Raw genomic sequence first — 129,461 nt, 5'->3', positions numbered from 1 at the left:
GTGGGGGGATGTGTGTCCCGCAGAAGTGCTGGCTATGGCACGGTGGGGAAGCACCACATGCTCCTTTATGGAGTTTGAGGTAAGTGGTAAGTGCTCACTCACTTTGCTGAGCACGTGTATGAAGATGCTTGCAAACATACCTGAGTTCAGCGATTGGAGGTCAAGGGTGGCCACCCCGATGGACAGGTCCTGGGGTGCTGGCAACTGCTCTGAGCGGTGGGACCCAGTGGCAAGGGAAAAATCTTTACCACCCTCAGAGGCCACCACTGACCATCAAGGCCAAGCTTCTTATGTCTGAATGTCATCGTGTCATCATGGACAGGGCTCTGAGCAACCTGATCTAGTTGAAGATGTCCCTGCTCACTGCAGGGAGGTTGGACTAGATGGCCTTTCCAACCCAAACCATTCTATGATTCTGTGATTTACGTGGGTTGAGCCCTTGCATGTGGCAACTGACCAGCCTTTCCTCCACTACTGGTGTGGGGACACATGTGTTGTTGTAGCTACTTGATCTGGGGTCCAGCTACGCTGGCAAAGACAGAGGCAAAGAAGATATTGAGAACTTCTGCCTTGTGATCGTTATTAGTGACTCGTTTCCCTGCCATGTTTAGTAATGGGCATATGTCTTCCCTGTGCTTCTACTTACTGCTCATGTATCTGAAGAATCTGTTCTTGTTCTACTTGACATCTTTGGCCAATTTCAGTTCTAGCTGAACCTCAGCCTTCCTAGCTGCATGACCTAGCAAGGTTCTTGCAGTCCTCAGTTCATTCACTACTTTCCATTGGCACCAGATATTTAGCCATTTTGAGGAAAGGAGGGCTTCATCACACGTAACAGTTACTTGGGGAGACAAACAATGTAACTCCAAACATCCCATGCTTCCTCCTTCTTCCCTCTGCTTCTGTGGCTCAGCACAACATCATATGGTCTGGAATATCCCTTTGGTCAGTTGGGGTCAGCTGTCCCAGCTGTGTACCCTCCCAACTTCCTTGTGCAGCCCCAGCCTGCTCACTGGTGGGGCAGTGTGAGAAACAGAAAAGGCCTTGATGCTGTGCAAGCACTGCTCAGCAAAAGCTAAAACATACTGTGTTATTTAACTCTGTTTTCATCACAAATCCAAAACACAGCACCATGAAAGCCACTATGAAGAAAAGTAACTCTAACCTAGATAAAACCAGTATATAGTGGTAGGATGGGACCTTTTCCTCTGGACTTTCTGTTTCTTTTGCCATTCTGTGTTGTCAGACACCCTCCACTTTCTTTTAAAGGGCTGAGGTGGGCCTTCCCTTTCAGGGGTGTGACATGGTTCACTTTCCTTTAAGGCTGTTTCTTTAAATATAAGCAAGGCCCAAGCTCTTCTGATTTGCTGGCATTTACAACTTGTCCATGACAACCTTGGAGACATGTCCAAACATCTTTCTTGCAGTATTGTGATGTGTACCTTAACAAAATAGACTACTGTATACACCTCCAATACCCACAGCATACTTCACAGGAATGCCTTGAAACCTAGGGAGACCATTACTGTCCTGGGCTCTGTAATAGTTCATGTAAAACGACAGGTCCCCATAATTTTTTTACCACTACTGTTTTAGTGTGGTTTCTTAAAATATCAGAAGCTTCTGGGACCAAAGATGCCACTTCACAATCACCTTCGCAAAGCAAAATGAGAGGCACTTGTTCTAGTCAGTCTGTTTTGATGGTGATCATGTCGATGTGCTGGTGGTTTAGCGGCATGTGGTGTGGTGTACCAGACATGACCGTCACAATCGTCTATTTATTCCTGCCGGTCCAGACACAGTGCAATAAAGGAACCACAAAGTCCCTGACAAGCTGGTACTCTACAAAGTCTGTGCAGAGGTAGAGCAAGTTAAACCCTCCAGCGATCTCTGCCACAAAGGGAAATTTCTCAGCAGTAACCCCCAGAGAGGCCCCCCAGATATGTGCCAGATCCCCAGTTGTAGAAAAAGTGTAAGGCTTTCCATCTGGTTTTATCTTTGTTTTCCTAATGACAGGGTCATAGACGAGGCTCACTGGTGGACAGTTGACAGCTGAAGCTTGCTTTGTGGAGGCTAATAAGGCGGCTCATACATCCATCAATGAGGAGAGGGACAAATAACAGCCCTTCCACAAAGCAGGCTGCTGTGTCTTACCCTGTGGCGTTATCTCAAAGTCAACATCATCGCTGATGTTATTCCAGCCATACGGGTGCTTGCTTCCAGAATATTTACCCCCCAGGCACCTGTAGAGGTTTCCTCCCCTGCATTCGTCGCCTGGGAGCCCAGCTAGGCTGCTCTCTGCCGGCCTGTTCCACAGCTCCTGGCTTGCTGCTGCAAAGATCGGCAGAGGGCAGGGCAATCCCACCCAAGGGTGACAGAGGCCGCTTCCCAGAAGACAGGGCATCCCACCGCAGTGCCATGGATGGTGGCTGCCCATGAAGAGGAGGCCAGGGTGCCCAGCCGACCCCCTCCCCGACGAGGGGGCAGCCAGCCGGGCAGGGTCCCCTGCCAGAAAACAGGCAGGGTGCCAACAAAATTGCTCTCGGAGATGCCACAGATCCTACTCTTGGCTTAAAACCTGCATCCTTTGGGGGACAGGGAACAAGCCCACCCTGGGTAAGAGGCAGGCAGCACAGCCCTGCTTTGGCAGCTGGCCGGGCCCGTGCGGAGGCTCCCCAGAGCGAGTGCAGTAGAGCCAGTGCCTCTCGTGCTCCAGCCCTGACCTGCTTTGCAAGAGGCTTTGCTAGGTGCAGCTGGCAGGGGCTGTCGGCAAGAGGAGGGACCAGAGCCAAGGTCCAGACAGCAGCAGTGTGAGAGGGGCTGGAGGCAACACTGGGAGCAAGGCTGCAGCATGGACCTAAGGGTTCCATCCCAGAGACGGGGCCAGGCACAAAGACCAGCTGCCTGCCGTGTATGTACAGGGGCCATCCAGCAGATGGGCTGAACATGAGCTCTCCACCACACAACCATGAGGTCTGCACAGGAAACGGCACCTGAGATAAGCTACCTGTTACACAGGTCCAAGGTCCATCTGGAGATGGAGGCCTTAATAAACACACCCTCACAGAGCTCAGGCCAGGACTAGGTGCTCAGGTCCCATGGCTGGAGGATGTGTGGGTGGGCATCCCAGGTGAGGCTGTTTAGGGTCATCAAGGAGCAACCTAAGGTTTGAGCCCGAGGCATGGGCCACCCAGTGCCTCAGGGGTTCAGCTCTGGTTGGGGCTGCTTCTCAAGATGAGCGTTGAGGGGAGCCGCACGGTGATGGTGCCCATCCCCACACGTGGCTGTGGAGGAGTACCCATGACTTGTTTCCCTGTACCTCGCTTCCAAAAGTAGAGTTTGTGGACATTTTCTGGGGGTGATCTGATGGTTCAGGGAAGGAAGAAGAGCCAGGTACCATGTTTGTAGAGGTGCTCCATCAGAGCCCAGAGTAGCTACAACACTTGGTTTCTTTGCATCTGTGAAATCCCCGGTGCATCTGGGTGTATCGGAAAATGTCATTGGGTGGCCAAGGCTGACTTGCTCATTTGCTCTCCTAGGTGCTCGGCTTTCAGGGATCCTTGGCACTCTCCTAGTGAGTGTACGGAGAGGTCACATCCCCTGGGATGCTTTCTCACCTTCCCAGCAGATGTGCAGGAGAATAAAGCCAACTTTCCTACACATGAATTGTAGCCAGAGAAATGAAGCAGATGAGTGTCCGGCTGTGCCACCGGGGTGATGTGCCAAAAAGCCAACTTCAGGGGCTGAGGGCCAGGCAGGAGGGGGACTGCACCTTCTCCAGGGGCCTTGGGGAGGCTGGGGTGGGGGTGGAAGGCAGAGAAGTTGTGAACCCACAGCACAACACAGTCAAGCAGCCTTCTTTCTGCAGACGGCAGGCGTGCTCATAAATAGCAGGAAGTTTCAGGTACTGGGCTAAGCAATTTCAACTGCAGTTGGTTTTGCCACATGCAGGGGGTAGTTTGGTATCCGTACCTGGAGGGTGTGCTGCTTCTCCAGCTTGCCAAGCATGCCTGTCCTCTGACGGGCCAGGGCCCTCGCCGTGCTCCGCAGGGCACTGTGCCTTGCTGGCAAAAACTCTGCAGGACTCGCCGAGCAGCAGCAGGTGGAAAGCATGCCTGTGGGGACACATCTGCAAGGGTCTCTCCATGCCGGGAGGGCTGGAGATGGGCTTGTATGGGAAAGCCTAGTGTCTCGCCTGAGCATGTGAACCCAACAGCTGGAGTTTGAGAAGCAATTTGAGATGAAAAAAAAATAAATCACAGGAGGCAAAGACACCAGCAAGTGCCCAAGGATCCCCCGCCCCATGCAGCCTGCACATCAGGAGCCTCCTTTCCCTGCTGCAGTCAACCCAGGCATGTGAGGGGAGTGGAGAGGGTCTCTTCTTCCCCAGCTCCAGCAGACACAAGGGCAGAAGTGCAAGTGCACAGCAAGCCTTCAGGGTCCAAGTTTGCACCTTGCTTCTCTGCCGGGGGCTGGGGCAGGTGGGAATTTGGCAGCTCGCCCTCTTTGGAAAGGGTCCAGCTGCCTTAGGAGAAATTCCTCACATAGCTTTGCTGTGAAGAAAGTGCTGACCTGTTTGGGGGCGTTTGCTGAGCAAGTGAAGACGAGCCAAAGGCAGCTCCTAAGTGCTGGGAGAAAATGGCCCATTTTCTCATCACCGGAACAGGCAGCAGGTCAGGCTCTTTGGGGAAAGCAGTGCCTGGTGGCAGCTGCTTTGTATGCTGTAAGCAACTCCACTGGGATGCCCTGATGCTCACTGCCTTCACACACTGCCTGGAGATGCTCCTACTACAGCAGAGAAGCTGATGGTGCTTCACAGTAGGTGAGTGTTGGAGGGTGAGCTGGCAGCTATGTCCAGGCTGGTTGGCCAGACACGGGTGCCCAGGACCTGCCTCTCTGAAACCCTGCCAGTCCCAGGGGTGAGACCCAGGAAACACGCAGAGAGCTGGAGTCTCTGGGTAGGGATGAGATGGTGGGTGAGGGAGGGGGCATTTAGCTGTGGCAGGGCTTGGGGGACCTCTTGGGGTGCTAGGGACACGCACAGGACAGAGACGCTGTTCCTCCATCGTCACAGAAGCAGGCTGCTGGCACTGATAACTGCAGTGCCAGCGATTATTTAAATCAGAAGCAGGTGGCTGCGGGAGAGCACCTGGTCTGGCCTGGTGGGACTGATGTGGGGAACGTAGCTAATGATCCGTACGCTTCTGAAAATGCCTGCAGGAAAATAAACAGCGTCACTGCGATAAATAAGGAAGGCAAATCAGATCCCCTGCAGTGCCAGGACAGCAGCCAGCGCATGTACGGGCAGCAGAGCAAGAGCAAACCTACAAGTGCTCCTGCACCAACGCCAGAAACCTAAAGCCAGATACTCAGGGATTTTAGGGGAGGCTGTAATAACGAGACACTCCAACTACCCACTTGTGGACTGGATCAAAGTGTCAGGGGACAAGATGTAAGGATAAAACCTTTGAATGCCATACATGGTGCCATCATCCCGCAGAAGCGGTCTGAGAACCACCAGGAGAAGATGCTTTTCAGGATCTTCTCTTGCACAGCACATGGAGCTTAGCTTGGGAGGGTCTAGGCCAGCTGTGATACCACTTGGTTTTAATTTTATGGTAAGGAAGAGCAGGCTGAATAAATCTAGCCCATGGTTATTAATTTTCAAGACAAGAGACCCTGTAAAAATAAGGAAATGTGTCAAAAAAGAAAAAAAACAGGTCAATCCCAAACCTCTCAGAGGTGTGGTGCAGAAAGCCAGAAGCCTCCAAGCTGCCTGGAGGCTGCAGAAAAATGCTGTATTAAGAGCCTCAGTAAAACAAGGAGCAAAGGGCAAATAAGGCAATCCTGTAAAGCCCCACAGCTGATGGGAAAGGACGGGGAGTGCAAGAAAAAGCTTGATGCTGAAGAGCAGCAGGTCTGCCAAAAGAACAGGAAAGCTGAAAAAACACAGCAAGTCAGATACCAACAGGGAAGCAAGAGGGCTAGGAGCAGGCTTGAGGACTGTCCTGCCAAATGTGCTCAAACCAGTGGTGAACAGCTCAGCTAATCTACTGCAGGGACCAGGAGGTGAGCTGGGTGTACAGGGCTGGGATGGCCACAGCAGATGGGTCTTTGCCCCAGGGGCATTCCCACCCCTGCCCATCCCAGCTCATTTTTTTTTCCCAGACAGGTGGGAAGGGCTCATCAATGGGAATAGAAATCCTGGCGGGGTTATCCTGGAAAGGTAAGCTAAATGTTGGTCAGTCCTGGACAGCTTGGGGGTGGCCAGAACCAGCTGGGCCAAAAAGGGATGGGGCACATCGACTGTCAGAAGGTACATGGTCAGGTCACACAGAATCACAGACTGGTTGGGGTTGGAAGGGACCTTCGGAGATCATTCAGTCCACCCCACTGTCAAAGCAGGGTCACCCAGAGCACGTTGCACAGGGTCGTGTCCAGGCGGGTTTTGAATATCTCCAGAGGAGACTCCACACCCTCCCTGGGCAGCCTGTTCCAGTACTCTGGCACCCTCAAAGTGAAGAAGTTTTTCCTCATATTTAGATGGGATTTCCCATGTCTCAGTTTGTGCCCGTTGCCCCTTGTCCTATCACTGGTCACCACTGAGAAGAGTCTGGCCCCATCCTCTTGACACCCACCCCTAAGGTATTTGTAAGCATTGATAAGATCCCCCCTCAGTCTTCCCTTTTCCAGACTGAACAGACCCAGCTCCCTCAGCCTCTCCTTGTAGGAGAGATGCTCCAGTCCTCTGATCATCTTTGTAGCCCTCCGCTGGACTCTCCCCAGTAGTTCCTTATCTTTCTTGAAGTGGGGGGCCCAGAACTGCACACAATTACTCCAGGTGTGGCCTCACTAGGGCAGTGTAGAAGGGGAGGAGAACCTCCCTCTACCTGCTGGCCACGCTCTTCCTAATGCACCCCAGGACACCATTGGCCTTCTTGGCCACAAGGGCACACTGTTGGCTCATGGGGAACTTGTTGTCCACCAGAACTCCCAGGTCCTTCTCTGCAGAGCTGCTTTCCATCAGGTCTGCCCCCAGCCTGTACTGGTGCATGGGGTTGTTCCTCCCTAGGTGCAGGACCCTACGCTTGCCCTTGTTAAACTTCATTAGATTCCTCTCCACCCAGCTCTCCAGCCTGTCCAGGTCTCGCTGAATGGCAGCACAGCCTTCTGGTGTAAGTCCAGAAGGTCCTAGCGCTACCCTGTGCAAGGTGGTATGAGGATCCTCGAGCATGGGGATCCTCACAGAAGCAGTCCTTCACGCTGGCGAGACCCCCTCCCAGACTGCAGGAAGCCTGCTAGCTCAGTGCATCCTGGCATGGGGAACTGGGACAGAACCTCAGGGCATCCAGACGCTGAGCAGCCTGGGGCTGCCTGGTCCTGCAGAGCCAGCCAGCACAAGCTCCTCCATGGGGAGCTGGGAATTTCCTCTTCCCAGGGAGGAAACAGCTCCTATTTTGAGTCTTGCTGGAGCAAAGGACTTTGGTTTCTGGTTTTAACTTTTTTTTTCCCCAGCTGAGTCACAGTTGGCCAATCCTCTCCAGGGGAGTTGCTGAGTGCAGTCTGGGAGAGAGGAGGTGACAACCTCAAGGATGCTGGGAGAACCCCCAAGGAATCATCACTGCCACATGCCGGGACCTTCAGTTTTGGCTCTGTTTGGTCTCAGTGTTACCTCCACACAAGGAAAATGTAGGCATGCTTCACCACCAACACTGCATCCCCAGGGTCCCGCTGGTCCCTCCTACAGCCACCACCTTGCATTGCAACCCATGTCCTCCCACCCATGTCCTGCTCGCCGTGCCTGAGCCAGAGACAGACGTGACTTACAGCCCATCAATGTTGTGCCTGGCAAGCTGGTGGTGATTCTTACAGGGCTCTCCCCTAAACGGCATCCTGGGCTCAGCCTCACTACTGTGCCAGACCCGGCTCTCTCCTGGAGACATCGTCTTGCCTAGCCCAATTTCAAGGCTCGCCCTTGAGCAAGCACCTGTCTGTCAATGCAGGAAGGGGGAGGAACATGCTCTTTTTCTCATGTTAAAAATAAACTGCTTTTCAAGAGCTCTCTCTGAAAGGGCTGGGGAAGGGAAGCAGGCATCTGGATGAGTTTGCTTGCTCTGTGGCTGCTGGCCACAGCTCACACCAAGCCAGGCAGGTGGACATTGATTTGAATTGAACTGCACTTTCTGGGGAAAAAAGGGGAGGTGGGTGTGTGAACAGAGCTGGCTGGGGCACAGCACCCATGGGCAGGCCATGCGAAGGGAGGGAGAGCTTGGGGGACCCATCCCAGCTGGGAGCTGGAGGCTGCAGGTGGTCCCCACCAGCGTAGAAGGGACATGGAGGGGCTGGAGCTGGCTGTCCCAGTGTGGGAGGACTCCTCCCTTGCATGAGCAATTCAGGCATCACAGCCGACCGGGTCATTTGGGGGAAGGCTTCGGGAGCTCTCCCAGCCTTGCTGGGTTTGGCAGAGCCAGGGATGGCTGATGCTCCCCATGAGCCCCAGTCCTGCAGAGGGATGGGGGCTTCGGGCAGGGTGTGCAGTGGGAAGGGGCAGAGGTGGACCCGGTGTCCTGCCCCAGGTGGGTGATGTGGTCCCAGGCTGACACACATTTCCATGGGCAGTGACAAGAGATGCTGCTGGGGGATGCTGTGAGCCTGGCTGCTCTCCATGGGTTGGTTCCCTCGTACTCCCATAGTGTCTGTAGTCATCGCATCAAGGATATAGGTAGGGATGTGCCTGTCCAGGCTCTTTAGGACCTGTTCACGACCACAAATTTCTCTCCTCCCTATCTAGCTGGTCCTATCCACCTCCCCATCCTACCCTGGCAGCAAGCGCTGTGGCTGGAGACAGAAACTCCTGGTGGCATCTGCTCTCGGCTTCTCTCTGCTGAGCCTCAGCCAGTGCCCCCAATGCTGGTGTTGCAGGTTGTGGTGAGTAACAGCTCCTCATCCACCTTGCCCACCAGCTCTGTCAGCATGTAGCCCTCCATCGTCCCCCCCGTCCACCCCTTCTTCCCTTTCCAGAGGTCCTGATGGGTGGTCTCACCCCTCAGGCAGCTGCTCCATCCCCTCCACTGTTGCAGATGCTCCTCAGCCCAGCTCCAATGCGTCCCTCTGAACCTATGAGGAACCACACCTGCATCTCGTAACTGGGATACAGATGCACCCCGGTTTTGCACGGCTCCAGAAGTCTTTCCCTTCTCATCTTCCACTGTTGGTGTACGAGCACAACTGCGCAGCGGGAAGGGAAACAAGTGCCATTTCCCACAGCCAGCCAAGAGGCAGAGACCCGAGGGCGAGCTGCCGAGATGAGGCATGCGAGAAGCATCCGCCTCGTCCCCTTTCCCATGAAATGCTTCTCAGTCCTGCGTCTGATGTGTGCTGAAGTATTGATTTTTCCCCTGGAGTGGATGAGTCACGGAGAAGCTGGGAAGGAGCAGGGGCTGCCGGGACACCCCAGGTGCCCGTGTCCAGAGGGGAGGCTGCACGGGAGGGAGCAGGTACTGCCCAGGGGTGCGGGCAGGGAGCAGGATGGATGCACGTCGTCTGAGGGTGTGGGGCTGGCTCTCTCCCTGCTGACACTGCATGGGGCTCCCCAGCCCTGGGGTAGGAAGGGGGATCCCTGCTCTGGTCCCCCTCCTCCTTCCCCGGGGAGGAGGTTACTGTGTGTAGGGGGGTGAGCTCTCAGCTATGCTGAATTAGTGGCTATGTATCTGCTGGCTCCAGAGCAAATGCTCTCGCCTGCCCTTTTCTCTCATACATCGCTTGGCTCTTTTATTGCCGATATCCACCTTGGGAACTGGCCAGGCAGTCTCCACCACGTTGTGACTCCACCAGAGGAGAGGTCTCCACAGCATGTGGTGCAGGGAGAGAGGCAGCGGCTGCGGGACATGGCCAGGGCTGGGGTCCCCTGCCCACCCAGATCTATGTGCGGGGCTCCGGGCTCAGTGGTGGCGGGGGAGCTGTGCCACGTGGTGTGGAGGGGGCTGCAGACAGGAGTCTGTCCTGTCCCTGCTAAGGTAGCAGGGGATGGCGCGGTGGTCCCCTGACCCCGGCTCACCTCCCTGCCAAGCCGAAGCAACCCGTGCTGTCACGTCCTCCTCACATCCGCAGGAGGGATGCGGGTGGGCTCCAGATCCTGGAGCGTTTCTGCTGCCGGCGAGGCCTCCAGCCGCCCCCGTAACACCTCCTTCTGCCCTCTGCAGCCCCTTGCTAACGCGTCTGCCAGATCTGGCTGCTGGGGCCAGCGCGGTGCTGCTACGTTCCCAGCCTCCCGGCACCCCAACCTGGCTTAGCTCATCCTCCACCTACATGGGCGGGTAACATGCTCCCCACTTGGCCAAGCTGTTGTGCTTGCCAGCTTTCCTCGTTGGGGGAATATCTGGATTTCCAATTATTCCCACTCCCTGCCTGAGCTCCTTGGGCCCTTCCCAAACGCCTGCCTTCATGGCTCTGCGTGCTTCACCTCCGGAAAGGAGGGATATCTTTCGCAGCCCACGATACTGTCACATTATTCCTTGCCAGATCCTTGCTGGAGGTGTCACCTGAAGGGAGGGCATGGTGCTGCCCTTTGCAGTGGACATCCCTCATGGACCAGCTCCTCCACCGTTGTCCTGGTGGGTCTGGGCCGTCAGCAGACACAGGCTTCTGAGCCAGAGCAACAGATGTGGCAGAGAGACACGAAACTGACTGGTGCCAGAGGTCCTGAGTGCTCACACCCAGGGGCTGCAGCTGGGAGAAGGTGGCTTTAACACAGACAAATGGCACATCAAAGTGGCAGGACCGGCCACGGCCACCACTTGGGAACTGGTGCAGACGGGACAGCCCTGCCCATCGGTGGTTTTCTGCTCCCTCCGCTTGCTGCAGCCTTTGTTTTTCTGCACAGATGCTTGCCAAGTATTGTCCTTTTGCCTTCTTGTCCCTTATTGCCCCCTTGGCCCCAGTCCCATGGCTTCCGCTGCTCCCCAGCCTCTTCACTCAGCCCCCCGTGGAAAAGCACGGTGGCAGCGGGACTAAGCTCTCTGCCCGCATCCCAGCTGGAAGTCACGGGAGCATCTCAAGGCAACCGTACACAAGCAACTGTCTTTCAGCGGTGGTGACAGTTCATGGGGTCCGCTGGCACCCTCGCCGCTCCCACGGCACACGGGTCATGGCTCCCCGGGCCACCCGGCAGCCTGGGGACATGCTGCCCTTCACAGCGCAGGGGCAGCCGTCGTGCCGAAGCCACTTCGGGAGGGGAACGTGGACGCGAGCCATGCGTGCCAGCCCCGGAGCCACTGCCAGGGACGCGCCTGGGACGCAGTGGCCAGCGTTTCCAACCCCTCCCCTCTGCCCAAAGGAGGCAAAAACAGGCCAGTCGTCCCGCAGGGTTGCCAGGGTGACATTTTTTTGGCCGCCGTGCTGTCGCAGCCGCTGAGCTGGCAGGGGCTGTGTTCTGGGAGCTGGGGCAGCCCCTCTGTCCCTGTACTGGGGTGACCCTGCCTGGGGCCACCCAGCAGCATGGGACCACCAGCTGTGGGATGCAGCCGGGAGGGAGCGGGTGGGAGCCAGGCGCAGGGGTTGGGGGGACAGAGGGACCCTGGAGGAGCCGTGTGGAGACGAAAAATACCAAAGCTTTGCTGGAGCTTGAAGCCTGCGGGGCAGGAGGGCTTTTTTTTGGCTGGGGCTTGGGAAGTTGTGGCTGCGAGCGGCCGAGCCACCATTGGAGCACCGCTGGTTTCCATTTAGTCGGCTTTCGAAAGAGCTGCCTCCCTGGCAGCATGTTCCGCCCCCCCCTGCGGCAGGCAGTGTTTGTTTGCTTGGGAAAAGATGAGCCTCATTATCTGTTCTTCGCGGCTCTCGATCTTTAAAGCGCAGCGGGAGGAAATTTTACGATGGGAAACTGCCCTGGTGTCAGCCAGGCACGGAGGTCTGCTGGGGGGAGCTGGCCCCGTGGCGGTGGAGCCAGCACTGGGGCAGAGACCCGCTGGCGAGCACAGGGAAGGCAGGAGAGTGGAGGCAAAAGGTGATGCCCTCGAACCTGCCCCGTGTCTCTCCCCAGCGAACAAGCCCAGCGGGAGCTGGGGGAGCATGGCCGGGCCAGGCAGAACCCGGAGGTGCAGCGAGGAGGAAGTTGGGGCTGTGAAGCAGCTCCACATTCACCTGCACCTCGGCGCTCGCAGCACCCAGAGATAACATCTCTGCTCTCGGTGAAGCGCCGGCTGCGTCACTGAGTAGGAAGGTCCGGGCAGGCGGTCAGGGTAGCCCCAACCAGGTTTGCACCTCCTGGCCCACGCGGCGCTGATAACGACAGGAAGGGCCAGCACCGCGTTTCCCAGCTGAGCTAGAGCAACGCCTGGAGCGGCCACCCCGGAGCTGCCCATGGCCTCTCCCACTCCCCAGGAGCGTTTACCCACCTGCTCCCATCAAGCCCATTAAAAGCCGGCTTACTTTGAAGAGACTGCTGCTATTGCGGAGGATCATTTTCTGTTTTCAAGGAGATTTTTCCAAGCACCATCCTTGCCCCAGGACTCTCCTCCCACTTGCTCCATGCTCTCCAGGCCCAGAGCCATCATGACTCCTCCTGCAGCCCATCCACCCCTCCAAAAACCCTGCACGAAATGGCAGCCCGGTGACTCAGGGCTGCCACGTGTTGCCTTTTGTGCAGCTCAGGTACTCGGGTAACGCACATCAACATCTACCTGGAGGAAAGGAATCCAGCTGCGGGAGAAGAAAGGGGCAGTAAATCACTCAGCATCCAGCCGTGAAAGTGTAAATTTAACAGTCCCGACCACGTGAAATCATTCTGCACCCAAACAAAAGGCAGCTTCGGTGTCTATTCATCGCCCCCAGACTGGGGTCGTGCCGAGGGGCTGCCTGCCTTTAGCTCCGTGGTGCAAGGCACAGTTAAAAAGATTTATAGCTAGAAGACGAATAGCGATAGCTTGCACCTCTGCGACCACAGAGCCGAGCAGCTGGATGTCATGGTTTATTCTGCTAGATCCAAACCGTGGCTCAGACTAAACACCGCCTCTGCCATCAGTGAATCACTTCTAGATCCCCTGGAAGTTTCCAGGGCTTGGATTTCAGAAGCTTGCTGCTGCGGGGTACTAAAATGCTGTGGAAGACAAAGCAAGGTGTGGCAGGTTTCGTGGGGATTATCCTGCCCTCCACGGGGCTGGGGCTGGAGGGAGATGAAAGGTGGGGTAAGGGGAGGTGGTGAGAGTGGGTGGCAGCACCAGCTTTAACTCCTTTCCCTGCACGGGAAGGATGAAGTGGAGTGCGCTGCCGCTCGGCCTCTGGCACTCCAGCCCCCAGCAAGGGCTGTCCTGGGTGGGTGCCCGGGGACCCCCAGGCCGCCCATCCTGCTGGGCTGGGCCAGGTTCATCTATGAACAGCCAGAGCGGCACGGGAGGCTAGTGGGGTTCCCCAGCCCCCCACACGCAGTGGGGCTGCTGGGGTAGGGAAGGGCCAGGAGAGGAGGGCATGGGGTGCCCGGGTGGGAGCACCCTTCCCTGCTTGGTGCCCCCAGGACTCGGACAGGGGAGAGGAGAGGGAATGAGCTCAGCTCGCTGATTCACCCCCTCCTCCCAGAGCAGGCCTGGCCTGCAAGCCGAAATCCACGGCCTTGGTGGGGCAGGAGGTGCCAGGGCAGGTCCGGGCTGCCGGTGCCCTTTTGGGGGGGTGAGCGTGCTCCCCGGTGCCCCGCGGAGAGGGTGCTCCTCGGGGAGGGATGCTGCTGGGGGCGCCGGGCCGTGCCCCCCGCACACCGGCTGCGCGGGGGCCGGCGCAGAGCCCGGACGCCCCGGGGGGTGTCCCCGACCCCCTCCCGGCTGCAGGAGCCCCGCCGCGGTGCAAGCCCCGGGACCGAGGGCTGCGGGCGGGCTGAGGCCCGGCCCCGCCGTGCCCGCTCCACCGCCAGCCCCTCCCAGTCCCGTCCCTCCCCGTCCCTCCCCTCGCCGCCCCCCGGGCCGCGCCGAGCCGCGCCGAGCCGCGCTGCCGGCACCGAGCGGGCACCATGCGCCCAAGGTGAGCGACGGGGCCGGGGGTCTGCGGGTGCCGGGAGCCCGGAGCCGCCGGGGCTGGGGGGCACCAGTGGCGCGGGGACTCCGGAGCCGCCGGAGCTTGGGGGTACCGGTAGCGCGGGGACCCCGGAGCCGCCGGGGCTTCGGGGGTACCGGTAGCGCGGGGACCCCGGAGCCGCCGGGGCTGTGGGGCTCATCGGGACCCCGGTGCACCGGGACTCCGGAGCCGCCTGGCCTTGGGAGTACTGGTACGGTGGGAACACTGAAGCCGCCGGGGCTGGGGGGCACCGGTGTACTGTGGGGGGACCCCGGGAGTACTGGTACTGCAGGGACCCCAGAGCCACCGGGGCTGGGGGGCACCGGTGTGCTGTGGGGGGACCCCGGGAGTACCGGTACTGCAGGGACCCCGGAGCCACCGGGGCTGGGGTTTACCGAGACTCTGGTGCAACGGTGCCACCGAGGCTGTGGGGCACCGGTATGTCATGGGGACCCCCGAGCTGCTGGGGCACCCTGGGGCTGCAGGAGTGGGGGGCCTGGGGCGGTCCGTCCAGGGGCTGCCGGGCGAGGGGCAGCCCGGAGCCGGCGGGAGCGGGGGTAACCTCTTGTTCTCTCCTTCCCTTCCTGCAGGTGCCCCCCACGGCGGCTGCTGCTCGGGCTCTTTGTCCTTCTGGTCCCCGCTGCTTCCCAGGAGACGGGTAACATGCGCGGGATGATGGGGAGAGGGTGTCCCTGCCTCCATGCCCGGGGTTCTGGACCCCCTTCCTGTCCTGAAGCCCCCTGTCCCCTGGGATGCGGTGTGAATACAGCCCTGCTCCCCAGCAGGCGTGGGGTTGCGTCTCCTCTTGGGGCGAATGCTGTGCCCAGTCCGTGGTCCCCAAAATGAAGGGTAATACGGGGAGTTTTGCCCCACGCACCTCTTCAATGGCCACATTCCTCATGGCTGCTGGGGCTGGCAGGGTTGGGGTCCCGTGCACCCTATCTCATCAATAGGGCAGTGGGGAAGGATGCTGGGGAAACGCTGTGCTGGGCAACCCTTGAGAGAGATGCCTGGCTGCAGCATGCTTGGAGGCTTTACAGGAGTGAGAGTGGCTTGTCTGGAGCACTCCGGGTGTGGGACAGACGGGATGGTGTTGCCCCAAAAGTGGCTGTGCTCCATGTGTCAGCGGTTTCTGCCGCGCCTGCAGAAGTCCTTCCTGTGACTGCGTGTCCTTGGAAGTGTTGCGAGCGATAGGAAACCTCGCGTGCGTGCCCCAGGGGTGCAACACCTCCCACGCCGCTCACCGGCTTTCCCCTGCCTTCGGGGCTCTGCCAAACAACCCGCTCACCTCGCTCCCAAGCTGCTCTTGCCCTGGGAGAGGGGAATTTGGTGCTGACTCAGCTTTCCAGCCCTTCTTTCCCCACGGGACACGCGAGCCGGTTCTCCCGCTGCCTGAGTGCACGAGCTGCCTATTTTCTTGGTGAACTTCACCTCTCTGCCGGCTGCCAGGCCGGTTGAAAGCCCTCCTCCTGGTCTCTGGATGCGTGCCCAGCAGCGAGGCGGCACACACAGGGAGCTCCCGACCCCACTTGTGGCCCAGGAACCTTGTTTTCAAAAGCAGCTGAGCTGCAAGCGATGATCCAAAACTGCGCGAGGGTGGCTTTTCTCCGGGGTGATGTTCTGCTTGTCTTCTGCTTTTGCTGAGCGTTGTCAGCTTGCTGGCACGTTACGAGGCATGGCTGGTGCCCCTCTCTGTCATCGCAGGCTGAGCGAGACGTGTCGGTAAGTGGCTGCCCCAGGTACAGGTGAGCTGGAAGTCAGACAGGCGCTGGGCCGTGAAATCGGTGGATTATTTACTGGAGCAAGGCTTCGTGTCATCTAGGAACAGCTCCGGCACGGCTGCGCGGAGGCTGGCTCCGCTGGCAGCTGGGTCGCGTTGTGGAGGGGACGAGAGCGGCCTGGGCGGTGGGGATGCCCAGCCCTCCCAGAGCGTGTCTGGGAACACTTGGAGAAGCCCTCAAAGTGCCCCGGGGGTGGGTTTGTGACGCTGCTTTCCGTGGCGTGGGTGCCTCCCTGGGGACTGCGGGAACAAAGCTCCCCTTGGAGGTCTTCAGAGCTGGGAACATCATTCCCATTTGAAACCCTGAATTGACTATTTTAGGTCCCTGGAGACCATCCAGCATGGCCGAACTGAGCTGGAGGGCCGGGAGCCGCTTTAACAGCAGTTACTCAGAGCTATTCGTGCCCTTTCCACCCCGCTCTCTGCCGGCATCCTGGTTCCCGGCACGGTGTTGGGCACTCAGGGCTGGCCGGGACCCTTTGCCAAGCTGAAGCTGCAACCCCCCAACTGTGAGCAACCATGCCGGGGGACCCCAAGGAGGTTTCACGTGGCGCACAGAGGGGTTGAACGTTGGGGGAGCACCGCCGGCACCGGTCACGGCTGGCAGGGAGGTGCCCGTTTCACCCAGCTGACTTGGCCATCTCCCAAAGGCAGGCTGGGAATCGGGTTTGAAAAGAATTTGCAAGCGGGGGGGTGGGGCTTTTTTTTTTTATTTCTTTCTTTCTTTTTTTTTTTTTTTTTTTTTCCTTCTCTTGGTTCAATGTCCAAGGACTGCAGGGCCTGTTCTGCCAGCCCTCCTTTGTGATGGCTCCTGGGGAATGTTTGCTCTGAAGGCCGTCCTGGCATGGAGATAACCTTTCTGTTTATCTGCCTGCCTTGCAAATTTAGGGGCTTTGCTGCCCAGAGCTGGGCTTACCTCTTATCGACAGATCTCTGGGATTCCTCAGCAAGGGCACGTAGCTGTACCGGGGATGGGGATGCTGCAGGGATGCTGCTGTGGGATGGGTCCTGAGAGCACGGGGGAATCAGGGCATGCGTAGGGCTGTGGGTGTCCCCTGCGCACAGGGCAGCGGCCCAGGCTGTGTTGGATGCTGAGGAAGGCCCCATTCCCAGGAGAGGTGACAGCCCTGGGACAGGTCCCTGGAGATGGGGGATCCCCACCATTCGGGGTTTACCAAGCTGGCCAGGGTTGCCCCAGTCTGGTGGTGGAGGCGGCCTGACTTCATTCATTTTCTCTTGCACTGAGTTTCTCTGCATCAATTTGGGGCTGGGATGGGTTGGTCCATCAAGGTCTTGGCTGGTGATGATGAGGAGATGCAGGCAGCACCTGGGAAGCTGAGCTGCCTCCTCTCGCTGTTAAATACAGCAGGTGCCGGAGCTGCTTGCTGCTGGCATAGAGGCTCGTGGCTGATTTTATTATCCATCTTCAATGGCTTGTCGGTCTCAACGGCTGGGGTTCCTTGCAAGCATGTGCCCTCAGAGATGAAACAGGTGCTGTGCAAAGCGATTTACAGCCCGTGACATAACGGCTTTGGCATCGGTGCCTGGGGCTTTTTGACAGATGGATTGGAGCTTTCGCAAACATTATTTTAAGAATTTCTTCTAAAGATTAGGAGAAGGGCTGTGGGGAATTGGCCACGGGCAGCACCCACCAGCATGGATTCAGCTTGGGGACAGTTGGCGCCTCTCGGCTCCAACAGCATCCTTTGGCTGCTGAGGCCCTTGGGATGGGCTGGAGCAACTGGGGAGGATGCTGTGCTCGGGAGGCTCTGTGGGCTCTTCATCTCCTTATCAGCTGGCGGGACTTATGTTTGCAAAACCTTATCTAAACCGCCGCTGTCTGCCGTGGGAGCTGGTGGGGAGGGAGAGCCGCTCTGAGCTTCTGGCAGCTGGAAGGAGCCAAGCCTGTGGTCGTCTCCCTGCAGCGTCGCTGGATGCTCCTGGGGCTCCTCGTCCATCCCCGGGCAGATGGATCCCATCCCTCCTGCCTGTCCCAAGGAGGAGGCAGCAGAGATGAAGCAGCCCCGCTCGGATGGCACTTTGGGGCTGGAAACTCAGTTTAAAAAGAGACCGAGTAGCCCTGCAGAGTGGCTGCGCTCCCAAGCTGGAATTTCCTTCACTTCCCTTGATGCAAGCAACCTTTTCAAGCCCCTCTCCTAATTTTCTCCGTGCTTTTGCAGCTCCGGACCTGGACTCAGTCCATCCCCAGCATCCTTCGCCCAGAGCTCCGATGCAATTTTGGGTTTCCATGTGGGGAAAGGGAGCTCAGCCCGGGTCTCTCCTGGCCCTGCGTGGCTCCCCGCAGGCATGCATCCCCAGGAGGACAGAGAGCCGAGCTCCTTTTCCCCGGGGCCACTGGAAGATCCTGCACACACACTACCAGTTCCCGGAGAACTGAGGTTTCTGCTCTGAATAGCAGCCTCTTTGTGACATTGCTTCTTATTTATTTTGGCCTGCAGCTGGAATAACGTCTTCTTACAGTGTTTAGGTCAATACAATTTGAGTGCTGTTAAATAGCAAACCTTGGAGAAGACAGAGGAACACATTTTGCAATCCTGTTTCAAGAGTTATCACATGGCTTAAAAAAAAATCCCCAAGCAGATAACTGTGCTGCTGGGAAAGAGTCTTTTCTGTAGTAGGGGGATGTCACCACTGCTTTTTAAGGAGGCAGGAGCGTGTGGAGCAGAGAGCGAGCACAGGGGGTGAGGACTGATCTGAAGCTGCAACCTCCCATGAATGTGGAGCCTGCAGAGGATGCTGAGGACCCGGGCACACAGGCAGCACAGCTGCCACTGTTTGCAAATCTGAGGGGTGTCTGGTGGAGCAGAGGTCTGTCCTTGGTCCTTCGGGATTGTGAGGGAGGGCTGTCCTCACCCCAGCTTGTCCCGTGGGATGCCGCTGTTGCGTCCTCTGGCATGTCTAGGGCTTGTCGCAGCGGCTCTAGGAGGAAGCTTCCAGGCACATGGGGCAACCTACTTTTCTACGCAAGCCCAAGGTGTCTCGCCCTCATGCGTCTGCAGTCTTACTAATTTACCTGTTCTTGCTTTATCGTAGAGTAACTGAATGCTTTGGGTTGGAAGGGACCTTTGAAGATCACCTAGTCCAACTCCCCTGCCATGGGCAGGGACATCGTGCAGTAGACAGGTTGCTCAAAGCCCTGTCTAACCTGACCTTGAATGCTTTCAGTGATGGGGCATCCACAGCTTCTCCGGGCAACCTGTTCCTGTGTCTCACCACCCTCATCGTAAAAAAATTTCTTCCTTACGTCCAACTTAAACCTACCATCTTTGTTTAAAACCGTTGCCCCATGTCATGTCACTACAGGCCTTATAAGCTTCTTTTAAGTACTGAAAGGCTGCAATAAGGTCTCCCTGGAGCCTTCTCTTCTCCAGGCTGAACAACCCCAACTCTCTCAGCCTGTCTTCATAGGAGAGGTGCTCCAGCCCTCTGATCATTTTCGTGGCCTCCTCTGGACCTGCTCCAACAGGTCCGTGGCTTTCTTGTGCTGGGGACGATGGACCCGCACACAGTGCTCCAGGTAGGGTCTCAGGAGAGCGGAGTAGAGGAGGAGAATCACCTCCCTTGACCTGCTGGCCATGCTTTCTACCTGCTCCCACTCTGGTTTGTGGTCTTGGTTTAGGCTACCTCACCATGAACACACCCTCTTCCTTCCGAGCACTGCCTAGAGGATGGGGATCTGGGGTTCTCATTGCCCAGCTGCGTGGGAAGCCCCACGGTCCATGCTGGTGTGCGGCTCAACAGTGCGTTCTTCCTGCGCTGGCGTCCTCATGTTTCTCACCTAGGCTCCCTCCCGCTGCCTCGAGAGACAGTCTGAGCTTGAGGCTGCTTTGCAGAGGGCAACATCTCTGGGAGGATGCATGGAGATAGGGAGCTGGAGGAGAAGGAGGAGGGACAGAGCCGTGTGAACTGCTCGCGGGGGGCTCCAGGGGCTGCCTCACAGCTTTGCAGGTGAGGGCTTGCCTACACCTTGCTGCTCCTGCTGTTGTCAGGCGTGCGCGGTGCTGGCTTCTCTCCCGCACCGATCTGGTCTGCAGCGACTGCTACGGATGATGGTCTAAGCCCTGAAATAACAATCCCAGCAAGTGCACTGTGTCTCTTCCAAGCTCTGATAGTTTACCAAGAAAAGAATTAATTCTGGCATTTCAGTAGAGAGTTCAAAGCGCTGAAGGAGACATCTGGGATTAAGTATCGGATGTATATCAGCAGCCCAGAGGTATGGGATTAATAAAGCATTTTAACGATCTTCTAGCGTATCTGATGACATTTGAGGAAGCATTGACGATGAATCCTTTCCAAGAGCGTCCTGCACATCTCTCTGGCTATGTATGCAGCCTGGAGGCAGCATCTTCTGCAACGGATGGGGGAACCAGTGCTGGGCTCCGCCTCACCCCATCGCTCCATCTCTTCTCTGCTGTCTGTGGGGTGCTCTCACTGTCTCTCCTGTCCTCCAGCCACGTTCCCATCCCTTGGATACCAATGTGCATGGAGCAGCGGTGCTGCTGCCCTCTGGGAAGATGTACCCTGTCCTGCTGTGAGCACATGCACAAAAGAGACACTGATGGGTGGGAGTTGGTGGAGAAGAAACTTGCAACGGTGTTGGCTGGCACTAAATCCCCTTGAATATCAGGAGTGGGAGAAAGTCCCTGACTTTATGGATGGAGGAAAGTATGTGGTAGCAGCACGTGTGTAGTTTTTGGCTTTTAATGTGGGACTTGATTAGCTTAGAGAGTTTGTTGCCAAAGTTATAATTGAAGCAAGAGCTAAACGGGGTTAGAAAGTGGTTTGGACATTTGTACAGCTAATGGGGGCTTCCGGCATTGCCTTAATGTGGATTTGGAACCACTGGGAGAACCGTGAGAGCGGAGGCTGTGGGTGTAGGGAGAGCTGGAGCGGGCTCGAGGGCAAAAACGGGTGGTGTCGGGTGGGAGTAAGTGAAGAGCGGAGAGGGAAATATGTGGCAGGGGGGAACCAGCAGAGCCTGGGAAACTTGTGGCTAATACCCTCTGGGTGACGTTCGTCCAGATTTGGGTTAATGCAGAGTTGCTCAGACACTTGCGAGGCTGTCTCCTGTGGAAGCTTGGCTCCGCTATTAACGAGCGAGAAGCCTTTGTTAAAGAGAAAGCCACTGGGTATCTTCTTGTGATGCTGCAGCCTGATGTCCCGCATCCCTCCCGGTCACCGGGAGCAGGGTTGCCTGTGGGGTGGGTGGCAGCTCGGCAGCACAGCCGGTGGGTTGCTTCGGCGGTGCCGGGTGTGTTCGCCGGCTCTGCCCGCGTAATTGCACGTCTCAGCATCGTTCAGCGTGTTCTCTGTTTCTCAGCTCAATTTCCTTCGCCGCCGGCGTGTGCGAGAGCGGACGGCGGGCCAAACAACCTCAGTGGCCTCGAGGCGTGAGCGCAATTAATAAACCCTTTGGAGGTGAAGGGATGATTCCTGCAAGCCAAAGGTGGGGTGGCTTTTGCCTGCCATCAAGTGCTGGGGGCTGAGAGGGAGCAGGAACCCACCCCTCCCCAGGGCCATGGGATGGGGCTGCTCCGGGGAGAAGGCTCCGGAGACTCGCTGTGCTCCCGGCTCTGACCGGCAGCGCCGTTTGGCAGGAGCATCCCCAGTCAGGGGCTTTCGCAGCGAGCAACATCTGGTCCGGAACATCCCGTGTCTGCTGGTTTTCAGTTGAAAAGGTTGCTTTTGTGGAATTTTTATTGCTTTTTTTTGGCATCGCTTCCCAACCCTTTTCTAAGATGGAAATTGGTCATTAGTGCATTTTATTGTATTTTTATTTTATTCCCAAGCTCGGTCTGCTGGTTTCTTCCTCCCTGGGGACTGGAAGATCTGACTGTTCCTCTGACCCTGTCCCCAGGTTGTGGGAGGCTGTTTGAACAGCCTGGGGTGGGAATAGCAGCCAGGGCACCTGGATTCTACCCACTATCACCATCCCCATGCTCTTCCCACCATCGCTGCTAGCATAAATCTCCATCAGCCCGACAGCCCTTGAAGCTATCTCTGATTTTATAATCATAAGTAAGCCACCTGCCTCCCCTCCCATAAATGCTGTAGTCAAACAAATTATTTTTTTTCCACCCTCTTCATTAGTCTGTAACTTAATTGAGTTGGGGATTGTTGACTTTTGGATAAACGGCACCTTTTTGATAACCCCAGATAAGCTGGCAATGTTCACTGCCTGCGCCCGTGCTGCGGATGGTGGCCCGGGTCCCATCCGCTTTCCTTCCAGCCCGGCGGCGTTCCCAGCCGAGGCAGTGCTGCGCCGGACTGCGTCTCCCGGGGAGGCAGGCCAAGGAGGTCCGCATTTGATGGGTGCACGAGGCTTCGGCCATCGCTCCTGCTGGTGGGTCCCAGTCTGTGGCTGCTGGCTCAGGGGCTCCGTGTTCGTTCTGGTTTACAAGAGGCTGTAATTTATTAAACAGGCGGCAATGCGAGATCAGGGAAGGCAAGGGGGTTGCTGAAAGCTAAGGTTGCGTGCAAGTCAGGGTAGCAAGGCACCCACCAGTGTGTGAGGGTGAAGGTGAAATGGCATCTTGTCTTGCTCTAAACCATCTCCCTGGTGTGGGAAGGCATCTTTTTGGCTCGCTTCTTCCCCTCTGGCCCTGAACTGCTCTCCAGAGGGGCCCGAACCCTCATCTCGGGGAAACCTTGGCAGGGGGCTGGGTATGGATCGAGATCCTGGGCTCAGTCTCAGTGGTGAGTGCTTGCACAGCCAGCCTGGTCTGGGGATGGCAGCCACTCCTGAGGTTCCTCGCCAAACCCCAGCACAGGGTCATCTCCCCACTCCCTCCTGGGGAGCTCCCCTAGGACACCTGCCCGTTCTCCGCATCATCCCCAGGGTTGAGGTACCTGTAGCCCCTGTCCCTTCCTCCCTTCAGGCAGGGGGCTGTGCTGTGGCAAGGGGGATGGGCTTACCCACACTTGGGACCCATGGGTGACAGAGAGCCTCAGGACACCTCGTGTTACCCTCTTCCTGATGCCAGCATCTCCTCAGCTGGGTCCTGAAACAGGTGAAGGGCTTGTAGTGGCTACTCTCCCACGTGCCAGGACCGTAAGCCTTCAATCCAGCATTCATTAGCGCGTGCTTGTGATTAATAACCGCCTGCCTTGCTCACGAGATGAATTCACGCTCTGCTACTGAGCGCCAAGTCGTTCGCCCCTGGGAGAGGACAGGCGCTCTCGGAGCCAGGAAGCCCCATGTTTTGTAAGGAGATTACCTCCTGCTGCGTCGCGAGTGGGGTTTCCCTCCCCAGAGCCCTGGCGTGGAGCACACAGCATGGCCATCGCCCACCCGGGAGATGCCAGCACCGGCGAGTCTGCCGGAGAGGCCTGGGGTTTTTGGCTTTTAACGTAGGACTTGATTAACCGTTTGTTGTTTCTGGAGCTGCTTCAGGGACCTCTGCACCCAGGGCTTGCTGCTAAATCTCTGTGCGGGGACATGCCCAGCACTCCAGCCCCCAAGGGCATCCTTGGGGTGCGGGGAAGCGGGGTCTGGCCCCTCAGGAGTGAGTGCCACAGCCCTGTGGTGAGCCTGGAAAGCGGCAGTCACAGGGCCACTCCTGGCAGAAGGGCGAGCTGTCCCTGTGCGTCCCCATCCTATGACCGTGCTCAGGCTGGCCTCTTGCCTGCCAAAGCCCCTGGAAGGCTGGAGGCCCGGCCGGGGATTTGCTCTCTGGGTGGCTTTGTGCAGGGATAGTTTGCATTGGGTAATGCCCCTGGGGCAGAGGACAGTGGCACCGTCAGGGCGAGCCGCTGTCCTCTGGGTGACCTGTCCTGTATTTCCTCGGGGTGGGTGGCGAAAGGGGAAGCTGTGGGTTTTAGATTTTGGCATCATGAAGAGAAAAGATTCCTGGAGCAAGTCCAGAGGAGGCCATGAAGATGATCAGAGGGCTGGAGCACCTCTCCTACGAAGACAGGCTGAGAGAGTTGGGGCTGTTCAGCCTGGAGAAGAGAAGGCTCCGGGAAGACCTTCTAGCAGCCTTCCAGAACCTGAATGGGCTACAGGAAAGCTGGAGAGGGACTTTTGACAAGGGCTTGGAGTGATAGGACGAGGGGGAATGGTTTTAAACTGAAAGAGGGGAGATTTAGATGAGACATTAGGAAGAGATTCTTTCCTGTGAGGGTGGTGAGACACTGGCCCAGGTTGCCCAGAGAAGCTGTGGCTGCCCCCTCCCTGGCAGTGTTCAAGGCCAGATTGGATGGGGCTTTGAGCAACCTGGTCTAGTGGAAGGTGTTCCTGCCCGTGGCAGGGGGGTTGGAACTAGATGATCTTTAAGGTCCCTTCCAACCCAAATCAGTCTGTGATTCTATGGTTCTAACCTCTTCCCACCAGGTACCCAGGGCACCATCTGATAAAAGCATGTAGGTTTTTATTTTAACAAGCTATTGCATCTTTCTGGTAGGGAGACAGAGCTGTTGGGCTGTGAAGGCAGAGGGAGTGAGGGTGACCCAGCATCCCCTCTGTGCGTGGTACCTGGTGGGCTGGGGTGGGCTTTCTCCATCGCTTTGCTCAGAAGGGCAGGAGGCAGAAGAGGTTTGGCACGTGGCATCCCCTGCGGCTACTGGATGGCTTGAGTGAGGATGCTGCTCGCCGAGATCAGCGTTTGATCTCGCAGGGACTACCCAGGGCTGGGTGGGAGGTCGTGGTGGCTGTAGTGTTGTCCCCTCCCAGCCAGGATGCAGGAGGGTGGTGGTCCTGGTTCCCACTGGGTCTGATCTAGCGTTGGAGCTCAGGGGCAGAGACATCGCTTGGTGCCAGCCTGCCCCAACTGCACCCAAGGGGATGGGTCTCCTGGCATCGTGCGAGGCTGGGATGCCACACTGGGTCCAGGTGGCCGCCGGCTGCTGCTGACCTTGGTGGCTCCTTCCCCAGCTTCTCCTCCTTGGGCTCAGCCGGAAGAGTTAACGAAACCATTGGAGAGGGGCCCCAGAGGCAACTGCTGGAGGTAATAATCATCTTTCGGCTCTTTTTTCTTTTCCCCTGCTAATTGCGGAGTTGACATGGTCCCCTCTCATGAAAGGCTCTTTTGTCGGCTGGGTTGCTGGGCAAAGCCCGGGCTTGGCAGCAGGTTGCAAGGCCCGGGTCCGTCTCCTGCACATCCCTCTCCGGCGGCAGGTAGTGAAATGGCTCTTTCAGCGCCAGCGATGTCCCTCCCTCCCTGGCTCCTATCTGAAAAAAACCCGACACAACTACAAAACCCCTCCTTTTAGCCAGCGGCGCCCGATTTTCACCCCGGTTCCACCTCGCGAGCGGAGGGAAAGGTCAGCCAGTCTAGACGCTAATCCGTCAAGTGTTGTATTTCTTCACCCGCGGGTGTCCTAGCAACAGGATTAATGCAGCGGTGTCAGGCAGACATTGGCTGGGTCCCGCTCCATCCCGGGCCGGTGGTCCGGATGCGTGCCGCTCCACATGGCCGGGCAGGGCAGGGGGAGAGGTGGGCTGGGCTCCGGGGACAACCCCAGCCCTGCTCCCTGCGCCTGCCCCAGGCTCTGCCAGCAGCTCCTGCTGGTGAGCTTCGGTCCAGTGGCGGGGAAATTCGGGGGACGGGTGATAAGAGGGTCATGGACGTTTTGGCTGGCCAGTGGCCATCCAGAGATGGGTGGGTCGGTGCTGAAGCATCTCTGCTGCCAGCACTGACATCAAGCCTGGTTTTGGGGAGCACTCTGGGAGATGCTCCGTAGCCAGGTACAGTCTGCCTGGTCACACCAGCTTTTCTGGGACCTTGGGACAGCCCGTGTCGCTGTAAATCCGACTCACGGTGGAAACTGGTCTCTCAGTACATCCCCTGCATCCCAATGCTCGCGTTTCCCAGTACCTCCCCAATGCTCTGGCTGTGCAAACAGTCGCTGGTACAGGGCTTGCTGTTAAGCTCTGGCATCTCTCTGGCCTTGGCGTGTTGCTGATGTAGTTTGGACTGCTGAACTGCAGTTGCACGAACACCAGTAAAAAAACAGTTTGCTTGGATAAGGAGTAAAAAGGTTTCCCATTTCTTTTGTTTTGCTGTTTAATCTTTTTATCTCACTGTTGCTGTTCAATCTCTCGATGACCCCCGTTTGCTTCTGAGTGTTGCTGGCGATGCTTCACTGCCCGTGTCTGGGTTCAGGGGTGCAGCTGGTGCCAGCGATGAACATGTGATGGGTGGTAGCCCAGTGGGTACCGCAGTGTTGGTGGTGCCAGCAGTTGGAGCCCCCCCGCATACGCAGACGTGGAGGCACGGGGCAGCTGCCCGCTGATAACATTGGCCCATTTTAATCTTTTAAGCCCTTCCTCTGCTTTCTCTGCGGCCCCTTCCGGGCTTTCTCCTGCCCTCCCTTCCTTGCAGAGGGGCCGGCAAGTGTTTCCGCTGCAAGCCGTGCAAGCCTTCGTCCCTTCCTTGCTACTCCCCCCATCCATTTGTGCTCAGATATCCCTGAAAAGGTGGGTGCAAAGCAACCTCCTCCAACCAAAAGCAGTTTAAAGAGCAAAATCTGGGTTTGATCTTTGCCATGTCGCTGCTCTGGCCAAGCAAGTGATGGAGAGGGTCCGGGGCCAGCTGGGTACCGACACAACCCTGGAGCTCCTCCATTTTTCAACATCCTTAAAAGCAAGGTGCTGGCCCGATGGCGGGGCTCAGCCCCGGAGATGCTGGAGCCTCCGTGCTCCGGCTGCCGGCTTTCCGCCCTGCAAGCGGCCACACGCTTTAATTAGGCGAGGGGCTGGCGGGGCTCCAGGGTGGGAGAAGGAGGGGGTTCGCTCCCCGCAAAGCCCAGCCAGGCCCTGCAGGGACAGGCTGGAGCTTGCCCGGAGTCCCGTAGCGTAGCTCCTTCTGCCTACGTGGGGTTTTTTTTTTAATCTGCAGCTGGGGTGGGTTAAGTGGGGTTTTAGGAGCGGTTTTGTTTCTCTTGGGTGCTTAAAACAACAACAAATAAAAATCCACCCTGGCAAAACAGGCCGGTGACGCTGCAAGGAAGGAAAGATGTTGCTCTGCTGATTTATGGGGGCTTTTTTTTTTTTATCTTTACAGGTCACTGCTAGCATTTGTGGAATTGGCCTTGCTGCAGGAAAAACTGGTTTCGAGGTTTCCCGTTAGGAAGAAACTTCTGCGATCGTGTAATTAAAACGCGGAAGAAAAAAACCCCAATAAATCCCAGAGCAGCTGGTTGTGGTTCTCGTAGCCGGGTCCCTGGGCAGCTGCCTGTGTCCCCTGCCTTGCCCTGTCCTTGTCTGTGCTGCCTGCAGCCCGTGGCAGAAAAAAAAAGCTTTTTTTTTTCCCTTTTTCTGGTCTCTCTGGCTCAAGTACCAGCCTGCAAAAGCAAAAAAAAGAAAATAATCTGCACTGTGACCACGGGAGTGTTTTAATCCATCTTGAGGCAGTTTCCAGTATTTTTTATCACCTTATCTGAGCTGGTGCTGACACCAGGCTGGACTTCTGATGGGCTGGGGAGGTTGGGACCGTGACTCCCCCATCCCATAAATGAGAAGTGATGGGTCCAACTCATCCCCATTACAGCCCCCTTCTAGCCAGGGAGTGCAGTGGGCAGCAGGGCAGTGGCTGCGTGCAGGGGCTCATCCTGGGGGTGCAGGGTCCCCAGGGATGGTGAGCTTTTTAGGAGGGAAGGAAAACTGTGCCTTCATGGGATTATTAATTTTTTTGCAGTTTGCTCTTTGCTGCCAGGCTGAGAAAGGACGCGGCACGTAGAAGTGGATATTTGGGATGCAGATAATTTTTCATACGGGGTGGTGATGGGTACTGCTCACTCAGGATGGGGAGAAAGACCCCCTGCTATTTGAGGCACCTTGAACCCCAACCGTGGTCATCTGGAGCAAAACCACCCCAAATAGCTTTGGTTTTTAGGGATGACTAAATGGAGGTCTCTGAATGACGTACCCCGTGCGGCTTGCCCAGCCTTTCCAGCCCGCCCCCCCTTTGAACCCTGTGGTATGTGAATTTTTGCTGGTGTCAGAGGGTCGGCGGCAGCAAAATCCCTCCCGGTTAAAGGGTGGGAATACCAGTGTGTGCAGCTTGGGATAATTACCAGTTGTCAGCAAAACAATAGTGGCATTGTAGGGCAGGAGCAAAGCGAAAGGGCCCCCTTCTTGAGCGTAATGTTACTTTTCTATTTATGTTGCCATAGTCTTTGCTGAGAAATGGCCCTATTCTCTCTAATCCTCCTCTTCAGGCATGCTTGCTGGGTTTTTTGTGTGGTTTGTTTTTTTTTTTTTTAACCCTTATCGTCCCAGAAAACAGCTTACAGGGACCCATCTCTGTGGCGCTGTGCCACCTGGCCATCCTCGGCCGATGACAGTGTGCCCATGGGCTGGCCAGCCTCGCTTTGGGATGCTGATGCTGGGGACAGTGCCCGGCCATGGCATCGTCCCCGAGCTCAGAACAGGGCAAACCTGCTCCTCAATCCTCATCTGTATGCGAGCAGGAGCCCAGTTTACACCTATCCTTGTTCTTGACATCTGTCGTGTTATAGATGGTCAACTCCGGTGCATTAAAGCGATTTATCGACGTCATATTTCGCCTTTAAAACCAAGTGATTTGTTGAAGAAGGGAATAATTGGTCAAAGGATGGCTTTTGTTCCCTGTCTCCTGCTTGTGCTGAGGACTTGTAGATCTCTCGCCCGGCATGTTCGGTTGTTGGTTGGAGAGGGAAGATGTGTTTTCTGGCCTTATCCAGGTCTTGTTGGGTTTCCCCAATGCTGAGGAAGCTTCTCTCCACTTGCGTGGAGCAGCAAAGTAGCCACCAACAACATCAACCTGTTTGACCTCTCTAATGTCCCCCTCCGGTGGTGCTTGGACTTTCTCAAACACCTGCATTTTGCTGCTTAAATACTTTCCATGCCAGTGGAGACACAGACTGTCATCCTGGTAGGGAGCAGGGCATTCAGCCTTGGCTGACATCACCTTGTCATCGCTCAACTTCATTTCAAGGTGTTCAACTGGTTTATTTTTTTTTTAGCACTGGGACATGTGCAGCTGGGTAAGTTCAAGGGCTGGATATCGCTTTCCTTGTTTAAGTGGCCACTCATCCAGGCTGCTAACAAAGGCATTAGATAGCTCAGACCCCAGCATTCATCCCCAAAAGGTCTGCTGGGCATCTCACCCCCTTGTTTCCCCCCACCTTGGGGGACCGACAGCCATGGTGAGGTCTGGCGTGAAGCAGACAGCCCTGGGATGGGATGCAGTGGGATGCGATGCCAAATCAGAATGGCCAAGATGGGCTGCCTGGCACAGAGGAAACTTTGGAAAGAGCAGGGAAATGATGCCAAAGTCAGCAGCACAGGCAAACTATTGTCTGAGGAGTGCAGAGAGGTGGAAGCATGGAGCAGACAAGGAGTCTTATTACAAGCACAGCCGGGGGCTTTGAGAGGCTCCAAGCTAAACAAAGTCCCCTGCGCTGCAGGGGGGCAACACTGACAAGATTGTGGCTGGTTAGACGAGCAGAAGATTGCAGCTGAAGTCCAAAAAAAAAAAAAAAACCCTCCTGGATCCTTCTTTTCCTTTCCATTCCCTAGCAAAACTGTTTTTCTTGCCACTTGGCCCAGCAGCAACCTGATGAGCTTGGATTTTGTTTGCTGTGAGCAGCACTGAGGATGAGGTTACTGAACTGCTGGGTGCGTTTCCCTCGCTGTAAACCTGCGGAGAGGCTCTGTAAACCATCCACAAGCTGTGGCAGTTGCCTCTAGCAGCAGCATGGACCAGCTAGCACCCAGCATCCCTGGCTCGCGGCGGATGCAGGATGGATGCTGTACCACAGGATGGATGCTGTACCACTCCATCATAGCTTCAGGTACTACTTTGTCTGGCAGCTGTTCTGTGTTTTGTATGTTGAATTGGGTTGTGTTTTAGCTGTGCTGGTGTTTCCCTCTGGGCTAAGGTCCTGAAAAACCGCTGGAAATGGGCAACTCCCAGCTTTTGCCATTCAGCCTTCAAAGCTGGTGCAGGGTTACCCTCCAGCAGCACTCCTTGACATCGGTGGCTTAACATCCTGGCACGGTGCAGTGCACAAGCATGGTTGAAGAGTGGGCAGGGTGTCCCACGGGCCCTTTCGCAGTCCCTCTTGGTGCCCAGCCCTCTCCATGGCTGGGAATATGCTCGCGGGAGCATATTCCTGCCTGATGTTTTGGGCTTCGTTGGCTTCTGTGCTGCGTGATGCTGGAAGACTTCATTTGAGCTCCAGGGAAGCGTACCCCGCCTGGGCAGCTTGTCCCTCCATTTCTCCACTTTGCTTTTTGCAAATGAGCAGGTTGAGATGGCATCGAGTAGCTCGTAAACCCTCCATCCCAGCCCTGATCTCCCCTCGTCCCACAGTACAGCATCCATCCCGTGGCACAGTATCCATCCACAAGCCAGGATGCCGGGTGCTTTGGTCTCCCTGTATTTCTAGATAAATAGATACCTGGGAATGTGGATGCGCTCCGCAGCCATGGACCCGCTCAGTTCCTCGCAGAGATGGGAACCGGCCCCGCCTCTCTGATAACTGTGTTAGCCCCCACTGCCTGCCCAGACGGTGGTCGCTGGTGCCGGACCCCTTGGCTGCGTGCTGGGGCAGGAATGCCAGGAACGCGATTGAAATTCTGGGCTTCCTGGGAGTGTGGCTCCCAGGCTGAGACGGGACCTTGGTGGGGGGTGAGAGGGGGGCTGACTCTTCCCCCTCTAAGGAGCAATTAGTCTGCAAGGTGATTTATTAACGCAGCGGAGGGTGAGTGAGGGGGTTGCATTCCTTCCCTCACCTCCCCTGCCTTATCTCCGGGCTGTCGGTCCGCCCGGGAGGGAGGCGAGTGATGGGAAGCAGAGCCGGTGGCAGAGCTGGTGGCCCCTGCAGAGGCAGAGCGGGGGGGACCAGTGGTGGGGCTGGGGGCTACAGGTCACACCAAGCTCATCTTGCATTTTAAAGACCTCCTTGCACTTTTAAATACCTCCCTTGTGTCTGGCTGTGCCTGGAGGTTGGTGGCCCTTCTCCACCATCCATCCCATGGGGTGGCCAGGGCACCTCATGGGGTGGCCAAAGTCACTCCAGCCCCAATTCCTTGTCCCCTCTGTGTTGTCCTCCTGCCCATGCAGATGGGGAAAAGGGGGACACCAGCATCTCTTGGCTGTGCCTTCTCCAGCTCGGGGTTCCTGGTCTTCGCCAGAGGGTAACAAATTCCAAGGCAAACTCGAGATGCCTTCAGTGAGACCTGCCCCTTGGTGTGCTGTTCCCTGGGGGCTTGACCCCCGCGGGTATTTTTAGCCACACTTGGAAGGACAGCTGTTTGCTTTGCGCTTTGCTCGCCCTGCGCTCTGACGTTGCCCACGTTATTTCCCACGAGGGCTGACAAAAATACTGCTTAGATGACTGGGGTGGATGCCCCGGCGCAGAGGGTGCCTCTGTCTCTGCTCAGTTCAGGAGCGGGAGGAGGATGCAGGTAACGGCAGGGGTCTGGGCACGGCCACGCTCCTTCCCCTTCAGCATTATTTGATGGCTCCTGGAGGCAGTCGTGACATTTTCACCGTTTATCTTATCGAGGAATTTGCTGGGAGGATGTTTCTGGCTCTCCATGAGTAAATGTTTAGGAACGCTGCGGTCCCGGGGGCTCGGTGGTGTTGCGCAGCTGGAGGAGGAGGGAAGCGCTGACCCGAAGGCAGGTCCCGGCAAACTGGCACCTGCATCATTTTTGGGGCCATGATGGGTGCCATCACTCACGCCAGCTTGGCCCCCACGCATCCTCATCCCCAGACCCTGCCTTCCCGTCTCCCTGGCTGAGCGCTTGGCCATGGGCCGGGTCCCACCGTCTCTCCCCAGGGGCTGTCTCCGCATGGGAGGTCAGAGGCTCGGGATGTGGCAATATCCTCGGCGCGCGTCTCAGTGAGGGCCTTTTAACTGTTGTTTGGGCTTTTAGATGAAGAACAGATTAAAATCCCAAACATCAGTAGGATTTATAGATACCATCTGCCGCTGACAGTTGCTGAATGTTTCTGCTCGGTGCACGAGTCCTCGCCTCCAGCATTTTGGCTGTGCCGGTGTCAAGGTTTCCTTCTCTCCTTCCCCAGCAGCATCCGTGGAAGGGGAGATGTATGGATGGGGCATCAGTGGCGCTCCCAAGCACTTGCTCTGCTGTGGCTTTGTTCCCTTTGGAGGTGGACGCTTTCTCGAGCCCCCTATGGCAATGTTGCCATTACTGGTAGTAACCTGGCAAGCTTTCGGCAAGCTGCTGAAGTGCCGGTGGGCTCTGGAAAGGTCGTGGGGCTGCGGTGTGTTTGCTTCCTGGGGCTGACGCCAGACAGGCTTCCTGCTACGTCCCAGGAAGCCATTTCATGGAGTAGCCCCCAATGCAATGCTGTGTGTGGGTTGGCGCAGCTGCTCCCAAGGGACTGGGGACATTTTTAGTGGTGGCCAAAAGCAAGAGGCAATTTGCAACTGTCCTGCCTGCGGGCTGAAGGAAGTTGGGGCTGGGCTTGGCAAACAGAAAATGGATAAAAATAGCCTGGTAATGGGCAAATTTGTTAATTAAAGCCCCTGATTGCTAAGGGAGGCTCCTTGGCAGCTGTGCCGTGGGGATGCTGTGAGCTCCATCCCTCCTTGGCTCCAGGGGCGCGTGGCTGGGCTGGGGGTGCCCTGGAGGGTCTTTCCCTCTGTGGCTCAATCTCTTGGCAGCGGGATCTGCATTGAAGCCCCTTTCAGTAGCTGCACTAAATCTTTTTGGGCTTAAGGCTTCTCACTCAGGGGACATCTCGGACCCAGGGTCCCCACCAGTTTGCAGAGACCTTCCCTTGACATGCGAGCAGTGGGAAGAAGGAAGGTGCAGGTCACAGCTCCCTGCGAAAACCAAAAACTTCTGCCGGTCCCTGCATGGACCTCGGTGACCTCAGGGCTAGTGGCCCGGATAGGCCACTGGGATGGGTGGTCACCCCTGATGGGGTGCAGCAAAATGGGTCTCCTGGGGGTGCTTCCATGCTCTGCTCAGCCTGAGGCTCCCTCTGCTGTCCGTCTGTCCATCTGTCTGTCCGTCTGTCCATCCATCTGTCTGTCTCTGCCTGCCCGGCTCTTACTGGGGTCCAGCCTTGGACTGTGGGTTGGGGTTTGCTGAGCTGGGCTGGGGCAGGGTCCCCGCCCCCTCCCAAAATGCTGTGGGGACAGCAACACGGAGCTGCCACCGGCGGGAGCTCAGGACGCGGGCTGGGGACACGGGGCACTCCGCGAAGGCCCATGTGTTCATGGCCACCGCCGTGGGCTGCTCCCGCAGGACGGGGACATGCATGGCCAGGTCGCTGAAACCCGCTCGCTCAGCCCCACTTTAGCCCCGAAGTGTAACTTTGTTATTCTCTAACCGCTGGTGGGATGCTGCAGGTCTGGAACCTGCTTGACAGGCTTGCTTTCCTCTTCCCCCCCCTCTTCCCCCTCCCTCTTCCCCCCCTCTTTCCCCCCTCTTTCTCCCCCCTCTTTTCCCCCCTCTTTCCCCCCCCCTCTTTTCCCCCCCCTCTTTCCCCCCCCTTTTTCCCCCCTCTTTTCCCCCCTCTTTCCCCCCTCTTTCCCCCCTCTTTTCCCCCCCTCTTTTCCCCCCCTCTTTCCTCCCCTCTTTTCCTCCCCCTCTTTTCCTCCCCCTCTTTTCCCTCCCTCTTTCCTCCCTCTTTCCCCCCTCTTTCCCCCCCCTTTTCCCCCCCTTCCCCCCCTCTTTTCCTCCCCCTCTTCCCCCCCTTCCCCCCCCTTCCCCCCCCTCTTTTCCCCCCCCTTTTCCGCCCCCCTTTTCCCCCCCCCTTTCCCCCCCCCTTTTCCACCCCCCTTTTCCCCCCCTCTTTCCCCCCCCTTCCCCCCCCTCTTTTCCCCCCCTCTTTCCCCCTCTTTCCCCCCTCTTTCCCCCCTCTTTCCCCCCTCTTTCCCCCCCTCTTTCCCCCCTCTTTTCCCCCCCTCTTTCCCCCCCCCTCTTTCCCCCCTCTTTCCCCCCTCTTCCCCCCTTTTCCCCCCCTCTTTCCCCCCCCCTTTTCCACCCCCCTTTTCCCCCCCTCTTTCCCCCCCCTTCCACCCCCTCTTTTCCCCCCCTCTTTTCCCCCCCCTCTTTCCCCCCTCTTTTCCCCCCCTCTTTCCCCCCCCCTCTTTCCCCCCCTCTTTCCCCCCTCTTTCCCCCCTCTTTCCCCCCCCTCTTTCCCCCTCTTTCCCCTCTCTCTTCCCCCCCAACTCTTTCCCCCCTCTTTCCCCCCTCTGTCCCCCCTCTTTCCCCCCTTTCCCCCCTCTTTCCCCCTCTTTCCCCCTCTTTCCCCCTCTTCCCTCCTCTTCCCCCCTTTTTCCCCCTTTTCTCTTCTGTCCTCTTTTTTCCCTCTTCTTTTCTCTTCCCCCCTCTTTTTTCCTCCCTTTTTTCTCATTTCCCCCCTCTCTTCCCCCCTTCTTCCCCCCTTTCCCCCTTCCCCCCTTCCCCCCTCTTTCCCCCTACTCCCCCTGCTCTTCCCCTCCCCTTACCCCCTCCTTACCCCCCCCTTACCCGCCCCTTACCCCCCCCTTCCTCCCCCCCTTCCTCCCCTCCTTCCTCCCCTCCTTCCTCCCCTCTTTCCCCCTCTTTCCCCCTCTTCCCCCTCTTTTCCCCTCTTCCCCCTCTTTTCCCCTCTTTCCCCTCTCTCTTCCCCCCTTCTCCCCTCTTCCCCTCCATCTTCCCCCTTCCCCCCTACTCTTCCCTCTTCCCCCCCAACTCTTTCCCCCCTCTTTCCCCCCTTTATCTTTTTCTCCTTCCCCCCCTCTCCCCCCCTTCCCCTGTCTTCTCCCCCCTTTTCCCACCTCTTTCTTTGCCCCCCCTCTCTCTCCCCTCACCTTCCCATCCCTGCCTCTTCCCCCCTTCCCCCTCTTCTCTTTTCCCCTCTCTCCTCCCCCCGCTTTACTTTTCTCTGGGGCAGGACTAAGCCCTCCCTGAGCAGGGCAGCCCTTTTTCCAGAGGGACCAGGCTGCGCCGGCAGATGCTGGACAGCAGCGGGAAGACGTAGCCAGCCTGTTCAGGAGGGAACTGGGACCAGCTTGAGGGTCCAATTTTGCTTTTAAAGTTAAGTGCAAGGTCACGATGAGCTTCCGGCAGCATCCCCTGGAGTGTGCAAAGTGCTTTTTGGGAGCCTTTAGCCTAGAGGAGGCTCAGGCAAGGGCTTTCTCCTGCCCTGCCAGCAAGCCAGCTGCCGTGGCTGCTCTTTGGGGAAATACTTCTCCAAAATATTTCACCAGCTGGTAGGTTGTTCCCTGACCCTTGCCTGGCTGCTTGGTCAGTGGCAGAGCTGGGCACGCTGGGTGGAGGTGCTCTAGTGCCACCAGGCCACCCTCCGAGTTCTTATTTTGGAAATCATGGGTCCCTTATTTTAGGATGCTCCAGCCCTTGGCTCCTTCCCCGGGAGCCGCTGGTGTGGAGGTGTGCAGTGAAATGAAGATCATTGACTTAACGAGGGCTGGCAGCGGCACCCCGCGCCAGAGGAGGTCCCGTGGGATTGCTGCTTTGCTCTGCTCCACTATCATGAGCTGCCTAATCCCAGCAGAGGGGAGAAAGGGGATTTTTTCTGGCTGGACATCGTGTCTTCACACGCTTGGGGCACCCCAGCATGGTGCCGCCGCCGAAACCCTCCTGGCTGAAATGAGGCAGCTCATCAGGGCTCGTGATGCTCCTGCCTGGCTCTGGGAGCTGCCTTGGGGATGCTGCACGGCTCTGTGGGGCTTGGATGGCATCCCCCCTGCAGGCTGTCACCCCACTTATCTCCCCCCAGTTTGGGGGAAAAGCTGTGGGAACACTGAGCTTTTCCGTCTGTCCTCCCCACCAGCTGGAGAGGAGCAGCAGTCACCAGCATCCCCCTCGGATGTGCCGGGGTGCAGGGCAGGTCCCGCACCCAGCTGGGACACCGCACCCTGGCCCCAGGGGAGCAGAGCCGGGCACAGCGGGGTCCCGTCTGAACACGCCAGGGCGGGTTGGCAAGCTGGCTCCTTTCATCAGGTTGATGGGAGCACATGAGCTTCGGGGGGGGCCGTATGGAAACTCTGACACAGGGACAAAAACACGTCCCGCGTTCGATTGGTCGCGGGCTGTTCCGCAACGCGCGCCCCTAACAGCATCAGTCATGGGGCAAGCCTGTTAGCAACGGCATCCTTGCCGTGCCAGCTACCATTTTAAGGGGAAAAACTCACCCATTTTGCTTAAAAAGTAGCGTGGGAAACGTTGCATGAAGTAAAATAGACATCTGAGCAGTCATTTCGGTGCTCGTACTAAATATTTTTAAGCTGGAGCATCAGGGGTGTTGCATCCCTTCCCGCTCCACATTGCGGGACCACGTTACCGCAGACAGCAGCTTTCCTGGTCGTGCAGCATCCTGGATAAGGGGAGCCAAAATTGTCACCTCCCCATCAATGTCCCTTCTCAGGGACACTTTTTGAGCCGCGAAGGTGACCTGCCTGGTGTCACAGCAAGAGCAGCGTGGCGGTGCGGTCCATGGCTGTGCATCATCCCCCCAGGGGACTCAGTGGTCCCCAGGAATGGGGGTCATCATCCCCGGAGCGGGGCAGCGCTGATGTGGGAAAATGGGCCAGATAAGTGGATTTGGGGGGATTTTGTTAAACTGAGGCAAAGAACAACTGGATTTTTTGGGGTGTGGGGGAGTACCGGCACTGCCCGGGGGAGATTTTCATCCCGGGCTTTCAGAAAACTTGAGTGCTCGAGGCTGCGATTGCTCAGACCTTCTGGCTTCGGGATGTCGCTGGCGCGTGATGCTCGTGGAGGAGGGGGATTGCAAGTGCTCCCCTCACCGTCCTGCGGCAGCACCTGGGGGGTCCTGGCCCTGTAACCAAGCCGGGAAAGCAGCTTAAAAGCACTTGACTTTTGGGACTTGTGTTTCCGGCCGGTGGAAATCTTGGAAATGTTTTCTGGGATTTTTTTTTTTCACTCCTTGTTCTGTTTTGCTCTGAGGTTATAACCTTTCCCTGAGACCTGGAGTGGGGGGACCTGTGTGTCCCACCGAAGCTGAGCATCCGTGGGGACTGTGTCCCTGCATGATGACCCCATGTACAGCTCTCGATGCCAGTAATTTAACCAGAGCCACCGAGCAGGGAGAGAAGATTTAGGATTTTCTGGGCAGAAAGGAGTTACAAAGCTGGCAGCAGCTGCTGAGACAGGGAACAGGGTGTTTCTGAGGGCTGGCTCGACTCCCAGAGGTTTTGGGGGGCTCAGGTGGGTTCCCAGCAGGGCGGCGGGGTCCCCGGGGGGCTGTGCTGGGTGCGCGGAGGCTGGTGCTCGCGAGAGGAGGGTTTGGCAGGGCCCCGGCCACTCCTCCCGTTGCTCTGCTCTGGTTTGAAGGGTCGTGTGCCGGAGCCGGGGAGGAGACAGCGATGTGAGTGCTCCGGGAGTCTGGCTGGGGCAAAACTCATGCCTCTTTCCTCCTTTCCTTCCTCTGACCTCTCCGTTTTGCTCTCCGAAGCAACGGGGCTCGTTTTCCCTTCCTAATGGCCCCAGCCCCACCTCGCTTGGGGTTTCTGCTCCTCCTGGCTTGCTGCTTCTCATTCTCCAAAACGCAGCTCCTGGACTGGATTTGGGGCACCACGAAGACCACGGGAAGCCCAGCAGCACCCAGCGAGGGAACCGCGGTGCCGGAGCCACTCGCCTCTGCGGCAGCTCCCGCCCCCAGTGCGTCCCCGGGGACGTGGGGTGGCCAGGTGGTGGGGGACGTCACCACCCCACAGCGCCAGGAGCCGGATCCTGGCACAGCAGCACCGGCGGGCAAGGGGACTGCGGCCGAAAACACCGAGCAGTGGGACGGGAATGCCAAGGGGCTGGTGGAGAGCACGGCATGGCCAAGCATCACTCCTCCCCGCAGCACGTCACCTACCCCTGGCCAGGATGCGGCCAGCAGCTCCACCGAGGACCTGCAGCTCCTGGGGACAGGGACCACCAAGGACCTGCAGCTCCTGGGAATGGGGAACACTGAGGACCCACAGGTCCTGGGGACAGGGACCACCAAGGACCTGCAGCTCCTGGGAATGGGGAACACTGAGGACCCACAGCTCCTGGGGACAGGGACCACCAAGGACCTGCAGCTCCTAGGAATGGGGAACACTGAGGACCTGCAGCTCCTGGGGACAGGGACCACCAAGGACCCACAGCTCCTGGGGACAGGGACCACCAAGGACCCACAACTCCTGGAAATGGAGAACACTGAGGACCCACAGCTCCTGAGGACTGGGACCACCAAGGACCCGCAGCTCCTGGGGACAGGGACCACCAAGGACCCACAGCTTCTGGAAATGGAGAACACTGAGGACCCGCAGCTCCTGAGGACTGGGACCACCAAGAACCCACAGCTCCTGGGAATGGGGAACACCGAGGATCTGCAGCTCCTGGGGACAGGGACCCCTGCAGCGACAGGGACACAGGTGTCCTTGCAGAGACCAGCGGGTCCCTGGCCAGGTAGTGCCCCTTTTCCTTTCTCACCAGGTGACAGTACACGTGAGCAGGCGGTGCCACCCCAGGACCCCACAGCGCAACCGCCCCAACACCACCACAGAGCATCGCCTGCCCCACCGAACCTGCGGCACGGTACCAGCCGATGGGGGCTGGCACTGGCCGGCACAAACGGGAGCCTGAGCTCTCCTTTGCCTAACAGGAGGGCAGCTAACGGTGTGGATCCTCCTCCTGCCCATAACTCCGGTCCTCTCGAGTTTGATTTACTAACCGCCACCATGCGACTCTATGGTAGTAGCGGCGCGGGGCTTGCACCCTTCTTACCCAGACTGATGCCGCCGGCCGGCCGCTGCCTTCCCGCCCCGACCCGCCTGCCCTTCTGCAGCGTGCTGGGCACCAACCACGTCAGATTACCGAATTACCTCCGCCACGGCAGCGAGGCAGAAATTCGGGCGGCTTTGCATGAGTGGGAGGGGCTGCTTGAATCGCGGTGCCATCGCTTCGTGGAGTGGTTTCTCTGCTTGCTCCTGCTCCCCGGGTGTAGTGCCTCGGTCCCCGTAACCCCCCCGCCGTGCCAGGGCTTCTGTGAGGCTGTCAGAGACCTGTGTTGGATGCACTTGGCTGGCGGGCGCCTGCCTCTGCCTTGTGATGCTCTCCCCGAGGAGGATGAAGGGCATTCTTGTGTCTTTATTAATGCTTCTGCAGGTAATGTGGCTGGGTGATGTCCATGTCTTTGTGTATGTGTGTCTCCCCTCCCCAAACTCCCCCAGGTTTTTAGGTGCCAAGGGATGCTTCTGCCTTGTCCCCATGGGGTGCTGCTGAGTCCTAAATCGCTTTCCATCCAGCCTCGGCTTCTTCAGGCAGGGACCGCCAGTGGGTTTTGGCTCCCTCTGCAAGGCTGAGCATCACCATCCCCTCCTCGGGCTGTTTCACCCCTCGTGAAACACAGTGGCCAGGATAAAAGACAACGTCCCCGTGTCAAGGACAAGAGATGCTACCCGAGCATGTGGTGCTGGCATTCAGGGCTGGTTTGCAGGTGCTGCAGTGCACCGCGAAGGGCTTTGGGGTGTCCAGCCTGGGAGCGGGGTGCTTGCAGAGCTGGCAGCTCCTTGTGGGGACAGGGGAAGGACCAGGACCCAACTGTGGCAGCATCTAGGGCTATGGCAGTGAGGAGGCTTCAAGGTGACCCATGGCCATGCCTGCATGCTCCCCTCTCCCAGAGTGGCCCTTTGCCTTGGGGTTAATGATTTACCCAAGGGCTAATGTTTGATTCCCTCCTGCTTGGCAGGCGGGAGAGGTCACTTCGCCTCCGGCTTTGTCATTAGGTGGTTGTGACCCTTCTGTATGTCACCAAGGGACTGAGATGTGCCTCTTCGGCCATGGGGTGCAAGGAAGGGAGCGGGGGGACACTGGCGCTCAGAGAAATGCACGTTGGGGTGTAAGAGCAAGAACACAGTCTGGGATGAAAGCAGGAGCCGGAGCTCGCCTCTCCCCCCGCCGAGCCCTCTGAATGAGGCTGTGTTCCCGCGCCGGCCCCCTGTGCCCTCGGGTGATGGCCTGGGACTGCCCGACCAGGAGCCGCGAGACACCCGCTGCCATCAGAGGGGCGATTTAGTGGGGGACCAGCAGACAAGGGTCACACACGTGGTCCCCTCTGTGTCAAAGGGGCTCTGTTTGCCGGCCGACCCTGGGGGGGTGCGGCGGTATTGTGGGGATGCTCGGGGGGAGGCACGCACTTCCAGATGGGCAGCGTTGGGAGTGGGTGGGGGACGTGGGGACTGGTGCACCCCATGGAGTGACTTGAGATGCTCCTGCGTGCCGGGGGTCCCCTGCATCCCAGCCGGGATGGCATGCGCAGGGCCACGCTGGCAGCCCCAGCGCGGGGCCACGCTGGCAGCCCCAGCTCGGGCCAGCCAGGAAGGTCCTGGCAGAGCGGGAAGGTGGCTTGGATCATCCCTGGGGCCTTTCAAGTGGCAACAGGAGCAAATGACTGTGTGCTGTGGCCAGAGGCACCCCAGCAGCCGTCCCATGCCAGCACCCATCCCAAAACCGCTGCAGCGTCAGCCGTCTCTGGCTTTTCGTGCTCCACAGTGGGTGCTGCTGATTTGCTGCAGGGGGGAGGGGGTGTGATATTTGGGCTCTGGGTGCCCTTTGGAAAAAGCAGGCATGGCCTGAAAGGTTTGGAGTTGAGAGGGGCACTTGGCTTTTGCAGGGGAGCAGCCATTTGAAGGCAGTCTCCCCTTACAATCCCCCTGCTTCCCAGGCCCCATCCAGCCTCATAGCCCTGGCCTCCGCCTGCTCTGCACGTTGCACAGGGGAAAGACGCGTCCCTGTTTGCTCGGGGAGGCACCGGCACCCAGCTCCCACCCCAGGCTCGGGGGCGAGTGGCATGTTTGGAGAGGAGGGGAGATCTTGGAGCCGGCTGAAACGCCAAGGGGAGTGTGGCTGGAAACTGCATTGGTAACAATAGCCTCTTTCAGCCTGTCCCCTGTCATCCCGAGCCCCACGGGCAGAGGATGCCTTGTCCGGCTGTAGAAATCGCAGCGCCGGCTCTTACATCCCTGCGGACCCCCAGGAGGAAGCTCTGGTTTCCTCTTCCCTTAAAGCTGCTGTGAATTTGGCTTCCTCCAGCCTGAGATAAGCTCCATCCCTACATCCTGGCGTTTGCAGTTGACTTGGCTGCAGGGTGGCTGGCGCGGACGGGGATGGCACAGCTGGGGACAGGGCAGTGGGAGTGAGCTTGTGGGGTGCCTAAGCATGGGATGTCTCAAGGGTGGGTGCCAGGCTGGGGCTTGCTGCGTGTCCAGGGAAACCCTGCTCGCTCGCCCCATCATTTTTGGTGTAGGGCTACGCACATCTGGGCTCCAAACGACTCTGGGCTCCAGGATCCAGAGGTCCCCATGGCCAGCGAGGCAGAGGGGCTGGGCTGAGCCCTTCCCCTCCGAGCGGGCTGGGGATGCCCTAAGGGGAAGCCCGATCATGCTGCAGGGCAGATGAGGGGGTTAGGGCTGGTGCAAGACCAGGAGGGAGGTTTCCTCCCAGCCAGGTGCTCAGTTTTGGGGTGCCAAGCTTGGGTGGGACTGGGGGCTTGGGGGGAGCAGGGTGGGCACAGAGCAGCAGGCTCAGGAGAGGATCAGTGAGTCTGGGGTCTGGCAGAGAGAAAAGTTGCTGCCACCTTTAATCGGTGGCATTTCTAACGTCCCCGCTGTCTGGGTCCTTGTCACGGGTCTGGCACTGGCATTGGCGCTTGGCAGTGGGGGAAGGCTGGGGATGCTCCATGTGCGTAGGTACCCCCAGGCTTTGGAAGAGGCACCCAGGTTTTCGTCTCCTCCCACCATCCTGAGAGACGTGTTTTCCTTCCAGGCTGGGCAAGGCTGGGCTGATTTCTTCTTCTTTCTTTTTTTTTTTCTTCTTTTCTCTTTTTCTTTTTTTTAAAAAGCTCTGGAGGACAATGCCTGGCTCCAGAGCAGGGTGGAGGTTCCTGGCTGGTCCTTCTGGGCTCAGCACACCTCTGATAACCCCCCATTGCTCACGTGAAACATCAGGGGTGGAGTTGGGGACGTTGAATTGTCTCAAGCTCCTGCTCCTGACTCGGGATGGAGCTGAAATCGACACCGAGGATCTGTTCCCAGTGTGGAGCACTCGGCCATTTCAGAGCCGAGGTGGTTGGGTTTCCTTGCTCCTGGGAAACGTGGAGTTAAAAAGCACCCGGCGTGCTCGCTCCCATCGAGTTGGCACCCGCCCAAGCGGTTGACATAGGAGAGGAGGAATCCAGCGCCCGGTGTGTGGGCGACGAGGATGCGCCTGCTGCCAAAACAACAGGAGCTGGCGTACAGAGGGGCCGGCTCGCCCCAGACAGATGTTCAGCTGTGTTGGGTAGGAGAGACCGTCCCGAGCAGAACTTCCCCAAGCGCCTTGAGAAAAAGGAGTCAAGAAAGGAGGCGAGCTCCAAATTGAGATCATCTGGGAAGCTGATGGGGCGTGCCAGCTCGAGCCCTGTTCTCAGGGTGTTGTAAGGGGATGGCTCTGATTTATTCCCAGCCGGGGTGACCCGTGAGCCTGTTCCAGGATTACATGGGGGGTCACAATGACCCCAGAGCGGGTATGGATGCAACACACTTCCTCATGGCTCCGTGGTTGTTCAGCATCCCGGTGCTCCGGCAGCAGCCTGTGTGGGCATGTTGCTACCATGGGCAAGATCCCTTTGGTTTTATCCCGTCTCAGGGATGTCCCGGCTGTGGTTGGAGGGCTGGCAGCAGGGAATGGGTGGCATTTTGGGAGTTGCATCTGAACAGTGTGGTGGGAGCAGCTTGAGGAGTGTTGCTGCCTTGGCCAACCCACAGGTTGAAGGAAAATCCTGGGCCCTGGGGAGTGCGAGCAGAGGGAGCCAATGAAGAGCGGTGTTTGGGGGAGGCATGGCCAGTGATGTCCCCGCAAGGTGCCTTACTGAGAGTGACCATCCTCTCTGGGCTGGTTGTGACTGTCCCCTTTCCCTTCCTCTTGCAGAGAACCTGAGCACAGAGGTCAGTCTCCTGGAGCTGATTGGAGACCCCCCGCCAGAGGAGATCCTCAAAATTTATGGCCCCGACAACAACCCTGGCTACGTCTTTGGCCCCAATGCCAACACGGGCCAGGTGGCCCGGTACCACCTGCCAAGCCCTTTCTACCGGGACTTTTCCCTCCTGTTCCACATCCAGCCCACCACCCCCAGGGCCGGTGTGCTCTTTGCCATCACGGACTCCTCACAGAGCATCATCTACGTGGGCGTCAAGCTCTCAGAGCTGCAGGCGGGCAAGCAGCAAATCATCTTCTACTACACGGAGCCAGGCTCGTCAAGCTCATACGCGGCAGCCACCTTCACCGTGCCGACCTTGCTCAACCAGTGGACGCGCTTTGCCATCAGCGTGGAGGAGGATGAAGTCATCCTCTACCTGGACTGTGAGGAGCATGAGCGGGTCCGCTTTGAGCGCTCCCCGGATGAGATGGAGCTGGAAGATGGCTCCGGGCTCTTTGTTGCTCAGGCTGGAGGAGCTGACCCAGATAAATACCAGGTAAGGCCTCAGGTCACCCCAAGGAGCACCTCCAAGAAGCCTGGGTGAGGCTAGAGGGACGTGACACCAGCCTGTGCCTGTTGAACCAACCTCTTTGCCCAGAAGACAAAGCAGCGGCCACGCTCCGCTTGCATCCCTGCAGAAGGAGATGCTTGAGATTGGGGGGAAAGGTGGCTTGAGATGCCACCAGCTTTATTGTCTTGGGTCTCACCAAGGCAAAGCTCTCAAGGTGGGCTGGCAGGAGGTGATGGGGTTGCGCTACAGCAGCCACCATTGCCCCTACCTTTTCCAGCAAACACACAGAGCCTATTCAAGTCTCCCCTTTGCTAAAAATACCCAACTCATTTGGTGGAGGAGCTAGTTTGGCTGGTAAAATGTCTCTCTTAGCTGGAAAAAATGCTTGGGCTGGAGCATATCTTTGTTGGCTGACGTTGGGCGGTATCTGCAGGAAGACTCTGGAGGGCAAGGAGAGAAGGTGATAGCTCGGCCCATGATTTGAGCATGACTTATGTTCTAGATAAGGTTTATGGAAAGTGCGGGGAAAATGCCCAGCTGACATGGAAATCCCCTGCGGTGCTTGAGGAGAGGAAAGTTCAGGATTGCACCGCCGGGTTTCTCCTGGGTTGAGTGTGGTTTGCCCAGCAACAGAGGCTCTGCCGAGTGGAGCGATGCTTTTCCCAGGGAGCTTTGCAAGCACGTTTCTGAGCTTAAACATCATCTTGACTAATGAGTGGCACTGCCGCAGTCCCAGTTAAATAGCTTTGGGCAAGGAAAGCTCCCCCAGGAAGGGGTTAATGATTGATGGGCTAGAGACCGGTTTGCACTGGGATTCGAGTTGGTCCCTTGAGGTCTCAAGAGCAACTTTTTGCTCCTGAAGAGCAATTCTTTGCTCTTGAACATGCTGGGAGGGCCAGGTCATGGCCATATAGGAACTTCTCTCCCCACCTGGAGAGAGTTTGGCACTGTTTGGAAAGCAAAGCAACAGCCCAGAGCAGAGTGAAGCGTTCCTTCTGCCTTGCTAGCAGGTGATGATCCCAAGCTTGCCAAACACCCAGTCCCACCACCCGCCCCCAGTTTTCCCACAGGGAATAGCTGGCCATTGAGGGAAGGAGGCTGGCCAAGAGGGCAGCGGGGAGCGCGGGCTTGGATGTCTCCTTGGCATCTGACTGCCTCGTGGTATTTCCATCGCTGACCATCCCTGACTCGTGTTATCTGGAACTAACGGGGCATCAAGCTGATTAAAACCTGGCCCTGGGTCAAGCCACAAGATGAGCTGCTCGCAGGCAGCTGCAGGGCTGCTGGTGGGGGGTCTCAGCTGGCATCTGTGCTTTTTCCCAAGTTGCCTTTGTGACAATGGCATGAAACCTGGAGAGGCAAAGCCTGCAGGTAACGTAGAAGCCCCTGGGACAGCAGACCTCAAGGGGGTTACTGTAAATGGGGTCTCAGCTGGGGTCTGGCAGGAGGGTTTTTTTGCAGCTGTATGCATTAGAAGACCTACAGTACTGCTGTCCCCTGTATTGGGGCTAACGGGCTGCAAAAGGCCCTTATAACCATCCCTCATGGGGATGCCTTGGTTCAGGGCTGGAACTGGATTCTTTCCGTTGCCTCCGGCAAGTCCCAGAACCAGGAAGGCCAGGTTGGAGCGTTGCATTTATCAAAGCTTGGGCTTGCTGCTGGTGCTCAGTGGGGAGGAGAGGGATGGATTAGAGCCGACTGTCACCAGGGCAAGCAGCTGGAGGAGGTCACAACCCACCTAGGGGGTATTTGCTTGTGGGAGGGATTTCTATATGTATTTTTATTATATATATAAAAAAATAGAATATATTTATAATATATTATATTTATTAGAGATCTATAATATATTTGTAATATATTCGTATTATAATGTCATAGCCAGCCTGGCTGAACTGCAACTGCCCCTGACTCTTGTTTTCTTAAACCCATCGTGTTTCCTGATCTCAGCTCTCTTTCCCGGACGTGGTGCGCTGTGCTTTCAAACGAGCCCAAATATTATTTTAGGTGTCTCACTCGGAGAAGAGAGACCGAGTGGGAGGTATCTGCCCTTTCCAAGCTCACTTCCCAGCATTGTCCCCAACATCTCGCCACTGGGATCAGAGGGATGGGCAGCATCCCATCCCAGCAGCATCCCCATGTCCCATCCCAGCAGCGAGGACCTGGGCTGGGCTCTGAGATGTGCTGGGTGATCTTGCTCTACCATGGGAGCCACGGGTTTCAGGCTGGTACCCACACACCCTGTCTGGCTGATACGGGGATGCTGCCCTCCTGGGCAGCGCAGGTAGCTCTGTTGCCTGGAGGCAACATCCTTAAGAAGGAATTCTTGTATAAACCTTGGTGGTTGAACCTTCTTGGTGGTTTCTTGACCTTCTTGGCGGTTTCTTGTATAAATGAGCAGCTTGGATGCGTGCGAAACCCAAATAAACGGTAAGGAAGTGCGGATTAGCCAAAGAAATACAAAACCTGGGCTGCGGTGGACTGGGAGGAGCCAGTGGTCTTTGCTTGGGGTGGAGAGGCCATCTGTGTCTGGGAAGCCCTCTGGAGAGGGGGAATGAGGAGCATGGCCAAAATGTTGCTGTGTGGTTGGCTGGATCTTGGCCACCACCTCCACTTGGAAGCGCCAGGGCTTTTTCCCGTGGCTCGCCAAGCTATGGTTGAAACCTCGCTGTGCCGGGACATGGGTCCTCAGATGGAGAGCGCTCTGCATGCCAGGCGAATAAGCCATGGGGCACTCAGGGACAGGGTGGCTGGGTGGCATGGCAGGTCACATCATGCCATGGGGTGGCTTGTGGCACATGTCCATCCGTGGCACATGTCCATCTGTGGCAGCCCTTGGCGTGGTTTCATTCCAGGGGGTGATCGCTGATTTGAAGCTGCGAGGGGACCCGCGGGCGGCTGAGCAGCAGTGCGAGGAAGAGGAGGATGACACTGAGGAGGTGAGCACTGGCAGCCTGGCCGGGGCAGGCTGGGGGGCTGCCGCCCCGTGCTCCCACCTCACCCCTCACCCCTTCTCCCTGGGCAAATGCAGGTCTCTGGCGATTTCGGCAGTGGGGCAGAAGGTGGACACCAACCCTCGGGGAAAGACAGGGTGAGTTGGTGTCCACGGCTGTTGCACTCAGTGGCACAACCCCAAGATTTTAGGGATGAGGAGGGCTGGGTGCCCTCCATAGTCAAGGTCCCAGGATGCCTGATGGGTTACAGGCACCTCTCCCTTTTGAGAGGGCACTGGGAGGTGAACGGCACCGCCGTGTCCCCTTGTTGTTGGCACAGGGTGTCCCGGGGCTAGTGGATGCCGTCCCCGTCACCTCTCCCCCCGTGGCAGCGGGCGGCGGGCCGAGGAGCGGCGGGAGCTCCCCGCAGCAAGCCGAGAGGACCAGAGCGGAGGAGACGCTGCGGGTCTCTGCCGGAGGTAACGCCATGGCAGCTTTCCCCTTCCCGGCCTTGCCGGCCGGCCCCAGGGCATGCCGGCAGGGACGTGGTGAGGTGGCTGTCCCCGAGCACGATCGGTCCCTTTTCCCTTCCCGCAGGCACCGGCCCCAAAGGTGAAAAGGGGGAGAAGGGCGAGCGGGGCCTGAAAGGGGACTCGGGGACCGGCGGCATCGTGGGGACAGGCAGTGTCAAGGGCGAAAAAGTGGGTGAGAGGATGGACCCAGGGGGCTCGAGGATGGCAGGGACGTGTCTGCGTTTGACACTCGCTTCTCTTTGTTTCTGTCCCGCAGGGGCAGAAAGGAGAACTTGGCGTTAAGGTGAGCATCGCTGGGGGAGCCGGGGCAAAGCCATGCCAGCCTGGGCTGCCACCCCTGGGGACGTGCCACCTATCCCCGCTTCCCTCCCCTCCCCAGGGCAGCGCCGGATTTGGCTACCCAGGCTCCAAGGGACAGAAAGGGGAACCGGGCAACCCCGGCCCCCCTGGGACCCTCTCGCGGCACACCGAGGGCTCGGTGGTGGAGCAGGTCACCGGTCCTCCGGGACCACCGGGGAAGGACGGAGCCCCCGGCAGGGACGGCGAGCCTGTGAGTTGAGCCCCGCGCCCCTCGGGCACCCCCTCTCCCCCCACCCCTGCCTGCCTGCGCACTGACCTCTCCCCTCCCTGCCATCCCTAGGGCGATCCCGGCGAGGACGGCAAACCCGTAAGTGGGGTGGGGTGAGGGGTGTGGTGGGGTGATGGGTGCCTGCCACCCCTTTGCCTCACCGCCCACTGACCCCCCACTGCTCCGCTTCGCAGGGCAATATGGGGCCCCAAGGGTTCCCTGGGACACCGGGGGAGCCCGGTCTGAAGGGGGAGAAGGTGAGTGCTGGTGCCGGTGGCGGGGGGTGGCACAAGCTGCTGCCCCCCCCCTTTCCTCTTGCTGGCAGCTGGGCTGTGCTCGCAAACCGTGCTCTCTCCTCTGTGCCAGGGTGACCCAGGTGTGGGGCCAAGGGGACCCCCTGGACCACCCGGTCCCCCGGGACCGCCGGGACCCTCATCCAAGCATGACAAGCTGGTGGGTGCCCCCTGGGATACAGGGATTTGGGTGGAGGGTATGGGGCCACGGAGGAGCAGGATGGTGGTGCCAGTCCCTGGGCAGCATCCCCACACATCCGGGCATCCCAACCCAGGCCATCAGTGCCTGACATCGCCCTTGTGCTTCTCCCCCCAGACCTTCATCGACATGGAGGGCTCGGGCTTCGGTGGCGACCTGGAGAGCCTACGGGTGAGTACGGGTCCCCTCCTGCCGGCAGGGAGCAGGGGAATGTGCTCAGTCATTGTCCCCTTCTTCTCTTCTAGGGGCCACGGGGGCCACCTGGTCCCCCGGGGCCACCCGGTGTGCCTGGTTTGCCGGGGGAGCCGGGACGGTTTGGGATGAACCGCACAGACCTGCTGGGACCGCCAGGGCTGCCGGGCAGGGACGGGATCCCCGGGCCCCCGGGGCCAGTGGTAGGTGTATGGTGTGGCCAAGGGGACCCATCGCAGGGCCACCTCATGGCAGTGGGGCTGTAACTGCCCCCTGTGGTGGTGGGGGGATTGGTGCCCACCACCCCCACGGGGTTTCCCTGTGCTGGAGCCAGCTCCTGGGCATCTTGCAGGGTCCTCAGGGTCCTCCTGGAAGAGACGGGGCGGCTGGGCAGCCAGGGCCCAAAGGAGAGCGGGTGAGTGTCCCTTGTCCCATGTCCCCTGGGAGCATGTCACGGCTCCCCTGCGGGGCAGCTCGCACCCCAGGGGGGCCGCAGCAGCTGCCGCTTGGTCCCCTGGCACATCTCCGGGAGGTCCCAGCTCCCTCCATCCCTGGACTGGAGAGCATCAACCTGCTCCTGGAGCAAGGCAGCTTCTGCACACCCTCTTCTCCTTCCTTCTCCTCCCCAGGGTGATGTGGGTGACCTCGGCCTCCCTGGTGCACCAGGACCCAAGGTACTGTGCCTGGGGAGGGTTTCTCATGGAGGGGGTCCCATGTGCATTGCAGACTGGAGATGGGGAGGCTGCCTGGGGGGCCACCTTGTGCCGGAGCGGGTAGGGGGATGCGGGTATTTGTGTTCCTCCTGGAATGGATGCAGCTCGAGGGTGCGTGGAGTCACCGACCACCCCCAGGGATGCTCGCTGGGCTCCTGCCGCCCTCACTTGGCTTTGGTCCAGGCGCCGCTGCCTCAAGAAGTGGGCAGGCAAACCCAGGCAGGGTGTTTCAAGGCACAGAAAAGGGTTTGCTTGGTGGTGGGGTTTCGGGTGCCCACACCATGCTGGAAAACACCCCGTCTTCTGCTCATTGCTCTCCTGCCTGCCTGCTCGAGCTTCTTTCTGCCCCACATCCCCAAGGGTGGAGGTAAAGGCTTGCTGGGGTGCACATGATCACCCTCCTCTCCCTCGGGGGCCAGGATGCCTCTTGGGATGACCCATCCACCGCAGCCAGAACTGGGGGCAAGAGCCTCAAGAGTCAAAAAATGCTGCCGACATCAAGAGGGTAGATGGGGTGGCAGCAGGTGTAAGGACTGATCCTGCCACGCGGAGACCCAAAGCAAAGCGCAAGGGTGCCTGTGAGCATCCCCCTCGGGCGCTGAGCTCTGCCACCACATCGGAGCCGGCGATGCAGGCAAAAAAAAAAATGAACATTTATGATTTTAGACGAGCCTCTGGTGGCTACTTTGCACATTGCATGGGGAGCTGGGGCCGTCCGAGGACAGCCGGGATGAAGGGTCCCCCTTCCCGCAAAGCCCCTCTGCCCCTGAGACAGGGGAGCGTCTGTGCCCTGTCCCAAGGGGCAATTTGGGGGTGCGGGCGGGGATGTGCTGCCTCCCGCTTGCAGGGACCGTTGCTACCTCATCCCATCTGTCTTTTTTTTTTTTTTCTTGTCCACTTTGCAGGGCAGCAAGGGAGAACCGGGACCAGCAGGAGCCCCAGGAGAAATGGGGTTAGCTGGCCTTCCCGGGCCCATGGGACCCCGAGGGCCCCCCGGTCCCCCTGGTCCCCCGGGACCACCAGGACCAGGCTACGAGGCTGGATTTGTAAGTGATCACGCTTGTGATGGGGGGGTGGGATGAGCTGGAGCAGGGGGCAGACACGGCTCAGCCTCTTCTTCCCATGCCTCCCTAGGGTGACATGGAGGGCTCGGGGCTGCCATTTGCTGCCAGCTCCCCTGGACCACCCGGACCTGAAGGACCGCAGGTAGCTCTGCTCCCACCCCTTCCCTCCCCTCCATCCCGGGCTGCCCAGGGCATCCCCTCCCATCGTGTCCCCTGCCATCACCCCAACCCAACGCTCATGGCCCCCTTCTTGTTGCTTGCAGGGGGTGCCAGGACTGCCAGGGCTGAAGGTGAGGAGCCCTTCAAACGCCTTCCTCACTTTTTGCTGGAGCCAGCCACAGGAGCCTGGCTCCATCCGTGTGGATGCCCCCGGGCAGCCCGTGGGGATGCTCCTGCTCTGACACCTCTTTCCTTGCAGGGGGAGGTCGGTAGCCCCGGGCAGCCTGGCTTGCCAGGACCGAAGGTAGGAGTGCCAGGAGACTGGGATGGGCTGTGTGTGAAGCTGTGGGGTTTGCAGGGCGCTGGGCAGGACCCCCTGTGCTCCCCAACCTGGGGCTCTCGGGAGGATACTCCGTGCTGCATCTCGCCCTTTCCCGCACCTCGTTGCAGGGCGATGCTGGCGTGCCTGGTGTGGATGGCCGCCCTGGCCTGGAGGGCTTTCCCGGACCGCAGGTAGGAGCATCAGGTCCCCCTTTCCAAAAGCACCCCCTCCTCACTCCGGGCAGGGCACCCTTGCGTGCTGCAGGGCTCTTTGTAGCAGCTCCACCCTCAGCAGCCAAAATCCACCCCCTCCTCCCAGTGCCCTCGGCTGCTCCCCTGCTCTGGGACCGGGCTCACCGCATGCCAGGGAGCCCACCCTGCTTGGGGACCCCATCAGCTCGCCACCCTGCTCTCCATTACCTCCACCCAAAAGCATCCCCCCGCAGCTCGGGGTGGGGGGTGGCCTGAAAGGTTTTGCTGAGCTGCAGGGAGGAGGGGGGTCTCCGCTCACGAGCCGGGGTGCAGCCATGCGTGGTGCCAAGCGGGAAGCTCACCCTTGCCTGCTCCTCCTTCCAGGGACCCAAAGGTGACAGAGGCAGCCCTGGCGAGCAGGTAGGTGCCAATGGGCTAGGGACAGGGACCAACCAGCGGTGGCCATGGGGCTGATGGCTTGTGTCTTCCAGGGTGAGCGAGGCCAAGATGGTGTGGGGCTCCCCGGCCCCCCTGGTCCACCTGGTCCCCCTGGACAGGTCATCGCTGTCTCGAGTGAAGATGTAAGTGACGGCTCCTGGCTTCACCGCAGTGGGAGGGAGCTAAAATTGGGGCGGGTGGGAAGGGTCCTGCCCAGCACCCATCGTGCAGGGGAACTGAGGGCAGCTGACCCGGAGCTCTGACCTCTTCAAAGCAAAGGTCAGGGTGAAAACACTGTTTTTTCTCTTTTTCCAGAAGTCTTCGGTGGCTTTGCCCGGTCTGGAGGTAGGTGCCCCCCTGCCATCCATGCCCACCCCTCAGCAGTGCCAGGAGGGCACCCGGTTTGTTGGAATGAGGGGATTTGCTCTTACAAGCATCTCTGATCTTCTCCACAGGGCAGACCGGGTCACGCTGGCTTCCCAGTGAGTTGGTGGCAGGGCTGGGGACCACAGGGCTGGGGACTACAGGGGTGGCCCCGGTGAAAGCTCTCGGCACGCTTTGGTGAAACCTCTGGTTGCCAGTCCTGCTACGCTTTGCCGCAGTGGTGCCGGGGTGGTGGTGATGGAGGAGGGGGGCGGTTTGGGGTCTGCCTTTGGTGGGTTGGGGCTGACACGGGCTCTGTGCTCCTCCGTGCAGGGCCCGGTGGGACCCAAAGGAGATCGGGGGTCGCCTGGTCCCCAGGGCTCCTCAGGGTTGAAGGTAACTGCTCTGAGCCACCTCCGCCCCGTGGGGTGGTCATGCTCCCCGTCCCCCAACCTCCCCGGTCACCAGGTCCTGGTGATGATGCCGGCCTGGTCACTCCATGTCCCCTCGCGCCTCCTCCTCTATTGCAGGGGGAGAAGGGGGAGCCTGGTGTCATCATCAGCCCCGATGGGACCGTGGTCACCGCGAAGGTGAAAGGAGAAAAGGTGGGTGTGCTACGGGAACGGGGGGCAAGTCCCCATGCGAAGGGTGCCAGGTGGTCCCAGTGGTGATGGCCTTTCCCTCTCTGCTGTCCGCAGGGGGAGCCGGGGCTGCGGGGACCGATGGGACCCTCGGTAAGTCACCATCATCATCCTCCTCATATCCCATGGGGAAGGATGAGGCTGATCCAGGGCAAAGGGGGGTGGGGGGGTGCCCCTGCTGTAAGCACCCCCCATCCTTGCCTTCTGTCCCCTCCAGGGTCCCCAGGGACGAGCAGGGATGAAGGGAGAGATCGGCTTTCCGGGCAGACCTGTAAGACCTGCTCCCAGTTTGTTTGTCCCCTTGGCCATCGCCTCCTCCACCGCATCCCCCCCACCCTGTTCGCACGCCTCGCACCCACCGAACCCCAAACCCCATCGTGTCCCTGCGGTGCCGAGGGGTGGGGTGACGCCAGGGTGCCAGAGGTGATGCCGGGGTGTCATCCCGGAGCTGGTGGGGAGATGGAGACGAGGCTCATGTGTGCTGCTCATCCACAGGGACGTCCCGGCATGAACGGGCTGAAGGGCGAGAAGGGTGACCCCGCCGATGTCAGCAGCATGCTGGGCTTGCAGGTGAGCGCTGCCGCGGCCCCCCCGGGCTGCTGACCCAGCACAGGGGGGACACGCACCGAGGGGTTCCCTGAATCCCTTGGGCAAAAGGCGCATGAGCCCCTCTCTCAGGGACTGGTTGCCCCCCTGGGGCAGGGCACAGCCCCAGTTTTCCCCCCCAACATGGGGACTGTCTGCTTTGCAGGACCCTGACACATCTTCTCTCCCCCCACAGGGTCCCCCGGGACCCCCAGGTCCCCCAGGCCCCCCCGGGCCACCTGGCAGCATTGTCTATGACAGCAGCAACGTGAGTAACACCATGGTCACCTCGATGCGGGGCGCTGAGGGATGGTGACCAGGTCCCCCCTGTGCCCCCTGCCCAGCCAGAGGGGGCAGGGGACACGCCGGTGGCATCCTGGCCAGGGCTGGCACGTGGGGCTGATGTCACCATCACGTCAGGGGTCCCCAAGGATGCTGCCATCTCTGTAGCCACTTCCTTTGCATCCCCACAGGCCTTCAGTGACTCCGGCCATCCTGCGCTGCCAGCCTTCCCCGGTAAGGGGGTGTCCCTCTCCCAGCCCCCTCGGGGTGGTTCAGGGACCCACAGCAAGGCAGGGTGTGGGGGATCCCTTTTGCTAGGTCTGGGGCTGGGATGCTGCAGCACTGAGATGACATCTCTCTGCTGCTTCCCACAGGTTTTCACCAGTTTCCAGGACAAAAGGGAGAGAAAGGCGATGCCGGAGCCCCGGGAACCCCAGGTGGGTTACCTGTCCCCGCGGGCAGGGGTGGGCAGAGGGTGGCTCGTGCCCACCTCAGCTCTCCTCTCCCCTCCTCTCCCTCTCTGCAGGCCACTTCCCCTACGACCCGAGTCACTTTGGTGCCAACCTGCGGGTAAGCCCTTCGCCCACCGTGCATGGCTCGCAGGGCTGGCACCCGTCACGATTTGGGGTACCGGGGGTGTGCCCTGCCGCTCACCCTAAAACTGAGCCATCCTGCAGGGTGACAAGGGGGAGCCAGGTCCCAAGGGTGAGAAGGGCGAGCCGGGCAGCACCCCGCTCTATGGTCCCAGCATCTCCGGGCTGCCGGGGCCTCCGGGGCCCCAGGGCTACCCCGGGCTGCCGGTGAGTACCCCACAGTGTGGGGGGTGAGGGGGGCACGGAGGGGGGCGGCACCCCTGGGTGCTTTGCTCCAGGGATGCTCTTTCGCACTGCCTAGGGTCCCAAGGGGGACAGTATCGTTGGGCCACCGGGGCCTCCTGGACCTCAGGGCCCCCCTGGTATCGGATACGAGGGGCGGCAGGGCCCCCCCGGCCCTCCTGGACCCCCTGGTCCACCCTCCTTCCCAGGTCCCCACAGACAAGGTGAGTACCTGTGCCCCTGCATCACCCCCAGCATCCCTCCCCGTGCCCCATGCTGCAGCCCTCTCCATCTCACCCTTCTTCCTCCCAGCTATCAGCATCCCTGGGCCCCCCGGACCACCGGGACCCCCCGGACCACCAGGCACTAGTGGGACATCCTTGGGAGTGAGTTGGGGCTCTGGGGGTGGCAGGGGGTTGCCCGTGGGCTGTGGCCGGCCAAGCCCTGAGCCGCCCACGGGGCTGTGCCTGCAGCTGCGTGTCCTGCCGACCTACCAGGCGATGCTGAGCGCTGCACACGAGCTGCCTGAGGGTGGCCTTGTCTTCCTGACCGACCGGCAAGAGCTCTACGTCCGCCTGCGCGGGGGCTTCCGTCGAGTGCTGGTGAGTGGGGGGGGACAGGAAGGGGCACCCCCTCTTGGGTTGCACCGCCAGGCTCTGAGGGGATGCAGGTGGCATCACCCTGGGGTTTCAGTGGCATCTTTTGGGGATGCTTGGGCGTCCCCCCCCCAACCCTTGCATGAGGAAGAGGAGGGGGGGAGTAGCTGTGATCTGATGTGCCATGTCCTTGCAGCTGGAGGAGCACAACCTGATCCCCAGCTCGGCTCTGGTGAGTCTCCTGTCCCCCATCTCCCAATCCACATCTCCACCCATCTCCAGCCCTCCCCATCTCCAGCCCTCCCCATCTCCAGCCCTCCCCATCATCTCCATCCCTATCTCCAACCATCCCCATCATCTCCATGCCCATCATCTCCATCCCCATCATCTCTATGCCCATCATCTCCATCCCCATCATCTCCATCCCCATCTCCAACCATCCCCATCTCCAACAATCCTCATCATCTCCAACCATCCTCATCATCTCCAACCATCCCCATCTCCAACCATCCTCATCATCTCCAACCATCCTCATCATCTCCAACCATCCCTATCATCTCCAACCATCCTCATCATCTCCAACCATCCCTATCATCTCCAACCATCCCCATCATCTCCATCCCCATGTCCATCCTCATCCCCATCCCTGCCCTGAGCAGCACCAACCCTCAGCCTGTCTCTCCCTCCCTCCCTAGGACAACGAGGTGTATGACAAGCCCCCCAGCGTCCACTACGCCGGACCCCAACCCCCGCTCCAGCCCCGCGGACCCTTGCACCCCCTCCACAACCACGGCCCCCCGCCCACTGCCCGACCCTGGCGTGGGGACGAGGTGGTGGCCAACCAGCACCGCCTGCCTGAGCAACCCCTACTCCACCACCAGCATGAGCTCCTCAACAGCTACTACATCCACCGCCGGCCAGATCCGGCCCCTGTGGCTGCCCACGTGCACCAGGACTTCCAGCCTGCCGTGAGTGCCACGTGCCGGCCAAGGGGAGGTGATGATGGTGGCCAAAGCCATGTCCCTCAAGCCCTATTGTCCCCTCTTGGCAGCTTCACCTGGTGGCCCTGAACGCCCCGCTGAGCGGTGGCATGCGTGGCATCCGGGGCGCCGATTTCCAGTGCTTCCAGCAAGCCCGGCAGGTCGGGCTGGCCGGCACCTTCCGCGCCTTCCTCTCCTCCCGCCTGCAGGACCTCTACAGCATCGTGCGGAGGGCCGACCGCACTGCCGTGCCCATCGTCAACCTCCGGGTACATCTGCATCCCCATCCCCTTCCTGACACCCTGTGGGCTCTGAGAGATGCAGAACATCCCAAAGCCCCCATCCATCTGCATGGCGGTGACCACAGAGCATCCCCTCTCCAGGGGCTGCCGGGGCGCAGAGCTCCTGTGATGCTCTCGGGGTGCAGGCAGGGCTGACCCCCCCCCTTTTTCCACCACCACCCCCCACCAGGACGAAGTGCTCTTCAGTAACTGGGAAGCTCTTTTCACGGGCAGCGGAGCCCCGCTGCGGGCCAGCGCCCGCATCCTCTCCTTCGATGGCCGGGATGTCCTGCGGGATGCGGGATGGTGAGTATGGGATCGAGGGATGGGGTCTGGACAGTGGTGGGCAGCGACGGCCCCCACAACCTTTCTCCTTTCCAGGCCACAGAAGAGTGTCTGGCATGGCTCGGATGCCAAGGGCCGGCGCTTGCCCGAGAGCTACTGTGAGACGTGGCGGACGGAGGAGCGCACCGCCACCGGCCAGGCTTCCTCACTGGGCTCCGGCAAGCTGCTGGAGCAGGTGGCTAGCAGTTGCCAACATGCCTTCATCGTCCTCTGCATCGAGAACAGCTTCATGACCGCCGCCAAAAAGTGACACCCCCGCACCGCCCTCTCATCCCCTGGGTACCCTGTGCCTCCCCGGGGAGGGTTGGGCCAGCCGGCACCCCTGTGGTCCTCAGCCCCTCCATCTCCTGCCCTCGCCCCGCAGGGTTTTCTTCTCCTCCCGCAGACCTGAAGCCAAAGAGTATCACCGCCATCACCCCTGCCCTGGGCGGGCAGGGGATCGTATCCCATGTGGGGCAGGGGAGCTGTGGGCTGGCTGCCTTCCTCCTCCTCCTGCTCCACTTCTAATCCCTAATATTTAACCACTTCAGCTTGTGTCCCCCCGCCTGCTCGGATGCTCTTTTCGGGGTGGCTGGGTGGTAGGATGCTCAGCAGGGAGATTTCGGCGCTGCCGTGCAGTGTGGCCTCCTGGAAAGCCTGGGGGGGTGTTTCTCTGACCTCCCCCAGCCCCGCACTGTCCTCGCCAGGAGCTCGGGGCCGGACCCAAATCCCTACTGCTGGGGCCACAGGGGTCTTCTCCAGCCAAAAGCCTAGCATCCTACCCAAGCAAGGGACCATCCCATGGCTCCTCCTAGATGGTCTCCATCCTCCCCAGGTAAGGACCATCCCACCCAGCTCCTCCATCATCATCCTCACTTCCACCCTGCCCCGGCCAGCAGCTCATGAGCCCCAGGGTGGTCTGGTCCCCCCTCCCATCCCCACTGTGCCCCCCACCCTGGGCACAGCCAGGCCAGTGCAGGGATTGGGGTGATGGGGTGGCCCCAGCGTGGGGACAGGCATGCCCTTGGCGTGTGTTTACGTGCTTGTGCGTGTTGAGCACGCGTGGTACTGAGGGCATCACCCCCCCTCCCCGTGCCACCTTTGCTGCGCTCTAAGGGCCAGGGTGCAGCAAAGCTGGTTTGAATTGGTGTGGGCAAATCCAAGGTGCTAAAAAAAAAAAAAAAAAGAAAAAAAGAAAAATCTGTAACTAGCTTTTTATTATTGTATGGAAATTATTACCATAAAAGCTGTGCGAGTCACACGGTCTCTATTTCTTACAGTCTACTGTATTTTGTGTAATTAATGCAATTTAAAGCCTGTGGATCTTTTATATTTTTTTTTTTGTGTCGGTTTTGTCCTATAAAACATTTTCTAAAGGCACTGAATAAAGAAACGTTATCCTCTTGTAGCCTGGCTCCGCACGATGATGATGGTGGAGTCGGTGGCCGGGAGACCGCCCGGACCCCATCCGTATCCCTGCGTGGCACCCGGTGGTGGCAGCCGTGGGCATCCTGCCCCTGCTCTGGTTGTGTTTGTGGCCAGGGTGGGGCACAGCCCCTGCCCCCATGGAGCAGAAAATGGGTCCCAAGGGGTATGTCCTCAACAGGCCCGTGCAGAGGACCGCTGGCAGGATGGGAGATGAAGCACACGGTGACGGTGACGCTCGCTTATGGAGCAGAGAGCCGGCCGCAGTGGTCACAGTGCCAGTGCTCAGGCTCGCACGGTGCCTGCCTCCGTACTCTTCTCCTGCCCTGGCACCTCAGCGGGGAGCTGGCATGGCTCCCTGGCCAGGGCCAGCTCTGCCGGCTGCTCGCGGCGGCTGTGCCGGATGGCCACGCCGATGCCCGCCAGCAGGTAGACCACAGCCAGCAGCGTGAAGTAGCCGAAATACACGTAAAACTGCAAGAGAAGTGGGGAGAGAGTGATGCTTGCAGCCCCCCCACTTCATCTCACACCATTAAGGGTCCACTTCCATCCTAGGTGACCCCCATCCCTACCTGGGGATGCACAGCCAAGCCTAAGCCCCTCTTGTCAGCCACGATGATGGTGATGATGGTCTTCAGCACAGTGGCGAAGAAAGTGTTGACCCCGAAGACCAGCGCACAGAGCTCTTTGGAGAGGGAGGTAGCGATCTGGAAACTGGGAAAGAGGAGGAGACTGGTGAGCCCCTGGTGCCAGCCCAGCTGCTGGGGTGGGGAGCGGGTCCCCAGGAGTATCACGCACATGGCGATGGGCACCAGGAACTGGTAGGAGCCACGGAAGAGTACGTAGGCGGTGTAGCACAGCCAGATGTTGCTGGTGGTGTTCATGAGCAGGAGCAGCCCCGCCTGGAAAGCCGTCACCGCCCCGATCACCAGCTCCGACCAAAGCGTCCAGCGGATCTTCACGCAGCCGGCGGCAAAGGAGGCACCGGCCCCTGGGGAGGGGATGAAGGATGCTGTGAACATCTCACCAACATGGGACCACCATGTGTCCCCCAGCCTAGTCATGCTCGTCTCATCTAGTGACGCTCTCCTCATCACCACTGCCAAACCACCCCCTGCATTCCCAAAAATGTCCATTCCCAGGGGACGTAGTGAGATGTGGGTGTCCCCTCCACATGCCCAGTGTCCCCAGCCCAGGTGAGCGTACCCAGCAGCGTGGAGGCGGCGTCCACCCCTCCGTTGTACACCCGGTGGTTGTCCATGGCGGGGTAGATCTCGTTCCAGAGGATGTGCACGTAGTACAGCATCAGGTAGTAACCAGCCGAGTTGAAGACCCACCACAAGGACCAGAGCCGGAGCTGGGGTTGCCTGGCCAACGCTCCCACCTCCCGCAGCATACGGCACAGCACCGCCTCCCGCCAGCCCTGCGTCCCCCCACCGCTGTCACCCCCAGCCATCTTGTCCAGCTCGGTGGGTGCAACCCCATTGTCAGCCGCCTCTGGCCGGTTGAAGAAGAGGCTGCGCCGGGGCCGCTCGAGGAAGAGGGTAAGGACGAGGCCGAAGCTGACGAAGCCCAACGAGACGTAGTTGAGGGTGAGGAAGGAGACACTGCCCAAGGTGACGCAGAGCTGGCCCAGCACCGAGCTGGTGAAGACACCCATGAGGACAGAGGAGCGTGAGTAGCTGGCCATACGCTGGTAGCGGGACGGGGCGACGAGGGAGAAGATGTAGGAGGAGTAGGCAATGCGGGCGGCCATGGTGACGCCATAGAAGAACTCCATCAGCTGCATGGCCAGGACAGAGGTACCCAACACCAGCAGCAGCCAGATGGAGATGTAGCTCAGGCTCTGCAGCACCAGCACCGGCTTGTAGCGCAGGTAGTCCGTCAGCAGGAAGATGGGCACCAGCACGGCCATGTAGGAGTAGGTCAGCACCGGTGTGATCACGTTGGTCACCTGCCGTTTGTGCAAGGAGGGGCTGAGCACTGGACATGTCCCCGGGGGATGCCCCCAGCCTGGAGGAGCGTGGTTTGGGTAGGTACCAGCCGCTGAGCCCCATGGCAGCACCTCCTCAGGGAGGAATGTGGCCTGCGGTGCGCTCGGCCGGGGGTCTGGCTGAGCCTCGGCTCCCTCCCGTGCCGGGAACGCAGCGTTCCCACGGACATGGCAGCCTGCTGGGACCGGGGCCAGCATCCCTTGGTTGGGGGACGACATGTGGCTCCTCCTTGTCTAACCCCATCGTTGCCAGCAGCCCAGCAGTGCCCAGCCCTGTACACCGTGCCAGCATGGGAGTGTCTCCCCAGTGGGATGGGACGGGGCTTCTCCCAGCCCGCTACCCCCAGGCTGGGCAGGGATCAGGCATCGCCCCCCAAAAGTGGTTTCCAGCCCGAGCATGACATCTTACACTGGGGAAAGCTGACCCTGGGACTGAGGGGACAGGGTGACCTCACAGCCCAGCACGATAGGGACACACTGCCGGATGGACACCTGCCACCTTCTCCTCCCCACCCAAAAATCACTGCCACATATCACTGCATGCCTCCATACCCCAGGACCACAAGAGGATGCTCTGGCCAGCCCCAGGGTGGTGATCGTGGCTGGAAAGGGGGACACCGGGGGTGGGACAGGCTGCCCACAGCTCACCTCTGCCTGTGTGAAGTTCTTGTCAGCCCCCAGAAGATAAGGGGTGATGAAGCTCTCCCCAGGCCGGATCTGCGTCATGAAGCCGTAGAAACAGAGGTAGAAGACCTGTAGTTTCCAGCGCTTGTCCGGCGCTGTCTCTGATGCCGGCTTTTTGGTGTCGTCCTCCTTCTCGGGCATGGCTCTGCCGGCTCTGCAGCAGGACGGCGGCATTATCCTGGGGACTGTCAGCTAGACGGGCTTTGCCGGGCCAGGCAGCCCCTCTCTGGCCACAGGCTCTCTCCCGACGCATGGAAAGCCACGTCGCTGCAGTTCCTGGGGGAGAAAGCAGCATTTGGCATGGGCTCAAATTCCTCCGTCATCGCAAGGCAAATAAATACGGCTACCTTCTCCCCAGGAGATGTTCTTGCGAGAAGAAAAGCAGCCGCGCGTCTCGCTGTGCAAAAAGCCGGGGTGGGGGGTAGGGGCCCATTTTGGACGGCATTTGTAAACCCCGTGTAAGAGAGCGTGGATGCACGAAGCGCCCGGACCTGCGGCGGGGCACCCTCGGCTCCCACCGCCTCCTTTTCCAGCCTTTCAGGAGTCAGTCGGGTTTTACCCCCTCCCCGTAGCGACGCTTCCCTCTGAGCCGAGTCACTCCGCTGCAGACGCAGAGGCAGAGGGGTGCGGACACCCCGCGCCGGGGATGCTCCGGAGGGAGACGGAAGTGGTCGTGGGGACCGTGCTGGTTGTGAAAGCGAGTTAATGTGCACACCGGGCGCAGGGCCACCCGGGTTACCCATCGGCTGGGCGGTCGGCGGGACCTCAGCGAGTCGCAGGTAAGCGGCTGCTCCTTGGCTCTCCCCCGGCCGGACGCGATGCTGGGGCAGCATCGCCCGGCCTGGGAAGAATGCACCATGCCACGAGGTTCACGGTCTGGAGGGGGATTAAATGCTCAAATCCTGACGTTTGGCTGCAGGGAAGTTGGCAGCGCTGGGCAGGCCCGATTAGCGGTCACGGGATGACGGTGGGGAAGGGAGAAGGCTTGGCCCGCGCGTCCTCCCAAGTGCTCCCTACTCCCACGACAAGTCAACGATGGCGCTTTTCGAGCCATAAAAATCCACGTGTGCCAATCCATGTCACGGGAGCAAGGTCTAGAAACCCGATTACCCTGCTAATTGCAGAACGACTAATCGTGGTCATTAAAAAGCAAGTCCATGGTCCCAGTCTGTGCCCCCTGCGCTGCTATCCTGCACAGTAAGGCTCAGGGGCTCACCTCTGAAGAGCCCCCCCCCGATAACTCACACAGCTAATGGGGAAACGAGCCAGCGTCAGCGCCGCTGGGGGAAAGCCAGTCATGATCGAAACCAGCAGCGGGAAGTGGGGTGCCCGTTTGCACCAGTGAGGACTCACCGGTCCAGCAGCATTCCCACAGGATTTCATCACCGGTGCCTGAGCATCCGTGCACGTCCCGGGGCTCCCAGCTGGGCAAAGAGCCCCGAGGTCCCTGGGGAGCGGGGCAGGGAGTCGGTGCTCGCTTACCACCAGCCAGCTATCGCCCGGAGCCGGCACTGGCTTGGGTGCTGGATGGAGCATCGCAGCCCCCTCCACTGCACCGGGAAGGGCAAGGGGCAAGGGGCAAGGAGCAAGGGCTAAACTCCCCCTGAATGCCAGCCCCAGCACCGCACTGTGCCTGCCCGGGGCCCCTGCCAGTCACAGCTACCTGGACTATGCCCCATGTCCCCAAGCCAGGCTGCGGATGGATGTGAACGATCGTCACCTCCAGCAGCCACTCTCTGTGGGGCAGCCACCCCACCACGTGCTCTGGGATGCCGACGGGCTGTTTTCCACCCTCTGCTCCAAACCCATTTGGGAAGCAGATGCTCCCCGTTTCCTTTCGTGTCCATCCTGGATGGCTACAACTGCTCATCCCTGGCCCAAATGAAACCATTCACATTAAACCTGGGATACAGTTTTGTGCTGCTGTTTCAGTGCCACCATCTCTGGGAGCACCAGCTCATAACTCCTGCCATGCGTGTCCCCACACATGCAGGGACCCCAGCCCCGAACCCATTGGGCCAGACCCAGCTCCACCTCTCCAGACCATGGGCGGAGCTGCCACCACTCGAGGTGAGCGGGTGTGAGTCCCAAGGGATGCTCCCAGCTCGGTGCTGTCCCCCCTATCCCCTGGTGCAAGCCAGGCAGAGGCGAGGGAGCAGAGCACGGGCAGTTATCACCGTGTGAACCTGGTTATCGCCAGGTTATCATGCTCTGACCTCGACATGGGATCGCCATCATGCTATGCGGTTGTCAACCTGAGGCCATGGGCGATGCGGGTGGCTGAGCTCCGGCACAGCTCCGCAGGGAGCCACGGCCACCACAGTCCGGAGGGAACAGCCCCGGGGGGACAAGAGGGATGCTCTCCCCACAGTCACATCGGTGATGCCACCGAAGCATGACACATTTTGTGGGGAGCCGCTTAGTGGGCAGGAGATGGGGGTGCACGAGTTCCCAGGGCACCTTCCCCTAAACGGGAGGGGGCAGCTCCCCAAAATACACCCTGGCCCACCGTGTGGGCACCTGTCTGCCTCCCCCCCCCCAGCACCCAAGGGATAGGTGGCTCCTTCGGGTGCTGGGGGGTGGTTAGGGGTGCACGTGGTCGAGGAGGGTGTTTGGGGGAGAAGGGGGTTCGCGGCACCAGCTCACCCTGACACAGGGCACCCCGCGTACCCTGGGGGCACCCCACATCCCCATCATCCCGGGGGGCACCGGGGGGGAACCCACATCCCCGGCATCCCAGGTACCCCTGGCACCCCAGCACCCCGCACCCCGCAGTCCGGGCCGTACCTGGGGGGCAGCGGGCATGGGGGCGGCGGGCCGTACCCGCCCGGGAGCAGTGGCGGGGGTGTCCCGGGGCTCCCCGCAGCCCCGGAGCCCCGCAGCCGGATCCGCAACAAGGCCAGGAGGAGGGGGAGGAGGAAGAGGAGGATGTGGGGGGGGCCCTCGGGAAATGTAGTCGTGCCCCATATGCGGGGCGGCGAGGAGACTACAAGCCCCATAGTGCAGCGGGGAGCAGGAAGGGGAGGAGGAGGCAGAGGAAGAGGAGGAGGAGGAGGAGGAGCTGGGCCACCCCCGGGGCAGAGCTTCGCTGGCAGCGTGTGGTTGTGAGTACGAGACGGGGAAATCCACCTCCCACCCCACCCCCCCAGTGATTTAGCGTCTCCCCTGCCTGTAGCTGCTTGGATTTCTTTCTGGCCCCCATTTTTTAGGGGGGGGGGGGGGGGGGGGGGATTTGTTACAGCCTGGGCTGTGCCGCGTCCCGGAGGGTCCTGGACGTGCCGCTGCCTACCGGGCTCAGAGCAAAATTGCCGAAGCCCCTCTGCCCCCGACACATCCCTTATAGGGTGAGACCCAAACATCAGGACAAGGCGGGACTGCATCGGTCCCAGAGGCAAGAGCATCCTTCGAAGCAAACTTAAGCGGAGGTGGAGACCCTCGAGGATCGGGCGCCGGGGCTGATGCCCCCTCATCTCCCGGGAGATGATGCATCTTCTGAGAGCATCTTCTCCTCCCCCTTTTCCTCCCCCTCTCCCAGCACTTACCCTACCAGAAGCAAATGCAACCTGACAGGGCTCGGCTACTCCGCTGAAATATTTATATGTTCCCGCCTGGAAGTGCGGCAGCGGGATCCCAGATGTCTCCAGATCGTCACACCCTCCTGCCCAGGGCTGTGAGGGGTCCAGGCAGCTGCACCCCAGCCTGGGGTCTTCCCACCCAGGGACCTCCTGTCCCATTGAGCCCCTCAACACCCATGCGAAGATGCTCACTGCCGAACCGCTGCGGCAGTTACTTCACTTGGGTTTTTCTCCCCCTTTTCTCAGCCAAACGGATAGAGCCAGGGTGTGTTATTTACTGGGAGGACGTTCCAGGTCCTTTAGTGACAGCACGTTTTACTCCCCAAAACAGTTTCCTCCCTGAGGAGGACACCAGGACACCAGGGCAGATTTGGTGCTTCAGAAGAAGCCGGCTTGTGTCACCTCCCAGGCAGGCGCTGGGCCTGGGGAGGATGGCAAGACCCCAGCAGACGTGTCCGCAGGCTCCCCGTGCCCACCTTGTACCTCCCCCGGGCTGGGGCACAGCCCTTGGTGGGACCTGTCTCTCCATCCCTGTTGCCAGGATGGTGGCAGGGTTGGGTCCCTTGCTTATGTGCAGCAGGACCAGGGCGCAGGAGCACCCCAGGGTGTGGGTCCGGGGTGATGCTGTGCACCCGAGCAATGCCAGCACCCTGGAGGCAGTGGTGAGCCTGATCAGTGTCACCCTGAGCAGTGTCACCTGGGATGGCCACCCACCCACCCCAGTGTGTGTCGCTTGGCGAAGTCATGCTGCTGCTGCTAGCCCCATTCGCTGGCTGGCCGGACTCCACTCAGCCTGGGATAGCACCCTGGGGTGCAGGGGCGGGGCTGGCAGATGTGTTTGTGCAGAGAGGGCAGGGTGCTGGGGGCACAGGGCACCCCATCCTCCCATCAGACGGCTCATGCCAGGGGCGGGGGCAACCCCCCAGGCCTGAGGGCTGGCATTCCCTGGTGCCTGGCTGCTGGGGCTTGGGTCTGGCGCTGGGACTTGGCTTCAGCATGAAGGATGGGGCTGGGGCACGGTCAGGGGCAGGGTCAGGGGCTGGGGTAGGGCCAGTGTCAAGGGCTGGGGAAGAGGTAGGGGGCTTGAGCAGGGTTTGAGACATGGGCGTGGGCTTGATCAGGGTCAGGGGCTGGGGCAGGGCAGGGGCAGAGACTGAAGGAGGAAAGGGGCAAAGGCAGGGGCAGGGGCAGAGAAGGGAAGGGGCAGGAACTAGGGCTGGGGCAAGACAGGGGCTGGGCAGGGCAGGGACCAGGGCAGGGAAGGGCAGAGACAGAGGAAGGTCAGGGGCTGTGAAGGGGACAGGGGCAAGGGTTTGGGTAGGGGCAGTGCCAGCTGCAGGGGCAGGGTGAGGGACAGGAGTAGGAGTAGGAGTAGGGGTAGGGGTAGGGGCTGGGGCTGGAGCAGGAGCAGGGGCTGGAGCAGGGGCTGGGGCTCAGGCTGGGACCTGTCAGGGGCAATGGCTGGGGTAGGAGAGCAGCTGGGGTAGGCTTAAGGGCAGGGGCAAGAAGTGGGGCTTGGGCAGGGAAGAGATGGGGCAGGGGCAAGGCAGGAACACGAGCTCGGACTGGTCAGAGGCAGGGGAGGAGCAGGGCCAGGAGGAGGAGTAGGGGCAGGGGTATGGACTGGGGCTGGGGCAGGGGCAGGGGCAGGAGCTGGGACCTGTCAGGGGCAGAGGGAGAGTGAGGTAAGGGGCAGGGGCAGGGGCAGGGACTGGGGCGGGGCGGCGGGGGGGCGGGAAGAGCCTGGGGGGCCGGGCAGGGCTGGAGGGGCCGGGCGGGGCGGGCAGGGCTCACCGGCTCGGCTGCCGCCTCCCTGGGAGCGAGCCCCTCCGCGTCCTTCCGACCCCCAGCTCCGACGCTCCTCTCCTGCAGCCCTGCCCGGCCCCTGCCCGGCCCCTGCCCGCTCTGCACAGCCCGTCGCTCCGTCCGACCCTCCGTCCGTCCCGGGGCAGGTAGGACTTTGCCTTCTCTGGGGCGTTGTTTGCTGGGCGGGGGCGGGCTCGGGGGGGGGCCCGGGACGGAGCTCCCGGTGCCGGAGGGGCTGCCCCGCACCGGGCGGCCGCACGCTGCCCTGGCCCGGGTCCGCCCCGGGCACGGGGGTGGCGGGTCCCCCACGCGGGGACCCGGGTGAGGGTCTTGGGGGTGGTGGTGGGGTGGGGGAAGCAGCCCCTGCGACGGGGAGGGGGCTCCCGGTGCGGCATCACTCCAGGAAGCACCCCGGGAGCGGGAGGCGAGCACCCTTCAAAGCCCGTGTGGCTCCGCAGAGCGGTGGGTCCCCCCTGTCCCCATCCCGAGGGGCTCCTCCCACGCCCTGCCACCTCCCCGAGCGTGCGTCTCTGCGACGCCGCTGAGAGTTTTCCGTCCCTGACTCGCAGCCCGGGATGCAGCTTGGCTCGGCGAGGTCTGGCCTCTGCCGAAACAAGCCCCAAAGTGCTGTCCCCGTGGCCCTGGCCCGCAAGTGGGGGACTGCAAGGGAGGTGGCTTGCCAAGCCCCCCGCCCGCCGCTGCAGGGAGACGTGTGCGTGGGGACGGGTGATGGCAGGGGTGCTGCACAGGCAAGCCCTGGCCACTGGCTTTCGGGTGGTGGCAAGTACCCCACGGGGTCCCGCTGCTGTCGGTCCGGTGGTCGTTTCTGAGCCGTGGCTCCAGGTGTGCCGGTCACCAAGCAGCTCATCAGTGCACCCAGCCGGGGCGGGTGCAGCCCCAGCATCAGTGCCAGAGGGAGGAAGGGGGGGGCCCAGGCCTTGTTTCTGGAGCACAGACCTTCAAGCTTCCACCGTGGCAAATCATCTCCTGGGAGGCCATTTACCCAGCCGGGACCTTTCTGTCCTTCCTCCAAAATTAGGCTGGTTCATCAGCACGTGCCCCAGGGAAGCACAGGGTGCTTTGTGCTGGGGTTGCTCCCCGCTCCCCACTGGAGCCATCACCCCCCATCCCATGGAGCTGGGTTGAGAGGGGTAGATTTATTTGGGTATCGCCTCTGGGGCAGCGGGCAGCATTTATTGCCCAGCTCCTCCTGTTGAATCACCCCAGGGGCTGGGTGAGGCCTTGCTTGACTCATCGTGGGGAGCGGGGGGCCCGTGCCACCCTCCCCGCAGCGCTGTGCAGCATCTGCCAGCGGCTGCTGCGCTGCAGAGCGTCCCCACCCCGGTGCGGATGCTGCATGGCCCCCCGGGAATGGCGCAGAGCCCCGTGCCGCAGGGCGTCCCCAACCGGCTTGCAGCACGGCGAGCCCCGGGGCAGATGGGGCAGCTCTGGGCCGTGATGCCCCAGGGGTTCCCACGGTGCTGGGGGTGTGGGGCGAAGCCGGGTGCTGTGGGTTCAGGCGACCCAAGCTTTCCAGGCCTGCAGCCGTGGACGGTGCACACTCTCTGTCCTTGCGATAGGAGAGAGCGTTTGCACATCCTGAGGGATGCGGTAGCAAGGGAGTGGGTGGTCTGGGTGGGGGATGCACTGGACACTGCTCTGTGCCAGTGTTTTGGGGGGGCTGAGAGGTGGACAGGGGTTCCTGAGGGCAGAGGGGATGGATAGCAGCACCTAGTGCAGACCGGCTCTGTCTGTAAGCCAGTAGCCTGGGGATGCGTGGAGAGCCCCGTTGGAGGTGAACAAGGCACCCAAAACGTCTGGGACCTATTCCGTGCTTCCTAGGAGCATTTCCATAGCGGCCTCTGGGAGGATGAGAAAGGGAAACCCCTCTCTGAGCTTGCTTTAAATGATGGCTGAGGAGGTGTAGCTCTGCCATGAAATTCAGGTGCTGAAACCGCTGCCAGGCACCGCTGGGGTGGGCTGAGTGATGTGAACCCCTGGTCCGTGCGGCTGCGTCAGGAGGCTCCAGCCCAGGTTAGCGGGTACAAATACAACCCCTGGCTTCTTTCCCTTCTCTTTTCCGTGGCCCCAACAGAGCATGGGCTTGTTTCAGGGCTGGAGCTGTTTCCCTCCCAGCCGATCGACATGCCTGCGTGGCGAGGCTGCGGTGCTGCAGCCACCCCTGCATGCATGGTGTCCCTCCTATGGGGCAGAGCCTGAGGAGGGGGATCAAATATCCCCAGACCCCCCCTGGTTGCTGCAGGGCTGCCCTGTGGGAAAGGGGCACAGTTCAGGCAGCTGCTGCCAGCGCTCATGGCAGCGTCTCATGCTGGAGACTCGTGCCAGGCTGGGGGACAGCATTCGTGTCCCCAGGGTAGACCCTTTGCTCCCAGCACTGGGGCAGGGATGGGAGCATCCTTCAACTTCCCACCCCGTCCTGGTGCAGCGATGCCCGTGCGCACTGGCACGGCCCCAGGTTGAGGCTCTCGCCTTTCCACGCTGCAGAAATAGGTCTGCATTTAATCAAGTTGGCAGGCAAACTGGTGCTGGCACCTCTGTGGTTGTCTCTGGGGAAACCAGAAGAAGAAAAACTCTTTTTAACACAGAAAGTTCCTCCTTTGAGTGTCCCCAAGAGGCTGTTTTCTCTCGAGGAGGGAATATGGGATTTTCCAGCAGGCAGGTTCCCCCTATTTTGGGGGAAGCCCACCGAGACCCAGTGCTCCGATTGATGGGGAGCCCTTTACAGGAGCTATGGACGGTTGGTGACTTCCTAAACGAAGCAAGTACTCAGAGTGCAAAACCCAAACGCTTGCCTCTGGAAATGGCAAAACGAAGCGCTTTGAATTTTCCACCTTATTTTTTTCAGTTGCTTCTTCCCTTTGCTGATCCCCAAACTCTGGCCTGTTTGGGCAGAGACACACAGAAGAGAAATGCCATTCCTCAGCTGGGGGCAGGTGGGGGAATGTGTTTCCAGCCCTCTCTGGTCCGTCAGCAGCCCATCACCAGGGTCTCGTGGCGTGTGCCACCCCAGCCTTGCCAGGGGAGTGTTGGCATCGTGTCCAGCAGCCTGGTGGGTGCATGTGGTGGGGAAACCCAGTGTTGACTGGAGGAGGAGAAAGAGGGTCTGTGTGCGAGGGCAACCAGCCGGCTTCTCCCAGGAAGGGGTTAATCCTGGAGCTCCTGTTCTGGTATCCTATTGCCTGCCTGCTTTGGGTAAAAGCTTTTCTGGATTGGTTTCAAGGGCATGGGCTGGAGGATGACTCAGGCATCCTTGCCACCAAGGAATAAACCCTCTTAGCCAGCCTTTCCCAGCACAAGGTGATGGTTTCCTGAAAATCCAAGTGCCTTGGAGGGCCCGGGTCTGCTGGCCCCGGGTGTTTGGGAAAAGCAGTGCTAGGAACGCGTTTGTTCTTAGGGAACTGCGGTGGTGGCCTCTCCGGTGTGGGTGCTGGGTGATGCTGAAGCACCCGTGTGGGTGTCCCTGGGATGGGGACATGCTGTGGTGGGCACGGGGTGAGCATGGTGCTGCCTGCGGTGCCAGCACAGCCTGCCTGCGCCCGGCTCAGGATGCGAAGGGAGCAGGGACTTTTCTTAAAAGCCACTGAACGATAATAACTGAAGTGACGCGTTTGGGAACATAAGCATACGTGCTGCTGCAAGAGCAGGGAGCAAATGCTCTGCTTATTCACAGAATCACAGACTGGTTGGGGTTGGAAGGGACCTCTGGAGATCATCCAGTCCAACCCTCTGCCAAAGCAGCGTCACCCAGAGCACGTTGCACAGGGTCGTGTCCAGGCAGGTTTTGAATATCTCCAGAGAAGGAGACTCCACACCCTCCCTGGGCAGCCTGTTCCAGTGCTCTGGCACCCTCAAAGGAAAGAAGTTTTTCCTCATATTGAGACAGAACTCCCCATGTTTCAGTTTGTGACCATTGCCCCTTGTCCTATCACTGGTCACCACTGAGAAGAGTCTGGCCCCATCCCCTTGACACCTGCCCCTCAGGTATTTGTAAGCATTGATAAGATCCCCCTCAGTCTTCCCTTCTCCAGGCTGAACAGACCCAGCTCCCTCAGCCTCTCCTCGTAAGAGAGATGCTCCAGTCCTCTGATCATCTTTGTAGCTCTCCACTAGACTCTCTCCAGTAGTTCCTGGTCTTTCTTGAAGTGGGGGGCCCAGAGCTGGACACAGTTACTCCAGGTGTGGCCTCACTAGGGCAGTGTAGAGGGGGAGGAGAACCTCCCTCGACCTGCTGCCACGCTCCTCCTAATGCACCCCAGGACACCATTGGCCTTCTTGGCCCCAAGGGCACATTGTTGGCTCATGGGGAACTTGTTGTCCACCAGAACTCCCAGGTCCTTCTCTGCAGAGCTGCTTTCCATCAGGTCAGCCCCCAGCCTGTACTGGTGCCTGGGGTTATTCCTCCCTAGGTGCAGGACCCTACGCTTTCCCTTGTTGAACTTCATGAGGTTCCTTTGAACTTCATTAGGTTCCTGTTCCCGGTGTTAGTGGCTGAGCTGCCATTTGTGAGGGGTTTCTCCTCTGCAATGTGCAGCTTTTCTCCACCCGTGGTTTGGAGCTTCCCCAAACATATTCGTAGGGAACATGGCACGAGCAGAGGACTCACGGACACACTGACCCACAGCTGACTGCTGCTGGGGGTCTCTGCCTTGAGCTCTTGAGACCTTGAGACCTTTAAACCTTCCCCCTTGTGCAAACACCCCATGACATGGGCTCTGTGCCTGCAGGTCCCCCCCCTTGCATGTCTCTGGTTGTGACATTTTTGCTCCATCACCCTCACAAGGATTTTGGGGGTGTGGGGGGTTTGCTGCTGGGTAGCTGAGTGCCTGGGTTGCGTCGGGGCACGTTTGGAGGATGCTTTCACCCCGACACAGCCTGATTCTCATCCCTTTTGTCCGCAGGGCAAGAGCCGCCTGCACCGTCACCTTCCCAACGCCGCCAGATGTGCCTCCAAGTCGCGCTGCGCAGGGGACCGGCCCCAGAGGTAAGGAGGCAGGAACGGCCCTGCCGCAGGTCTGGGGCTGCACAGGGGACTCCAGGCATGACGGTGGCAGGTCCTTCCCCAGCACAGGTCCTGCCGGCTGGTGGGGAGGCCAGGCCAGATCAGCTCCGTGCTGTGGAGTGGTGGTGTGTGGCTGCTCCATCCCCTCTTACGAGGTGATGTTAGGAAGCTGGAGGATCTATGATGAGGTCCCCGCTGTGGGCCACCGCTGGGTTTCAAGCCCAGTCAGCCCGAAGGCAGTGCAGAACCCACTCGGCCCATTGTGCTCCTGAAATGATCAAAAATGAGGACTTTTGGTGATGGCAGTGGGTGAGGGCATCCAGGTTTCTTTGCCTGAAGGGAACCTCTCCTCCCTTTTGGGTGTTTTGGGAAAGCCCACAGCAGAGCCCCTTCCGGTGCGTAGGTGAAAAACAGAGGGCTCGGAAAAAGTTTTGAGGTTTCAGGGTGAAATTATGTCATGCCAAGCAGCCTGATTTGGCTCTGGAGTGATGCTGCTCAGGGCAGGAGCTGGACCAGAGACCTCCAGAGATGCTCACAGCCTGAGTCGCTCCGTGTCTCTGGTCTTCCTTCAAATACGGAAACGATTCACTATTTAAAGGCTTTTATTTGACTGATAACATGAAGGCGATGTTTTGGGGAGCTGTAGAGGAGACCACAGGGTGTCTGTGAAACAAAGCCCTTCCCTGTGATGGTGCAGCTCCGCGGGGCAGGCGAGCCTCTCCGCTGTGGTTGTCCATGGCTGCTCCATGAAATGCACCTGGAAGCTCAAGAAAACGCAAAGTCCAAAGCCAGCGGGCAAAATCTGTATGTTTCTGATGTCTCATCGCTTTGGGGGAGATTGTCCCGATCTGGCTATGTCGGATGCTTTGTGTCAGGGCAGGAGGATGCCTCAGGGATGCTCAGGGTGGGTTCCCTAAGCTTGTGCAGGGTGAGGGATCTTGCAGGACACAGGAGGCTGTGACGGGGAGGACGGTGAGTGCATGGCGAGGTGCAGAGAAGCAGCCCTGTAGCATCATTGGGGTTTTAGTATCTGCTGAAAAATCCACCTAGGGGAAACTCTTCAGGCACCTCACTGGTCTGGACACCTCAGTGACTCAGTTTTCCCACCTGGAAAATGTGTTACCCCTCCAGGGGACAGATGAGTGAGGGACCTGAAGTTGCCTGGTTTTGCTGCACAGCTTGGGTGGATGTGGTCCCCAGAGCCACATGCTAATAGGTCACCCTCTCTCTCCCGGGACATTTCCTTGCATGCGGGCTCTGCGCCGGGGCTCTGTCTCCCCAGGCAAGTGGCAGATGATGATGTGCCATGCTGATGTGTGTTACACCTCAGCCAGGGCTTCACCGAGCTCTGCTAGCCATCCATGCTCCTCCATCAGAGGACTAGGGTGCAAACTGTGCCCAGATGCCACACGTCACAGCCTGTATGGTCTCCATCCTTGCCCTGGGTTGCAGCCTCCTCCTTTCAAACATTTGTGAGAGCTAACGTGGCTGTCATTGACAGTTCTCCCCGCTGTGGCTAGAAAACAGGCCAGAGTTTTGTGGGTAGAGCTTGACAATATCTGGCAAGACATTTCTCCCTTGCCAGCACACAGGAGTAGACCCTGGGGTCTTCTTGGGCTCACCTCTACTCTGAGTCTTTTGGGCAGAAACACCCTTCTGAAAGGCACGGGGTGGGCTTGGCCATGGGTGATGTCCCAGGGAGCTGCTGGTGGCATCTGCTGCTGGGGCTTGACTCCGGCTCGGATGCTTTGACACCATCTGGTTACATCACTCAGAATCCTTTCAGTGATGTCTAGGTTTTGGAGAGAGCGTCAGCATGTTTGGCTCTTCAGATCCCACACTGAGGACCCAGACTAGCCCACTGCAATGGACCTAATCCCTGTCCTTCCTTGAAGGTGAGGAAGGACCAGGCGTTCCACAGCAGAGGTCCATCTCATCCTGGTGGCTGTTCCGAAGGCTCCCTAAGTCCACTAAGGACTTCTCGCGTGCAGTGAAGTCTCAGCCCTTCGTGGCCAGGGAGCGCTCGGGAAGTTTTAAAAACTCACCAGATGTGGTTTTCCTCAGGGAGACCCCTTGTTTCCCTGGGTAGGGCACTTATGGCTTAGCTTGCTGTGACCTAAATGAAATATCTGCTTGTCCCAAAACCAGGTCTCTACCAGGTACCCAAGCCCTGGTGCTGCCTCCTCTGCCCTCGGGGATGCTGGTGTCCCTCTGGGCATGTCAGATGCTGCTGGCATTTGCCGAAGAGGGAGGAAAAGGTGAAATGCCGAGCTTCCCCCCCCCTCACCAACTGATTTGTCCTCGAGGAGATTAGTCCCCTTCCCTGGCTTATGGGGGGATTTGCAGCTGCTCCATCTGCTCGAGCCCGGCAGGTCAGCGGGTGCCTGGGAGGAGAAGCCGGAGCCCAGCTGCTGTCCCTGCTCCCAGGCATCCCAGGCAAAGCAACCCCTGGGTTTGCACCCCCAGGTTGGGCATTTCTGGCTATATCTGTCAGAAAGGAGCCCAAAAAAACCCTGCAGCTGTCCAGGTGCAAATCCTGCTTGCGATGTGATTTAGACCTGAGGGCATTTGTCGATGGAGCTAATGAAAACTGTGCAGAGCAATGGGAGGTTTTTAAAGTTTTCTTTGGCTGGTAGAAAGCCTTGAGGATGCTCAAGGACCTCCCCTTCCACCCAGGATGGTCTTGAGGAGATAATTGCCCTGTAAAACCCCCTTGGCCTTTGGGAAAGCAAGCAGGTGGGTGGGGAGGAAAGCATCTCAGTGCAGGCTTTCCCAGCTGGACCCACGACATGCCTGTCAGGGCTTTGGGGATAAATGGAGGGAGGTTTGCTGGCTCACAAGCACTTTCAGAGCCAGATTTTCTGGAGGGGAAAACTGGGAGGTGATGGAGGTGATATGGGTCTCTCCCCTCTCCCGCTCCGTCGCTCCTGTCTTGTCACCAGGCGCCGTTTGAAGGTGGTGGGTAGCGAAGAGGCTGTAGGTGAGTTAAGGAAGAGCAGATGACAAATGGGCTTAGGGAGGCTGGATTTATAGGGACTGACTGAACTAGGTTTGTGGAAGCAGTGGTGGGGGGCTGCTGGATGATGCCAGGGGCTGGGGCTTCACCGAGTGCCGTCCTGCTCCCACGCTGTGGGGACCAGGGGACATGGGAGCCTTTGCCCATGCCTGGGTCCTGGCTGAGAGCAGGTCTGGAGTGCTGCTGGACCCAGGAACATGCTCCCACCATGCTGCTGCCTTTTTGGCAAGCATGGGACCATGTCAGACCCCTCTGGACCCCCTCCTGGGGATGCTCCCAGTAGGACAGCTCTCAGAAAGCACCGGTTTCTCTTCTAATGTGTCAGAAAATCACAAAGAGGGGAGCTCCGGGCAGTGGAGATGAGATGCTGAGATGCCAGCACCATCCCCATCCCACTCACTTACAGCTGCAGGGCCGGGGGAAGGGGGCCACGTTCACGCCCCCGTGCCCCCTGACTCCATTCTCCTTCCCTTGCTGTTTCGCCAGGAATATTGTTGGAGGCTGCCAGGTGTCAGCTCAGAAATCTTTTAACTTTACCTCGTCTCCCCAAATGGACAATGTCTCCGCTCATTAGGTACCTGCCCAAGGGGCAGATGTCAGCTCCGCTCACGGCTTTTCTCAGCTCGTCTCTGCCCAGACTCTTTGACGGCTTCAGAGCGCTCAGGTCCCATCACATCATTCTGGTTTCTGCCTGTGGACCTGCCCGTTCTGCCTTCCCCGGTGGCTGTGCTCACCTACGGCCACCCCAGCTCGGCCTCACCACCTCCCCCTCTTGAGGAGTAGGGTTTTTGGGGATGTTTTGTTAAAAAGGCTGGAAAATAACAGGCACCGGTGGCACACGCATGACGTGTGCGTGTGCAGAGCTGGAATCGGTTTTCCTTGCCCGGGCAGCGCCTCGGAGGAGAAGCCATCGCTTGTCCTTTGAGGCTGATGCGTCCCGACAGCTTGTTCACTGGGACATTAAAATCGTTGCCTCTGTCTGCGTAAAACACCCAGGAAGGCGGATGATGGGAACACAGGTCAGGGGAGGATTGTTCTCTCCCCTGCGCTATGAGCGGTGGCACCGAAAACCCCAAGCAGCAGAATAAAGCGAGTCCCAGCGGCGCAGGGGCTGCTGCACCCCGTCTGGGTCCCCTCTGACACGAAGGGTGCCTGGGGAAGCAATGCGGACGGAGCCGTGTTGCTCAGGTTCCTGTCTATAAGGCGCCCCATAACTCAGGGATATGGTAATATGGTGGGAGAACATCCCCATCCAGTGCATCCCTCACCAGCCACATGGCGCGTTTTCCCAAAGAGCTTGAATTTTTTTAATTTGCGGGGGGGGCGGGGGGATATGTAGTAGGGGATATGGGGAGACCTGCTGGTATTTGGGATGGTGGGATAGGGCAGCGTGTCAGGGTCCTGAGGGGGCTGCTTCTGCATCTCCAGCCCAGAGTAGGTGCAGAGATGGAGACATTCTGTGGACAAGGCTGCTGAAAATCTGGGTTTGCCTGAGCATGCCTTGCTTTGAGACCCCCTTAAAAATGGTTCCTGGCATGATCTGCTGGGTTGGGCTGGGCAGCAGAGCAGCGTGTGAGCTGGGGTGCTCTGGATAGCCACTGAGACAGTGCCAGGGGCAACCCCCGTGCCTAGGTGCCACTTTGGATGACTGCCGATGTCTTCAAAAGCAGTGCTCACCAGCTTGCTCAGCCTGAGCAAAAGGAGGGGAGTTGTCACAGCCTCACAGGACTGGGGACAGGACCAGCTCATGTGTGTAAGTATCTAGCAGCTCACCTCCGAGGCTGGGTAAGAGCGGGGAGCAACACACAGTTCGTTCACCTTTGCATCCTATTGATGCCACGTGGTCAAAACCTCTTCAGAGGATGTTTGGCCACATACCCGTGATTCCTTCTTACCCACTTAAGAAGAAATGTGAAATTTTGAGCCCACTGGAACAAGGTGGCGGAGTCTTCTAACACCTTGGGGTGATGTCAAGCTGAGGGTGCTGCTGACCCCCTGGGAAGTGCTGTCCTACATGGGGTCTATGCTGCTCAGGGGGCCTTGGTGCCTCTCTGGGGTGAGTTAAGGATGTTGAAATATCATAGTCTACAAAAGCTGACTTTTGGGGAGACTGGCCACATTAGTGCATTGGAATTAATTGCATCCTCAGGTGCTTTTGTCTGGGAGCAATAGGTGTGATTTTGCTGAGTTCTGGACACCTCTGCCACTCTGCTGTTCACAAGCGACTCCTTCGGCATCCTGGGTGACCCCTCGTGAACGTTGCTGACCAAATTTGCTAATGGGACCTAGACCACGAAAGCTAGCAGGTGAGCTGGCCATGAAGGGATGGAACTGTGCTCTCCACTGCCGTGGATCAGGAGATAGAAAGATTTTGGTGTGATAAGCTTGCTGGTGTCTTTCTCAAGCACCAATGCGTGTTTCACTGGAGAGAAACAACTAGGAAAAAAAAATGAACTGACCACGCTGCTTGTACTGCCAGAGCGGACACAAGGTGCAGGGGCTTTAGCTGTGCTGGAGAGAGGATTTGGGAGATGATGGCGAGGATGATAGTCTACCAGCAGACCAAAACGTTGCTTGTCCATAAGCTTGTGATGCTGCCTTTTAAGACAACTCCTGACTGCCTTGCACTGGTCACTGATGAGCAAGATACCTTGGCTGTGTGATGTGGGGACACAGGCAGCTGTCACAGCCAGTGCATCTCTGGCCATGGTGGTGCCTCTGGATGGCTGTGCCTGGCAGAGGTCTTCTGGAAACAGCCCCACAGGAGGTGCTGGGGGATGCTTAAAGCAGCCGTGGTCAAGACGTGCTTTGCAGTGGTGAGATTTCTGCTTGGAGGCAGCTTTTGGATGACTTGAGGTGCACTCATACCTGTGCTGGAACTGAGGTTTGCCCCCCAGCACGGCACCCGTCCTCTGGGAGGCGCAGGTATGTCCATACCTGGAGGTGACCTGCACCTTAATCGCAGAGAACACGAGTTAGGTGGCTAGACCCGCTCCTGTGCATCTCGGGGGAGCTGCAAGACATAGAAATAGCAGGTTTTGAGACTGGCTTACAATTCTATCTGCACCAAACCTTTAGAGGAAAAAGCTGGGCTGGAAGCAGGAGTTTCTGTGCATGGGTGTGCGCGTGGTGCACGGCGCAAGACCACAGGGTTGTGATTGGGAACTTACCGTGCAGTGTGGTAGTGTGAGGGCGGAAGGGTTGTAACATAACAAGAAGCAGAGCTGCTGGGAGACGGACCAATATTTGATTAAGAAAACCGCTGACAAATTCTTTGACGATGCGTTTCCTGAATGCTAAGCCTTGGCTTGGGGTAAACTCAAACCTGAAAGACAAATAAAAGTTTCTTTCCTCGTGAATTCGCGGGCTGTGCTGCTGTGGGTCACTGCTCTGCACCGGCGTGGGCAGCGGGGAGGCAGGATGAGCCCGTGGGGCTGGGATGGAGGGGCTTGTGTCTGCACCGGTGCTGGGGAGGAGGACGGGGATTTCCTTGCAACCCCTTGTCCTTCCAGCATCCTGAATCCCTGTCTGAGCCTCCTCATTTGCGCCTATTTTGGTGAAGCTGGTGCCATGGTCGGGATTTTTCCTTCTTTTTCTTAATACTGGAATCAGTGACCAGAAGTTTGTGCTAATCAGCATTAAAAAATTACCAAGGATTCCTCTGCTTGGGGCTGTTTTACCCATGCGCTTCCCCGCCCCCTGGGTTGCCCACGGCCATGACGGCGGTGCCTGGAGGATGCTCTTGCGGATTCCTGGGTGGAGGGGCTGGCTGGGAACCCCAGGGTGCTGAGATGTCATGCTGTCTTCCAGGTCCTCCCCTTCTGCCTCTGCTGCTGACCGCCAGCCCTCTGCCCCACGGCCTCCCCGACCTGCCCCCGCTTCTCCTCCAACGGTGAGTCACAGTTTGGGTTTTCCATCCTTTCCAATTTTTTGGGGGGGCAATTGGTTTGGGACCTGTCCTGCTTGCTGGTGACACCAGCTGGGGGTGCAGTTGCTACCTGGGAGGACATGGCTGCTGTTCAGAGAGACATACTGGGTATCATGGGGAAAAACCATTAATTCTGAGGACAGCTGGCTGCTGAGAGGGGCTGTGCAGTCTCCATCCTGGGAGGTTTTCAAGCCCCAAAGGGATAAAGCCCTGGGCAACCTGGTCTGATCTTAGTGCAGCAGGTGGGACTGATGATGGACCTTGGGGGGTCCCACCGACAGGCTCCTTCCCATGGCAGCGGCAGCAGCCCCTCGTGCCCAGGTCGCTGGGGATGAGAGCGGTGGCTGCTGAGTCACTGGGAAGGGGAAGGTTTCCCCTTAAAACACACAAGCTGCCCCGGCACATCGAGAGCAGCACCAAGTCCAAGCGACTAGTGGGGCCTGCAGCTTGTCTGAAGAATATTTTGGGCAGTGGAGAGGTTTTTCTGCCCTCTGGCACTCAGCTTATTAATGGCTCGGGCTGCTTGATTCATTTTATTGATGGGTAATGCATGCCCCAGTTAACTTATTGGGAGCAGCAGCAAAATAAAGCAATAAAAATAACCCGGCCCCCATGTCACAGAAACGCGCTGGATGGTTTCCATTGCTGTGGTGGTGTGATTTCAGGATGAAGATGACCCTTGGCTTGTGCTCCCCCTCCCCACCATGGGGCCAGTTCCCACAGCCAGACCGCTGGGCTGGGGTCATCTGGGGGGTCTTGCTGGGGTTGTGTCCCAGGGACCCCCCTGAAGAGCCCAGCTCTTTGGATGACTTCCTTTGGTCAGTAGGTACTGGGGCAGGACCTGCCCAAACCTGCTCTGAATGTAGAGAAAAGCATAGACAGGGCTTTGCTGCCTGCCCCATAAACAACCTGGAGGTGATGCTCCTGATCATTTTGTTTCCCCCACACCCCAAACCATGTTTTATTTCTCTCTGAAATTGGCTTTTTCTGGACAGTAAGCAGCCATCGGGTGTCCTTCCTCTGCTCTGTGCCTAACCTCTGCCGTGTCTGGCTCTGCAGGCTGGTGCCACCAACCCCCGGTTTCCTCCCCGTGCTCAGCATGCCCTTTACTGGTGCAACCGGAGCCTCTGAGGAATCGCTCTGGAGCTCGAGGCCAGCCTGCAGGGTAAGGTAAGGCATGCTCAGTCCCTTTCCACATCCTGGGGGTGGTCTTTGCAGCTGAACCGTGGTCTTCCTTAGGTTATAAAATGCCTGCAGGGAGGACGTGGTTGGGCTCGCAGACCCTGCTGCACTGCAGGGACCCGGCTTGGCCCATGGACAAAAGGGAACGGGGTTTTGCTCTCTGTACGGTGCAATTCTGCTAACAGGGCTTCTGTGAAAGGTGTGCTTTGCTGCTGGGGCCTCTTTCGGCAAAGGGGCTGGTGCGGTCCTGCATCCGTGCAGGTCTCCTGTCCTGCCACCTCTGCCCTCCTTGCATGTGGCTGCCTGCTTTCCGCCACATTGGTCACAGGCGTCCATTAAAACCAGCTAAAGAACTAAGCTGGGAAGTGCATAGACAGGGTCATTTTCATCAGCCACTCTGCTTTTGTTACTAAAATAATCTGCTTTGGCCTGGGGCCATCGTGTTGTCCCAGACATTGACTATCGCAAATGGATGGTGGGGCAACATTTTCCATTAGCGAAGAGGAGGACACGTGTCTCCGAGTGAGGAGAGAGCTCCATAAAGCAGAAACGTTGTAACAACAGACAAACCCACCTCTCTTCTCTCCCTTTCCTTTTAAACGTGTCACAAATCCTTGTTTTCTGCACCTAAAACCCTGGGAGAGACCGGCCACAGCAAAACCCTATACCTGCACCAAGATGGTACGGTTTGGGTAAGGGGATGAAATGTGAGGAGGGTTTCTCAGAGGAGCTGCAGGTGACCCAGTAAGGGTAGAACTTGCCCAAAAACCTGCGAGGAGGCTTGTCCAAGGTCACTGGCGCTGTGGTGGGCACCAGTTGTGCCTGGTCTTGAGTGCACATCATCTGAGGTCTTTGCTGTCACCATCTGCTGCTCTTGTGTGCTATGGGCAGCCTCTTACAAACACATCCATCTATAGAGGGGTTTTTGGGGGAGAGGAGGGTGGCTTTGGCTTTTCTGCTGGTAGCTTGGAGGCCACGAGCTGAAGGAAGGATGCACTTGAGAGCGCATACCGGGAGGCCTCTGCCCCTTCCCCGCTTGCTGGCATCCCCCTGAGCACGGCAGGCCTAGGGGAAAGGCTCCCCATAGTTAGCTCCAGGAAAACCGGGGCATGGCCTTGCTGGGAGGACTGAGCGTCCAGCCTGGGACCAAGTCCCCAAACTGTCCTCCCACAAGCGTTCGTAACCCAAATCTGTCCAGCAAGTGTGTTTTATTCTCTGGCTTTAGTGAAGACACTTTTCTGCAAGAACTGGTTATTAAAGCATCATTTGGGTGAACATCATGACATCCCACAGCCCCCGCCTCCCTCCAGGAAGGTCTCCAGCCTAATTTTTCTGCCTTCCCACGCTCCCTGTCTGACGTCCCGTCCCTTCTCCCAGGCCTGTTCCCTGACCCCTCTCTCACATCCTCAGGCAGGAGAGGAGCCTGGCGCCCAGCTCTGTCCAAGCCAGCAGCTTGTGGCTCAAAATGCAAAGCAAGGTGTGGTTTTCATTTTAAACGCTAAGCCCCCTTTGAGGCTGTGTCTTCAACCTCTTGCCCCATGGGATTTCATCCTTTGAACTCAGGGCTGATCCTGTGCATGTAGTACCGTGACTATTTTATAGAAGAACTACAGGTGCAAGGGACAGCTGGAAGAGGACTCTGGTTTTGGAGACCACTTGGCACTGGGAAACTGCTGCTGATTCTGGGGCCTGGAGACGCTGTGGGGCAAGCAAGGTGCTCGGGTGGGAAGCGTCCATGCCAGCAAGGGGAAAATCTGGCCACGGTGCAAAGTGAAGCTGTGGGGTGGTGAGGGGGACGTGCCTGCCAGTGGCGAACGATTTCCCAGTTTGACCCTTCTGCTTCATCTGAACTTGAAGGTGAATGAGCAAAGCCAATGGCATCGATCCGGGACACGGCTGATGAGCGGGGTGCCCTGCAGGGAGCTCGGCACCCAGCGTCGGGTCCCTTTCTCGACGGTTTTTTTCCTGCCTCCCCTTCACGCTTTTCCAAAGCGATCAGTCAGAGCGGGGCCCGGCACGGCACCCCATGCCACCGACCTTGCTGGGGGCCAGGGGGACACCATATAGGTACCTGCAGAGAGCTGCCCCGCTCTCTGTTGGGCTTCTCCCAGAAGCACCTCCCCGCTTCTTTCAGGTCTTTAGATACAATACCATACGAACTGGCAAATTATATTTCTTTGACCCGTTGAGAAACAAAACCTGAGTGTAGATTGGAAACCTTGGCCAATGCATAGAAAGCTCTTTTTTGGAGGAAAGAAAGATGATGCGCCTTCCCTCAACATCTTCCGTGCTTTAGCCACAGATTTTTTCTGCAGCTGAAAATAACAAACCATTTTAATCTAAGTATTGGCTTGTTCTGATCTTTTAATCCAGCTTGCTTTCTATCGACAGAGCGGCCTAAAATTATTTCTCCGCCTGCCTCCTCTCTATTATATAATTATTCAGAAGATTATTCGGGAGCCAGATTTAGCTGGGCATCGCTGGGGAAGGATGAGGGAGCTGTGGATGGGGGGAGCTGTGGGGCTGGAAGGTGAGGGGGTTTCTTCTCTCCCTTTGCACATTGGCCATTGCAAAATGCAGGAGGGGAAAGCAGCGAGCTGAGTGCTTTTGGCTGTGTCTGTAGTTTGCATTTGAGCATGGCAAGTTTCCCCTTGGGCTTGTATTTGTTGGAATAAAATGCCCCATCTTCTGGCTGGTGGTTGGAGAAGTGTGACCCTCTGAGCCAGAGAGGATTTCAGGTTAAACCCTGCACTTCTCTACACCGTTTGGGGCATTTTATAGCTGTAGTTCTGTCTTTAATAGTGGTGGGGTGAGACAGTCTGGCCTTGGGAAGGACCTGGAAATAGGGACTGTGCTCCTGATGCCTCCCGTCCCCGTGCAGAGGCTGAGGGAGCTGGGTCTGCTCAACCTGGAGAAGAGAAGACTGAGGGGGGATCTTATCAATGCTTACAAATACCTTACGAGTGGGTGTCAAGAGGATGGGGCCAGACTCTTCTCAGTGGTGCCTGGTGACAGGACAAGGGGCAACGGGCACAAACTGAAACATGGGAAGTTCCATCTGAAAATGAGAAAAACTTCTTTACTCTGAGGATGCCAGAGCACTGGAACAGGCTGCCCATGGAGGGTGTGGAGTCTCCTCTGGAGATATTCAAAACCTACCTGGACACGACTCCATGCAACGTGCCCTGGGTGACCCTGCTTTGTCAGGGTGTTGGACTAGATGATCTCCAGAGGTCCCTTCTAACCCCAACCAGTCTGTGATTCTGTGAACAGCCGTAATGGAGAACCATCAGCCGGGCTGAGTGCCGGGTCGGGATATGGTGGTGATGCTGAGAAGGCACAGAGGTGGCCAGAGCTGTGCTTTCTCACCAAAGCCCAAGCTCAGCTGGTTCTTTGAGGAGCCTTAGGTGTTACCCTTAGATAAGAAGGGCTCGAGCCCTGGGATGATAGGATGGTTGGGGACAGCTGCTTTGCAGAAGTAACATCGTTGAAATTCAAGGGCAGATGCCAGAGGTAGAGTCACCTGGGGCTTTCCATTGGCAGGGGTGATGAACAGGCATATCGCTGGCATGACAAGATGGCACAGCCGAGGGGGTTGGCAGGTGGAGACTCAGGTTGCCAGAAAAATGCAGCTTCTGACTAGCGTGACCTGTGGGCTTTAACTTTGACGGGAAAAACAAGAGGATGTCTTGGCCTCCAAAAATTCCTTTTCTCTTTCACAAACGGAGTGTCGTGACACTGATGGGCTGGTACCTGCAGTTACCAAGGGAAGGCCAGGAGCTGCTTGGCCTGTGGACCATGGCTGGCTGAGATGTGGTGGCTCAGAGTTGCTGTCCCCTGGGAAACACAGAGCTGGGGCAAGGAGGGACCCCCAGCATCAAAGTCAGGTGCTGGAAGCTGTGGCTTGCCTTGCTCTGCTCCACGGGGCAGAACATCCCCAGAATTGTGCTGAGGTTTGGTGAGTGTCTGTGGGGGGACACTTCGAAATGCCCTTTGAGCCTGGCATGGCCATGCGGTGGGGGGAGCTGGCGATGTCCACCCGGAGCATGCCACACCCCCTCCACTGCACTTGGTCCTTCTTCCAAGAAAGCTGTTTCAGCGGACCCTCTACCTCCAAAGCAGGAGACTTGATTTTGCCCCTCTACTGCGCTCTCGTGAGACCCCACCTGCAGTGCTGCGTCCAGCTCTGGGGCCTCCAACAGAAGAAGAACATGCAGCTGTTGGAGCGAATCCAGAGGAGGCCACAAAGATGATCAGAGGGCTGGAGCACCTCTCCTGTGAAGACAGGCTGAGAGAGTTGGGGCTGTTCAGCCTGGAGAAGAGAAGGCTCTGGGGAGACCTTCTATCAGCCTTCCAGTAACTGAAGGGCTACAGGAAAGCTGGAGAGGGGCTTTTTACAAGGGCATGTAGTGATAGGATGAGGGGGGAATGGTTTTAAACTGAAAGAGGGGAGATTGAGATGAGATATTATGAAGGAATTGTTTCCTGTGAGGGTGGTGAGACACTGGCCCAGGTTGCCCACAGAAGCTGTGGCTGCCCCCTCCCTGGCAGTGTTCAAGGCCAGATTGGATGGGGCTTGGAGCAACCTGGTCTAGTGGAAGGTGTCCCTGCCCATGGCAGGGGAGTTGGAACTAGATGATCTTTAAGGTCCCTTCCAACCTAAACCATTCTGTGGCTCTATGATTCTATGACTTGTCGTCTCTTGGAGCAGTTGGTTGGTGCAACCACCGTGTATTAGCGGGGAGGGCAGCAGAGGACAGGATCAACCTGGGGAAGGACAGGTCAGGAGCAATGCGGGGGCAGGAGATAATCTTTTTTTAGTGATGGAGCAGTTGTAACATCCCCTTCCTCCGAGGCTCAGGGAGCCAGGTGAGCTCTGGCGTCTGCAGTCAGGGCTTCAGCCTGGTCCTTCCCTCCACTGCTGCCTGCCTCTGAGATGGATGCTTTAGCACAGCCCATCACCAGCAGCCAAATGCACGTTGCTGTACGCACTCCCCTCCCTCCCTCCCAGAGGCTCCATCCCCAGAGCAGGTCGGCAGGCACGGTTCTGCCAGTACCCTGGCAAAGCATCTTCAAATTTCCCATGCACACAGGCAGCACCCCAGTGCTTGTCTCGTACCTGAGCTCCTTTCCCCTTCATGTCAAAAGCGTTGGCTGGTTCGCCCTCATCGCCTCGAGGCAACCCGATTTGCTCAGTGGCCTTTAAAAAAATAATTAAAAAAAAAAAAATCAAAGCCCACTGAAATGACAAGAACATCAGCGGTGGGTGCATCCCCTTTTCCAGCAAACCAAAGGATTTAGGAGAAAATAGGTCACGTGTTCTTCATCCCATGCCACGTGGTGGCCCTCCCAGGGCCAATAAGGTTCAGAGCTCTCTGCGCCGTACGGTGAAAAAAATCACTGGGATTTTTTTTTCCCCCATAGCATTTTTCATCGTTTCCAAACGCGAAAAGACTGGCCATCTGTCCGGACCCCCCTTCACGACTCATCGGCACTAAAGCAGCTCTTTGAGGAAGGTAAGAAGATTTAAAAGGTAGCGTTGGTGGAAGACCACCTGCCGCATGCAACTTTTCCTACAGATGAAAATCAGGAAAGAATCATGAAATAAGTCAGGTCTGGGGCTCCAGTATGGGTTAAAAGAGCTTTGGGTGCTTAAGAGGCATCTTAAGTGAATCTCTTGTAGAGGAAATTTGAGTCTGTGCCGGAGGGAGGTGGGACTATGGGAGAAATAGGTGCGCGAGCAAGGGGATTAGCTTGCTTAACTTAACAGCTGCTCCTCAAGTCTCTCCTAGAAAATATCTGCAAAAATATTTTTGCAAAATTGTTTTGCAAAATATTTTTTGCAAAATTGTTCAGCGAAATTGTCGTTCTCTGTCGTAGCGTGTGCTTTATTTTTGCTAAAATTCACTTTTACCTGTGTCTCGCGGCTAACGCTAAAGATCATATCGCTGGGTAGGGCAATGTCCATCTCTGCGTTAAGCAGCATGGTCAGCCGTTCCTAATTTGTGTGATTTACAGTGCAGGCTTTGGACAGCGTCGTCTGTGTGTGCACTCGGGATGGGAATAGCACAAATCGAATTGCCGTAAAGAAATTGATACTAAAATAACATAGATGTTAATCACATCTCGGTCTGGCAATGTAATAAAACCCCCAGCCCCTGTTTGATTTAATTTTTACCTTTTGGTTCTATTTCCATTATTTTTTTTGCCTTGCGCCAAGGAAATTTGATTTGGAGAGAGGAATACCTTTTATTAGGAGGCTCGCTTTGTTTTCTTTCCAGTTTGCCTTCAGATACCCATTTTACTCAGGGTGCCTGAATTCTTTCCGATACCGTCGTGTTTCTGTTGCATTTTCTTTGGTCGCACCATTGCTTTATACGTAAAAAAGGGAAATATTAATTGCGAAGGTTATGGAGGACTTAAAAGCTGTTGAAATCAATGCCAAAATATCATCTCCTTATCATAAAGGGAAAATGTTCTCGGACGTATTTTTCTTGTAATCTGAGTTTTCTGGGATAATGTAATTTTAACATGAACCATAGTAAAAAAATCTTATTTTATTAGTCGGAAGTCTCATCTGGCTTAAAAATAAACCAGAAACAGTGGATCAAGGGCGTTGTGTTTAAGTTTCCATAAAATGATTGCCCTTTGTTTTGACAGATGCAAAACCAGATGCTAGCCTGCATTTTGATACAGAAACCAAACCCTGAAAACGGCAGATTTTCCTAATATCTGGGGATATTTTTTCATAATATCTGGAGTTTTGCTTTTAATTTTGAATCCCAAAATAATTCAGTAATATGTCTGAAGCTCTTAATCTCAGACTTTCCCCCTCTTTTATGGATTAATTTATATAAACGTATTTAGTATTCTCAGATACAAAAGCAAATTTGAAATTCTTTCTTCTTGAGAAATAACTGTAAAAAAAAATGTTCTTTTAATCTTGCTGAATTAAGAGGACATTTCTTTCTGAAGAAAACCAATCATTTTGGGTGGGGAAAAAAAGGCTACGGATGAAGAACAAGGTAAAAAAATCCTCCTTGATTAGTTTCAACATTATTTTAATGTTCGTATTGCAATAGGTGCAAATTCTGCCTTCAAAATGCGTTAGAGAAGCTGTGGGATTTTTGGTGCAAAGGGTTTGGAAATAGGAATGCTGTCAGAATCGGTGGCGTGGGTTGTGCAGAGCGGACTTAGCGAACCGCCTCGGCGGTGGCCAGCACCCATTTGAGGTGGAAGCGGAGGGGTCCTGGGCACCTGCGCGGGGAGATGCAGGATGCTCTTCTGGGTACCTATCAACAATGCTTTCACCCTCTGCGGTTTGGTGGTGCCAGGACCGCTTTTCTCAAGCGATGGTTATTTTTTTCCCCTCCAAGTCACACACCCGCTTGGGAGACGGGCATTGTCTGTGCCGCAAGGGGACCGGGCACCTTGCCGGTGGCACGGTGCTGGGGGGCTCATGCCCAGCACATGGGGACGAGCTCGATCCCGCCATCAGCGGAGCGCTTGCAGCCTTGGCTCCGATCTGTAGCAAAGCGACGTGGCCGCTTTTGGCGAAGCGGAGGATGCTTTCCCAGCCCCGGGACAAGCTGCGCGGCGTGGCATCTCTGGCGTGGAGCCCTCGTTCCTGCAGTGCGATGGTGGGTGGCAGCCTGCGTGGCTTGAGTTTGCCAGGCCTCTGCAGCTGCTTTTTGGCCAGCTGAAATGGAAAGTGAGTTTAAATGCTTCCCCAATGGGCGAGGGCTGTCCCCATCCCTGCAGTGAGCCTTTTTCAGCCTCCCGCTGAATGCATCCATCTTGGTGCTGGGATTGTGCTCACACGTGAATCTGGTTTAGTTTCTTTATTTTATTCAGGCTTTGCTAAATGAGCCGGTAGTGCGCAGCGGGTGCCAGCGCAGGGCACCCCGCTGACACCAGACCCGCTCCACCCCACGGATGCGCCGTTCGCTGGAGCTGTGGGTGTACCACCCACCCTTGGCAGAGGCAGCTCGGGGTGTCGATGATGCATCCCGCCCTGGATTTTGGCAGGGACCTGCAGCCCCACGGGGATGGGGCCACTGCAGTGGCCGTGCCCCCGCAGCCAGGGCCAGGTTTGGGGACAGGGGTGGTCGTGGCCCCTTCCCCAGCAGCCCCGCTTCCCACCGATTCCTTCCCCAGTGCGTTTTGCTCAGTGTTTAGACCTGAGGTTACGGAGGACCTACCATGGGGAGAAGGGGAGAGGAGAAGGCGGCTCTCCTTGATTTTAATCGGCATTGAGGTTTAGCTGAAGTGAAAACAGATCGTGAGTGACAGTTTTGGAGCCTGCTGTCAGGGTCTGAGCGCAGCGCAGCGGCGATACACCCCCGGCTGCCGAGGGCCCCTGTCCTCCTCATCCTCGCTGGCCAAACCTAGGGACGGGACAGGGGCCATGCAGCCCGGCTCCACCGCTGGCATGGCCGCCGGACAGCTTTGTCACATGCTGCCCCTTCATCCTCCTTCCTTGCAGTGCTTTGGGCTGGGGGCAGTGTCAGGCAGGACATGGCCTTGTGGTGGCCACTGAGCACGGACTTCTCCAGCCCTGTGCAAATGGATGCTTGAAAAAGGAAGGATGGGGTTAGCGCTGCGTCCTGACCGATCCGCTTGGTCCTGACCGAGCAATGAGAGGTTGCTTCTCCAGGGCAAGGGAGAGACCCCAAGGGTCTCCCCATCTCTCCCATCAGTCTCCCATTCCCAAAGAACATCTCTGGCTGGAGTGAAAGTCACGGGTTTAGGCTCGTGGAGAAATGGCGCAGGCAGAGCACTGGATCCAGCCCTGAGCCTGGAGGAGCTGGGATTTATGGGGCCAGGCTGGTCGTGGCTTCCCCATCAGTCTCCCTTGATCCCCACGCATTTTCCTAAATGTGGAGGGGACCAGCAGAGTGATGCTGTACTCAGTCTGTCCCATACGTCCCCAGCCTGGGGGGTGAAATGCGAAGACCTGCCTGTTCCCCCATGCCTGGGTCAGGAGAGGCTAGGACTTGCCCCAGGTGCTTTGAGAAATTCGGTGGCATTCATGAGAGTAGCCCCAAACTCCTCATCTTTCATCCTGCACAGCCTGGCATTGGGCTGCCATCTACTTTTTTTTTTTAAAAAAAAAAAACATCAGCTAAATCAGTTGTTTTTTGTAGAGACTGAGTATGGTCAAAATAACATGCTCCTTGCCCGTCTTGACCTGGCATCTCCTGTGTGCTCTGGGTCTGTCTGTGTCCACCAACACCTGGACAGACCCCTCCAAGGCAGCCCATGTGCTGCAAGCCTCGTCCCTGTTTCCAGGGATTAGAGAGAGCAAGGGAGATGGGATGAGATGAGGCAGTAGATTGCTTCGCTTTTGGGATGAAGGGATTTGTGGGCTGCCCCCAGATCAGTGATTGAAAACGGAGGGAAATTATTAGGATGATGCTGCCTGTGAGATTAAAGCCAGGGCAGCCAGCAGGCTCTGGTGGAGGGGAATGAGGGGGGGCACGGATCGGGGGGCTGCGGGATGCCTGCTGCTATGAGCTAAGGGGAGATGTTCCTGGCTGCATCCTCATCTGTCTCAGAGGATGCACTGGAAGCAGATGCCTGCCGGCCCCAGCTCTCCAGGATGCCTGAAAGGGTGTGCAGCATGATGAGCCAAGGTGGAGAGAGGGATTAGGGGACAGGAGGCCATGTTCCTGGTGGCTGGATCAAGAAAGATAGTGGTGGTGGGGTTTGGTGCCTGCTCTGCAGGTGTTGTGGCCATGCGTGTGTCCGTGCAGCAGCCACGTAGAACCAGTGCGGGCAAAAGTCTTGGGCTGGTTAAGTCCATTCAGCTCTTTTAGGTGAGGGCTGAGTAACCCCCTCGAGGTTATGGTTAAGGCTGTGCAGTCTCTGGCATGGCAGCGGGATAGATGTGCCCGTTGCTTTCTGCTTTCCCCAGGCCCCAGAGGTGCTCTCCTCTCAGCTGCCCTCCCCAGTTAAAAGGATGCCAGGAGCGTGCCTGGAGCTCTTTGCAGAGCTGTGCCCTCTCATTTTCAGGCTGTTGGAGGACAAGCTGCTGTCCTCCGAGGTCCACATAGCTCCCTGTGGTCTCTCCTCCTTTATGAGCTGCCAGTATGGACCTATGGCCACGAACATCCTTTTTTTGGGTGTCCTTTGGCCTTCCCCCCAAAAATGGCATGTAAAAACTGGCATGTAGGAGACTGCTATCTGATTGTCTCACCCCTCCATCTTCAGAGGGATGTGTGTCCAGTGCTGGCTGCTCTGGCATCCTTTGGCCAAGGCATAGGTCCTTCAGAGCTGATGCACGGCCCCAGCAGAGCATCCCTGGGGCATCTGTCGAGGCATCTCCCAGTGCAAGGCGGCATCTCCTGGCTCCTGTTTCTTAGCCTCTGGCTAGGGAAAAAAAGGCTAAATTGGGTGCATCCTTGAAGTGTGACCAAACCTGGGCATAGCACAATGTCAAGGTTATAAGTGCAGTTGTCCAATGGAGATGAGCTGTATTTGCAAATACACGTGTGTGTAAGATCTAAACAATGATGACTGGCAGAATGACATTGTCACCGACAGCACATGGCTGTGGGGAAGCTCTTTTCAAGAGCCTGACCTGGATCTTCTTCACTGCAGTTTAAGCCCCTTGCTCAAGGCCATTGCCATGTCTCCCCCCACCCCCCTGTCCTGCAGAGCCTTGGTTCCTCCAGCCCTTCCCCATGGGCTGTGTTTGCTGGCCCCAGGGATCTGGGGTTACTCTGCTGGCTGGATCTCTGGTGAAGACCCACCCTGTCATTGTTGGTTTCCTGCAGATCCTGAACTTGCAGGTTGAGTTGTCACTCGCAGCCCTTTTTCGGTGGATTGGGAGCTCATCCTCTGTGCACTTCATTGCACACAGCCAAGCTCAGTACTTTGCCTTGCTGAACTGTCTCTTATTTTCTCCCCTTTGCCAAGCTCGTTTTGGCTTCTTGCTCAGCTCTCCAGTATATTGGAGAAACTCACACGAGTTTCTCCATTCTCCGGCGGCTCGGTCCAGCCGCCCTCTGCAGCACTGCCAGAGGTGTTTCTTGTGTCCCACCGCACGTTCGGGGGTGCGGATGTGGAGCGTGGCACTGAAGCAGTCATCTTCCCAGCCTCCGCAGTGCAAGGCGGTGCCGTTTCAGCTAATTCATGAAAGCTTTGGGATTTTTTTTCTGTCTCGTGGTTGCTGCAGCAGAATCCGCCCCACTCTGCAGTGCTGAGCCCCGCGGCAGGGTCCAGGCTGGGAGTGCAATGCAGCGCTGCTGGCTCTGCCTTCCTGAGGCGACCAGGGCACCTGCCTTGAGCAGAGACCAAGCCAATGCTTGGTCCTCAATGGCCCACCAGCAGATCCTCTGGGACCCTTGCTCTCAGCTTCTCCAAAAAGCTGGATTGGGCATGGAGCAATAGCCAGCATTTCAGGAAAAAACTTCAATGGATCTTTTTTATCTGTTCTTTAATCTGCTGACAGAGGAAAAAGCTGTGATCGAGGAGACAGGGTGACCTTCCTTATCCCAGGAAATGTTATCTTCTCAACACACAGGGTCTTGAGTCCACCCAGCACTTGCTAAAGGCTTGCAGACATCTGAGGATGCTCTTGGTCACTGAGTTGTAATGGACCCAACCGAGTAGTACGAAGAGCTTTGGCTCTCATCACCTTGTGGGGCAAAATTTCTGATGTACTTAAGCAGTTTGACGGTCACTGAAAACACCATTGTTATTGGCAAATTGTTCCGAAAGTAACTAACAGGGTGAATTGGAAGTGGATGGATTAAAGTGTGTTGTTCCCACCTACCCACTCACCCCAGCCTTCCAAAAGCAGCTGTAATTCACTACAAAATTAAACAAATTCGATGAAGACCCATTATTATACCAAGTAGGGTTATCTCAGCTTGTCAAGACGGTGGTTTAACAGGTTCAACTCACTGATTTTGCTCAGGGTCCCACAATCAGTGAGCCCTGAAACCAGCCCAGACAGGGTTTTCTGGGTTGCACAAGGGCATCTAATAGCCTGCTCCCACTAAATTGAATTTCCCTCACTGCTCTGTGTCCAACCTCATGTGAATGAATGGAAATTCTGCATCCTATCTCTGCAGATACACATCTCAGGTACAGCTTCCTAAATTTCCCGTAAACCTGGTAATTAGCACAAACATCCAAGTTTTATGTCTTCTGCAGATGTATCAGGGCAAGAGGTAGGTGCTATCGTCCTGCTGGTCTGTCACGTGGGATGAAGTTATTGCGTGCAAGACCTTCATCCTGGGGTGATCGGTAGGGAAAAGCTGCGGCTTTGTTCGCTAGCCTTCGCACAAAAGATCACACCAATGGCACCGCCATTGCGACAAAGCCAGTTGTTCTCCTCAGACCGGGCTTGCCTTAGAGGCGGTGGAGGCTAACACCATCTGACACGCGGGGCCCAATTCTGATTTCCGCGTGATTGCACATCCGCGCACCAGCCGTGCCAGGGTTGTGCTTCTGTGGGCGGCTGCTGCTGGTCTTGGTTAACTCTTGAGGTGCGGAAGGCTGCCACAAACCACACGATGCTTGGTGGATGAGCAGGGACTCTCAATGGACATCCCTCCCTGGCTTGACGTTGTCCATGGGCTGGAGCCAGGGGTTTGTTCTACACTTCGTTGTAGAGACTTGCCAGCTTCCCTCACCCTCTGGGATGGGTCTGTGCTGGAGGTATGTGATGCTGTGCTTCTATTCCTCTTGATTTATCAATCAGGTCAGAAATCACTCTGAAAAGCATGAAACCCCACTGAAAACCTACGAATGTGAAGTAGGTTCAGCAGAGGTGAATGAGGCTGGTACAGTAGACACCCAAAGCAGGATGCACAGCCTGATATCGGCTTGTGGGTGCACTGGATGAAGGAGAAATCCAGGAAAGCAGCAGGGAATTTCCTGGAGGGGAGGGCAGGTTTAGCATGGCTGTGAGCTGGTCTGAGAGCAGAGGTGTGCATTTGGCTGGGCTGTGGCTGAGCCCACCGTGGTGTGACACGGCTGGAGCTATGGGCCATCGTACCAGTTCCTCTTGAACTCTGGCTAATACCAATATTTTGAGTTGATATCTCTCCCTGGAGGGCCACCCAGTGTAAAAAACCAACTCTGCTCTCTAGAGGGCAAAGGATCTGGGGAGAAAGCCATGCTAACCTGAAGGGTGGTAGGAAATGATTGTTTAGAAATAGAGAAGAGCTCCCAAGAGTTGCATCCAGCAAAGAGGTTGGTGGGAGAAGCAGGAGTTAGAAGACCACCTGAAGCATGGAGGTAGCAAATGAGGCAGCAGAGGTTGCTCTGGTGGTCCTGGCACTGAATTTATGGGCAGAGGAGCCAGCAGAGCAGAGAGGGGAAGGGAGGGAGCAGAAGGCCCAGAGGAAGGTGTATTTGCATCCTCTCAGTAGTAATTGGTGTAACTGGCATAGAGGTGAGCGAGACTGGCAGTGCCCTCTGGTGCAGACGAGCAAGGAGGGGAAGGCGGGTTATAATTGCTCGTCAGCAGCCAACGAGCAACATATTGGGCCATGAGTGGAGACATCTCACCTGGAGGAGAGTAGGGAAATGGGAGTAGGTGACCGAGAATGAAGCCTCCAGAGATGCCTTCTGCGAGGGCAAGAGCAGGGATATTTGTCTCCTGTGATGCTTGGAAAGATCAAGGGCAGGTGAGAAGCAGGTATATACTGCTGGCTGATGTACCAAGGTAGCGTGGGGCATCTTTTTTTTCTTTTTTGGTTAGAGATAGCTAAAATATTTCCACTGAAGCTGGAGAGCAAGTGAAGGAATTGTCAACCGAAATGACTATGGTCTATGCAAAGTGGAGCAGCTGGAAATGCAGCTTTATTGCAAAATGGCATTTGGTGACACTCATGTAGATGGTGCTACTGTCCTCTCATGGCTTTGTCTGCTGACAGTCAAAGCCTGCCAATGGCTGATGCATTTCCATTTGGAGCCTGGGTTTAAGGCAATTGTTGACTTTGGTTTTCTGCTGTAGTGTTTTTTCTTCTTCCACCCCTGTCCTGATGTGGCCAGACCGCGTTGTCGTCATAATCCTGAGCTGGCTGCATCGCGGTGCTTCCCAGCCGCTAAAACGCAATGCTGAAAATCGCCGGATTAGGTCTTAATGGCAGGATCAAGCTGCCAGGAGATGAGTGGGGAGAAAGCTCCTGCTTACGCAGGTGGACAGGCAGTGCTCCTTGGGAAAGCAAGCTAGCAAGCATAAAATGTCGGAAAAGCAGCTTCTTTCCTGGCTTCCCCTGCTTTTCTCTGCATTTAGCACATCTTTCATCTTCCAAGGGTCAGAAAATGCTCGCCTGTGTTTTGTGAAGGGAGTATTGAGGGGTCATTTCCTCCCTCACACTGGAAAATGTTGTCGAGTGATGGACTTTCTGACCAAGATATTAATCCCCAACATGAAAGTCTGCCAAACACATTAGAAATCTGGGCCATGCCGTAGATACTGCGGTGTGCTGAAGGACACTGAAGCTTTGTGGTCATCTCTAACACTTGGCTTTCTGCTGGTGCGTCTCTTGAAGCACTAAAGAGCCTGGGAAGCACGTTGGGTGTTTTTTCAGAGTGGCGTTGCCATTGAGCAACTACTCAGATGCTCCAGGGTAGGGTCTCGGGGTGGTCCTCTGGACAGGTGGCACAGCATCCTCATACAGACCCCGGCCACCCTGCGTGTTACCTGCATGGGTTTGCGAGGGCTCTTGGTCAACAGGGCTCCAAGGTGTTGGAGTTTATCAGCCTGCCCTGACCAAACATGTCAAGAAAGTGTGTTTTTCTGGAGGCCGTGTGATGGGTGAGGGGGGTGATGGAGACTTTCTTCATCGAGTTTACTTGGCAGTGCCTGTGAACTTTCCATCCATCCCAACCTTTCAGGGAGGGGGTGGGTTATGCCTGTGGGACATTTTTGCACCAAGTTGTTCTCTCTGTTTTTTTTTTCTTGGACAGCTTGAACAAAGCACTGTTGTCCCCCAAAAACAAATACCTAGATAAAGCAATGAAATTTTATCTCTGTAATGCTGATGAGAATATTCCATGACAAGATCTACCAATTAAACTCTACCTTGTATGTCTGTCTTCTGGCAGGGCCGTGCATCCCAGAGGCACTAGGGTGACTTCAGTGCAGATAAGAGAGACCCTCCTTTTGGAGTTGGGGTCTGCAATACTAGTGCCAAGACAACAAGAACAGTTTTGTGATGGAGCTCGTTTATGAGAGCCTCAGCCACCTTCTCCAAAACACAGGCGGCTGCTGCTGCCGCACCCTGGGGCGGTGGGGGCTGTCTCAGGGGAGCTGCCCCCCAGTGCCGGCAGCAGATGCCTTGGCTCTCCGCTGGGCATTTGCAGAGGAGGTGTAGGCAGCGTTTGCTGGAGCTGTGCCGCAGACTTGCTCGCGCGTGGCTAACGTGCCCAGGGAGCCCAAGTGGATGCATGGGAGGAGGAAGAGGAGGAGGAGGAGGAGGGCTGGCGACATCTCCCAGCCCCTGCAAGGACACCGGCTCTGCCTGAGCTCAGCTGAGCCCCCTGCTGTTGCCCGTCTGGATGGGGCTGCGGGGATCCCAGCATCTGATTTTTTCAGCTCCCATTTGGAAACCAGGCTGGAGAACAAAGTCCAGCCCAGAGCCTGGTCTCCCTCCCCCTATTCTGCTTCACATGCCATCTCCCGTCTGGGAGATGATCATGGTATTAAATTAATTTAATATTTGGTGTTCAGAATTCCCCTAATTAGAAGGTTTTGCTCAAATTTTAGGAGAGTGTCAGTATTTGTGAGGAATCAGCAAGCATAAAGGCAGGAGTGCCAGCTTAGGCAATCACTCCAACCTCCAAAAACCTGGACAGGAGAAAAATTGGAGTGTGTATGTTTGCATGTGGGGAACAGGAATCTTTCTGCTATTCTGGGCTTCCATTTGCCTTCTCCTTCTTCTCCTTGGTCACTGGTGCCTGAGCTCCTTTTTCAGACACAGGGAATTCCTGATAGATTAACGAAATTTCCTGGAATTTAGTATATTTAATCTCAAAACCAAGGAAGAAGGAAGAACCTAATTGTTCTGAGTACCGACGATGCCTCCTCTGAGCACTCTCCCAAAAGGCAGCTGCGTTTAAAAGGTCTATTTACTCTGCAACAGGATCATCCTTTAGAAGGATGTTACCCAGCTGCTTTGGGGCAGATCAGCACCAGGCACTGCGCTCCTCACCCTGCAGAACTCCCCTTGCTGCGGTGCAAAGACATTTGGCTGCTGCTCGCGATGCCCATGCGTGGGAGGACGTTGCTCCAGTCCTCAGCCTGCGGTTGCCCAGGCGTGATGCTCGGCGTAGCCTTGCTTGGCTCGCTGCACAGCTTCCATTTCGGGGCTGAACTCGGCTCTTCTGTCCCCTAATGCCGCGTCTTTGAACTCTGCAGGGCTGCACCTGCCTTGCACTGGGTTGGAGTTGGGCTCTGGATCTGCTCTATCCGTTGGACTGGACGTAACGGTGTCTTCCGGGCTTTCTAGTAGATGGACAAAGAAGCCATTTCAAAGCTGCTGTGAACTAGGCAGAATATGATGGTGAAGAGGAAGGGTCTGAGATGGGTCTCTCTCCAGGCAGGGAATGCTCTGAAATGCTCAAAATGGCATTTTGGGGGGATAATTTTTCCCAGCCCTTTGTCCGTGAAGAATGAGGGGTGTAGGGGGAGGCACGCGCCCAGGGTAAATGCCTTGGCTCTATTGTTCCCATCATTTCCATTGAGTTTATGAACCCCCGTATAAAAGACTTACCTTTCACGAGTATGATTAAGAAAAGGCCAATGTAGCTTTGCCGCTCACTGGAGCGTGAAGCGTGTTTAATTTAATAATGCTGATAAATCTTAAAGCCAGGAGCATTTGGCTAACACATGACCCACTTTTTCAATCAATTGGAAACATTTACATAACTGCCCAATGCAGGGTTCCTCCAGCGAGGGATATGGAGCAGGGGAGGGCAGACACCCTGGTTGAATTTGGCTGGTCCTTAGTGAGCAAGTTGTGACCCATCTCACTGGGACTGCCAGCTCTTCTGCTGCTGCAAGGATGTGCCCGGGTTTAGAGCACCTCAGCCACACAGCTGGGCTTTGGGGTCCATCACCCCAGTGACAAAGCCCAGACTTCTCTGTGATCCCACCCTTGCCTGCCAGCTCCCAGCCATAGGGCTGTAGCTGCCTGGGCCACCGCGGTTGAGCAGCTTACAAAATGAAAGCCCTTGGGGTGGTGTGTGGGGTAGGATGGCTTTGCGAGCACTGCCTCTGCAAGAGCCACTGCTTGAGGATGTGCCTTGACCATCACCTGTGAACAGCCTCTACCTTAGAATCATAGAATAGGTTTGCTTGGAAAGGACCTTGAAGATCATTGAGTCCAACCGTTAACCTGGCACTGCCAAGCCCACCACTAAACCATGTCCCCAGGTGCCACATCTGCTCGTCTTTTAAATCCCTCCAGGGATGGTGACTCCACCACTTCCCTGGGCAGCCTGTTCCAACGCTTGACCACACTTTCGGTGAAGAAATTTTTCCTGACACCCAATCTAAACCTCCCCTGGCACAACTTGAGGCCGTTTCCTCTTGTCCTGTCGCTTGTTACCTGGGAGAAGAGACCGACCCCCACCTTACTACAACCTCCTTTCAGGTGGTTGTAGAAAGCAATAAGGTCTCCCCTCAGCCTCCTTTTCTCCAGACTAAACACCCCCAGTTCCCTCAGACGCTCCTCATCAGACTTGTTCTCCAGACCTTCCTCTGGCTCTTCTGTCAGACGATGCTCATCAGCCAGGAAGGGGAGCTGCGCCTCCGTATCGGCATGCAGCGGCCTCATGGGTGGCTGCAGTGGCATCATGGCTTTGTTTCTTTCCCTGTGGCAGGGCTAGATTGCTCCTGGGACAGGACATCCCTGGGGGTGGCTGTCCCCCTGTGCGACAGTGGCACCTCTTTCGTGCAGGCACTTTATCTCCTTGCACATCAGGAGCACCAGCAATGCTGACATCCACAAATCAGCACATTCATCCTTTTCAGCATCGCTTCCCGTGCAGAGAAATCAACGTTATGGGGTTAACGAACACAAACAGTTATTTATTTTCCTTTATTGTTTGCCTGCAGCGGGCTCAGTCTTGAAATAGAAAGTTCCTGATCTCGCACGTTGTGCTATCATGTGTTAGCCCTGATATCATCATGTGTTAGCCTGATCATCTGATCCTCAATGTCGTCACCTTCTTCCTCTGAAATATTCTCCTCCTCCCCACCTTTAACAGTGCCTTTTGGCTTGACATCTTCAACACATTTCATTTCTTATCCTTCTTGTGAGGATTTTACTTTTGTTTCATTTGTAACATCCAGCGGCCTCGAGATCAGTGTTTGCAAGCAGGTTATAAGCAACCTCATCCCCAGTGAGCTGGTCTCCTGTTAGCTCAGGGGGAACACCATCTCCCTACTCACCACTTAGGTTTTATCCATTTTGGGTTTCATAAGAACCTCTTGGAAGAGGAGGTTTTACATCAAACCCATCTCCCAGCCACGATTTGTGCATTGCCGCCTGTTTATTCATCCCGACCACCTCTTTGCATTAAAGTAATGCTTGAGAACTGGTTTGCCTCCCATTTTTTGGTCACATAAGTCCCTGTCTGAGCAAAAGAAAATGCCAGATGCTTGTGACCAGGATGAAGAATCTCCCATCTGATATATACCGAGGGATTAAATAACATGGGGGTGAATTGCTACAAATCTCTCGGCATTGCATGTAGAAGGATGCTGGCACCTCCCTCTGGGACAGGACCGCTCTCCCCATGCCGTAGGCTGCAGAGACTTTTCACATGCCTGGTCCTTGTGCAGAAATGCTGCCAAGGAGGCGTCAGGAAAGAAAAGCAAGGATTTGTTGATTTTTTTTTTCCCCTGCCTTCAAAATATCAGTGGTGTTTTTCCCTCTAGAGGGCAGAGGAGGAAAGAGAGAGAACGGGAAGGGAAAGGAACATGACAGCACCGGGAAAACTCACAGAGGTTTCGTTAGATACAGGCAAAGCATGAACAGCTGGACATGGCGTGGTCCTGAGAGGCAGTGCCCAGCTAGGGTGCTCACAGGTCGGGATGGCAACGCAGATGTGCAGCAATCGGGACACCAGCTCCATCCTTCTCGCGCCTGGGATCAGATAGGTATTTCCTGGGTACTGAAAAACTGGCTTTTGATTTTCTGAGTGCCGTCTTCACACTTGAAATGGTGAATTTTGGTTTGCCCAGCATGGTCCCTGTAGCGAGTGGGCAGCCCTATCTGCACCCATGAAGGTGCTCAGCCCATGACATCTCCTTGCAGCTCCTCCAGCTGTGGCTTTCCCATGCCCTGCTGTTCTGCAGGCTCCATCCCATGTTGAGGAACCTGCCTGTTTTGAGAGAAAACCTTTCCCCCTTCTCTGTCCCCAGGTGATACGGCCGTGGTGCTGTCTCCTTCTGTGCCGGGGCTGCCCTCCCAGCTAACGCACGTCTCCCATCCCCTGGTAGGCAATGGAGTCGAAGGTCTCCGAAGGCGGCCTCAACGTCACCCTCACCATCCGGCTGCTGATGCACGGCAAGGTAAGGGGCTCCCGGCGAGGGGGTTTCCTCGCAGCTCTTTCTTCCACCTCCGCTCTGGCTGTGCCCAGGTCCAGCCAGCCTCCGTGGCCCTGGGCTGCTGGGAGCAGGTTTCCTCCTGCTGATGGGGAGGGTGGTGTGGTGGCATGGTGCTCCTGGCCCTTCTCATCCTTGCCCCCATCCCTGTCCTTCTGCTGGGGACAGTGTGCACCAGCTCTTTGCTTCATTATGGGGTTGGCCTGGATTGTCTTCATGTCTTCTGATGTCTTTTCCTTTGTGTTTGGCTTTTTTTTGGTAGGAAGTCGGAAGCATCATTGGAAAGGTAATGACATCTTTTAAATATGTATTTGATGCTATTGCCTGCCCCGTTTGCTGCCTGTGGTGTGGTAGATGCCAGTCACCTCTTCCCTGTCATGTCCCTTAAATGTTCAGGGTGCCTGAGCGTGTCGCTGGGTTTGTTAGACAGAAGTGATGGGAGACCCACAGAGGGATCAAAGACCATTCCCCTAAAAAAAAAAAAAGCCCACCAAACTTATCTAGTGCCGTTTCCAGCTGCATCACTGTGGTAGTGAATAGGTGTTTATGATCATGTTGCCCTGACATGTTAATTAAATAGATTCGTTGAGAGAGATTAAGAAATGTCCTGCAGACCCATCTAAATTCTGCAGCATTTCTCTCTGAGGACACAGGATGCCATTTAGCTCGTGCAGAACAGCTTCACGAGGTGCTCTGCTCCCTGGTGCTTGCCATGGTGGTTTGGAAGTCCTGGCTATGCAGGATTGGGTTTTTTGGTGTTGTTAAAAGGCAGGTTTGTGGTAGCAAAGATTTGCAGCACAAACACCTTCTCCTATATAGCTGCACCTTATTTTTCCATCAGCCTGTCCAGCCCTGGAAAGATTCACAGTTTTGCTTTATATCTGGATATAAAGATATTAGATCTCTCTCTAGGTACTAGATAACTGCCCTCCAAAGGTGCTCTGAAGTGCCAGCTTTTCTCAACATCGGATCAATTTCCGAGCGTTTTTTTCCATGCGGTTTTCTTCCTAATGGGAAATGTAGAAATGGAGGTGGAAGCTGCAGCTGTGTAGCTGGTTTGTCTGTTGTGTCTCACAGACACAGGGAGCAGGGCTACGATGGCTTACACCCTCAGCCTGCCCATCACATGGGGAGGGAGGGCAGAGCTGCCCAAACGTTTGGCTGTGTATTGCCACGTATTAGAGAGATGCGTGATTGGAAGGGTTGTTTTGAAGGTGGAAGTCTTGATTTTTTACAATACCCTGTGTTTCTGATTCTTATTTCAGAAAGGAGAGACCGTGAAGAAGATGCGTGAGGAGGTGAGCAACCTTGCTCTTTAAAACAATTTGGAGGAGGAGGGGAGAGGAGCGGGAAGGGCCATCGGGCTGTCCTGCCCGGCAGCGTGCGGCACAATGGCCAGAGCTGCACATGGCCCTGTGCGATACCTGCAGTAACTCCCAGGGTCAGGACATGCAAGCCGGCTGTGCCCAGAGCTCTTTGGTCCCGTTTTCTCACTCTGTACTGAAACAAACTCCTATCACGTTTAATAGGAATTTTGCAGAGCCATGAATTTGCTCTTAATGAAAGAGTGAAATGAAGTCACTCGTAAGATGCTTGAGTTTGCCCAAGGTCTTTGCGCCTGCAGCTACCAAGGAGTTATCAGATCAGTAAGCAACACTCTTTTTCCAAGCAATGACCCCACGAGCTGGTCTTGCCTTGATCGCCTCGGTTCACACTTCAGTAAAAGACCCAAGGTGGAGTCTTGACAACCCTTCCTGAGGACTGGAGTAAGGCAGCACTGGAAGCACCACAGGGAGAAGGAGTGGGAGTTTTTAAGGTTAGATGGGATGTCAAGAGGCTGGCAGAGGTGATGACCAGGGACCAAGCAAGCAATGTACCTGCCAGTCTCCTGGGGCTCTCTGAGCTTCTGCTGTTGGGTGCTGAACCTTCCCAGGATGGATCCATTCTGGAGGAAGGGCTGCACCTCCAGCACATGCCCGACAGTTACTTGGCTGTGGTTATTCCAGGGCTGTCCTTCTCTTTCCAGAGCGGGGCAAGGATCAACATCTCAGAAGGGAACTGCCCTGAGCGAATCGTGACCATCACCGGCCCCACCGATGCCATCTTCAAGGCTTTTGCCATGATTGCCTACAAATTTGAGGAGGTGAGCAACGTGAGCCCTTTTCCCCAAGAGGGAAGAGTAACATGGTCTGCATCCAGCCCCTTGGGTGGCCCACTGGCCAAGCAGAGCTCCAGCGTGCCCACTGCTGGGGCCAGCAGTGCAGATGGGCCTGGGTACCTCCAACCCACGTGTACCTGGTTGGACTTGCTTAACTGGTACACAACCTTGGCACAAAACCTTCCAGACATCTCTAACTAGGCAAGAACTGAGCTTCAGTGAATTGTCCCAGAGGTCTCACAGTTAATTAACTGCAGGGATGCAGCTGCAGACCAGCTGGGGTCTGGGGGGCATGACCACTCTTCTCTGGCCCAGGGCATTTGGATTGGCCTGGATGGCAGGTGTCTGGTTGGGTACCAAGGGCTGATGAGTTGCATTCTTACTTCCTAAGGACATAACCAACTCCATGAGCAACAGCACTGCTACCAGCAAACCTCCGGTGACGCTGAGACTGGTCGTGCCGGCTAGCCAGTGCGGCTCGCTGATCGGCAAGGGAGGCTCCAAGATCAAGGAGATCAGGGAGGTAAGGCAGACCTGGTTTTGTTATCACGTGTAATCGCAGCTCCGACCAAGGGGGAGCGGGAGCTGCCTTGGAAAAGGGGATCCTTACGCTGGGAGCATCATGCCTCATGTTGCTTCCCAGGATGGTCCTGCTGACGTAGGAGCAGCATCCCGTGGCAGCTTGCTGGCATGCCCCAGGCAGGGCGCCGCGCTGGAGCTCGTGCGGGGCAGCGCAGCTCTCGGGAGGCGCGTGGCGTCACAGCTGGAGCCGGCTGCGAGGGAAGGCATTCAGCTGTGGGATTTCTCCTCCTCTCTCTTTCTGTCTCCAGTCAACAGGTGCTCAGGTTCAAGTGGCGGGGGACATGCTGCCCAACTCCACAGAGCGGGCGGTGACAATCTCGGGGACACCTGACGCAATTATCCAGTGTGTCAAACAGATCTGTGTGGTGATGCTGGAGGTACAGTCTGTAACAAAGGGGGTAAAGTACATAGGAAAAAACCCAGCTGGCACCACAACAGCGCTGGGAGCTATGGAGCGTGTCTCTCATACCCTTCACCAAGCGTTGTCGGACCACTCATTTCCTGGTACCTCCGTTTGAAACCCACCCAGTGTATTTTCCCCACCATCTTTGTACATTGTTTCTAGAGTCACACACTGGAAACCTGCCTGGTTGGGTACCCCAAAGGAGATGGTTTGTGTTGTAGCACAGGGTGGCTGCAGGAGAGAGCGGTGCTGGCGGAGGCCAGGCTGGCTGGGACAGCCATAGCCTGGCGTCCCAGCAGCGCCGAGGGTGCCATGGGAAGGGGACTCCACTGCCACTCCACTGAGCACCTGGCCTCCTCTGCACAGGGCTTGCAATGCCCTGTGAGGACCACGGCTGGGAGGAGGAGGCCAGTGCATCCCCTACGCTGGGGGAGCCAGGGCTTGGAGCGCAAACCTGGGCTCCAGCATGGCACAGCAGGGAAGGTAGTGAGGAAGGCTGGTGGAGAGCAGGGCCTGTAGGGTGCATGGACGTGTGGCCAGGGTGCCGTTTTCCAGGAGAAATGCTGATGAGCAGAGCTTGAAGATCTCTGCCATGGAGAGATGCTGCTGTACCAATGGCTTATTGCCAGGGACGACCACAGCCACATGCCCCACCTCCACACCTGCCACCTCAGATGGAAGAAGCTCCAGGGGGAAACCCCTTGGGACACGAGATGGGGACACCCTCCGCTCCTGGGGCCTCCCAGAGGTGCACAGGCACAGACCCACATCAGGCCCCTCTGCCTTTCTGTACAGCCCACACACCACTGCCCTTTCACAGCAGGGAGGAGCGCGTTTGCCGCTGCAAGAGCTTCAGATGAGGATGCGAAGGCTTAGTGGAAGTGAAGCAAAATGAAACATAAACCACTTCAGCTTGGCAGCAGCATGGCTAAGGAGGAATTGCCGTGAGCCACATTACCCACTGCTGCTGGTAGTGATGCTCAGGTGGGTGCACTCTGCTGCCAGAGGAGCGCAATTTTAGCCGCATGGTGACTCCAGGTTGTGCTCTGGACTGCAGCAGAGGTGGGCCCCAGGCGATGCTTGCAGGTGTGTTATAAAGTCTTTGGTGGCTTCTGTTCTCACTGACCAAAGGGAGGGTTGCTGCTCCTCTGGACAGCTCAGCAATGGGAAAGAGAAAAACCCATGAGTTTTCTTGCAGTCTGAAGTCTGGGAAGTCCCCTGACTTTTAACAGTTCGCAGAGATGCTCCTTATAACCTTTCAGTTTTAATTTATCTTGCAGCAGAAATGCTCGCTCATCCCCTCCAAGATTTGTTACACTATAAAAGAAAAAGGAACCAGGATGCTTTTATCTGAAATCTCTCCTGATCCCTAGAAACCTCCAAAATCTCTTCTATGGCCTCTTAGTGATGTTCAAGAGAAAACCAGCAGAGATAACTTGGGTGAGAAGATCCCGTGCACTGCACAGTGAGATGCATCACTACAGCTTCTGCTTAGACCTACCCAGTCAGGCCACAGCAGGGAGGACTGAGATGTCCTGGCCAGCTCGAGCAGACCTGCCCCAGGTCACGCTGCTGCAGGAGGAGGGCTGGGAGTGTGTACGGGTCGGTGGCTCTGCTGCTGGTGCCTGGCTGCTCACACAGACTGCTACCACCTTGCAGCTCTAGGATGAGATCTCTGGAAAATCTGGTGTTGCCATCTGAGAGGGGTTCCCAGCCTCTGGCTCCTCCAGAGCTCAGCACCCTGGCCAAAGTGATCACTGCCACTTGTCCCACCAGGGCATGGGAGGTCTTGACCACAACGACGGCGCCTTGCAGCATGCACTGCACCACCCTCCATGTCCCAGCTTGGATGGCGATAGACCAAACCAAGTCCTGAAGGTGACCTTGTTCTGGTGGTGAGAAAGATGAGAGGGGTCAAAGAGCTTGAACATCGTGTCAAGTTGCTCAGACGGGCTGCTCACTTCTTCTGATGCCCATGCTCACAATGCCATGCCACCGCTCACGGTGCTCGGCAGGGCTGATACAACTCTGGGGCGGCTGTCGACATGCAAGAGCTCTCAGGCTGCAAAGCAAGCCACTGCACAAAGAGGCTTTTGGCAGCCAGGGATGAAAAGCCTGGTCCGTGGGTGTACCTCCCCATCTTGCTGCACCTTGAGGGTCTCCTTGGGGTGTTTTGAGGAGGGCGCTGCATTCTAGCATCAGGCTCAAGTCTAGACCAGGCGACACGGTTTGTGGAGAGCAGAGCAAAGACGAGGGAGGCAGCGGAGGTCCAGGAAGCGATTTAGGGTCCTATGCCTTGGCAGGGGACCTCCTGTACCCCAGGTTGTCCTCATTGTCCATTAAACACCAATTTCCCCCGTGTCCTCCTGTCCAGAAACGCGGTTCGCCTGGTGCGGGTGTTGCTGGCGGTGGCCCCGGGGGCCGTGCTCCGTCGGGTGCTTTCTAACGCTCTTTTTGCCGCCGTTTCAGGAAAGCTGTTCTAATGTTCTCTTTCCCTCTCCTTGTCCCTTTTCCTAGTCCCCACCAAAAGGTGCCACCATTCCCTACCGCCCAAAGCCCGCCTCCACCCCTGTCATTTTTGCAGGTGGTCAGGTAAGAGCCGACCCGCTTGCAGCCTCCACTGCCAACCTCAGCCTTTTACTGCAGCACCAGCCGCTGCCCGTTAGTGCACTCAGGTTTCTTGCCTTCTGACTTGCATGGTGTCACTCCATCCGTTGCATCCCACGGCAGGTGGACTGAAAGCTCTTTGCAGAACCGCTGGCAGTTTGCAAGCCCAAGCAGACGGCTTAGCTCCTGTGATGGTTGTTGGAGGATAAGGAAAGGGCCAGCCTGGGGAAACGAGGTGTTAGCTCTGCCGGGCACTCCTGCGCCGAGAACAGGCTAGAGATAGCATGGAGGTGTTCATAGAATCGTTTAGGTTGGAAAAGACCCTTAAGATCATCAAGTCCAACCGTTAACCCAGCACTGCCAAGTCCACCACTAAACCACGTCCCTAAGCGCCACGCCAAACCTGCTCTGTTTCAGATGGGCTCACGTGCTCAAAATACTGATTTTTGCAGGTACTTGCGTCTCGGTGAATCCTGCTTCTAAATTGCTCCTGGCTCAAAATCCAGCTTGAGTTTGCTTTATTATACCCAAATTCAGTATTTGCCAGCAGTTACCTGTGTGAAGGAGAAAATGAGAAAAGCCTTGTGCAACAAGAGGCCATGACCATGCTCCCCCAGTGGCTGCAAGTGTTTATTTTCTGGCATCTCTAGTCCAATTAAAAATAACTTTGCATAGTTGTGATTGAGCCGAGATAGGAAGGGCTCATCCCAGCCACTCCAGGACCGTGCTGAGCCTCTCTTCAGGGCAGCCTCCATGAAAGGGTCATCCCCATCACTGGTGCTCGGCTGGTTTGGGGTGCTGCTTCCCCCAAAAAAGCCGTAACCTCTGCTGCAAAGCTGGCTCTCAGCTCTGCCCGCAGGACGTTGCGCAGTGTTCGGTCCGCGGGCTTGCAGGCACGATGCGGTATTTCTAGCGACCCTTGGGAAGTGATGGCAGATTTTTTCCTTTGCAGGATAACCGTCGCACGTGCGTGCCGCAGGAGCTGGCGGTTGTTCTGCAAACAAAAATCAACTCCTGCAGCCTGTGTTTTATGAAACGAGCCGTTGAGCAGGCGGCTGCTTTTAAAGAGGGGACTTGAACCCTTCCTTTGTCCACCTCATCTACACACCTCACCGGGTGACCGAGGACCCGCCTGTAGATGCCACCATGTTGTGGTGCACTGGTATCTAGCAGGAGAGGTGCTTTCCCAGGAGCTCCAGCAGCCAGGTAGAGCCAGCACCACGAAGCTACAGCTGATGCCATCCAGAGCAGCACCACACAAGTCATTTTGTTTCTCCCCAACCATAATAAGTAGCAGAAGGGCAGACTAAGGCCAGGAGCAAAGCCCAAAGCACGGGCTATTTCAGGCAGTGTGCTGAATGAGCATCTCTTAGTCATTGCCAGCATGGGGAGGAGCGTGCCGTTCGGTCTGAGCAAGCCGTCCTGGAAAAGAGCTTTGAGTCCAGCTGCTTGGTGAACGTATCTTCTCAAAAGGGAGAGTAAGGTGGAGGTAGCATTTGTCCTGCTGGTGAACGGTTAGTGTCTTGCACAGATGCGACACCGTGGGAAGAAGCGAGCGTCTCTGAAATGAGAGCTCTTCCCTGCTGCCCCCGAGGGAACGCTGGCGAGCCCCTTGGCTCTGCCCAAGGGGTGACATGGGGCCGGGGGGGCAGAGGACAGCAGGTGACAGTCAGTGGTGCTGCGAGGTGCTCGGGGTGGGTTCAACCCGCAGGAGCTCAGCAGGCTGAGGGGACGCGGTGGCCGATGGCAACTGCCAAAGGGATCAGCCCCGTTGTCCGTGTGCGATGGCAGCCTCTGCAGAAAGCCAGGGGTCACGCAGGCGGGTGCTGCCAGAGTAGGGTTGCATCTGTCCAAGACACCTTCCTGCCTTTAATTAGCTTTTTCTAATCAATCAAAAAATGACGACTAAATTAAACCGCCAGGAAAGGGAGGACTTTTTAGAGCAGCCTCTGCCACATCCCCACGGGCACACCGGTCCCCAGCAGGCGCTGGGGCTGCCATTCCTGTGCGCGGGGGCTTTGACTCCTTCCTCCTCCAGGATTTTGGGGGTTTTCCTCACACAAAGCGCTTTGCCATTTGCAAACAATGCGGCAAATTTGCAGGAGGTTCAGAGTGTTTTTTTTTTTTCTTTTTCTTGGCTAGCTTTACTCTCCCTTTTTAAAGTGTTGTCCATCTTGTTCAGAATCATCTGAATAATGTGTCAAACAGTGAGATAACGTTTTGCTAGCTGGTTAAGTCTGAAATACTGGGCTCTCTAGTGTCTGGCTCTTTCCCCGCAGCGGTGCTTATTTTCAGGTTATTTACAAAAGAGAAAGGATTGCTACAAATGATGGGGAAGAAAACAACTAAACAATTTGCCTAGCAGGCATTTGCATGGACTTTTGTCAATTGTTGCTGGTGAAAGGCATCGCAGTGCAGGCAGCCTGTCCCTGAGCCCTTGGTGAGACATCAGCACCAGCTGGCTTTCTGCACGGAGATGCCTTTCACCCCCTCCCCAGCAGAGCACTGGAATATACTGGGTTGGATGTAAAGCATGTTGAGAGTTGTGCACCTGAAAATATGGAGAGGTTCACTGTGCTGGCTTGCTTTCTAGGAACACACTTAGTTGCGAAGGGCAGTGGTGACGTTACCCTGCACCCGCTATACACAGATAATTCTGGTTTGATGAATACCTTTGGCACAGCGAAGCCCAGTCTCCCCTCTCCGTGCAGTTCTGGCACCTTTAAAGGGCTCTTTCCTTCCTTTTGGAAAAGCCGAACTGAGCCCAAGCCCTTCAAGTTAGGTAGCTCAGCGTGCTCCGGCTTTGGTCAGAGGGGTGTGTCTCCCTCCCTCCTGCCCCAAGGATTTGCTGCCCCAGCAAGTTTAATGCAGCACAGAGGGGCTTTTCCCCTGGGCGAGCCAGGGGACTGCACGGGGCAACTGCTCGCTGCATGGAAAGTGCTTCCCTCATCCCCTCCAGCCTCAAAATCAAGCTGGTTAAAATTAAGTCAAAATTAATTTTATAAAATTAATTTATATTAATAGCATATTAAATAATATAATTATAATTACAAATTAATATAATTAATATTTATTTAGCCAGATAAAATTAAGTCAAAATTCAAGATCCCGCCCCCACTTTCACCAGCAGCGGAGCGAGGGGAGAGGTGTGCTGGCGTCACGGTGCTCAGCTCCCCTGCTTGGTTGTTTGGGTGTAGCATGGGGTCCCAGGCAGAGCGGGATGGGGGCTGAGCTCCTCTTTAGCCCCTGAATTAACAGCATTTACCCTGCGTCAGGCAGAAAGGAGCAAACCCCGGGGACAGCAGACCCTGCGGAGAGGCTCGGGGCTTTGCCGCCGCCTCCTACCAGCCCTAATAACGTGTTTTTTTTTTTCTTTTACAGGCCTATACAATTCAGGGACAATACGCTATTCCACACCCGGATGTGAGTTTTACCCTAATTTTTCTTATACCCTTTTATGTCACCTGCATGCTACTATTAATTCACATAATATTAATATTAAACAATAATATTAATAGCATATTTTCAAAGTAACTGGCCATGTGTAGTATCTGTAATACCTTTTAACCTGTTAGCACTAAACTTTGTTAATTTTGAGGACTTGGCCTGACGCTAAATTGTTTGCATTGTTCAGTGCTATCCCTTTGTTCTGAGACAAACCACACTCTATGCATTTTGTGCCTCAAAATGATCAAAAACATGCAAAGAAAGGGAAAAAAAAGACTTTCCCTTCTATTTCCCCCCTTATCCTTAAAATATTGGTAAGCCAAGGGCTTAGTTAGGTGCTGAGTGCCTTGGTGGGGTGGGGAGAATCAAGAGCTCCAGCGGTGTGTGGTTTCTTGCTTGAAGCCTGGGCAGGGGGACATTTCTTTTTGGGGGGTCTTCCCGCGGGTGACTCGGAAGCAGGCGCCGAGGCTGGGCAAAATGCCACCCGCATTCCTGGGAGGGATGGGGAGGAAGGCTGCCCACCGCGCTGCTGGGTCTTGGAGCTGGACCCCAGACCCAAGCTGTCCCCCTGGGTTCGATGGCTGTCTCGCTGGGTTTGGCTTGCTGTCACCCCGGGATGGGACATCGTGGGCACGGTCCCTGCAGATGGGTTTTGCTGATGCTCGGATCCCCCGGCTCAGACCCGGCTCTCATGCCTGAGGAGGGTCAGGCAGCCACAGCACGTTTGTGAGGAGACGTGTAGGGAACAACTGCTGGCATGTCTGCCCATAAAGGTACCAAAAGAAATAGCAAACGAGTCTATTTTAAAGGATTTCTCGATGAAAAGCAGCAGTGAAGCACTGCAATGCCAGCAGCTCCTTGCTGGCAGCAGCCAGCTGCTCGGCTTCTGGGCTCATCACGGGTGACACGTGCCAGGGAGCTCTTGGAAAAAGCTGGGGTTTCCTGAATGTGTTTCAGAGGGGATAAAACACCTGGCGAGACCCACTGCAGGGGCCCGTCCTTGCTGGCACGCCTGTGAGTCAGGGGTCTGCAGAGGGGACTGAGCACAAAGTTCCGCTCTGGGTTGCGGCTTAATTGCAAGCGGCGCAGTCTGGGTGGGAAGCCTTCTCCAGCCGTCCCACTCATGGGAGGAGTATGACGTAGCTCGGTGTTCCTCTTTCTGATGGGTGCTTTGGCTAGTAAATCATGGGATTACTTCTTGCGTGATTGGGAACGGGGTGAGGCTGTCCGATGCCATGAGTGCGCGCTCCCCGTGGGAACAACTGGGATTTGTAGGCTGGGTTTGGATCTTAGGAGCATTGATTTCACCCAGTTTATTGGAGGCCAGGCTTTGGCTTTTCACGCCACACCAGTATGCGTGTACTTTGAATAAGCTGCTGTGATGGTTGCTCGGAAATATCCTTAATTGTGTGTGCTTCACTTTTGCTCCCTAAGCGGAATATAAATAAATACACCTGCGTCTTTAGCGAGGGTAGATCAATATGTTATTTGTCCCAGTTTTCCTTTGCAAGCGGTGGTGACAACTTAGTGTTCTCCTTGTTATTATACTCCTCTGATTGACAGGAATAAAATAATACATTGGCTGGCTGCGCTCTGCCCTCCTCCCAGCAGATTTGCTGAGACCTGGAACAAGTTGTTCGTGCGGGGGCCACAGGCTCCGTCCTTAGTCTCGTAGCTCCCTCACAAGGATCGGTCATTTTAAACACTGCTCAGTGCAGAAACCAGTCTTGAACGTGATTTTAGGGCATTGCCCTCGCTTTCACAAGTGCGTGTGTTTAGCAGATGCCTTTTGCGGACCTGTGGCTGCAGAGTGGGTAGGATTTCGAATGCCAAAGCTAAAATGCAAGCTCCCATCTTGATTTTCTCCCCTGGGAAAAACCCACCCAGGTCAGCAAGAATCTTGACTCACGGAGGGCTTCAGCATTGGCTGGGTGCTCGTAAGCCATTCAAGATGTGACGTGTAGGTACCTGCAGCGGGAGATGAAAGGATGGCCGTGGCAGCTGGGAGCCAGGGGCATTTGGGAGTGAAATCAATGTCGAGCACAGGAAAGCTCCCAAACCAGGGCACTGCTCCTGGGTACGCACCAGGCTGGCAGCCGATGAGATGTAATGGGCGTTGCGGCGGGTGCCTGGTGATGCTCGGTGCGGCTGGATGTTGGTCCCAGCGCTGCTGTCTTGTCCTGTCCCTCCCAGTGGTGCCAGTGGGGGAACTCCCCTCTGGTCTGCGGGGAAAACCAGAGTTTGAAGTAACGGTCTCAGGTTTTTGCTTTCAGCTTTTTCCAGGAAATGGGGGAGGAGGCGTTTCGTGCACTGCAAGCGTTCATGTGGCAGCTTTCACTGTAACGCCTAGGCATAGCTGTCCTCTCCTCTTGTAGGCTTTTTTCATTGCTGTTGTTACGGGTGTTTGCTAAATACCACTATCCAAACCATCTCTTAAAAATATGCTAGATCAGTATTAGGAAGGATTTTGGTGTTTCCCCTGTCAGGCGAAGTGGGAGCCCTGCCTCAGGGCACGGTTGGAGCCTGAGGGGTTTTGCCTCCTCGATGCTCCTCGGCAGCGCTGAGGTTTCATCTGGAGTCCTGCCAGTGGGACCGGTTGTAACGAGGAGCTCCGCAAACAGGGCACGCCTGGATTTAATTTGGTAGAAAACAGGAAAGTGCTTAAATCAAAAAGCAGTAGATGCTGATGTCCCTGCTACCTGGAGGAGCGGTGGCATGCCTGGTCCTGGCCGCCTTTCAGCAGGGACCCGTCGTGGCACACCTTCGGCTTATTTTCCACACTGGCCAGAGAGAGATGTGCATGTGCCTCTTCTTGTGGGGTGGCAAGACCTCTCCCCTGAGCCAGCGGAGGCTGGAAGTCCTCACCCCCTCGGGTACCTCTGCGGGGACTCCAGGCTTTTCCCCTCCCCGCTGCCTCCCTCCAGTGTTTCCCCCTCTGTGCTCAGCGCCCCCCCAGGTCTGCTCTCTCCAGCGCTTCCCCCTCCCCGCTGCTGGCCAGACCTCCCCACACTCCCTCCCTAGCCACGCTGCAGGAGCATGGAGGTTTTTTGAGTATTGTTTCCCCCAAAACATGGAAATCGTAACTCCTGCCTCTCCCTTTCTGGGGAGGGGACGGGTGCAAGGAGCAGTTTGCGTTTGGAGGATGATGCGATCCTGGCAACCCTCTGAGCCCCAGTGAAATTGCTGAGCGGGAGGTGATACAGACCCTCTCTCCTGCTCACTGCTAGACTTCAGCCCAATTTGTTGTCTTTTCTTTTGTTTTACTGTTGTTGTTGGTTTTTTTTTTTCATTTGGAGCAGTGAAGCAGAGCACAAAATGTATTCCAAACAAACTCCTCTCTATGCAACCGCTTCCTGACGGGGTGCGAAAAGCTACCCGGCACAACAAGGGATACAAGGATCTGAAATACCTACTGGTCACGGCTGAAGCCCATATTTCCCCACGCTGCTAAGGGGCTCGTGTTAAGAGCCGCAGTTTGTCTGTCTCCCAGAGGCATTTCCCATCGGAGGCGCAGCACGAGAGCGTTTGCTGCGGGGACAAGCGGTCACGGTGAGGCTCCGGCAGTACAAAGAGGGTCTTCTGGCTGCTGGCACATGATGGCCACCAGCCTGGCAGTGCCTTTGAGATGGCTCCTCTGCTCTAAAGCTCCCCTGAAGCAAGCAGCAGGTTCTGGTGGCAGGTTGCGAAGCCCGGGAGGGGAAGGCAGCGGCTGGAAGCAGCCGGCCGTGCACCGAGGCCGACGCTCGCTTGCGGTGAAGGAGCCGAACCATTTGACGAGGGGCGGAAACTAAGAATGGGCTTCTTGCTGGTATCGTACTTCAGACCCTGACCAAGCACTTCTGCAAAAGATTTGGGCTTTATTGCATTTTACCCAGGCCAAGTCCTTCTGCTAATGGTTCTGCCATGTCTCACCATGGCTTCCTGGTTTGTTTTTTTTTTTTTTGTTTTCTTTTCTTTTTTTTTTCCTTCCATTATAATTTTGTTCTTGATTTTCGGTGTGACTTGTTGTACTCTATGACAATAACCTTCTTAGCTCTAATGTCCCTCCTACCCCTCAGCAGTTGACCAAGCTCCACCAGTTGGCTATGCAGCAAACCCCCTTTACTCCCCTTGGACAGACCACCCCCGCTTTCCCTGGTACGTACCCACACACCCTTTCTAGATATCCTTCTCTTCTTACCTGTAGAGTTTCTCTCTCTTTCTAAACTCATGCTAATTAATGGAAATGAGCAGGGCAAGTAAAACAAGTTGCAAGGTCCACGGGGTAAGGTTAACAGGGAGACAGGACGGATGTTTGGGGGTTACAGTCCTCACGGGTGAGCTCTCAGCCGTTAACCATGCACGCCGGGACTCCGCTCCTGCAAAGCCACGCTTACCTTGCTCCCAGCTTTGCTGGCTTTCCCAGCAGAAGTGATGAGCACCAGTCTCCCACCTGGAAACATCCCCCGCCACGCGCTGATCCGGACCCCGGTGGGACATACCCGCTTTCCCAGGGGGAATGGCTCGGCGCCGGCTGGGGATGCTGCCCTGGCGTCTGCGGGGAATGGTGCTGAGCCAGGCAGGATGGCACTCCCGTGGCGGGGAGAGCGATGGGAAGGAGCCGTGTTGATGGGAGGACAGCCAGATGTGGTGTGGCTCAGCAGCCTCGTCCCCATGCCTGGCGTTTTCATGGTGACCTGGGAAGCAGTTAGAGCGCAGGGCATGGAGATACTTAAAAGTACCTTTGTTTACTCGATGGTCAAAGCGCTGGTTGGAAATGCCTTTTCTGACAGTATTTTCATCATATTTTGAGCTTCCTAGATGAAGTGACATTGCTTATCTCCTCGAAGGCAAAAGCCTTAAACCTGTTTCTTCTTTGCTCTTCAGGAGAAAAGCTGCCCTTACATTCCTCCGAAGAAGCTCAAAATCTGATGGGCCAATCATCAGGTAAAACGCAAAGCTAGAGGGAAACAAGCAGGCTGCTGTTGAAATATACTCCTTAAATAGGACTGTGCCGTTGTTGTGCTCCTAGATAAATTGTGGTGTTTGTGGAGAAGGCGGCAGGTTTTCTTTGTGGGCAGGGAGAGACTGGGCAGTGCCATGCCTGCCGTTCTCCTTCGTACAGCATGTCAAAAGAAAAGTGCCTGGAGTTTATTGCCTGTTTTTTTGACGTTCGCGTGTAACTGCCATCTGTGTAGCGGAAAGACGTCAGAGTCATCACCCCTATTCTTTCGTTTTATTTTGCATAAACTTTGCTCAGAAACAGTAGAAAAATGCCTGTGGGAACAGAAATGACATGCGATTTCAGCCATGTCTAAGCCATTCAGGGTGAGCTGCATTTTTAGTGGGACAGAACCCTGAGGAGCCAAAGCAAGGCCGTAATCTTGGAGAAATTTTGATGTCAAATGTCCCGCACATTCATCTATACGTGCCGAAGGTGCTTGTCTTTTTTAACCTACTGTTGCTTAAAGGAGTTATCCTGAGACCTGCCGGCTCACGGGCGTTGTGAGCCAGAGCTCCCCTGGGCATACCTGGGGCACGGCCATGCTCTGCGGCCGGCCAGGGTACATCGCGTGCACGCCTTGAAGGACTCTGGGGACATCGCCTAACTATGAAAGCAAACATAGCCCAAGTAAATAGACCCCATGAGACTATAGCAAATATAGATTTCATGATACCAACCTGCGCAGCCTGGTTTTCTGCATGCCCTGCTTTGCCCTTTGCAATCACCCGAGGCACTAATCCTGCCCTGACCCCTCCCGCCATGTTACAGCCATGGGGACTGCATGTGCGTGTCAGAGAGGGAGGATCTGGTATGGTAAAATAAACAATCTCCAGGTAATGGAGAAGGACGTGGCCATTCCTCAATGGTCGTTGTGATGCAGGGGTGGTGCAGTACCATGGCACTGCATGTCCCAAGGGCTTTCAGCATCACCTGTGGCATCTGAGCGTGGGGCAGGGGACCCTATCTGTAAGTCTGAGGAGCCTAGCTTGCATTTCCAAAGATCCCCGAGTGCCTCAGCACTGCTCTAAGCCCATCCCCCGCGCTCTGCTCCCCTCAGAAGACATTTTCTGTCGTACTCAGGCTGCTACTGAGCTGAGCCTTGTAACGCATGGCCGAGAGACAGGGACACCTGCACCCTGAGGGACATGTTTTTGTGTTAGGTGCAGCCCGCCTTGCCCTGGACTGAGGGGAGGCTCGGTGTGAGAGACAGTCCAGGGCTGGTGAAATGTCTCTTCCAGTGCAGTTTGCTATAAAGTCAGCGTTAAGCATTGCCCGCTGTGCAAATGCTGGGCAGGAGCTGTTTTGTGCAGGCTTTGGCATATAGTACTCCTGGCAGGGGTGAAGGAGGGCATAAGGCTGCTGAGTGGAGGGTTTGCATCCCCATCCCCTGCATTTCCCCTCCTCTGTGTGCTCCCAAGTGAAAAATGTGGCAAAGAGAACCTCCTGCAAGCAGATGCCTGCATAAGTGTACCCAGGCATTGTGTCTCCGTAAGGGAGGTGCAGCCGGGAACCTGCATTCGGGAAAGTGCAGGGATCACGCATGAGCGCATCGAAGATACCTGATGTTCTCCTTTCTCTGGGTGATGCTGAAATGAGATTGCAACGTAAAGCTTCATTTCAGTATTTTAGAAGTTTTGCTTTGGCAGTGCTGGTACCCAGACAGACATCAGTTCAGACCTGCTGGGTTTTAAAACCTATGCGGCTGTTGTGGGCAAAACTGGATGGGAGCTCCTCCTCCGCGGTGCAGAGGGCCTCGATGGAAATGCAGACCAGCAAAACTTGGCCATTGCCTGCAGCAGCTGCTCAGCACAGTGAAGGCAGCAGCATATTGCCATGTGGCATGAGGCAGCGGGGTTGGAACTAGATGATCTTTAAGGTCTTTTCAAACCCAAACTATTCTATGATTCTATGAATTCGGTGCTGCTGCTGTCTTGTGTTGTAGCAGCCCAGCACTTCCAGTCTCCTTGTGCTTCTTTACTCTGCACCTCCTTACTCCCCTCTTTCCTCAGATACAGACCTTGCAGTCTCTCGTCCTCTCGCACACGCTGCTCTTAAAAGCCTTCATCAGTAGTTTATACCATATGGATAAGGGTTTTTTTGCGGTTCCTGCAAATTCCTGTTAGCCACCAGACAGCTTCTCTCTTGCAGATTTGACATAGGACATGCCTGCTTCAGCTCTGAGGTGATTTAATATGGAAACCTGTGGAAGAGGCAGGCTTTGACCTGGCTTGGGAGCGTTACGGCATGCTGTCCTCTTACCTCTGGAGCTGCACACACAGCTGGCTCCAGCCTTTCCCACCATGGAGGAGAGAGCCCAGGAAAGACCAGGAGGAAGCATATTCCTGCCTTCGCTCCTTGCAGCGTAATTTTGTAGAGAAGCAGGCTCTAAATTTCCATACTCTGCCTTGCTTTCCTTTGGGAAGTAAGAGGGACCGTCGGTCCTGGGTCCAGCTAGCGTGCATGTCTTAGCAGTCTGGCTTAAATTCAGCGTGCAAGTGCTTTGCAAGCTGCCTTGTGCTAGCGCTGCCGGATCCCCCGGGGAAACCGGTTTTGGGGCACCAAGCTGCTCTTGTAATCAGAGAGGGCTGGAGGGTGCATGGACAGCCCTCCCGATGGGCAGGCTGGCTGCCTCCAGGGTTGGGTTTCCCAGCCAGCAGGCTGTCTGCTGCTGTGTGGAGAAGGGCTTCACGGGAAGGTGCTTTTCCCACCTCTCTCTGTCGATGCTGCAACCTTGCACTATAACGCACCCTCCTCTGAAGCCATTCCCAGTGGGAGGGTGGGAAGCGAGGCACTTGTGGGGCAGCGCCTGCCAGGCCAGCTTGAGGGATGCAGGGAAAGGTGGCACCCAGCTCCAGCAGTGTCAGGTACCAACCGTCTTCCTCCTCCTTGTACCAGAGTGTGTGATCCCCTTCCCCTCCCAGCCCTGGAGCAGGACGCAGCCTTTGCAGTGTTGACCGTTGTGGGAAAGCAGCGGAGCTCCATCATGCTGCTTCTGCAAGCTATAACCATTTTCCCTTACATATGCCCAGGTCTGGATGCCAGTCCCCCGGCCAGTACTCATGAACTCACCATTCCCAATGATGTAAGTAAATCCAAGTGCTTCCTCAGCATGTGTGTGTGTGTATACACTTATGTATATATGTGTGTGTATATATATATATAAGCTGCAGGCATATGACTTTGTTAAATATGTTTAGAGATGCCCTTTCACCAGGTTCACCCATGCCACGTGCAGTCTGTTGGGGCTCAGCCTGCAGCATAAAGCACCCGTTGGACTTTCCCCCTTTGGTAGCTTTCCTAGATACAATCCTTCTTAATGGTCCTTTTTCCCTTTCCAAGTGAACTCAGTGCTCATGAAACGTGCCCAGTTGACAGCACTGGGAAGGGGAGAGAGCTCCCAAGCCAGCTCTGATTAAGCCATAATTGCTTAATGGAGCACTGGCTCAAGCGTAGTTACTGGGGAGTTGGAGAGGAGGTAAGTAAATTGTGTTCCTAATGCCACAAAGTGTCATGTGGCTTTTGAAGGATGGCGCGTCTCATCTTAGTACCGGTGGCAGTCAGATTTTGGGTCTTATAGATGGAGGCATTGTGGTAAAGTGAATGTTGGACTGGGATATTCGCTGGGAGGAGGCTGGAGTCACACTGGGCACTGAGCGGTGCGAGGAGGGTGCTTGGGGATGCTCAGGTGGGAGGAGGTGGGATGGAGAGCCCAACACAGCCGGCACCTGGATCCCAGAGTCTCACTTGCTTCTGGTCTGGTCCGCTGGTTTCCATGTGTTCATAACCAATGGGCACTCAAATCAGGATCGGGGCAAGCGAGAGGATGACTTCCAGTCTCTGTCCCTGTCTCTATCACCTACAAGCACCTTCAGCCCATCCTCATCAGGAGTTTCTGGATCGGGTCTGGCAGCTGTTGCCACTTCTTCCTGCTGTTCACCAGCGCAAGGGAAGGGCAGTGAGCCTGGCTGCAGCTGCCGCACATCTCCGCTCCTCCGGGACACTTGCGGGGCCTCCTTCCACCTGAGAGATGCGGCAGTGAAGCAGCTTCTGAGCATCTGCCGACTGAAACCACTGGAGATGCTTCACCCTGGGGCCAACCGCCGCAGGAGGGCTCTGCGGAGGAGCCTGTGGGAGGTGGCAGCGGGGCCGACCCCAGATCTGCTTCTGTCCATCTCCATCCAGCGAGGAGCCCTCTCTGGGAGACTGCAGGGAGCTCTGCAAGCGCTCCTGAGGTTGCAACAGCCATGTCTGTCAAGCATGGGGGACCGTGGCCCTGGCAGCAATGAGGACGTCTTGAGGAATACCAAGTGACACTTTGCAAAGGGGCCTTTCCTCCCCTTTAAAGTGCCAAGGGACCTGCCACAGGACCTGGGAGCACGCAGAGCATTCACTTGCTAAAAGCCTGGCTCTCATCTGACCTGCACAGTGTTAAATGTTATCATCACCTGCAGCTTTCTGCCTACTGAAAAATGCCTCCTTAGCTCTGCTCCTGTTGCTTTGAAGGCTCTTAAATTCCCACTGCCACCTTCCCGGGAGGCAGAGGACAGGCTTGGGTTTCTTAAAGCAAAGGGTCTACAGGCTTATTTTAGTTGTGTAGATCAGCTTGTGGTTGCACTGCAGAGAAGGGAGAGTTGAACGAAAGCTGCTGCTGAAGTCCATCTTGTCACTCCTCTGACTGTCAGGAGAAACTTGAACGCTGTGCAGAGATACTTGAATGTTGCTGGACATCTCTCCAAATAGGTTGGGCTCCTCAGGTCTCCCCAGCAGGTTCCCAGCTGCAAGGGATATTCATCTGCTGAAGCACCTCTGAGTTATTTCTGCACCTTGAAGACCAGGATGGGCAGCTGTTGGGCTGAACATCACACTGAAGTCCCTGAGATAGTTGATACCCTTCCAGTACTGCAGCGGGGTGTATGTTCAGATCCATATGGGACGGACCACTAAGGTAGCCCCATGATCTGACAACAGGACCAGTGAACGTTTGGAGGAGTAGTTTTCTCTGCTTCTACAGACAGCAACAGAAGTCCAGCAGCTGCCGAGATGAATGTCCCACGTATAAAATTCCCAGGTGCAACCTTGGAAAGGAGCTCAAATGCTGATGGCCGAGCAGGGCATGTGGAAACACCTCATGCCTCTGTTGGAAAAGTTGGACATCTCGATACACATTGCCAACTTGTGGAAGTGCTTGAGGGAACCATAGTTTAATGCACAAAAGAGTGAGAGCAAAAATTAAGACCATTGAGGAAATTCAAGCCATTGAGGACCATTGAGGAAATTTCAAGCTTCCAGCTGGCTCTCATTTTTTCACAAGAGGGTGAAAGACACTTTTTTAAGTAGAATTCTCCTCTTCTGCTGGCACCACAGACACGTGGTGCTCTCCTGTCAACAGCGTGCACACCAGCGAGCCCTTGCATTGCACCGAAAGACCTGAAGGGGTAACAGAGGCAGCAGGCACTGGCTGCGGTGAGGGTCTCCCAGCGGGGTAGAAGAATGGTGGGATGGGGTGAGCGATGTGAAGCTATCAATGGTGTGTGGCTGCACCAGCTGATGAGGGGGCACTTGGGGTTGGGCTGTCCCCGGGGAAAGGCAGCAGGCTTGTTTTCTTCTGGTAACGCATCCCATATAACCACCTTCAGGTTCGCTGTGGCTGCCAAGGGGATAGGTGCAGAGAACAGTCTGAAACATGGCTTATTCCCATCCTTACACCCTTGCAAAACACGGACCCGTTATTAGACCATGAAAATGATTATTACTGAAATGAGCCTGGTATAATGCCTCGCCCTTCCTGAAGCCCTCTGAGATGCCAGGCATCGTGTGCAGATAACTGAAATTTGCCCTGCCAAGGAGCAGGGCAGGGCAGGCTGCTGGACGTGTTCTGGGAGGACCATGCTCACGTGCAGGTGGGGTTCTCCCCCAGGCTGTCCCTCTCCTATTTTCATGAGCATTAAGGTCACTCGTGCCCCAGGGCAGAGGGAGGAAGGCTTCTGGCCGGCGCCGTGTGGTTGTGCTCAGACGTTCCCTCCGTGCTTTTTTTCTAGCTAATAGGCTGCATAATCGGACGCCAAGGGACCAAAATCAATGAAATTCGGCAGATGTCGGGAGCGCAGATCAAAATCGCCAACGCCACGGAAGGGTCATCGGAGCGCCAAATTACCATCACAGGGACCCCTGCAAACATCAGCCTCGCGCAGTACCTCATCAACGCCAGGTGAGACCCCCCCGCCGACCTCCGCCGCCTCCCACCACGGCTGCTCCGGTGGGAGCAGCGCTCGCTCTCGGCACCGCGGGCCAGGAGGGGCTTCCTGAGGCCAGCTGGGATGGATGGTGGCTTGCTGAGACCTCTGAGCGGGGACCAGACGTCGCCAGCGGGACCTCTCCCCCCAGCTGGCACTTTGGCTGGGGACTGGGAGCTGCTTCGCTGCCGGCGGAGCGGCTGCGGGTTGCGCCGGTCGCCTGCCCACCCGCCACCCTCGCTCGAGGATTTGGCTCGTGGGTGGGCAAAACCGCCACCGTCTTTCCCTGCGGATGAGGCAGGGGATGGGGAGGGGGACGGAGCTGAGCCGGTGGTGGGGAGGCATCACCTGGGACGTGCTCGCTGGGATGCCAGCATCGCTTACTGCCACCTCAGAGCCTCTTCCGCCTGCTTCCAGGCCTCCCAAAGGCTTTCCTCCATCTGATGAAAATAATCAGTCCAATAAACGCAAGACATGGGAACGGCCTGATTGCTTCCTTTTCATGCTAAAAAGCTTGGCGCAACAGGACTTCACAGGGGCCAAGCGCTTCTGATGCCGCCTCCGGCCAGGGGGCAATGCTGCTGGTGCTGTGGGGGACCGGGGGTCCTGCAAGGGACTGCGAGGGGAGCGTACGGGGAGGCGTAGCTGGAGAGGGGTTGGGGACCAGCTCCGTGCCAGCGGTGAGCCGTGTCCGGGGTGCTCACACAGACCTGTTTGCCTGCGCCTGCGGACTCGTGGACAGGGAGCTCGAGGGGAGACGGGGCCTTTCGCTGGCTTCGTGCCCGCCTGGCGCAGCCGTGCGAGCCGAGGCCGTCCGCCTGTCCGTGCCCTCCGCCGCGGGCAGGGTCGGTGCCGCGCCAGCCTGCTGCCAGCCCAGGATGCACACAGCTGTGGGAGGCTGCCGGCAGGGTCCCGAGGACGGGGGGCTGTTGGCGGTGACTCCGACGTGCATTGGGGAGTGGGCTGGGAGCACTGGTGAGGTCTGTACGTGCTGTCTCCTTCTTGCACCCAACCCACCTCAGCCCTGACCTGCAACAGACCTCTGCCATCCCGTCCTGCCCTGCTGCCCCTCTGCCCACACCCATAGGGCCTCTCCAGCCGCTCAGGAGACGGACGGAGCCAGCCCCACGCCTGCGGGCATGGCCGAGCGGCTTTCCCCACAGCTCCTTGCCAATCCCCCCCCACCTCTTGAGACAAGAGAGAGAAAGAAAAGAAAAACGAGTGGCTCTTCGTTACTGGGAAGGGCTGGCTGAGCTGCAGCCTGTGCTGCGGCAGAGGCAGAGATGACCTGGGGCGGGGCAGGATGGGGCACAGCTCATCGTTTTGAAAAAACAGAGCAAAACGAAGAAGCTGGGGGAGCTGGGACAGCTGCCTGTCCTTCGCGGGAGGGATGCTGGTAAAAGTGAAGCCGTGTGCTGGGGTGTCTCCTGCCAGCACCCCTGGTGAGTGGCACCTCAGCCAAAACACGCTGCCAGGGACTGGCATTACCTGGCAGCAGTGAGGAGAGGGGAAGGCAGCCGGCCGTTGAGCTGGCTCTGTGCTTCAGCCCCCCGCGCCCTCCACGGGGACCCCAAGTCCCATGCGCTCAAACCACCCAGGGATGCTCTGCCCCCCCGGGCTGAGCGGGGTGTAGGCAAGAGGAGGAGCACTGCCCCGCAGGGTCTTCGTTTTCTTTTCTGCTCCGGTTATTAAGCGCTTGTTTTTGTCTCCCCCCCACCCCTCTCTCTGCCCCTGTCTATTCTAGGCTGACGTCTGAGGTCACTGGAATGGGCGCACTCTAATTTCCACCCACCATCCTCCACTCCGCACCACCCGACCCTCTCCAGCCACCGGCACTCCACCCAGCCTGTACTGCCTGTACATTTACCGTCTTCCCTTTGCCTCCACAGATACTCTTTTCTTTACTAACGAATATATATATATATAAATACACACGCATATGCACACACAGGAACGTTTCTTTACGAGTTCCTTACTGTGCTCCTGAGGCTGCTCCCAAACTCTTTGGTTATGGTCCTTGTTTTCAGCGTACGGTGTTATTACTTCATCTGCTTTTCGGGGTTGGGGGGGGGGGGGGCGGGTGTTGGTTTTTTTTTCCGCTGGCGAGACTTCAGAAGATGACGGGGGTCTCTAGTGTCAGTCTAGCGTAGCTACTTACACGTTTGAGTTGACGTTGGCGGTACTTGCTGTAGCCTATGGATGTGTGATGCCACCCAGAGCTGTGCGTACTTCAGAGTACTTACTTTTCTCACTCCTCTTCCTTCGATACTCCCTCTTCGTTCGCTTTGCTTGTCCTGGCTCACCTTTGCGACCTCGCATCCCTGCCCTCAGGGTAAGGCATAGTTTTCACCCCTCATTATTTGGGAAGCAGAACATGCAGGGGGCAAGGCAATGTGTTGGCTTGCAATACAGAGCCAAGGTTCACCTGCAGACTTCTCTCTGTGCAACGTGGCAGGGTCCAGACAAGCCACTTTTCATACTAAACAAAGGAAATCACACACACACACACACACACACACGGCCCTCTTTTTTAAGCAATGAGCAACTGGAAGTGGGAAGAATTCAACTGTACAGGATTCATACCCCCAGGGGCCTTTGAAAGGACTCTTTTGACAATCCCCAGGAGTGAAACATTTGGACGATAGCTCAGGAAGCTCTGTGAGCCAGCTGTGTTTGTCGTTGTTTGTGTTCAATAAATGTCTGTGCAGCTCTGCTACCGATGGGCTCCGACTGTTCTTCTCCTGGGTTGCCCCACCATCTCCAGCCCCATTCTTCCCTCTGCGTCCTTCCGCACCTTTTTAACTGCTTGGAGGGAAGGTGGGGGTTGTGTACAAAACTTTATTATTATTATTATCATCATCATCACCATCATCATATTTTATTTTATTTAGAGAAGATCCACATGAGCGATGGACATCCTGAGTGATTCTAGGCTTTCTTTTTTTTTAAAAGGGAGGGTACTTGGCTTGCATAATGCTTTGGTTTTCCCTAAGATTAATTTATAAGTTACAGTACGACAACAACCATCTCTCACAGCCCCCTTGTCTGGACGGATCTGCCATGTCTGTGCCCCACACCCTTCCTCAAGACCCTTTATGCCCAGCCCTTCCTTCTGCTTCCAGGCTTTACTTCTCTCTCCTACCTCTCAAACAGGGAAACAAATATATTTTCCATCTGTTAATTTCCTACTGTACAAAACACATGGTACACGTTTTTCCCATGTTGCAAATGAGGGGATCATGATCCACCATGTCCCCAGGCAGCTAAAGCAGCCCCATAATACATTTTTGCACCATACCACATGGGAAATATATTGTCTTTCCAGGTGAGCCTCAAGATTTCATGGCCTTTCCCTCTCTTCCTCCCCTAGTGCTGGCAGGCACCGCCAGCAGCTCCCCTGACTTCTCGTGCCGGGGTGCTGGACCGCTTCTCCTCCTGTCCCCAGTGCTGAGTGCTCGACACTCACACGGGGCTGCGGTGGGGACCCCGGGTGAGGCCACCGCATCATTGATGGGCAGGGGGTTACAGGCTCCAGCCCTAGCCCAGGGGCTAGTGCAGCAGCTCAGTGGCTGGCAGGGATGATAGCATGGTGAAGGGAGTGAGTTTGCTTGAGCAAGACAGCACATGCCTGCTGTCTGCATGTATCAGGCAGCATCGTCACCTCCCCTTAGATGTCCACTCCCCCAGCCCAGGAGCCTGCTGCTGGCAAAGCTCCAGAAAGGTGGAGGTGGCTGCCAGCCGCTGCCGCTGAGCATCAACGATTCGCTCGGCCTAAGCGTCGTAAAACCCATGCGTGCTCAGCTCCCTGGAGCATTTTGAGCCTCTGCATTTAAAAGTGCTTCCAGCTCCTTCAAAAGATACTTTGCTGCCTGTTCCCAACCCCTTGCTCTGCTCTCTCTGGCAGTTTGGATTCAGCTGTGCCTTTCAAATGGTCCTGTAGCCAAACACGCTCAAGAACATCCCCTTATACCCATCCAGGGGACCGCGGGTGCTATGGGCAGTGCTACGGGGCTCAGCCGGAGCCAGTAACCTCTCCCAGCAGCAGCCCCTGCCTTGTATTTGTGCTGGTGCTGGAGGAGGGAGCCCTGGCACCAAACGTTGCCTCCCCCCAAGTTGCTGACTGGCCAGAGCAAGCACAGAGCCACCAGCCAAGGTGGTAAGTCAGTCAGCCGTGGGCAGCTGACACTCCTTGTCCTCTCCTGTTCCTCACTCTGGTCTAGCCCAAGTATTTTTCCTGTTGAAAGAAAAAAATACCTGTGTGTGAGACTCAGCATGAATATAACCACTCATCAGCGTGCCAGAGCCACCTCGGCCGCCTGGGAGGTGAGATGGGGCATGTGCCAGCCAGCAAAAGCTCCACATCCCACTGCCACCACCCTCCAAGCAAATCGATGGCAGCCAGTGCCCTGGGGTGATGCCCCCCTCAGAGAGGGATGGTGCACAGAGGGAGCCAGCCCATCCCACCATGGCTCAGCTCTCCCATGGGGCTGTAGGACAAGCCAGAAAATGAGCAGATCTTGCAGGTGATGGAGGCACATGGAAAGCAACCAAGGTGCGTGGTAGGAGCAACCTGCCTCTTCTTGCGCTGCTTTCTTGGCACGTGGGAGCACTTTAAAGCTCTGGCGCCCGGGCACAGTCAGAAATCAGCAGCAGCAGCATCATGTCGACAAAGACTGAGAAATACATCACAAGCCACCACGTCTGTGGGGTTTGTACATCTGTCGGGCGCTTATGCCCTGAGGAAGGCAGGGGACCTTAATAGTGTGCTAATTGCAAGGAATGTGGAAATGGCTTTGCTCAGGGACCTGCGGTTTCTGCAGATCACGGCTGCCGTGGATGTCTTCGCTGTGTGTGTGCCGCGCTCCCCGTGCTATTCCCCACCTCCGCTGAGGCAGTGCTGCCCAAAATAGCAAATACCAGATCGGGTCTGCCAGATGCAACTGAGCTCAGAGGCTACTGGAGAGGAGAGGCAGGCTGCAGCAATACCTTGTCCTGGTTTCACTGGGATTTGGTTTCAGTTTGTGGCCAGCCATGGTGATCAAGGCACTCAGCAGTTAAATCCAGGGCAGCTGACCCTGGCTGGCCCACAGGTGTATTCTATATCATTGACATCAAGCTCACTATAAAAGACAGGTCTTGCTGAGAATAGGTGGGGCTTTTTCCTGCTTTCATTGTCTCTTTCCCCTTCTTCCTTGTTGTGATTCCTAGAGCAACTTGCCAGTGAGCTGTGGATAAGTATACTTTTGTCTGTTTTGTGTTGTCATTTATGTTGATTTCTTCATTTCATTAAATCTGGTTAACTTCACCCTACAAGTCTCTGTCTCCTTTTCCCAATTCGCTTCCTCATTTGGAGAAGGGACATTTGGGTGAGAGAAAAGCTGCTATTATTTAGCCCTGGGTGTGGGCTAAATGAAGACATACCTCTACACTCATCCCCATGCCAGTGAACCTGCAGATAACACCCTCCTCTGGGTACCATCACCATCCCAGCCCACTGCAATACATTGCTCACCCAGCGAGACCGTGCCTGCCGGTAAAGCCACCGTAGGAATTGATGGTGAAGGAGGGGAGGTCAGATACCAGCATCACTCTGGCATCAGGCGGGTATGGCTGTTGTGGCAAACCGCACGCTGCAGCAAGGACAGGGGCTCGTGGGAGCGCTCTGGGGAACGGTGCACGGGGCTGCAAGGAGACGAGAGACGGTCCCAGCAGTAGCGGCCACCTTATGGGAGCGCAGAGTCCTTGCAGCCTTGGCTCTGCATGGAGCAGCAGGAGAGTCCCACAAACCTTCCAGCACCTAGATAAAAAACAATGCTGCTCGGGATGTGGTTTTTGAGGACTTTTGATGAAATGTGAGCATGGGGTTGGGTTTTGCCTTCTCTCAGTGGCATTTCAGCTCGCTTTATCCGAATGACATCTGCTTGCTTGGTCTTTAAATCTCGAGGTATTTCCAAGGGACTTGAGCAGGCGATGGAGCCTCAATGTGCCAAACCGATCACAGTTCTGCTTTTTGCTCTGATACAGGATGCTTTTTGGTTTTAGCTATCTGGAGGCCATTTATAATAGAAAAAGCCACTTGAGCAGCTCTAGCTGGGAAATGCCAGCCCTCCTGAAAACAAAGCTGGTGGTTTCTCAGACTGGGCATGTAAAAAATTATTAAATCTGTGCTGGGCCCCTACAAAGCAAATGCTTATTCACTTCCCATTGCTTAGGAATCCCCTCCTTGGCAGAGGGAGAGATGCAACCTGGCCTGCTGCCTCTCCCCCCACGTGCATTTAGGTTTTAGAGGGGACGGGAAGGAGCTGAGCCCTTTGCCATAGGGCTGGAGGAAAGCATGGTGTGGGATTCTGCAGGAGAGGGTGCAGTGAAGGATGCGGTGGCACTGGCACGGCCAAGGTATCCCTCCTCCTGACATTACCCTTGACTTTGCGACTTCTCTTTGGGGTCACGTTTCCCAGGTTATTTTGAAACTAAACTCCAGTGTTATGTGAGAACTAGCAGCTTATCCATCATCATCTGGGCTTGAGCGAGGCCTGGAGAAGGAGGTGTTTAAACAATTGCAGCATCTCCTGGGAACGTGTTGATGACAACAATAACAAAAAAAAAATCTCAAGGAATATATCAAATTGTGCTTTGATTTCTTTGGTACTGATCAAAAGATCTGCTGTTTTCTTTGGGAGGAGCCTCCATGTTTGACTTTTACTTGGGATATGTCTTAGGTTTGCATTTTATATGAACTTAAAATGCTCCAGTGATGCATCCGCAGCCATGCCACTGGGAAAAATGTATGCACATCTCTAATGTTGGAGTGAATATTCAATACAAGGTGAATGTCCCAGCTAATCAACAGAATAGCTTTAATGCATTGCTTTTCTCTGCATTTTATCTAGACAGAATGACTCAACATTTCTGGAAGTAACCGACTCAGTATTACTCAGTCAAACTCTTTGGGAATATGTTATTTGGTGGGAAATTGTTACTTTGGCAGGAAAGTGTTGGTCCGATGCCTCCCCCTGCTCCCGGAGCGTGGTGGATCTCCATCAGAGAGGGGCCAGCTGAGGTCTGTGCTCAGCCCCTTGGGCTTCAGCTGGAGGTCTCCACTCCCCCTCATATTCTTCCCAGGTCACGCTCCCAAAATTAAGTGTTTGGAGTAGTGTTATGTGCATTTTTTTTCCTAGACTGTATTTGCAAATGTAGCTCATAATGGGGTTGAAAAAAAATAGATTGTTTCCCCTAAGGGAAAGTGACTTTCACCAGGGAGACTCTTTAAATTTAATACTCTCCTTTAGTTGTAATTCAGGGGTTTTTTTATGTATTCATGCTAGTCACTTTTAATTATGCTAATTTCAAGCTTATGGTCCATTAGCAAGGGTGATTTCTCTCCTCCAGTGCTGGCAGAGGTAGGGTTTCTGGGGGATCGCTCTGTGCTCTGGGAGGGATGAATCCTTAATCTCATTTTCCTCCTTGGCCACAGGGGTGGAAGGATGGTGCGGGCTCGGCACAAACCCTTTCTGACCCCTTTCTCACGCCGTTTGCAGAAGATGAGAGCCCAGCAGCCCATCTCACCCGACCCTGCCTGGCTGCAGCCCCCAGCCCTGGGGAGATACCCCGGTCCCTGGCCCCGGGGACCCCACAGGCTGGTCACTAGGTGTCCCCCTTGACCAGCTTTTTTGCATTCATCCTGCTTCAGCCAGGGCGTGGGCAGCATTCGGATGGTGGGTCGCTCCCAGCCTCTGCTCCATCCGCTTGCAGAAGACACACTGTGCTGCTGGATGCGAGAAGGGGGTGGGTATTTGTGTCCCCCCACCACCAGTGACCAGCAGTGACATCCACCCAGCAGGTGGCTGGCGCTATGTCCCACTGCAGGAAGGGTCCCATTGGTGCTGGGACCTTCATGGAGACACCCTAGCCCATCTGTGGCTAGCAGCTCCCTTGGCCATGGGTGTCCCTACGCTCTCCAGTTATACCGCTTGCACCAAGGGACGAGGTTGGCAGTACAAGCCCCCACCTTAACGCTGGCCCAAGCCCGTTCCGTCTCACTGGCCTGGCGTTTCGTGACAGAAGGACATGGTTTTTGCCGGAGAGGTCCCGAAGGTCCCCAGCCCTCGCTGTCCCCGGGGAGGTCGGCATGCGCTGGCGGGGAGCACCGTGCCCCAGCTTACAGCAGGAGTGGCTGCAGCTGGCGCGGGCGCAGAGCTCGGGGTGGAATGGCTTGCGGAAAGGTCATGGTCTTGGTGCAGCTCCCCTGCTCCCATGTGGGATATCACGGGGAGCTGGGGCTCTGCTGAGAGGGTTATTTTTGCTTTCCTTTAAAAAAAAAAAAAAAAAAAATATGCAGCTGTGGATCTTAATCTGCTGTGCTGTGCATCGAGCCCCAGGCCTTCATCCAAAGGGTAACGTGGCAGTGACTTTTAGGAAGTACTGAATGTACCAGATGTGCACGCAACTCTTTCGACTCCAGATGTGCAGCCCCCGCTCTGCCTCAGCACAGTTGTCCTGCAAAGAGGAACAAGAGACACTAGATCGCTCAGAAAGCATCCCGCAGACTAAACCTAGCCAAGGGCGAAACCAGACTGGCTCTGGATTCCCACACCCCATGTTTAGGCAGTTTAACCGCAGGGATGTCTCTTCCCAGAAACGGTGCTCGTGCTGTCTCTGCACATGGGGAACAAAACCATCTCGGAGATGAGCGAGACGAAAACGGAGCAGCGGGAGGAGGCTTCGTTTCTGAGCCCCATGCTGAACCGTGGCCTGTCGCTGATTTAAAACACACATGCTGTTTCTAGAAGGAACTGCTTTGATCCCGAAAGGGAAAGCCAGGATGTGCATGAGGACTCGAGCATTTGAAGCACTCCCGGAGTGCTGTATTCGGGTTCCCTGCGGGCAGCGTCTCAGCGGCATTATTTATTCCTGGAGGAAAGCCTGTGTCTAAGAGCATTTGCATCTGGACCAAAAAGGGGATGAGTGACGCTTGGCTCTGGAGCCTCTCCGGTTTTTGGTGCATTCAGATGAGACTCTGGAGCCCGGGAAGCTCCGGGGAGGTGCAGGCATGGCAGCGGGAGGCCACCGGCCAGCTGGAAGCACGGCCAAGCACGAAGAGCTCGGGGAGAGCAGGCTGGAGGGATGGAGCAGCGTTGCTGCTGAATTCAGGGTTGCGTGCATGGCTGAGGGTTGAACCACGACAGAAATCCCACAGGATTTCCCAGCGCAAAGGAGAGCAAGACAGCTTTATGACGTGCTCACCCAAAAGCTCTCATTTAGTGGTGTGGGTTTTTTTTCTGGGGGGGTCCTTCGGGGAAGAGCAATTGCAATGATGTAACCTGAGGCTACTGCTGCAGCCGGTGCTGTGGTTTTCCCAAGGGACGTTGCTGTGTGCTACTGAGCATGCAGCCGTGCTCCCAGATCCCTTACTGGAGTGCTGTAGAGGAATGGTGAGCTACTTCTCACTGCCTATAAAAAGCCAGTTAAAGATGCAAACCTGACGCCCCAGAGAAACTTCCATCTCTGTGTTTAAAACAAATTTTCAGTTGCATACTAATTTTCTTTTCTTGCCTCAAGTAGATTTCCCTTCCAAATACTTCAGTCTGAAATGCAATGATTTCAAGATGCAGAGGATGGTGCAGCGCATCTGTAAATGCAGCAATGCTCAGAGGGTTTTTTTTTCCCTGAAAAATCCCACGTGCATGTGCTCGTGTACCTGGGATGCAAGATTCAGCCTGTGATGCTCATCCCCGTTGTGCTGGGGTGGCCTGGGGCTGCGTGACTGCAGCCCCTTGTTGGCCAGAACACGGGCAGGGTGTGTGACCACCTCGGCTCACCTGGCAGCCCAGGGTGCTCACGTAGGATACGTTCGGGTGTGAGCTCCAGTGGCAAAGGGAGGTTTGTGTTCACAGAATCACAGAATCAGCCAGGTTGGAAGAGACCTCAGGGATCATCGAGTCCAATGGTTGCGCTGACACCACCCTGTCAACTAGACCATGGCACCAAGTGCCATGTCCAGTCTTTTCTTAAACACATCCAGAGATGGTGACTCCACCACCTCCCTGGGCAGCCCATTCCAATGTCTAATAACCCTTTCTGAAAAGAAATTCTTCCTAATGTCCAACCTGAACCTCCCCTGGTGAAGCTTGAGGCTGTGTCCTCTTGTCCTATCGCTAGTTGCCTGGGAGAAGAGGCCAACTCCCACTTCACTACAACCTCCCTTCAGGTAGTTGTAGACTGCAATAAGGTCACCTCTGAGCCTCCTCTTCTCCAGGCTAAACAACCCCAGCTCCCTCAGCCATTCCTCGTAGGTCAGACCCTCCAGACCCTTCACCAGCTTGGTCGCCCTCCTCTGGACTCGCTCCAACACCTCAACATCACCGTCAACCTCTGTTGGTGTAGCAGAGCTCATCCTGGGCATGGCTCGCCCAGGCTTGGCCTTTGGGGTGCACGTGATTTCAGAATCATACTGAGAGAGAGTTGCTCAGGGCGTTGTGCGGGGCCACGTGTCCGCGTAGCCCAAGGCATGGCTGGGACTGGGAGAGGGAGGCACCGATGTTGGAGCCTTGGCTGCGCCCTGACCATCTCCCTTGATTGCCCCCTAGCTCTCCAGACCCTGATCCCCACGGGAGGAGCACCTTCACCGCCTGACTGGAGCACCGCAGCGGACGTGGTGCCAGTGGCTGATGCTTGACCCCCACCGAAGACGCTGCTGCCTCCCCATGAGCTTCTCCCTCTCCTCCGTGGCACCCTTCGGGCCGGCTACCCGAAGCCCCCTGCCCATGGCTGCACAGACCCTGCGCCCTCAGCTGTGGTATGGGGCAGCGGCGGGACCGGGGGGCTCGAGCAGCAGCTCGCAGGACAGCAGCTTGCAGTCAGCGTGCAGCAGTACCTGCTTCTGCAAGCAAGCGCTTCTCCATTGCCCCTCTCTGTGCTTCTTTATCACCCCCCCCACTCCCCTGCTGCTTTGCGATGTATTTCGTGGCTTATTTGTGTGACTGCAATAAAGCTTCTGTTGATCAAGGTTGCGTGGTTAGCGGGAGGAGGTTGGGGTGAGAGCAAAAAGGAGGTCCTCAGTGGGTGCACATGCTGCACAGCCGTGGCTTGGGCCGTGGG

At 56.8% G+C, this 129,461-nt stretch overlaps 3 protein-coding genes across 18 annotated transcripts; 2 read left to right on the top strand and 1 right to left on the bottom strand.

Annotated features, from left to right (window-relative positions):
• Positions 1–13,956: 13,956 nt before the first annotated feature.
• Positions 13,957–57,153, top strand: COL18A1 (collagen type XVIII alpha 1 chain). 4 transcript variants are annotated; one of them, XM_068407269.1, is made up of 43 exons: positions 13,957–14,004; positions 14,628–14,695; positions 42,717–43,261; positions 46,129–46,212; positions 46,305–46,364; positions 46,547–46,685; positions 46,804–46,907; positions 46,996–47,022; positions 47,119–47,289; positions 47,380–47,406; positions 47,502–47,564; positions 47,674–47,760; positions 47,917–47,970; positions 48,045–48,194; positions 48,344–48,406; positions 48,621–48,665; positions 49,610–49,750; positions 49,839–49,910; positions 50,032–50,058; positions 50,187–50,231; positions 50,378–50,440; positions 50,825–50,860; positions 50,932–51,021; positions 51,194–51,223; positions 51,334–51,360; positions 51,575–51,637; positions 51,772–51,846; positions 51,940–51,975; positions 52,100–52,153; positions 52,378–52,452; positions 52,664–52,735; positions 52,941–52,983; positions 53,124–53,186; positions 53,276–53,319; positions 53,427–53,549; positions 53,644–53,788; positions 53,877–53,950; positions 54,038–54,166; positions 54,357–54,392; positions 54,856–55,128; positions 55,212–55,409; positions 55,612–55,727; positions 55,803–57,153. In XM_068407269.1, the coding sequence occupies exons 1-43, from the start codon at positions 13,994–13,996 to the stop codon at positions 56,014–56,016; spliced, it is 4,062 nt and encodes a 1,353-aa protein (XP_068263370.1). In that variant the 5' UTR covers positions 13,957–13,993; the 3' UTR covers positions 56,017–57,153. The 4 variants fall into 4 exon arrangements, with proteins under 4 accessions (XP_068263370.1, XP_068263369.1, XP_068263368.1 ...); XM_068407268.1 differs by lacking the exons at positions 13,957–14,004; positions 14,628–14,695 and adding an exon at positions 37,115–38,216 and having other exon boundaries at positions 54,062–54,166; XM_068407267.1 differs by lacking the exons at positions 13,957–14,004; positions 14,628–14,695 and adding an exon at positions 37,115–38,216.
• Positions 56,944–62,777, bottom strand: SLC19A1 (solute carrier family 19 member 1). 2 transcript variants are annotated; one of them, XM_068407270.1, is made up of 6 exons: positions 62,635–62,777; positions 59,812–60,123; positions 58,377–59,124; positions 57,969–58,161; positions 57,743–57,884; positions 56,944–57,644 (listed from the first exon to the last, which is right to left on the bottom strand). In XM_068407270.1, the coding sequence occupies exons 2-6, from the start codon at positions 60,019–60,021 to the stop codon at positions 57,456–57,458; spliced, it is 1,482 nt and encodes a 493-aa protein (XP_068263371.1). In that variant the 5' UTR covers positions 60,022–60,123; positions 62,635–62,777; the 3' UTR covers positions 56,944–57,455. The 2 variants fall into 2 exon arrangements, with proteins under 2 accessions (XP_068263371.1, XP_068263372.1); XM_068407271.1 differs by lacking the exon at positions 62,635–62,777 and adding an exon at positions 61,201–61,270.
• Positions 62,778–62,889: 112 nt separating this feature from the next.
• Positions 62,890–128,996, top strand: PCBP3 (poly(rC) binding protein 3). 12 transcript variants are annotated; one of them, XM_068407670.1, is made up of 18 exons: positions 62,890–62,951; positions 65,295–65,374; positions 70,148–70,230; positions 77,075–77,156; positions 78,252–78,357; positions 97,846–97,917; positions 98,213–98,236; positions 99,216–99,248; positions 99,977–100,093; positions 100,500–100,631; positions 100,939–101,067; positions 103,611–103,685; positions 107,082–107,123; positions 111,206–111,284; positions 112,014–112,073; positions 115,161–115,213; positions 118,170–118,339; positions 120,109–120,406. In XM_068407670.1, exons 5-18 carry the CDS (start codon positions 78,292–78,294, stop codon positions 120,143–120,145), a joined length of 1,089 nt encoding a protein of 362 aa, XP_068263771.1. In that variant the 5' UTR covers positions 62,890–62,951; positions 65,295–65,374; positions 70,148–70,230; positions 77,075–77,156; positions 78,252–78,291; the 3' UTR covers positions 120,146–120,406. The 12 variants fall into 12 exon arrangements, with proteins under 12 accessions (XP_068263771.1, XP_068263773.1, XP_068263772.1 ...); XM_068407671.1 differs by having other exon boundaries at positions 62,931–62,951; positions 65,273–65,374; XM_068407672.1 differs by lacking the exon at positions 65,295–65,374 and having other exon boundaries at positions 62,898–62,951.
• Positions 128,997–129,461: the final 465 nt, after the last annotated feature.

This window comes from Nyctibius grandis, chromosome 9 (genome assembly GCF_013368605.1).
Source record: "Nyctibius grandis isolate bNycGra1 chromosome 9, bNycGra1.pri, whole genome shotgun sequence".
NCBI lineage: Eukaryota > Metazoa > Chordata > Aves > Nyctibiiformes > Nyctibiidae > Nyctibius > Nyctibius grandis.
The sequence above is the reverse complement of the archived record's forward strand: the minus strand, read 5'-3'. Positions and strand labels throughout refer to the sequence as shown.

What these genes read in the sequence shown, in the direction of transcription:
- COL18A1 (XM_068407266.1), top strand. Translation starts at nt 37,256, where the DNA reads ATGGCCCCAGCCCCACCTCGCTTGGGGTTTCTGCTCCTCCTGGCTTGC. An exon ending in ACTTTGGTGCCAACCTGCGG is followed by an intron (nt 53,320 to 53,426) that starts GTAAGCCCTTCG and finishes GCCATCCTGCAG; the next exon opens with GGTGACAAGGGGGAGCCAGG. An exon ending in GTCCTGCGGGATGCGGGATG is followed by an intron (nt 55,728 to 55,802) that starts GTGAGTATGGGA and finishes TCTCCTTTCCAG; the next exon opens with GCCACAGAAGAGTGTCTGGC.
- SLC19A1 (XM_068407270.1), bottom strand. Translation starts at nt 60,021, where the DNA reads ATGCCGCCGTCCTGCTGCAGAGCCGGCAGAGCCATGCCCGAGAAGGAG. An exon ending in AGAACTTCACACAGGCAGAG is followed by an intron (nt 59,125 to 59,811) that starts GTGAGCTGTGGG and finishes CACAAACGGCAG; the next exon opens with GTGACCAACGTGATCACACC. An exon ending in GCTTGGCTGTGCATCCCCAG is followed by an intron (nt 57,645 to 57,742) that starts GTAGGGATGGGG and finishes CTTCTCTTGCAG; the next exon opens with TTTTACGTGTATTTCGGCTA.
- PCBP3 (XM_068407670.1), top strand. Translation starts at nt 78,292, where the DNA reads ATGCCCTTTACTGGTGCAACCGGAGCCTCTGAGGAATCGCTCTGGAGC. An exon ending in TTGCCTACAAATTTGAGGAG is followed by an intron (nt 100,094 to 100,499) that starts GTGAGCAACGTG and finishes TTACTTCCTAAG; the next exon opens with GACATAACCAACTCCATGAG. An exon ending in GACCACCCCCGCTTTCCCTG is followed by an intron (nt 111,285 to 112,013) that starts GTACGTACCCAC and finishes TTTGCTCTTCAG; the next exon opens with GAGAAAAGCTGCCCTTACAT.